The 126,644-nt window shown below is 39.0% G+C and overlaps 20 protein-coding genes across 24 annotated transcripts; 8 read left to right on the top strand and 12 right to left on the bottom strand.

Moving 5' to 3' along the window:
* Positions 1 to 3,096: 3,096 nt before the first annotated feature.
* On the bottom strand, positions 3,097 to 6,328 carry BDBG_02845 (POT family proton-dependent oligopeptide transporter). The gene is made up of 5 exons (XM_002626622.2): positions 5,702 to 6,328; positions 5,266 to 5,579; positions 5,134 to 5,190; positions 4,356 to 5,075; positions 3,097 to 4,285 (listed from the first exon to the last, which is right to left on the bottom strand). The coding sequence occupies exons 1-5, from the start codon at positions 5,731 to 5,733 to the stop codon at positions 3,615 to 3,617; spliced, it is 1,794 nt and encodes a 597-aa protein (XP_002626668.1). The 5' UTR covers positions 5,734 to 6,328; the 3' UTR covers positions 3,097 to 3,614.
* BDBG_02844 (uncharacterized protein) lies at positions 5,991 to 6,473 on the top strand (the record flags this gene model as incomplete). The annotated part of the gene is made up of 2 exons (XM_002626621.1): positions 5,991 to 6,177; positions 6,232 to 6,473. 2 exons carry the CDS (start codon positions 5,991 to 5,993, stop codon positions 6,471 to 6,473), a joined length of 429 nt encoding a protein of 142 aa, XP_002626667.1.
* A 25,138-nt stretch (positions 6,474 to 31,611) lies between these two features.
* BDBG_16662 (uncharacterized protein) lies at positions 31,612 to 31,827 on the top strand (the record flags this gene model as incomplete). The annotated part of the gene is made up of 1 exon (XM_031724567.1): positions 31,612 to 31,827. The coding sequence occupies one exon, from the start codon at positions 31,612 to 31,614 to the stop codon at positions 31,825 to 31,827; it is 216 nt and encodes a 71-aa protein (XP_031577339.1).
* A 25,231-nt stretch (positions 31,828 to 57,058) lies between these two features.
* BDBG_02842 (uncharacterized protein) lies at positions 57,059 to 57,406 on the bottom strand (the record flags this gene model as incomplete). The annotated part of the gene is made up of 1 exon (XM_031720980.1): positions 57,059 to 57,406. One exon carries the CDS (start codon positions 57,404 to 57,406, stop codon positions 57,059 to 57,061), a length of 348 nt encoding a protein of 115 aa, XP_031577338.1.
* BDBG_02841 (pathogenesis associated protein Cap20) lies at positions 57,202 to 59,477 on the top strand. Its single transcript, XM_002626618.2, has 3 exons — positions 57,202 to 58,028; positions 58,112 to 58,196; positions 58,266 to 59,477. Exons 2-3 carry the CDS (start codon positions 58,146 to 58,148, stop codon positions 58,794 to 58,796), a joined length of 582 nt encoding a protein of 193 aa, XP_002626664.1. The 5' UTR covers positions 57,202 to 58,028; positions 58,112 to 58,145; the 3' UTR covers positions 58,797 to 59,477.
* A 2,610-nt stretch (positions 59,478 to 62,087) lies between these two features.
* Positions 62,088 to 64,427, top strand: BDBG_02839 (stomatin family protein). The gene is made up of 3 exons (XM_002626616.2): positions 62,088 to 63,096; positions 63,174 to 63,772; positions 63,873 to 64,427. The coding sequence occupies exons 1-3, from the start codon at positions 62,880 to 62,882 to the stop codon at positions 64,104 to 64,106; spliced, it is 1,050 nt and encodes a 349-aa protein (XP_002626662.1). The 5' UTR covers positions 62,088 to 62,879; the 3' UTR covers positions 64,107 to 64,427.
* On the bottom strand, positions 64,147 to 66,762 carry BDBG_02838 (26S proteasome regulatory subunit N6). The gene is made up of 4 exons (XM_031720979.1): positions 66,709 to 66,762; positions 66,308 to 66,597; positions 65,263 to 66,176; positions 64,147 to 65,170 (listed from the first exon to the last, which is right to left on the bottom strand). Exons 2-4 carry the CDS (start codon positions 66,399 to 66,401, stop codon positions 64,658 to 64,660), a joined length of 1,521 nt encoding a protein of 506 aa, XP_031577337.1. The 5' UTR covers positions 66,402 to 66,597; positions 66,709 to 66,762; the 3' UTR covers positions 64,147 to 64,657.
* Positions 66,735 to 70,014, top strand: BDBG_02837. 3 transcript variants are annotated; one of them, XM_031720978.1, is made up of 4 exons: positions 66,735 to 67,877; positions 67,979 to 68,105; positions 68,172 to 68,719; positions 68,797 to 70,014. In XM_031720978.1, the coding sequence occupies exons 1-2, from the start codon at positions 67,034 to 67,036 to the stop codon at positions 68,074 to 68,076; spliced, it is 942 nt and encodes a 313-aa protein (XP_031577336.1). In that variant the 5' UTR covers positions 66,735 to 67,033; the 3' UTR covers positions 68,077 to 68,105; positions 68,172 to 68,719; positions 68,797 to 70,014. The 3 variants fall into 3 exon arrangements, with proteins under 3 accessions (XP_031577336.1, XP_031577335.1, XP_002626660.1); XM_002626614.2 differs by having other exon boundaries at positions 66,736 to 67,877; positions 68,172 to 70,014; XM_031720977.1 differs by having other exon boundaries at positions 67,979 to 70,014.
* On the bottom strand, positions 68,551 to 71,479 carry BDBG_02836 (defective in Cullin neddylation protein 1). Its single transcript, XM_002626613.2, has 5 exons — positions 71,093 to 71,479; positions 70,882 to 70,925; positions 69,887 to 69,963; positions 69,642 to 69,816; positions 68,551 to 69,492 (listed from the first exon to the last, which is right to left on the bottom strand). Exons 1-5 carry the CDS (start codon positions 71,177 to 71,179, stop codon positions 69,048 to 69,050), a joined length of 828 nt encoding a protein of 275 aa, XP_002626659.1. The 5' UTR covers positions 71,180 to 71,479; the 3' UTR covers positions 68,551 to 69,047.
* Positions 71,480 to 71,596: 117 nt separating this feature from the next.
* BDBG_02835 (ribosome biogenesis protein NIP7) lies at positions 71,597 to 73,086 on the bottom strand. The gene is made up of 3 exons (XM_002626612.2): positions 72,305 to 73,086; positions 72,113 to 72,214; positions 71,597 to 72,038 (listed from the first exon to the last, which is right to left on the bottom strand). The coding sequence occupies exons 1-3, from the start codon at positions 72,761 to 72,763 to the stop codon at positions 72,015 to 72,017; spliced, it is 585 nt and encodes a 194-aa protein (XP_002626658.1). The 5' UTR covers positions 72,764 to 73,086; the 3' UTR covers positions 71,597 to 72,014.
* Positions 72,391 to 78,645, top strand: BDBG_02834. Of its 2 annotated transcripts, XM_002626611.2 has the most exons (3): positions 72,844 to 75,115; positions 75,297 to 78,075; positions 78,148 to 78,645. In XM_002626611.2, the coding sequence occupies exon 1, from the start codon at positions 72,982 to 72,984 to the stop codon at positions 75,073 to 75,075; it is 2,094 nt and encodes a 697-aa protein (XP_002626657.1). In that variant the 5' UTR covers positions 72,844 to 72,981; the 3' UTR covers positions 75,076 to 75,115; positions 75,297 to 78,075; positions 78,148 to 78,645. The 2 variants fall into 2 exon arrangements, with proteins under 2 accessions (XP_031577334.1, XP_002626657.1); XM_031720976.1 differs by having other exon boundaries at positions 72,391 to 78,075.
* On the bottom strand, positions 75,609 to 77,913 carry BDBG_02833 (uncharacterized protein; the record flags this gene model as incomplete). Its single annotated transcript, XM_031720975.1, has 2 exons — positions 75,609 to 76,120; positions 76,197 to 77,913. The coding sequence occupies 2 exons, from the start codon at positions 77,911 to 77,913 to the stop codon at positions 75,609 to 75,611; spliced, it is 2,229 nt and encodes a 742-aa protein (XP_031577333.1).
* Positions 78,646 to 79,848: 1,203 nt separating the features above from the next.
* On the bottom strand, positions 79,849 to 86,193 carry BDBG_02832 (PT repeat family protein; the record flags this gene model as incomplete). The annotated part of the gene is made up of 3 exons (XM_031720974.1): positions 79,849 to 79,981; positions 80,299 to 85,834; positions 85,902 to 86,193. The coding sequence occupies 3 exons, from the start codon at positions 86,191 to 86,193 to the stop codon at positions 79,849 to 79,851; spliced, it is 5,961 nt and encodes a 1,986-aa protein (XP_031577332.1).
* Positions 86,194 to 90,210: 4,017 nt separating this feature from the next.
* On the bottom strand, positions 90,211 to 91,297 carry BDBG_02830 (uncharacterized protein; the record flags this gene model as incomplete). The annotated part of the gene is made up of 2 exons (XM_002626607.2): positions 91,270 to 91,297; positions 90,211 to 91,214 (listed from the first exon to the last, which is right to left on the bottom strand). The coding sequence occupies exon 2, from the start codon at positions 91,195 to 91,197 to the stop codon at positions 90,211 to 90,213; it is 987 nt and encodes a 328-aa protein (XP_002626653.1). The 5' UTR covers positions 91,198 to 91,214; positions 91,270 to 91,297.
* A 2,420-nt stretch (positions 91,298 to 93,717) lies between these two features.
* Positions 93,718 to 103,398, bottom strand: BDBG_02829. 2 transcript variants are annotated; one of them, XM_031720973.1, is made up of 3 exons: positions 98,738 to 103,398; positions 94,817 to 98,595; positions 93,718 to 94,748 (listed from the first exon to the last, which is right to left on the bottom strand). In XM_031720973.1, exons 2-3 carry the CDS (start codon positions 96,025 to 96,027, stop codon positions 94,649 to 94,651), a joined length of 1,311 nt encoding a protein of 436 aa, XP_031577331.1. In that variant the 5' UTR covers positions 96,028 to 98,595; positions 98,738 to 103,398; the 3' UTR covers positions 93,718 to 94,648. The 2 variants fall into 2 exon arrangements, with proteins under 2 accessions (XP_031577331.1, XP_031577330.1); XM_031720972.1 differs by having other exon boundaries at positions 94,817 to 103,398.
* BDBG_02828 (nonribosomal peptide synthase SidD) lies at positions 97,284 to 103,503 on the top strand (the record flags this gene model as incomplete). The annotated part of the gene is made up of 3 exons (XM_002626605.2): positions 97,284 to 97,718; positions 97,788 to 103,028; positions 103,082 to 103,503. The coding sequence occupies 3 exons, from the start codon at positions 97,284 to 97,286 to the stop codon at positions 103,250 to 103,252; spliced, it is 5,847 nt and encodes a 1,948-aa protein (XP_002626651.1). The 3' UTR covers positions 103,253 to 103,503.
* A 40-nt stretch (positions 103,504 to 103,543) lies between these two features.
* BDBG_02827 (uncharacterized protein) lies at positions 103,544 to 106,185 on the top strand. Its single transcript, XM_031720971.1, has one exon. It carries the CDS (start codon positions 105,004 to 105,006, stop codon positions 105,457 to 105,459), a length of 456 nt encoding a protein of 151 aa, XP_031577329.1. The 5' UTR covers positions 103,544 to 105,003; the 3' UTR covers positions 105,460 to 106,185.
* A 725-nt stretch (positions 106,186 to 106,910) lies between these two features.
* Positions 106,911 to 107,989, bottom strand: BDBG_02826 (uncharacterized protein; the record flags this gene model as incomplete). The annotated part of the gene is made up of 1 exon (XM_002626603.2): positions 106,911 to 107,989. The coding sequence occupies one exon, from the start codon at positions 107,987 to 107,989 to the stop codon at positions 107,075 to 107,077; it is 915 nt and encodes a 304-aa protein (XP_002626649.1). The 3' UTR covers positions 106,911 to 107,074.
* A 2,501-nt stretch (positions 107,990 to 110,490) lies between these two features.
* Positions 110,491 to 111,309, bottom strand: BDBG_16661 (uncharacterized protein; the record flags this gene model as incomplete). The annotated part of the gene is made up of 1 exon (XM_031724566.1): positions 110,491 to 111,309. One exon carries the CDS (start codon positions 111,307 to 111,309, stop codon positions 110,491 to 110,493), a length of 819 nt encoding a protein of 272 aa, XP_031577328.1.
* An 82-nt stretch (positions 111,310 to 111,391) lies between these two features.
* On the bottom strand, positions 111,392 to 111,885 carry BDBG_16660 (uncharacterized protein; the record flags this gene model as incomplete). The annotated part of the gene is made up of 1 exon (XM_031724565.1): positions 111,392 to 111,885. The coding sequence occupies one exon, from the start codon at positions 111,883 to 111,885 to the stop codon at positions 111,418 to 111,420; it is 468 nt and encodes a 155-aa protein (XP_031577327.1). The 3' UTR covers positions 111,392 to 111,417.
* Between the last annotated feature and the right edge of the window lie 14,759 nt (positions 111,886 to 126,644).

Genomic DNA, 126,644 nt, shown 5'->3' with positions numbered 1-126,644 from the left:
AGACTTTCCCTCTTTAGAGTCTTGATATTATAGAGAATATAAGTCTGTTTCTATATAATAATATAAATATTGTCAGTGAGATGTAGAGAAACTGGTTATTTATATCTCAAAATAAAAGACTTTGTCAATGATTATATTAATACAGAGTTAATTCTCAAATTCAATAGAAATCTAGTATTGCTGTTCTCAATCTCTTGCAGAATCTATTGAATATTGAGATATTAAAACTAGATTTAATATATCTCACTGTGCAGGAATCAAAGACTCAGTCAGATCTTAAGATATACTGAATTTATAGTTATTAATATGCTGTTGACTTGTTCTGTTGACTTATTATCTGCTAATTATGTATCAAGTACTGTTGCTGAGATATCTTTTTGTATTATTCTGTCAGAGATAAGCCAGATTGAGAGAGATAGTATGAGAGTGAGACTTGATATTAATGTCTAGATACACTGAAGACAGACTGCAGAGATTACACTTCAGAAGTGTCTGTTGATTATGTGCTTAATATTATCACTGAGATATCTTTTTATATTTTTCTGTCAGAGATGGGCCAGATTGGGAAGAATGATACAAGAGTGGAACTTAGTATTGATGTTTTGAAATATCAAAGATGAACAGGGTTTTCACAGAGATCACTTCTCAGATATCTTCACAATTACAGATTAAGAATCTTCCAAAATCAAGAAGATTGGTGCATATGGCTAGGTCTCTTCATCTTACAATTTGTATGGCAATTTGGCCCGGGGTTGTGGTGTGATAGGGGAGAATGAGGGATAATCTCACACAGGAGTTTCAAACAATGTCTGGTTCACATTTGGCTGAATAACTCCACCACCACACGGGGTATGCGGTCGGCGATGGGGTCAAAATGCCCATATGATCGAGGGCTATTCGATGGATCTATCGGCGGGTTCTTATTCGAAAGATCGAGCGAGTTCGTGGTGGAGCGGTTGTATGTACTCATGAGAAATATCTATAAGAAACTCAGCAGTGATCAGACATTATTTATAAAGATATTAAAATTAGAAAAATCTTTATTCTTGAGAAGTTCTTAAATTAATATATGAATATTGTTAGAAATACTCTCTCTTTATTATCTGAATAAAAACACTTCACAGATGAATAAAAATAGTCACAGTTTATAAGAATAAAAGCTATTATAGAAAAAGAGAAAAGAAGATGAGATTCTATAGACAGATCTGAGATATTTATACTACTTTAGAGAGATTTATTTACACTATGAGTAATTCTGTAGAATAGTCAGATTACTCTAGTAAATAAAGAGTAATTATGAATTGCAGATCTAAATCTTTCTATATAATTATAAAGAGTAATTACAGACTGTGAACATCTTAATTCTACAATTTTACAGAGTTAATGAAAGAATGAAAAATTTCTTATAACTTTACAGTATCAAAGAATGATAATTTATAAAAATAAGTAAAAGATTAACTTATAAATACTTCTCATTAATAAGAATGATCTCATAGAAAGTGATTTATCTGTGAGATAAATCTATATAATAATTATACAAGAATCTTATAAAAATAATTAAGAGTTAACTGAAACTCTTCTGTATAAAAGATATGAGATAAATCTGTATAATAGTCAGAGAAAGATCTGCAGATTATAAAGAATTTTACAGAATAAGAAACTGAGTGACAGACTCTTTTCTCTTTACAGTAATAAGAGATTTTTTCTCACTGAGATTTTTATATTATTATTATTATTATTCTTTCATTATACTCATATGCAAGCGGAGCTTATGATGAGTCCTTGCGTGATGTTAAATACAGGCCAAGTGTTGGTTATACAGGAGGAAATACAGGTGTTGAGACCATGTCAAGATAACAAGAACATAGAAAATACAAAGAAGTGACAATTAAATACATGCAATAATAACTTCCCATCTCAAGAATATAGAGTAATTTTATTGAAGTGATTTGTACATCTCTGTATTTATTAGAAACCTGAGATGCTTGAGTTCCAGATTTAATGTATTCCCTGCGGGTTTCAAACCCACATGCCTTGGTTTCTCATGCCAAGGCACTACCAGGTGACTGCATTAATCATTCAGTCACCGGGGCACTGAGATTTTTATAGATATGAAGAGTTTTTAGTGAGTATCACTATAGTACTGAGTCTGATTCTATAAAATCACTCAGTGAAAGACTTCACAGATAAAGCTCTAGAGAGAAAGAAATATATAAGAAATCTCACTTCTTACAGATTCTTTATCTCTATTTCTATCTCTTGTGTAATTAATAGAGTTAGCAGTTCTTGACTATATATAACTATATAGACTGAAGTTTATAACTACTATTCATAACTCAGTTTAAATACTATTATATATTTAACTTCTATATTTTATCTTTCTACTGTGAATACTTCTAGTAGTTAACAGTATATATTATATCAAGCTGCAAATATCTGAATAATTGCCTGTGAGCACTTATTCTTACAATTCAAGTAATTAATAATTGATTGAAAATCAGTTGATAATCAATTCAGTGTAAATTATATAAATACTTACTTTATTATTAAATTCAAGAATAATTTCAGTATTAAATTGATTTTAAATTGATTTTGAATTGATTGTAGAATTGATGGTAAATAATTGAGTGGTTTCAAATTACAAGAAAAGATGTATTGAGTGAGGTCAGGTAGTGGCACGGGCCACATTTGCGAGGTCAGCTTACATAACGAGGTCAAGTGGCGCACTTAGCGAGGTCAAGTTTTCTGCTTCCTGCAATGGATATCTGGAGAAGCGTCTGAGCTTGCTGAGATAATAGCTACGTTATATAACATAAGAGATCACGTGCAGGCGGAGCGATCGCTAGGGCAACGCCACCAAGGCGGCCGCCGCTACACCTTCCACCTCCATCATATTTATATTACATATGAGATCACGTGTAGGCGGAGCGATCGCTATGGCAACGCCACTGGGGCGGACGCTGCTACATTTTAGTTACTCTCTGTCCTCGCGGCCAGATGTCTGAAAGCCAAGAATTACTAAACCACATATAGTAATATAACTACTAACTATATTAGGACTAGTGATATCGGTGTGTCTATACGGAGTAATGATGCCGTACTAACTAACCGTAACCTACGCATGGTATTGCTCTGTAGCTTCAACCGTGTCGTCTGATATCTGCAGCAGATGCAACCTTCCCCTACATCTCACACCATTTGTCACTATGGGCTGCCATACCTGCTCTTCTTGAATACATCACATACTGCGATAAATCATCTACCTTAGATTGAAACGAAAAGGGATATTTTTACGAGAAGTGGAAATTTCATCTATATGAGCATCATCTAATGGCAGCAGACCAGAACGATGCGATATGCCGAATTTTTTGGGGGTACGGAAAAGTACCTTATAAATGAGTTTAAAAAGCAAAATAACAAGGCAAAAGGGCTATTAAATAAATCCCGCACGCACACCCACCCTTTCACCTTTTGGATAAAATGATAGAAAGAAGGGGTGACATGTATCCCATAACCATAGCACACCACCCCTCATACATACGTTTATATATATGCTAAGTCATGCTTAAAGCACCTCGACGGCTACTGCAATGTCAAGCCACAAAAATAGAGCTTCATTGGTGCTGCATTTCCGTGATAGTCATGGCCTCCGCCTTCTCATCCGTATTTTCATCCTCTTCCAGCTCAAGGTCCAGAGCGTTCATCACTGCCTCCTGGCCATTAAGCTTCCGGAACGTGAACCAGAAAATGATACCAGCAATGAACGATGCGCCACACAGGCCGACAAACATCCACAGGACGGCCGGGTCATAAGCGGCTGGGATTAAAGCTTCTCCAATAGCCGAGCCGAAGGCATTGGTCAGGAGATACATCGACTGCACGAAACTCTTCATGGAAGGTGGCGCCTTGGTATACGCGTACTCAAGACCAGAGACACTGGCGAAGATCTCGGAAATACCGATGAGAACATATGCTGGTGTTTGGATGCCGATGTGCACATGATTGCCCATGGCGACGCCGTCGACGATCGACAGCTCGCAGTGCGGGTGCTCGTAGCATGGCCCGGTGGAGTAGATGAGGTGCTGGACGATGGCTGCGTACCCCATTGCCAAAGAAGCGACAATAAATCCAACGGTGATGCGGCTGATGGGAAGGAATGGGATGTGCAAACGTTGCAGAATAGGGTATACAATGCGGTCCAGAATTGGGATGAAGACGATGATGGAGATTGGGTCAAAGTTTTGCATGAGATCGTTAGGAATTCCGTGTCCTTCCATTTGGCCGGCTGCATGTAGTTATCAGAAAAGCTGGTCCTCTGTTATTTCTTGGGCTTGATTGGGAGCATTGTTACGCACCTTGTGCTACAAAGTTCCCAGAGAATTGGCCATACACTACCCAGTAGATAGGGTAAAAGGCGAACACCTGACAGGCAACAAGCGCACGCTTGAGTTCGTCAATAAAGTGGTCGTTCCAGGGGAATGTCCGGCCTCCACCATGCTCTGCCTGGTAAGAGTTCTTGGGGGCGTCCATATTCCGGTTCTTAATCATGACCCAGATAGCCCTAAATGCATCAGTGATGATGGATCCCTTTGGAGGGCGGACGATATAAAATCTACGCCCGAGGACCAAGACAGCCGTCCCAACGATGAACACAGAAAGCGTGAGAACATATGCAGACCAGAAGCCAATATCTTTTTCCATAAAAGGGGTGGCGAGAAGAGATAGCGAACCAAGGTTAATACAGGCATAGAATACCATGTAAATGCGCTGGATGGTCAGAGCGGGATCAATAATAACGCGCTGCCCCTTCTTGTTGGTCTTAATGGCCATTTTCTTTCGAGTGTATTGGTCCGCGATTAAGGGTGCTACGTTAGATTTGATGCCTCCAGTGCCGATGCCAATAATGATGATAGCCACGATAAAGCCACCAACGCCGGCACCATTTGCAAGTGCGATGGGGATTGATGTTAGGGTTAGGATCAGAAGACCGACAATATACACGATACAAAACCAGAAGATGGCCATGTATTTTCCCAGGTATTGATCCGCAACGATAGCACCAAAGATAGGTGTCACTGAACATGGACATTTAGAATACATGGCCGTCCTTGGTTTCTGCACAAGGTCACTCACCGTAGCACCAAAATTGGAAAAATGTGACCAGACCGGTTGCGCCCTGGCGACCCAGGCCTAGAGCCAAAAATACATGTAAGTACGTTCTCTCGCAAGTTTAAATGGGATAGACCTATGGAGTATTTGACATACCAAGTGCACCTCGACCCAAACTGCCGTCGAAAGGTCGCTGCACATAATTTTGGAACAAGCCGTTCATTCCGTAGTAGGTGAAGCGCTCAGCGAGCTCGACGCCCGCAACGAGCCATGCTGAGAAGGGGAGGTTCTCAGCAACATGTTGCAGAGTAGCTTTTTCGTGCTCTGTTGGCTCCTCTCCATCTGGGGTTAAGATGTTCTCTTTATCGGAGCTGGCGTCGAGGGCGGCAGAGTTTTCATTCACGGAAAAAGCGTCTACGCTAACATCCTTCTTTTCATTGAGGGTTACAGCACCGAGTTCTTCTTGGAGCCTTGCATATTTCTTGTTAGCCCGGAATCCCAATAGTAATTGTGACAACGGCCAAAGCACAAAAAAGGGTTAGGCCGTCAACACATGCAGACATGGAGCGGAAAGTAGATAAACAAAACTCACTGAACTCCGTCGAGCTTTTTTTGCTCACTCATGGTGCCTATCTCCCTCCCCGACAGAGGTTTTACTCAAGGAAGGAAAATTGGCAGTATGGACAGTCCACTTCAAAAATACAGTGCGAAATGGAAAAAGTGGGGAAAATATCTGTGGGGAAGTACAGGAGAAAGTTGTGCAGCGGGGACTGTCAGTGCTTATAGCTCTACTCTCAGCTTCTGGGATTGACCAGTCTGGCATCCCCAGAAAATATTGATATACATCATTATTCATGTTGGCATAACCACACAATGTAACTATGTGTGCGCTCCACTCCCAAGACTTCTCCTACCTATGGACCGTACTTAGCCGAGACAGCAAGGGCTTTGGCTCTCAGGGCTGTCGTAATGCCAGTTTGGGGTGGGATTGGAAAACTTTAGAGAAGGAGGAGCCCACTTTGGCTAACCCAGCCAACCATGCGCACAGAAGGCGATCGGCGATCAGGAGTATGCTCTCCGAGCTCTAGAACCGAATAAAAAAAGCATAGTATGTCCGTTAAGGTTCCCCGCCGACGCACATCTGCACCAATCGCATTCGCATGAACGAATTGGAAACCCCGCAGAAATCCGTGGGCGGAATGAAATTATTGCCCTCTCCCATCTTTAGAAAATTCAATGTTGTCCGTGGGATTATGATCTGTGTTACGGTGTTACGACCTCCCACGGATATCAGCACTGCACTGCTTTTTCATTGGTTGGTCGATAATACAAGCAATTTTAGTGGCTTGGTCCCCAAGGCTTAATGGTGCTTAGCTACACGCCAATGTATCCAAGAAAATCTTTTCTTATTTGTACTATTTGTACAGCGGCTAAGACTGGCTGGCCATGTGACCATGTCTAGTCTTCCAAGGAGGATAAAGTTGTTGTATATTTTAATCTAGCTACACGAGCTCTTACTATAATAGGTTGGGTGGCATTGTGGCTGGAGTCGGTAGAAAACACAATTTCGATGGAGAAGGACTCGTTACGTAAGCTTTAACTTTACAAGCCCCGTAGGGTCCCAAGGAATTATGGTAGTTTCTAGTTCAAAGTAATCTGATTTCCTTTTTTTCTATCTTATGGGTCCTTAACATAGTTACATCTCTAAAGAAAAAGAAGAAGAAGAACTGGATTCCCCCCCCCATTTTTATCCTTTTTGAGAAAACAAAACAGTAAACAATGCTCTTTTTTTAGAAAAAAAGAAAAAAGGAAGGACTATTGCTTATAAGGAGATAAAAAAGGAAGCAGTCATCGCTAAGGATTACGTTCTGGAAAGAGCTGAGACCATGTGGCCATCCAATCCTTGGCTCTTGTTCTTCGGTACCCTCTCTTGCTACCACTATGATCTATCCCCTCATCTAGCCACCCTCAGTTTACCGTGGAATATCCCCGGAAGCCTTTTATCTCGATGTCACATCACGGATCGCTAGCGATCGCAGTTAAGCTCGCCTGGAAGTAAGGAGAATCAGGTTTCACCTCTTCCCAGTACAGCTGCGGAATAAGCGGCGGAACGATCCGGCCCTTGTGGATTCAGAGATATCATATGGCCAACCCAATAAGAAAGCCTGCTTGAAATCGAGTTGATATAAATAACGCTACAATCCCCGCTTTGGCCGTTTTTACTCTGCGATGATCCCGCATCCTACGGGTAGTCATCACCTTGCTTGAGCATGCCATTAGTGTCTCAGGGCACTTGGTAATCGCTTTTGGATTACGTTCTTTATATCTCATTTTACAGAGGAATTCTTGCGTTTCGCACAATGGTTTGCATGGATGGCAACCGCTCCCTTGTTGTTTCTCGGATGCTTGTCTACGCCCATGGAGATAGGGTATTTAAATCCTGCCGGAGTTGACATTTTTAAACACAGCCTTGACAGAGGAAATAACTCGTGTCGCCGTGCCCCCTCAAATCCAAGAAGAGATCATGATAAGCCCAATGCTGTCTTCATTTTCAGTAGTATTTCACTCCTACCAAACAATCTTATCCTGTAGGCTTGGGTTGAATGCACTTTATTAGCAATCCGCTAGAAAATCATTCTAACCACCGGCAATACCTATGAGATAGTAGTTATTGGGGGTGTCTGCTTGTCATATTATCCTGACAGTTATTCAGGCTTCATAAAATATGATTGATTGAGAAAATAGTATGTATATTGATATCACTAGCTTCTACCTATGACCTGCTTGACTTCATTATAGAGATGTAACAGACCCCGGGGTGGGGGTAGCAAGGCACATTGCACTCTCTGGTATTCCGCGCCGCAGTGAAGCAAGCTAGAAGATTGCAGAAGCTTGCAGACTATTCTTATTCTTATATATGTAACGATGTGATAGATTAAGATCTGAGGCTCTGAGGGATTGAAACATTTTATATAGCTGACTGGCATTTCAGAGATCAGCAAGATCTATACTCAGGAGTCTTTCTCTATATATGGGAGACTCTATACCCGGAGAAGGGAGTCTCTATACCCAGAGAGTCTCTATACCTAGAGAGTCTCTATACTTGGGGGTTTCTATATCTGAGATTCTATATCCGGTGCTGAGTATGTTTAGAGATCTGTGGGAATGGAGCTCATAGTCTGAAAGCCAAGACTTACTAACCCATATATAGTAATGCACTAATTATATTTGGATTAGCACCATTGGTGCGTGTCTATATAATGAGTATTAAGCTTTTACCATGGCGGAGTAGCTGATATGGGCCTCATATGTTGCACAAACCTAAATGCTTCTTGGCCATCCATTCCTGGAATGTTCTGATAAGGTTAGCCGAGCCGCGCCTCGCCTTGTCGCTAATGTCGGTTCGGCGGCGGAGTCATATATATCCTCTCTTTCTTTCTTTAGAATTGCTGCAGTTAAACCAGAACCAAAGCCGAATCCCAGAGCAGGAGCTTATCATTATAAGAGGCAACCTGACCCCTGAAGAAGCTGATAGCCTACTGATTCCGCCTTGATCATTCAGTTGACCTTTTGAATTTGAAACGCTGAAGAGGCAAAAAGCCCTTAGAGAGGAGAATTGGGCAGATGATTTCTAATCTAATGCACGGGTCTTACTCTTCGAGGGAAAAAGACAAAGGGGGTAGTCAGCATTTGCCGCCTAGTTAAAAGAGACTTCATGATTGGAAAGCTCACTTCTGAAGGAGTCATGTGAATGGGGAAAGGCATGGTGGGGTGTCCGGTCCGGACCGGACCGGGACAAGCTGCTAAAATGTAGGCGGCCAATGTTTTGGCGTGTGCCTAACAATAGCACAATAGCACAATAACACACAGAAGTAACACACAGAAGCCCCGCCATCACATGTCAAATTCGACGGGGAGGCAAGCGGCATGCTATCCCCGTGGTGAGCTCTATAGGCAGGGAGGACGGGATGACAATAGAGAGCAACAAGATCTCAATAAAAAGAACGTATTTGCATGGGTTTCACCTGATAGATGATATTATTTGTGGTGGGGAAGTCGCCATCCCGAACAAGGTGGCGGAAGATAATAAAAATCTAATCTTGTTCCAAATGAACTGTATCTGGTATTACCTTTTCATAAAGGACTCCTCAGTTGCTGGTCTCAAGAATAATCGACCGCTAATAGCCATTAAGCGTCAAAAGGTGAAAATCTCTGCTAAGGGCGAAAGAACATATTTAATCACCCTTGCATCTCAGGCATTGCTGAGATGGATGAGTGTACCTGGGACATGGATTCTGTAGGCTACTGGGGCAAAAGAGCTCAATCACCACCAGCGCCTGCTGGTAGAAGGGCCGATCAACCGCGGGACCCCCAACACCCCCCCTCAGACCAGCTATCACAGAGTACAGTACTTCCTCTCAGTGGCTCCCTTCAGTGGCTCCCCACAGTGGCTCCTCTTAGTGGACTCACTCAGTCCTAGGGCTCAAGGGACTTCTAGGGCACACTCCTGGGATGTCTCTTGACACTGTTAAAATGTCCAGGGTATTTGTTAGGAATTTTTAAGTCCATTCTGAGATCAAACTCATGCATGTTGATCACAGCGGGGCTCACACTTAACAGTCTCATAATCTGTAGACTACTGGGACAAAAGAGCTCAATCACCACCAGCGCCTGCTGGTAGAAGGGCCGATCAACCGCGGGACCCCCAACAGATTCTTCAAACAGGACTTCGAGCTTCATTAAAAGACTAAGCATGGCTGCGGTACGGCAGTTCTATAGTGTCAAATGTGTCAAATGAATATTTTATACTAGTGTTACAATGAACACATATTAATGATACTGATTGTATTAGCAATCAAGATCTTCTTATTGAAGATTGTATGAAATAATGACTCAGAGCTCTGAGACCGTCTCTTACACAGTGTATATAGAGGAATCTATATTCAGTCTCTATACTCAGAGATCTCTATACTCAGAGGCGTTATACACAGAGTTCTCTACTCAGAGAGTCTCTATACTCAGTGAGCTCAGTGAAACTCTATATCTATATATCTGAGAGTCTTTATCACCAGTGTGAGAGGTTACAGAGTAAGAGATTTATGAAGTGAAAGTTCATAGTCTGAAAGCCAAGTCTGACTAAATCATATGTAGTAATATACTAACTATATTAGAACTAGTGTAATTAATGCGTGACTATAAAATCAGTATTATGTGAAATTAAGCCTTTTCACTGAAAAAATATTGAAAAAAGTTATCTCAGCAAGCTCAGACACTTCTTCAAATATTCATTACTGTTTTAACACTGAATTGATGATTATGTCATGAGCTAACCTCAAATAAGCAATAAGCTAACTTAAATAGTAAAATCAGATTATGTGAGTGATAATATCTTACAAAGTGTCTTGTAGCAGGCTGCGCCCGATCAATTATATAGACTATTTCATTACACTTTATAGATCCCGCAGAAAGCTCTGATCTCCGGTCGCCGATTCTCGGCTGAAAAACCCATGGAATTTCTGTTCTTCCGCCCCGAAGCTTCACCGCATATAATCAACTATCTAACTGTAAGAATAAGTGCTCGCAGGCAATTATTCGGGTGTTTGCAGCTTGGTGTGATATGTACTGTTAACTACTAGAAGTATTTACAGTAGAAAGATAAAATGTAGAAATCAAATGTATAATAGTATTCAAGCTGAGTTATGAATAGTATTCATGAACTTCAGTCTATATAGTTGTGTGTAGCCAAGGGCTGCTAACTCTATTAATTATGCAAGAGATAGAAATAGAGATAAAGAATCTGTGAGAAGTGAGATTTCTTACATATCTCTCTCTCTCTAAGACTTTGTTCACAAAGCCTTTCACTGAGTGACTTCATAGAATCAGCTCAGCACTGCAGTGATACTCACTAAAAATTCTTTATATCTATAAAAAACCTCAGTGAGGAAAAATCCCTTGTTATTATAAAGAGAAAAGAGTCTGTCACTCAGTTTCTTGTTTCATGAGATTCTTTATAATCTACAGATTCTTCTCTGACTATTATATAGATTTATCTCACATCTTTCATATAGAAGAGTTCTGATTAACTCTTAACTATTTTCATGAGATTCTTGTGTAATCATCACACAGATTCATCTCACAGATGAATTACTCTCTGTGAGATCACTCTTATTAAAGAGAAATATTCATGAGTTAATCTTTCACTCATTCTTACAAATTATTGTTCTTTAACACTGTAGAATTGTGAGGAATTTTTCATTCTTTTATCAACTCTGTAGAATTGTAGAATCAAGATATCTGCAGTCTGCAATCACTCTTTATAGTCATATAGAAAGATTCAGATCTGTAATTCATAATCACTCTTTATTTATTAGAGTGATCTGACTGTTTTATAGAATTATTCACAGTGTAAGCAAATCTCTCTAAAGTAGTATAAATATCTCAGATCTGTTCACAGAACTTCATCTTCTTTTCTCTTTTTCTGTAACAGCTCTCATTCTTATAAACTGTGAGTATTCTTATTCATTCATGAAGTATTTTCACTCAGATGACAGAGAGAGAGTATTTCTAACAATATCTATATATTGATTCAAGAACTTCTTAAGAATAAAAATTTTTTCAATTTTAATATCTTTATAAATAATGTCTGATCACTGCTGAGCTTCTTATGAGTATCTCTGTAACTTCTCTGATCACTTTTTATCAGCTGATGAAGTAGGAATATCACTGCTTATAATAGTGTCTTCATCTCACTCAGCTCTGTCACTGCATCTGATCTTCAGATCAGTGACTAATCTCATGTCTCTCTCAGATCAGTTTCTAGTTTTAAGTAGTGCAGTTCTGCTCTTTGCTGTAAGTCTCTCTGTAAGTAATTTCTTACAGATTCTAGCTGACAGTTCTTATAAAGCTCTTGATATTGTCAGTGTCTTCTGCAGCTTTGCAGGTCTACAATCATCTTCTCTCTGTTTATACAATCTCTGACCAGGTATATATAAATATGTCTAGGTTCTCTATCAATGATTCTCATGCTGCAGCGCATTTTCATAATCTCATTATTAATAAGAGATGAGTCTCTGAGTATCTGTAAAATTCAGATAATTAAGGCAATGTGAATGTCATGAATTCATGACAGAAGTTGACCTGAACAGATGAGCTCTTTTTTCATATCTTAATTATTTCTGAGCTGAATACTCCAGCACAACTGAGAGAGCAGACACAGCTTTATAAGAAATATCTGATCACACATGCAGACAGTCAGCTCTCAAGGTTCTGCTGTAACTGTGTATACTCTGATATTCAACTTCTCTGAAGTCTGTGCATTTCTAGTGATCTTCACATCAAATGTAACAATTGTCTGTATCACAGATATGATACTCTCTGCTTCTTTAAAGAGAGAAATTGATAGTTGTGAAGAGATTGAGTGTTACAGATGTTAAGAGTGTAAGTATGAATTTTCTTTGTTTTTTCTTTATTAGTCTCTAAATTGTGTTCATAGCTCTGTTTTTATTTTCTTATTTTTTAACTTTAATAAGAGTATGATTTCTTCTTCTCTTTACATACATCACAGACTATTCATCTCAGTAGAAACTTATCATCTTATAGACTAGAGTTTGCAAATGACAGTATTAATGTCTTTGTTATAATCAGATTCTTAGTGAAGACTGTATCATTCTGACTTATCAGAATTCACAGTATGAAAGTCATGTCTCAGCTTCTGCAGATGTCTTATCTGCTCAGATGATTCTCAAGTGAACTTATTCATCTTATCAGAATACTCTTATCACTGAATCTTAAATCAGGGCTTATAATCTTGCTTCTCTGAGTCAATAATTTCTTTGATCTAATATTTTCTTTCACTCTCTAGTACTTTATAAACAGAGTGATGAGTCACAGAATTCTCTTCTAGAAATTCTTTATATTCACAGAGTAAAGAGATATAAAAAATATTATATATCTGTAATCTAGATAACAGTTTCAATCTGTAGAACTGTGAGCTAGTTTTCTTCATAATCTTGTAAGACTCTATCTGTAAGAGATTCAGCTTCTTACTAGATCTCTGTATAATGATATTTTCTAAACTCAGTCAGACTCTATTATCTTTCTTAAAACTCTTTATAATATGCTTGAAGTCATAGTATCTCTTCTAATACTCTTAGGTCTTTCTCAAGAATTTGTGAGCTTTCTCCTGAATCTCCTGAATTCTCTCAGCCTGTTCACAGGTATTATCACACTCTATAGTATACTCTCACAGGTTCATCAAGATCATTCATGAATGAGTCTCAGTGAGCATCTCAAAGAGAGTTTTGCCTGTGCTAGAATGCTTTGAGTTGTTGTATATAAACTCTATAAGTGATAATTAATACACTCAGTCATTCTGATTGTAATTGATAAAGCACTGCAGATACTGTTCTAATATACTTATCAGATATTCTGTCTGATTATCTGTATGTTGATGAAAAGCTGTGCTCAGATCTCATGAAATCTTCAGTATAGTTATCAGATCAGATTAGAACTTCTCTGTGAAGATTGATTCTCTGTCTAAGATAATGTTCACAGACAATTCATACAATCAGATTATATTATAAATGAAGATGTAAGTTAAATTCTTTGACTTCAAGTTCTTACAGATAAGTATAAAGTGTGTTATCTTAATAAAGTAATTCACTATCATCAGCACACTGTCAAAACAGGTATTATATATGTCCTTGCTTTCAGAGAGGCTCACAAGAGTGTTTATTTCTAGCTATTCTCAAGGTTCTTACAGAATGAGTAGAGAAGTAAGTTCTTCATATAATCTGAACTGTACTATCTGTGAACTCTGATAAACAGTATAAGAATTCACTATCTTCTTCACAAGTTCTTGTATCTTCAGTCAGAAGTATTTTCTTATAAGTAACTTATAAGTTCTAGTATCTGTAAAATAACCTGCTAGAGAAGAGTCATGATGCCTTTTAATGAGTTCTATGTATAGAAACTCATTTACAGGTATATAAATTCAGCTCTCTCTTTATAAGAGATTATTTAAGTCTCTTTAATTCTTTATTTCTGCAGAGTTGATCTCTGCTGTGAGCAGTTTTCAAATATACTGAGTATATTCATTCTTCAGTTACAGTTCAGACAATCTGAATAGAAGATCTTATAAAGACTTATACTCTGTTTTCTCTTGCATCAGGTCTTCTGCAGTGCTTCTCAAAGTCTGCAATCTCTTCAGATTATAGATACTCTCTTCAAGAATTCTTGCAGAGATTCTCAGAGTGTTGACTCTCAGTGTTATAGAGAGTAGTTATACAGACTTCTTCTCTTTCTCTTCTCTCTTCTCTCATAGAGAATTGAGAGACTCTTCAGTCAATCTCTTTATAACACTCAGTTCAAGCATTCTGTGAAGCTTTTCTATCTTCTCTAGTCTCTCTATGTCTGTCACTCTGGTCTTCTTAATATAGTCTAGTCTGTGAGAGAATCTGTTCACTGAGTTCTTAGTTTCCTTGATATATTCTATCTTAAATCAGAACTTACTCAGTCTCTGAGCTCAGTGAATCTGCTGCTGTGAGAGTTTCTTGATTGAAGTAAACTGTTATAAGCTGTTATAATCAGTTCTAACAGTAATCACTGTCACAAGGCTCTTAAAGTAGTGATGTCAGTGATAGAAGAATTTCACTATTATAAGAAGCTTCTGATTATAAATATTATAGTTAATCTCTGCAGATTGTATCTTCTGCAAGAAAAAGGCTACTAAAACTCAGTTCTCATTTGACTGTAGTTATGAGACTATTTCTGAAATTATAAAGAAGAAGACATCTGTCTTCAATCTGATTAAGAGTAAGAGATCAAAGTGAAACAGTATCACTGTGTCTGTGAATATCTATTTCAATCTTATAAAGATCTCACAAGCTTCTGAGATAAGAAAGTTCTCACAGCTCTCTCTTCTCAACAATCTTTTCATTCTCTATTCATGAGATGACTTCTTCTTATTTTCACTCTTCAGCATATCTGTAAGAGTTAAGAAGATTCTTGTAAATACAAAGATAAATCATCTATAGAAATTCACAAAGCTCAGAAAGATCTGAATCTTATGAATACTAGTTAGCTTCAGTTATGATAGAATAGTCTCAACTTATAAAGATTTCATCTGAATATTATCTGCAGTGATTACATATTCTAGGAAATTAATCTGATGAGCACTGAAGTTGCACTTCACAAGCTTAATATACAGTTCTGCCTCATCTAAGATCTTCAACACACTTCATACATGCTCAGTGTGCTCTTTCTTCTTTATAAAGTACATCATCACATCATTCAGATATATTACTATGAAGACATTCAGATATACACAAAGTATTTTATTAATGAAAGACTGAAATACTGCAGAGACATTAGTCAGATCAAAAGACATCACTAGATATTCAAATAATCTCAGTGTAGTTCTAAAGACAGTCTTTTATTCATTCTCAGACTGTATTCATAGTCATGTATATACATTGATCATATTCAGCTATGTGAATATAACAGCTTCTGTAAGACAGTTGATCACATTCTCAATCAGAGACAGAAAGTAGTGACTCTTTATTATCTTGAAGTTCAGGTTACAGTAGTCTACACACAATCTGAGATCTTTATTCTTCTTCTTCATGAATATCACAGAGACTCTCACAGAGATCTGTGAAGATTGAATAAAGTCATTCTTCAGATTCTTCTTCACATAGATCTGCAAGACCTCTGTCTCATGATAAGAGAGCTTATAGATTGATTCTTAGAAGAGTTTCTGTTCTTCTATCAAATCTATTATCAGATTCTTCTCACAGTGAGAAGAAAGCTCAGCTGTCTTTGCTGAACTGAATATCTCTACAAGATCTCAGTATTTCTCTGATATCTGAAGCTTCATTTCCATGACTGTAAAGTTCTCAGACATTTGAAAAGTTATTATATAGATGAGCTTGTCTTCTCTAATCAACTCTGCAGTATCAACTGATTCTATCTTTATAAGTGAGTCTGTCAACACTGATCAGAAGTATAAATCTGACTCATGAATAGCTATGTGCAGATTATGTCTTTGAAGTTATACAAGTTTTAAGTATATATCATCTGTGATGTCTGTAATAATCACAGTTTCTGTAAATTTTCTTCAGATTCTGAAGAGATCTTGTAATTCAAAGATAATTCTTATAAGTCTCTCAGTTCTCAGGTCTGAGTTCTTGTACTCTGCTTGTTATAAGAGCAGATTCTCAGTTTTTATCATTCAGCTCATTCACTCTGTGAGCTTTAGAAACACTATAGTGACCTGGGATTCTGAGTTCATCAATGCTTTCCATGCTTGTGAGACAGCAGCACTGTGACACAGTCTCTCTCTGTAAGCAAGCATTTTCATCAGAAGAGCAACAGATTCAGATGTCAGCTTCAAGACTCTTAAGAAGACTGTTACTGACTCTATCTACAACTTCTTAAATTTCTATTTTGATTTATCTGAACAGTTTGTACAGAGATATTCTGATTTAGAACAGATAAAGCAGAGTCTCTTTTTCTTAATCTCTCTGTTATACACTCTGTTCATGAGAGTTTATGAAGCTCTCTCTCTCTGCTCAGCAGTCAGATATGAATCTCTCTGTATCTTATTATCTTTTTCTGACAAATCTGTTCTCTGTTATTCTGACTCTTACAGAGCTGATTGATGATTCACTCTTCACAGATCTGTGACTCTCACAGTGATCTGTAAGTGATGAATGAGAGTCATCAGTTTCTTCAGAATTAAGAGCTTAAAGTCTTACTCAATGAGCTTGTTCTGTATATCTTTATTCAGTCTCTTTATGAATATTATCATTCAGGTCTTGTTTCAGAGCCCTGTTTTCACAGATCTCAATTCATATTACAATTTCATGAAGTACTGTGAGTAGTCTTCATCAGATTTCTTATCTCTTTTTCTAATATTGATGATTACAGTTCAGGTGTTCTCTGTTCAGCTTACAGAGTTTCTCAACTTATTCTCTAGATAGATCTTAAGAATAGATTAGCAGAATCTCTTGTGATCATTCTCTAGATAATTCAGCCAGTTCTTAGCTTCAGTGTAGTAGAGATCTGTCATTATATAGATGACAGCTTCTTCATCTTTCATGTCACACAGCTGGGCTTGTGAGTCAATTTCAAATGCAAACTTGTAAAAGCTTTTATAGATTATAGTTTGATAAGTAGTCTTAAGTGATTGCAGCTGAAGAAAGTTTCTTTTCAGTTCACAGATATCTCTGAAGATTATGTCTAGAGACTCAGTTCAAGAGTGTTTACAGACAGTAAGCATTTCTTATAGAAAAATAGCTTAATCTCACAGAAGATGCTCAAGAATGTTCTTCACTAAGATTGATTTATTCATGGGTTTAAAGAATTTCTCTGTCACAGATGCAGAGAATGATGTTCTGTGAGTAATTAATAAGTTCTCTGAAACTTCTTCTATGAGAGTTGTTCATGATTTGAGTGACTTGCTTCTGAGTGTCTGCAGTAGAATTCACAGAGATTGAAGCATATGAGTTTTTAGTTCTTTCAGTCATAATGAGTGATTGCTGACTGACTGAGCTTGAAATGTAAGAATAAGTGCTCACAGATAATTATTCAGGTGTTTGCAGCTTGATGTGATATGTACTGTTAACTACTAGAAGTATTTATGATAGAAAGATAAAATGTAGAGATTAAATGTATAATAGCATTCAAGCTGAGTTATGAATAGTATTCACGAACTCCAGTCTATATAGTTGTGTGTAGTCAAGGGCCACTAACCCTATTGGTTACGCGAGAGATAGAAATAGGGGTAAAGGATTCGCGAGGAGCGGGATTTCTTACACTAACACTTATTTTCATCTAGACTGGCCGTGTGACCGTGTCTGAGACCAGGACCAGATTTTTTGATAGTTCTATTATCAATTCAACTGATCTCATTACACAGTTTTAACATTAGATAGTAGTCTTATACTGTCTCAGTGAGACTTACTGTCTACTCTTGTCACATTTTTCAAATGAGATCATGATTTTCACTTCTCAATTTAAATTATTTTTATTGATTTAAATGACTTTAAATCTCATTTGAGTGTTATCAAAAAGTGTTACTTTTTAAAAAATTAAAAATAGTCTAAAAAAAACCTTAAAATGTCTAAAAATAGTAACTTTATGCTAAGAATAGAATTAAATGAAATCAAATGAAATCACTTTCTCATTTTTTTCAAGTCATGATTTCATTTTAAGATCTTATATATAGTCACTTTACATGTTTTTTTAATAACTAGTCTCAGTGAGATTCACATCAAGAAATGTATGAGATCAGATTAAATAAAATCAAATGTGAAATTCATGATTCTGATAATCAGTCTATTTTCATCTAATACTCACCTTTGTAAATCAATTACAATCAACTTTAAATGTTAATATCTTAATAAATATTCATTATTTTAATTCTTTAATTTGTAATCTATAAATATCAAGACTTATAGTATAATATAATTCAAAGTTATTATAATATAGTTAAAATTAATTAAAATATAGATTCAATTAGAAAATAAAATACAGTAAAATAAAATATATAATATTTTATTATAAATTAAGAAATATATATTATATATTATTGAAAATAATAATTCTTATATAAATATATTATAATTTAATAAATATTAAATTATTTTATATAAAAATTCTATATTTTAATTTTTAAGAATTTTTTTATTTTTTGATTATAATTTTTTTTATAAATTACAAGTAAAATATTGAAAATTCTTGAAATTTTAAATTTTGAAAAATAATTTATTAAATATAAATATAGTTTAATGATTTAATATAATAATTTATTTAAATTATAATTTTAAAGTATAAATAATTAGACTGATTATGTAATTATATCTGAGATCAGAATCAGATTTTTTAATAGTCTTATTATTAATTCAACTGATTTCATTACATAGTTTTAATATTAGATAGTAGTCTCATACTGTCTCAGTGTGTGGTGGGCTGCGCCTGATTAATTATATAGACTATTTCATTACACTTCACAGATTTCTATTACTCTGATTCTCAGTCACTGATTCTCAGCTGAAAATCTACAGAATTTCTATTCTTTCACTTTGAAGCTTTATTATATACATTACTATATATGCATATAAATATTCATTCTAATTACTGATTGTCACACTTTCTCTCTTTTCTTTTCTTTTTTAATGTTTTTCACTTTGTTATATAAGATCTATATATTATACTGATCTATTCAGTATAGGTCTCTTACACTTGAAAAATGTTCATTATCTTCTTATTAGAAATGATTACTCACTGAGATATCTGAATATATAATAATGTATAAGAAATAGAGAAACAGTCTCAATTAGTTAAGTAAACACTGAGTTCTTAGATAGAAGCTTACTCATCAATCACTCTGACTCTGTAACAAGATCTTGCAAAGAGAATAAAATCTTATAAAGAAAATATCAGTGAAAGATCTGAGAGTTCTAACATAGATATATAAGATATTCATATAATTACACTTCTTCTGATTTCACAGATATTACATATCTAACAATTGATATAATTATGTTTAATGATAACATGAGAGAACTCTTGAATACAAGTATAGACACAGTGTCACAGTGACTCTGAGCAATGTTGAAACTATAATAATAATAAATAGCTGATATACATGCAACTTAATAATGCTAATATAAAGAGATTTAACAATTATCTTAATAAGAAACTCATACAATTTCAACATCTACAGAATTAAATATAAAAGCACTGAAAGAATGTTTAAATACTTCTATATATTTCAATACTTCTGATCTCACTCTCTACTTATTATAAGGAATGAAAATGCTTATAAAACTAAGTATAGATGAAGATATCATCAGTTTACTAATTAATCAAGATTAATATATTAATGAATAATTGAAGAATCATATAAAATAGAAGTTCTATTCATGAATAAAAGTATATGAATCAGTGTTGTGAATATCTGATAATATTATTAAATATCTTAATATTCTGTTCTGAGACACTGCTATGCAACAGAAAGTATTAGATTGATTACAGAGTACTGAACAGAGAAACACTTCTCTCACAACATTCATTCCTGCCTTTGACACTAAGATTCTAAAAGCAGGTGATCAATCTTGAGAGAATTGAATGAAGATTACTATACTCAAGAAAATATTAACTTTCAAACTCTTACAGACTCTTGTAAGTGTAGACAAAGATCAGACTTATGAAGATTTCTGCATATAACTTCAGATATTGAATAACTGTCTTATCAAGCTCAAGAGTATACAGAACAGTGATAGAAGATGTTACACTTATACATCTATACTGAGAAATAACTCAGTCACTCATACATCTGCACTGAGAAATAATAACAATAATGCAGATGCTATGAACTGAGTAGACTTGAATATCTATACATAAGTAAGAGTTTTCACTGTCTGAATAGACTTCTAAGTCTCTGAGATCATCTCTGAAGAAGTCACTGATTAATGTCAATGAGAAGTGTGTATCAACTGTAACTGATCAGAACACATTACTTTCAACTGCTGATTAATCTATGTATCTTCTTACTCAAGAGAAAGATTGATGCCTTCTCACTCAAAGAATAAATCAGTATCTGTTCATATTAATCACATTGTATTGAAAGAAGATTTAAAAGATAACTATGAGAATGTCTTGATAAAACAGAGAAAAGATTAGCTTCTGTTCAAATTCATAAACAGAAGCTTGAAGAGATCAGATGATATGACGGGCTGCGCCCGATCAATCATATAGACTATTCCGTTACACTTCACAGATTTCAACCACTTCATTCTCAAATGTGTATGCTCTGATTCTCGGCCATTCTCAATCACCAATCCTCAGCCACCATGAACACATATAGATTCTTCCGCCCCGAAGCTCCACTATGTACACCATCACATACATGTATAAATATTCACTTTAATTGCTGATTCTTGCACTTTCTCTTTCTTTTCCTTCTCTAACATTTTTCTCTTTGTTATATAAGATCTATCAATATCATATCAATCTATTCAATATAGGCTTCTTACACTAGAAAAACATTCATCATCTTCTTATTAGAAACAATTATTCATGCATTGTCTTCTCATTAGAAATGATTATTCATCAAGAGATATCTGAACATGTAATAATGTGTAAGAAAGAGAAACAGTTAAGCAGACACTGAGTTCTCAGATAGAAGCTTGCTCATCAGTTGTTCTAATCTTATAATAAAATCTTACAAAGAGAATATCAGTAAAAGACCTGAGAGTTCTGATACTCAAATGTATGAGATATTCATATGATTACATTTCTTCAAGATTTCACAGATATTATACACTCAATGAATGATATGTCTAATGACAATATGAGAGAACTCTTGAACACAAGTATAGAAGTGATATCACAGTGACTCTGAGCAATGTTGAAATTACAACAGTAACAGATAGCTGATATGCATGCAACTCAATAACTTCAATATGAGAAAATTCAACATTTAACTCAACAAGGAACTCATGCAATTTCAGCATTTACAGAATCAAATATAAAAGCACTGAAAGAATGCTTAGATGCTTCTGCATATTTCAATGCTTTCAATCTCACTCTCTACTCATTATGAAGAATGGAAATACTCATGAAACTGAGTGTAAATGAAGATGTCATCAGTTCACTAATCAATCAAGATTGATATATCAATGAATAATTGAAAGATTGCATGAAACAGAAGTTTCATTCATGAATAAAAGCATGTGAATCAGCATTGTAAACATCTGATAATATCATCAAATATCTTGATATTCTATTCTGAGACACTGTCATGTAATAGAAAGCATTAGATTGATTACAGAGCATCTGACAGAGAAACACTTCTCTTACAATATTTATCTCTGACTTCAACATCAAGATTCTAGAAGCAGGTGATCAATCTTGAGAGAATTGAATAAAGATTAGCATGCTTAAGAAGACATTAACTTTCAAACTCTTACAGACTCTTGTAAGTGTAGATGAAGATCAGACTTATGAAGATTTCTGCACACAGCTCTGAACATTGAATAACTGTCTTATCAAGCTCAAGAGTATATAGAACAGTGGCAGAAGACATTACATCTCAGCCACTTATACACTCATGCTGAAGAATAACAATGATGCAGATGCTATGAATTGAGTAGACTTGAATGTCTATACATAAGCAAGAGTCTCTGCTGTCTGAACAGGCTTTCAAGTTTCTGAGATCACTTCTGAAGAAGTCACTGATCAATATCAACAAGAAGTGTACATCAACTGTAACTGATCAGAGTACATTGCTTTCAACTGCTGATTAACCTATGTATCTTCTCACTCAAGGAATGGATCAGTGCCTGTCCACGCCAACCACATTACAGTGAAGAAAGATTCAGAAGATAACTATGAGAATGCTCTGATAAAACAGGAAAAAGATTAGCTTCTATTCAAATTTACAAACAGAAGCTTGAAGAGATCAGATGATAATAATTTAAAGAGAAAATAACAATGAATGTGATTCTTATATCTACTGTGATTGATAATATGTATAATATGAAAGCCATGATAGACAGTGATCTATGTCATTATACAATGATTAAATCTTCAGTTGTAAGATATTACAATCTTCAGTGTATTCTCTTATCAAAACCCTGACTTCTCACAGGATTTGATGGCTCAAAAAACATTTATACCTGTTACATGATGAAGTTGACTATAGATGTGAGAGAATATCAATGTGAAGATGTCTACACATATAAAGTTAATAATCTTGATTACAATCTTATGTTAGAACTTACCTGACTATCTGAACAAGGCATCTTATTGAATGCTTGAAACAGAAGCTTGATATTTTCTAACAATGATAGAATTCATAAAGATGACATTCACAAGATCATAAATCTAACACAGATCTCTGTCAATGTGTATAAAATACTCTGAAAAAGAAGTTGCTGACAGCAGAATCATGTGATAATCTATTTCATCAGTCTGACTGATATCAAAAAGACTCTAGAAAGGTTATTCTGTGTTACAATAACAGATTCTTGTATAAAACTCTCTTAATAATATCATGAATATCTAGATGTCTTCTGATAAGATAATATTATAAACATACTCTTCTTACAAGATTCTGAAGTGAATCACAGCATTAAGTTAGAGAAGAAGAATGATAAGAACTCTGAACTGTTATAGAGCTCTCTTTATAACATGTTCTGAGATGAACTCCTTCTTCTTTGAAAGACACTCAATGATCTATTAAATAAAGAATTCATATGTGTTAGTAATTCTTTCACTGCAGCCTCTATTCTCTTTGCAAAGAAATCAGATGAAGAACTTCAATTCTGTATGAACTATCAAGAACTGAATAGAATAATAAAGAAAGACTATTATCTGCTATCTCTTATCAATGAAACTCTAGCTTGCATTGAATAAGCTCAATAGTGTATAAAACTAGATGTTATCACTGCATTTCATAAGATCTGCATCACTGAAGAAGATGAGTGGCTTACAGCATTTCAAACATAATATAGTCTCTTTGAATGAATAGTTACTCTCTTCAGACTGACTAACACTCTCAGTATATTTCAGAAGTATATTAACTGAGCACTCTGAGATTTTCTTGATGAATTCATATCTGCATATCTCAATGACATTCTCATCTTCACTGATAAGTTCAGGAAAGAACATCAAGAATATGTATAGAAGATATTACAATAACTATAAGAAGCAGAACTATCAATAGATATTGATAAGTGTGATTTTGAAGTCAAGAGTATTAAATATCTGGGTTTTATTATAGAAGCTGACAAGAGAATTCAAATGAATTCTGAGAAAGTCTCTGCCATTCTTGAATAAGAAGCTCTGTGTACTGTGAAAGATGTACAAAGCTTCATTGAATTTACTAACTTCTATCAGCAATTTATATAAAACTTCTCAGATATTGTGAGATCACTTACAGAACTTATCAAGAAGAACTCAGTATTTCAGTGATCAGCAGATGCTGAAGCTGCATTCACACAGATGAAGAAGATATTCATCAATATCTCTCTGCTAATGATATTTGATTCTGATTGTGAGACAGTTGTTGAAGCTGATTCCTCTGACTATGTGACAGAAGAAGTGATATTGTAATATGATGATGAAGATGTTCTACAATCATGTGTCTTCATGTCTAAGAAACTGAGTCCTGTCAAATGCAATTATAAGATCTATGACAAGGAACTTCTCACAATTGTACACTGTCTAGAAGAATGAGACTCTGAACTCTAAAGTGTGTCTGAATTTGAGATAATCACAGATCATAAGAATCTCAAATACTTCACAATGACCTGTAAACTCACTGAATGACAGATGTGATAATTGAAGTTTCTAAGCTGCTTTCATTTTACAATACACTACTGCCTCAGCAGCCAGAACTCGATGGCAGATGTTCTCTCACAATGAGAACAAGATATACCATCTGATGTGACAGATATATGCTGAATGAATTGAGAACACTGACTCTTGAATCTGAAGATATTAGTTGATCACAATGAGATCACTCATGACACTATATATGCTTCATTGATCATAACATTCTTCAAATCTACACTGAATGAATTGTGGCATATAACAGCTCAAACTGATGAACTTCTTCAAGTACTCACTGAAGCAGTATGTCAAGAAGTAACCTGATTTTCCCCAGAACTATATATAAGAATCAATATCTCAGAATATTCAATCAATAATAATAATGCTCTATGATTCTGTGAATGATACTGAGTCTCTCACTCTGAACTCTTACACACCTGAATAATGCAAGAGATGTATGATTCATGTATGACTGATCATTCAGGCTGTGAATAACTGTATAGAATGATCTTCTAAGAGTTCTACTGATCTGAGATATTAAACAGCATCAGACACTTTGTCTGAAACTGCAACTATTGTTCTTCTGTCATCTTATAAAAGAACTGTAGAAAAGATCTGCTGAAATCACTTAATATCTCTGATAGAATCTGATAAGATGTGATAATTAACTTCACTGTTGATCTCTCTGAGAGTAAGAGTTATAGAAACATTCTGATCATTATGAATTGATTGAGCAAAGATGTAATATTGAAATCTTGTGATAAAATGAATACTGAACAAGTTACTGAAGCTTTTCTATAGAGCCTGTTCTATCAGATGCATGAATTACTGAGATCTATAGTATCAGATCAGAATCATCAATTTATAAGCACTCTCTGAACAAGAATCTGTCAAGTTCTCAAGATTACATGCTGTCTGTCAACTGTCTATCACTCTGAGACTGATAATGCATCAGAACAGACAATTCAAACTGTGAAGAATTATCTTCATAAGTTCTACAATTACTTATAAGATGATTGACATGATCTTCTTCTACATGCAGAGATCACTATTAATGATCAAGATACTGTTTCAACAGGTGTAAGCTCATTCTTTCTCACATATGAATATCATATGAAAGTACTGAATCTTCTAGAGATCACACATTTCACACTGAACTTCTGCAGTTCAATTCAGATCACTGATAATATATTAATAAAACTCTGAGATATCTGTGATTGAGCAGAAGCCTTTATGACAAGTACTAAACAGAATTAAGAAGATTGAATCAATGTTCATCAAGATCTCACTGAACAATATAAGATAGAAGATCTAGTATGATTGAATCTTAAGAATATACAGATCACATATTCATCTTATACACTGAATTACCATCATATCAAGTATAAAGTGATAGAAGTTCTAGATAGTCACAACTACTGTCTTGACACATCATCAGAAATTCATAATATCTTTCATACAAGCTTGCTTCACTGCACTATCACTGACCTGTTCTCTTCTTAACTGACTTTCAACTGACAGCTGCCAGGCATCATAGAAGAAGATAATGAGCTGAAGTGAGAGATTGAGAATATTCTCAATGAGAGACTCTGTGATCACAGCTAATAATATCTTGTGAAATGAGTCAGCTATGATCAACTGACCTGAACTCTGAGTTCTGCATTATCTGAAACAGCAGTCTTTGACTGATGAGAACTGCTTCTGAAAGAGAGAGGCTAATATGGCGGGCTGCACCTGATCAATTATATAGACTATTCTGTTACACTTCACAGATTTCAATCACTTCATTCTTGAATGTATATACTCTGATTCTTAGCCATTCTCAATCGCCAATTCTCAGTCATCATGAACATGTATAGATTCTTCCACTCTGAAGCTTCACTGTATACATCATCACATATGTGTATAAATATTCACTTCAATCACTGATTCTCGCACTTTCTCTTTCTTTTCCTTCTCTAATGTTTTTCTCTTTGTTATATAAGACCTATCAATATCATACCGATCTATTCGACGTAGGCCTCTTACAGATGACAATGATTTAAAGAGAAAATAATAATGAATATAATTCTTGTATCTACTGTAATAGATAATATGTATAATATGAAAGCTATGATAGACAGCAGTCTATATTATTATATAATGATTAAATCTCCAGTTATAAGATGTTATAATCTTCAGTGTATCTTCTTATCAAAATCCTGACTTCTTGCAGAATTTAATGATTCAAAAGATGTTTATACTTATTATATGATAAAACTAAACATAGATGTCAGAGAACATCAATACAAAGATGCCTATGTATATAAAGTTAATAATCTTTATTATAATCTTATGTTAGAACTTATCTGACTATCTGAACAAGACATCTTGCTGAACACTTAAAATAGAAGCTTAATATTCTCTAATAATGATAGAATTCATGAAGATGATATTTATAAAATCATGAATCTGACACAGATCTCTGTCAATGTGTATGAAATACTCTGAAAAAGAAGTCACTGACAGAATCACTGATAAGATTATTAATAGTAGAATTATATAACAATCTACTTCATCAGTCTGACTGATATTAAAAAGGCTTTAGAAAAGTTATTCTGTGTTATAATAACAGATTCTTATATAAAACTCTCTTAATAATATCATGAATATCTAGATATCTTCTGATAAGATAATATTATAAACATATTCTTCTTATAAGACTCAGAAGTGAATCACAGCATTAAGTTAGAAAAGAAGAATGATAAAGACTCTGAATTATCATGAGATTCTCTTTATAACATGTTCTGAGATGAACTTCTTCTTCTTTGAAAGACACTCAATGATCTGTTGAATAAAGAATTTATATACATTAGTAACTCTTTCACCGCAGTCTCTATTCTCTTTACAAAGACATCAGATAAAGAACTCTGATTCTGTATAAACTATCAAGAACTGAATAGATTAATAAAGAAGAACTGTTATTCTTTATCTCTTATCAATGAAACTCTAGCTTGCATTGAACAAGCTCAATAATTTACAAAGTTAGATATCATCACTGTGTTTTATAAGATTCATATTACTGAAGATGATAAGTGACTTACAGTATTCTGAACATAATATGACCTCTTTGAATAAGTAGTCACACTCTTCAGACTGACTAACACTCTCAGTATATTTCAGAAGTATATTAACTGAGCACTCTGAGATTTTCTTAATAAATTCATATCTGTATATCTTGATAACATTCTCATCTTCACTGATAAGTCTAAGAAAGAATATCAAGAACATATATAAAAGATATTACAATGACTACAGAAAGCAGAACTACTGATAGATATAGATAAGTATAATTTTGAGATTAAAAGTACAAAATATCTAGACTTTATCATAGAAGCTGATAAGAGAATCTGAATGAATTCTGAGAAGATCTCTGCTATTCTTGAATGAGAGGCTCTGCACACTGTGAAAGATGTATAAAGCTTCATTGAATTTACTAACTTCTATCAGTGATTTATACAGAACTTCTCAGATATCATAAGACAACTTACAGAACTCACTAAGAAAGACTCAGTATTTCAATGATCAGTGAACACTGAAGCTGTATTTATACAAATAAAGAAGATATTCATTAATACTTCTCTGCTGATAATATTCAATTCTGATTATAAGACAGTTGTTAAAGCTGATTTCTCTGACTATATTATAGAAGAAACTATATTACAATATAATAATGAAGATGTCTTATAATTATACATCTTCATGTCTAAGAAACTGAGTTCTGCTGAATGCAATTATGAGATCTATGATAAGAAACTTCTTATAATTATATACTGTCTAGAAGAATGAGACTCTGAACTTCAAAGTGTCTCTGAATTTGAGATAATCACAGATTATAAGAATCTTAAGTACTTTACTACTATCTGTAAACTCACTGAATAACAGATATGATGATCTGAGTTCTTAAGCTACTTTTATTGTACAATACACTACTGTTCTGACAGTCAGAACTCAATAACAGATACTCTCTTATAATGAGAGTAAGATATACCTTCTGATATAACAGACACTCATTGAATGAACTGAGAATATCAGCTCTTAGATTTAAAGATATTGATTAATCAAGATAAAATAACTCATGACACTATATATACTTCTCTGATTAGAACACTCTCTCTCTGAACTGATACTGACACTGATATCTTCACTTCTTCTACACTGAATAAATTGTGATATATAACAGCTCAAACTGATAAACTTCTCTAAGCACTCACTGAAGCAGTATATTAAGAAGCATCTCAATTCTCTTCAGAATTATGTATAAGAACTGATATCTTGAAATGCTCAATTAATGATAATAATACTCTATGATTCTGTGAATAACACTGAGTCTCTTATTCTGAATCCTTGCACATCTGAATAATATAAGAGATATATAATTCTTATATGACTGATCATTCAGATTATAAACAACTGTATTAAATAATCTCTTGAGAGTTCTACTTACCTGAGATATTGAACAGCATCAGATATTTTATCTGAAACTGTAACTGTTGTTTCTCTATCATCTTGTGAAAGAACTGTAGAAAAGATCTGCTAAAACTTCTCAATATCTCTGATAGAATCTAGTAAGATATGATAATTGATCTTACTATTAATCTCTCTAAGAGTAAGAGTTATAGAAATATTCTGATCATTGTGAACTGATTGAGCAAGAGTGTAATATTGAAATCTTGTAATAAGATAAATGCTGAATAAGTCACTGAAGCTTTTCTACAGAGCTCATTCTATTGAATGTATGAATTGCTGAGATTTATAGTATCAGATTAAGACTGTTAATTCATGAGCACTCTCTGAACAAGAATCTATTAAGTTCTCAAGATTACACACTGTTTATTAACTATCTATCACTCTGAGATTGATAATGCATCAGAACAGATAATTCAGACTGTAAAGAATTATCTTTATAAGTTCTGTAATCACTTATAAGATAATTGACATGATCTTCTCCTGCATACTGAAGTTACTATCAATGACTGAGATGTTATTTTAATAGATATAAGCCTGTTCTTCCTTATACACAGATATTATATGAAGATATTGAATCTTCTAGAGATTATATATTTCACACTGAACCTCTGCAGTCTGATTCAAATCACTGATAATATAGTAACAAAGCTCTGAGACACTTGTAATTGAGCAGAAGCCTCTATAATGAGCACTAAATAAAATCAAGAAGATTAAACTAATATTCACTGAGATTCTGCTGAGTAATATGAGATAGAAGAACTGATGTGATTAAATCTTAAGAATATATGAATCACATACTCATCTCATACACTGAATTACTGCTATGTTAAATATAAGATGATAGAAGTTCTAGACAGTCATAATTACTGTCTTGATATATTATCAGAAATTCATAATATCTTTTATATGAGCTTACTCTGCTATACTGTCACTAACTTATTTTCTTCTCAACTAACTTCTGATTGATAGCTATCAGAGATTGTAGAAGAAGATAATAAACTTGAGTAAGAAATTGAGAATATTCTCAATGAGAGACTCTGTAGCTGCAGCTGATAATATCTTATGAAATAAGTTAACTATAATTATCTGATCTGAACTCTGAGCTCTGTATTATCTGAAACAGTAGCTCTTGACTGATGAGAACTATACACAATCTCACTTCTGAAAAGAAGAAGCTAATGTGATAAGCTGTACCTGATTAATTATATAGACTATTCTGTTACACTTCACAGATTTCTATCACTCTGATTCTCAGTTATCAATTCTCAGCTGAAAATCTATGAAATTTCTATTCTTTCACTTTGAAGCTTCACTGTGTACACTATTATATATGTGTATAAATATTCATTCTGATCACTGATTTCTGCACTTTCTCTCTTTTCTTTCCTTCTTTAACATTTTTCACTTTGTGTGGCGGGCTGCGCCCGATCAATCATATAGACTATTCCGTACACTCCATAGATTCCTACCGCCCCATTCCCGATCGCCGATCCTCAGCTGCCACGAGCGTGTATGATCCGATCGCCGATCCTCAGCCGCTACGAATGCATGTATATTCTTCCGCCCCGAAGCTCCACCGCGTACACCACCACATATACATATAAATATCCACTTTGATCACTGATTCTCGCACTTTCTCTTTCTTTCCTTCTCTAACATTTTTCTCTTTGTTATATAAGACCTATAATATTATATCAATCTATTCAGCGTAGACCTCTTACACTAGAAAAACATTCATTATCTTCTTATTAGAAACAATTATCCACGCATCATCTCCTTATTAGAGATGATTATTCATTAAGATATTCAAATGTGTAACAATGTGTAAGAAATAGAGAAACAGTCAAACAGTTAAGCAGACACTGAGTTCTCAGATAGAAGCTTGCTCATCAGTCACTCTGACCCTGTAACAAGATCTTATAAAGAGAGTAAGATCTTATAAGAGAATATCAGTGAAAGACCTGAGAGTTCTGACATCTCAGATGTATGAGATATTCATACAATTATAATTTCACAGATATCACATATTCAATGATTAATATAACCATGTCTAATAATAGTATGAGAGAACTCTTGAACATGAGCATAGATGCAGTGCCACAGTGGCTCTAAGCAATGTTGAAATTATAATAACAATAAATAGCTGATATGCATGCAACTCAACAACATCAATATGAAGAAATTCAACAATTATCTCAACAAGAAACTCTTGCACAGACAATTTCAACATTTACAGAATTAAATACAAAAATGCTGAAAGAATGCTTAGATGCTTCTGCATATTTTGATACTTCTGATCTCACTCTCTACTCATCATGAAGAATGAAAGTGCTCACAAAACTGAGTGTGAATGAAGATGTCATCAGTTCACTAATCAATCAAGGTTGATATATCAATGAATGATTGAAGAATTGCATGAAATAGAAGTTCCATTCATGAATGAAAGCATGTGAATCAGTGTTGCAAACACCTGATAATATTATCAAACATCTTAATATTCTGTTTCAAGACACTGCCATGCAACAGAAAGCATTAGATTGATTACAGAGTGTCTGACAGAGAAACACTTCTCTTATAACATTCATTTCTGACTTCAACATCAAGATTCTAGAAGCAGATGATCAATCTTGAGAGAATTGAATGAAGATTAGCATGCTTAAGAAGACATTGACTTTCAAACTCTTACAGGCTCTTGTAAGTGTAGATGAAGATCAGACTTATGAAGACTTCTGCACACAGCTTCAGACATTGAACAACTGTCTTATCAAGCTCAAGAGTATACAGAACAGTGGTAGAAGATGTTACATTTCAGCCACTGACACACCTGTGCTGAAGAATAACAACAATGATGCAGATGCTATGAACTGAGTAGACTTGAATGTCTATGCATAAGCAAGGGTCTTCACTATCTGAACAGGCTTCCAGGTCTCTGAAATCACTTCTGAAGAAGTCACTGATTAATATCAACATGAAGTGTGCATCAACTGTAACTGATCAGAACACATTGCTTTCAACTGTCAATCAACCTATGTGTCTTCATACTCAAGAGAAAGATCAGTGTCTTCTCATTCAAAGAATGAATCAGCATCTGTCCACACCAACCACATTACATTAGAGAAAGATTCAGAAGATAACTATGAGAATGCCTCAGTGAAACAGGGAAAAGATTAGCTTCTGTTCAAATTCACAAACAGGAGCTTGAAGAGATCAGACAACAATGATTTGAAGAGAAGATGACAATGAATGCAATTCTTGTATCTACTGTGATTGATAACATATATAATATGAAAGCCATGATAGACAGTGATCTATGTCACTATGCAATGATAAAATCTTCAGTTGTAAGATGTCATAACCTTCAGTGTATCTCTTTATCAAAACCCTGACTTCTCACAGAATTTGATGATCTGAAAGATGTTTGTACCTGTTACATGATGAAACTAAACATAGATATGAGAGAACATCAATGTGAAGATGTCTATACATATGAAGTTGATAATCTCAATTATAATCTTATGTTAGAACTTGCCTGACTATCTGAACAAGGCATCTTGCTGAATGCTTGAAACAGAAGCTTGATATTCCCTAATGATGATAGAATTCATGAAGATGATATTCACAAGACTATGAATCTTACACAGATCTCTGCCAACACTTATAAGATACTCTGAAAAAGAAGTCATTATCAAAATTATCAACAGAGTCACTGACAAGTTCACTGACAGCAGAATCATATGTTAATCTATTTCACCAGTCTGACTGATATTAAAAAGGCTCTAGAAAAGTTATCCTGTGTTATAATAACAGATTCTTGTATGAAACTTTCTCAACAATATCATGAATATCTAGATGTCTTCTGATAAGACAATATTATGAACATATCTCTCTTATGAGGTTCTGAAATGAATCACAGTATCAAGTTAGAGAAAAAGAATGATAAGAACTCTGAATCATTATAAGGCTCTCTTTATAACATATTCTGAGATGAACTTCTTCTCCTTCAAAAGACACTCAATGATCTATTGAATAAAGAATTCATACATGTTAGCAACTCTTTCACTGCAGTCTCTATTCTCTTTACAAAGAAACCAGATGAAGAACTCCAGTTCTGTGTGAATTATCAAGAATTGAATAGATTAACAAAGAAAGACTGTTATTCTTTATCTCTTATCAATGAAACTCTAGCTTGCATTGAACAAGCTTAATGATTTATAAAGTTAAATGTCATCACTGCATTTCATAAGATCCACATCACTGAAGGAGATGAGTGGCTTACAGCATTTCAAACACAATATAATCTCTTTAAATGAGTAGTCACATCCTTTGAACTGATCAATATTCTCAGTACATTTCAGAAGTATATCAACTGAGTACTCTGAGACTTTCTTGATGAATTTGTATCTGCTTATCTAGATAACATCCTCATCTTCACTGATGAATTCAGAAAGAAATATCAAGAGTATGTGCAAAGAGTATTACAATAACTATAAGAAGTGAGACTATCAATTAATATTGATAAGTGTGATTTCAAAGTCAAGAGTACTAAATACTTAGATTTCATCATAGAAGCTGGTAAGAGAATCTGAATGAATTCTGAGAAGGTCTCTGCTATTCTTGAATGAGAGATTCTGTGCACTGTGAAAGATGTATGAAGCTTCATTAAATTTGCTAACTTCTATTGATAATTTATATGAAACTTCTCAGATATTGCAAGATCACTTACAGAACTTACTAAGAAAGACTCAGTATTTCAATGATCAGCAGACACTGAAGCTGCATTTACACAGATGAAGAAGATATTCATTAATACCTCTCTGCTGATAACATTCAATTCTGATTACAAGATAGTTGTTGAAGCTGATTCCTCTGACTACATGACAGAAGAAGCAATATTGTAATATGATGATGAAGATGTTCTATAATCATATGTCTTCATGTCTAAGAAACTGAGTCCTGCTGAATGCAATTATGAGATCTATGATAAGAAACTTCTCATGATTATACACTGTTTAGAAGAATGAGACTCTGAACTTCAAAGTGTCTCTGAATTTGAGATAGTCACAGATTATAAAAACCTCAAATACTTTATAACTATCTGTAAACTCATTGAACAACAGATATAATAATCTGAGTTCTTAAGCTGCTTTCATTTTACAATACACTATCATTCTGGCAGTCAGAACTTGATGACAGATGCTCTCTCACAATGAGAGCAAGACATATCATCTGATATAACAGATACTCACTGAATGAACTGAGAGCACTGGCTCTTGAATTTGAAAATACTAGTTGATCAAGATGAAACAGCTCACAGCACTATACATGCTTCTCTGATTAGAACTGTCACTGATATCTTAACTTCTTCTGAATCTACATTAGATGAGCTATGATATACAGCAGCTTAAACTGATAAACTTCTTCAAGCACTCACTGAAGCAGTATGATAAGAAGCACTCTGATTTCTTTCAGAATTATGTGTAAGAACTGACATCTCAGAATATTCAATTGATGATAATAACACTCTACAATTTCACAAATAATACTGAATCTCTCACTCTGAATCCTTACACACTCAGATAATGCAAGAGATACATGATTCATATATAACTGATTATTCAGGCTGTGAACAACTGTATAGAATGATCTTCTGAGAGTTCTATTAATCTGAGATATTAAACAGTATCAGACACTTCATCTGAAACTGCAATCACTATTCTTTCATTATCTTATGAAAGAATTATAGAAAAGGTCTACTGAAATCACTTGATATTTCTGATAGAATCTGATAAGATGTAGTGATTGACTTCACTGTTAATCTATCTAAGAGTAAGAGTTGTAGAAACATTCTGATCATTGTTGACTGACTAAGTAAAGATATAATATTGAAATCTTGTAATAAGATGAATACTGAATAAGTCACTGAAGTCTTCTTACAGAGTTCATTCTATTAGATACATGAGTTACTGAGATTAATAGTATTGAATTAGAACTGTCAATTTGTGAGCACTCTCTGAACAAGAATCTGTCAAGTTCTCAAGATTATATACTATCTATCAACTGTCTATCACTCTAAGACTGATGATATATCAGAATGAATAATTCAGACTGTGAAGAATTATCTTTATAAGTTCTGTAATCACTTATAAGATGATTGATATAATCTTCTTCTACATGCAGAGATTGCTATCAATGATTGAAATGCTATCTCAACAGATATAAGTCTGTTCTTTCTTACACATGATTATCACATGAAAGTGTTAAATCTTCTAGAGATCACACAGTTCACACTGAACTCTCACAGTTCAATTCAGATCACTGATAATATAGTAATGAAGCTCTGAGATATCTGTGACTGAGCAGAAGCCTTCATAACAGCTGTAAAACAAGATCAAGAGAATTAAATCAATGTTCATCAAGATCTCACTGAGCAGTATAAGATAGAAGACTTAGTGTGATTAAATCTTAAGAATATACAGATCACATGTTCATCTCATACACTGAACTACTGTCATGTCAAGTATAAAGTGATAGAAGTTCTAGATAGTCACAACTATCATCTTAACACATCATCAGAAATTCATAATGTCTTTCACACAAGCTTGCTCTGCTGTGCTGTCATTGACCTGTTCTCTTCTCAACTAACTTTCAACTGACAGCTGCCAGAGATCATAGAAGAAGATAATAAGCTTGAGTGAGAGATTGAAGATATTCTTGATGAGAGATCATACAGCTGCAGTTGACAATATCTTGTGAAATGAGTCAGCTATAATTAACTGACCTGGACTCTGAGTTCTGTGTTATCTGAAACAGCAGCTCTTGACCAATGAGAACTGCTTCTGAAAGAGAGAAGCTAATGTGACAGGCTGCGCCCGATCAATCATATAGACTATTTCATACACTTCATAGATTTCTATCACCTCATTCCTGATCATCAATTCTCAGCTGCTATGAATGTGTATGTTCTGATCACTGATCCTCGGCCGCTACAAATGTGTGTATATTCTTCCACCCCGAAGCTCCACCACATACATCATCATATACACATATAAATATTCACTTTGATTGCTGATTCTCACACTTTCTCTTTCTTTTCTTCTCTAATGTTTTTCTCTTTGTTATATAAGACCTATAATATTATACCAATCTATTCAGCGTAGGCCTCTTACACTTTGTTATATAAGATTTATATATTATACTGATCTATTCAGCATAGACCTCTTATATAGTGAGACTTACTATCTACTCTTATTACATTTTTCAAATAAGATCATGATTTTCACTTCTCAATTTAAATTATTTTTATTGCTTTAAATGACTTTAAATCTTATTTAAGTGTTATCAAAAAGTGTTACTTTTTAAAAAATTAAAAATAGTCTAAAAAAAACCTTGAAATGTCTAAAAATAGTAACTTTATACTAAGAATGAAACTAAATGAAATTAAATGAAATTACTTTCTTATTTTTTTCAAGTCATGATTTCATTTTAAGATCTGATATATAGTCACTTTGCATGTTTTTTTAATAACTAGTCTCAGTGAGATTCACATCAAGAAATGTATAAGATCAGGTCAAATGAAATTAAATGTGAAATTCATAGTCCCGGCGGCCAGTCTATAAATAATACACAGTTATTACAAAAATAGTATTTTAAAATATAAAAATTTATATAAAAATTTACATAAATCAATAATAAATAAGAATTTCAAGATAAAATTTTATACTTTATTAAGAATATATATAATCTATAAGATATTTAATTTTTATATGAAAATAATTCATATTTATAAATATATTTATAAATATAGACTGTGTATTTTATTTTAAATTAGTATTTTAAAAAGCTTAATAAATTAATAATTATATATTATTTTCTCATAGAAATTAACATAATATAATATATATTTACAAATTATCATTCTGTTTTTTAGAATAGTTTTAAATAAATATTCATTGAGATATGAATATTTGAAGTTGATTGTAATTGATTTACATACAAAGGCAAGTATTAGGTGGAAACAAGTGTTAGATGATTAATTACATTATAAATATTCACTTTGATTACTGATTCTCACACTTTCTCTTTCTTTCCTTCTCTAATGTTTTTCACTTTGTTATATAAGATCTATAAATATTATACTGATCTATTTAATATAGATCTCTTACACTTGAAAAATGTTTATTATCTTCTTATTAGAAATGATTATTTATTGAGAAGATATCTGAATGTGTAATGATGTATAAGAAAAAGAGACATGATTAAATAGTTAAGTGAATACTGAGTTCTCAGATAGAAGCTTACTTATCAGTCACTCTGACTCTGTAATAAAATCTTATGAAGAGAATAAAATCTTACAAAGAAAATATCAGTGAAAGATCTGAGAGTTCTGATACAGACATATAAGATATTCATATAATTACACACATTCAATAAATGATACAGTTATATCTACTGATAATATAAGAGAACTCTTGAATATGAGTATAGATACAGTATCACAGTGACTCTGAGTAATATTGAAATTATAACAGCAATAGATAGCTGATATGCATGTGACTTAACAATGTCAATATAAAGAGATTCAATGATTGTCTCAATAAGAAACCTCTGCACAGACAATTTTAACACTGATAGAATTGAATATGAATACAATGTAAATACTGAAGAAATACTTAAATACTTCTGCATATTTTAATACTTCTGATCTTACTCTCTACTTATCATGAAGATTGAAAATGCTTACAAAACAAAGTGTAGATAAAAATGTTATCAGTTCACTAATTAATCAAGATTGATATATTAATAAATAATTGAAGAATCATATGAAATAGAAGTTTCATTCATGAATAAAAGTATGTGAACTAGTATTGTGAATATCTGATAATATTATTAAATATCTTAATATTCTGTTCTGAGACACTGTCATATAATAGAAAGTATTAGATTGATTACAGAGTGTCTGACAGAGAAACACTTCTCTTATAATATTTATTTCTAACTTTGATACTAAGATTCTAGAAGCAGGTAATTAATCTTGAGTAGACTGACCGTGTGACCGTGTCTGAGACCGGAACTAGAATTTTTGATAGTCTTATTACCAATTCAACTGATTCCATTACATGGTTTTAACATTAGATAGTAGTCTCATACTGTCTCAGTGAGACTTACTGTCTACTCTTATTACATTTTTCAAATGAGACCATGATTTTCACTTCTCAATTTAAATTATTTTTATTGCTTTAAATAACTTTAAATCTCATTTAAGTGTTATCAAAAAGCATTACTTTTTAAAAAATTAAAAATAGTCTAAAAGAAACCTTAAAATGTCTAAAAATAGTAACTTTATACTAAGAATGAGACTAAATGAGACCAAATAAGACCACTTTCTCATTTTTTTCAAGTCATGATTTCATTTTAAGATTTGATATATAGTCACTTTGCATGTTTTTTTAATGACTAGTCTCAGTGAGATTCATGCCAAGAAATGTATAAGATCAGATCAAATGAGATTAAATATGAAATTCATAATCTCAGCAGCCAGTCTAATCTTGAGAGAATTAAATAAAGATTAGTATGCTCAAGAAGATATTAACTTTCAAACTCTTACAGATTCTTGTAAGTGTAGATAAAGACCAGACTTATGAAGATTTCTGTATATAACTTCAGACATTGAATAACTGTCTTATCAAGCTCAAGAGTATACAGAATAGTGATAGAAGATATTACATCTCAGTCACTTATACATCTGTACTGAGAAATAACAACAATGATACAGATGTTATGAACTAAGTAGACTTAAATATCTATATATAAGCAAGAGTCTTCACTATCTGAACAGACTTCTGAGTTTCTAAGATCACTTCTGAAGAAGTCACTGATTGATATCAATGAGAAGTGTGTATCAACTGTAATCAATCAGAATACATTGCTTTCAACTGCTGATTAGTCTATATATCTTCTCACTTAAAGAATGAATCAGTGTCTATCTGTGCTAATCACATTGCATTGAAGAAAGATTCAGAATATAACTATAAGAATGCTCTGATAAAACAGACAAAAGATTAGCTTCTGTTCAAAGTTATAAATAGAAGCTTGAAGAGATTAAACAATAATAATTTGAAGAGAAAATGATAATAAATGTGATTCTTGTATCTACTGTGATCAATAACATGTATAATATGAAAGCCATGATAGACGGCAGTCTATGTTATTATATAATAATTAAATCTTCAGTTGTAAGATGTTACAATCTTCAGTGTATTCTCTTATTAAAACTCTGACTTCTTACAGAATTTAATGACTTAAAAGACATTTGTATCTGTTACATGATGAAGTTGAACATAGATGTTAAAGAACATCAATATGAAAATATCTATACATATAAAGTTGATAATCTTAATTATAATCTTATATTAGAACTTGTCTAACTATCTGAATAAGACATCTTATTAAATACTTAAAATAGAAGCTTAATATTCTCTAATAATGATAGAGTTCATGAAGATGACATTTATAAGACTATGAATCTGACATAGATCTCTGTCAATATCTATAAAATACTCTGAAAAGAAAGTCACTGAAAAGATTATTAATAGCAGAATTATATAATAATCTATTCTATTAGTCTGACTGATATTAAGAAAGCTCTAGAGAAGTTATTCTGTATTATAATAACAGATTCTCATACAAAACTCTCTCAATAATATTATGAATATCTAGATATCTTCTGATAAGATAATATTACAAATATATCTTTCTTACAAAACTCAGAAGTGAATCACAGTATCAAGTTAGAAAAGAAGAATGATAAGAATACTGAGTTATCATAAGACTCTCTTTATAATATATTTTAAGATGAACTTCTTCTTCTTTGAAAGACACTCAATAATCTATTGAATAAGAAATTCATATGTACTAGTAACTCTTTCACTGCAGCTTCTATTCTCTTTATAAAGAAATCAGATAAAGAACTCTGATTCTGTGTGAACTATTGAGAATTGAACAGATTAATCAAGAAGAACTGCTATTCTTTATCTCTTATCAATGAAACTCTAGCTTGTATCAGATAAGCTTAATAGTTTACAAAACTAGATATTATCACTGTGTTTTATAAAATCTGTATTACTGAAGAAGATGAAAAGCTTACAGCATTCTGAATATATTATAATCTCTTTGAATGAATAGTTATATTCTTTGAACTGATCAATGCTCTCAGTACATTTCAGAAGTATATTAACTAAGCACTCTAACATTTTCTTGATAAATTTGCATCTGCATATCTTGATAACATTCTCATCTTCACTGATAAGTTCAGAAAAGAATATCAAGAATATATATGAAGAGTATTACAATGATTATAAGAAGCAGAACTATTAATAGATATTAATAAGTGTGATTTTGAAGTCAAGAGTATTAAATATCTAGGTTTTATTATAGAAGCTGATAAGAGAATTTGAATGAATTCTGAGAAAGTCTTCATCATTCTTGAATGAAAAGCTTCATATACTGTGAAAGATATATGAAGCTTCATCAGATTTGCTAACTTCTATTGATAATTTATATGAAACTTCTCAGATATTATGAGATCACTTACAGAACTTATTAAGAAGAACTCAGTATTTCAGTGATCAGTGAATACTGAAGCTGTATTTATATAGATGAAGAAGATATTCATTAACATCTCTCTGCTAATAATATTTAACTCTGATTATGAAACAGTTATTGAAGCTGACTTCTCTGACTATGTTACAGAGAAAGCTATATTGTAATATAATAATAAAGATATCTTATAATCATGTGTCTTCATGTCTAAGAAACTGAGTTCTGCTGAATATAACTATGAGATCTATGATAAGAAACTTCTTACAATTATACACTGTCTAGAAGAATGAGACTCTGAACTTCAAAGTATCTTTAAATTTGAGATAATCACTGATTATAAGAATCTCAAGCATTGCACAATTATCTGCAAGCTTATTAAATAACAGATGTGATAATCTGAGCTATTAAGCTGTTTTCATTTCACTATACACTATCACTCTGATAGTCAGAACTCAATGACAGATACTCTCTTATAATGAGAGTAAGATATACTATTTAATATAACAGACACATGTTGAATGAACGGAGAATATCAGCCCTTGAATCTGAAGATATTAGTTAATTATAATGAGATCACTTATAACACTATATATATTTCACTGATCAGAATATCTTCTGAATCTACACTGAATAAATTGTAATATACAACAGCTCAAACTGATGAACTTCTTCAAGTGCTCACTGAAGCAGTATGTTAAAAAGCATCTCAATTTCTCTCAGAACTATGTATAAGAACTGACATCTCAGAATACTCAATTAATAATAATAATACTCTGTGATTCTGTGAATGATACTGAGTTTCTCACTCTTAACTCTTACATATCTGAATAATGCAAGAGATGCATGATTCTTGTATAATTAGTTATTCAGATCATGAATAACTATACTGAATAATCTCTCAAGAGTTCTACTAATCTGAGATATTAAATAGCATCAGACATTTTATCTGAAACTGCAGCTATTATTCTTTCATTATCTTATGAAAGAACTGTAGAAAAGATTAGCTGAAACTGCTTAATATCTCTAATAGAATCTGATAAGATGTGATAATTAACTTCATTATTAATCTTTCTAAGAGTAAGAGTTATAAAAATATTCTGATCATTGTGAATCAATTGAGCAAAGATGTAATATTGAAATCTTATAATAAGATAAATACTGAATAAGTCACTGAAGCTTTTCTACAGAGTCTATTCTATCAGATATATGAATTGCTGAGATCTATAGTATCAGATCAGAGCTGTCAATTTATAAGTACTCTCTGAACAAGAATCTGTCAAGTTCTCAAGATTATATACTGTTTATCAACTATCTATTACTCTGAGACTGATAATGTATCAGAATGAATAATTCAGACTGTAAAGAATTATTTTTATAAGTTGTATAATTACTTATAAGATAATTGACATAATCTTCTTCTACACACTGAAGTCACTATCAATGACTGAGATACTGTTCTAATAGATGTAAGTCTGTTCTTTCTCACACATAGATATTATATGAAGATAATGAATCTTCTAGAGATTATACATTTCACACTGAACTCTTACAGTCTGATTCAGATCACTGATAATATAGTAATAAAGCTCTGAAATATCTGTAATTGAGTAGAAGTCTTCATGATGAGTACTAAACAGAATTAAGAAGATTGAATCAATGTTCACTGAGATTTCACTGAGTAATATAAGATAGAAGATCTGATGTAATTAAATCTTAAGAATATATAAATTACACACTCATCTTATATGCTGAATTATCATTATATTAAATATAAAGTAATAGAAGTTTTAGACAGTCACAATTACTGTCTTAATACATTATCAGAAATTTATAATATCTTTTATACAAGCTTACTTTATCACACTGTCACTGATCTGTTCTCTTCTCAACTAACTTTCAATTGACAATTATCAGAAATTATAGAAGAAGACAATAAACATGAGTAAGAGATTGAAGATATTCTTGATAAGAGACTCTGCAGTCATAGCTGATAATATCTTGTAAAATAAGTTAACTATAATTATCTGATCTGAACTCTGAGCTTTATATTATCTGAAACAGTAGGTCTTAACTGATAAGAACTATTCACAATCTCATCTCTGAAAGAAGAGAGTTAATGTGATGAGCTGCATCTGATCAATTATATAGACTATTTCATTATACTTCATAGATCTCACTGAAAGCTCTGATATCTGATTGCTAATTCTCAGCTGAAAAACTCATGAAATTTCTGTTCTTTCACTCTGAAGCTTTACTATGTACACATATAAATATTCACTCTGATTGTTAATTTTCATACTTTCTCTTTCTTTTCTTCTCTAATGTTGTTCACTTTGTTATATAAGATCTATAAATATTATACTGATCTATTTAGCATAGATCTCTTTTATATCTGAGAAGAAACAGTTTCTGATTATTAGTAATATAAGAATGTGTAAGAGGCCTACGCCGAATAGATCAGTATTATATTGATAGGTCTTATATAACAAAGAGAAAAACATTAGAGAAGGAAAAGAAAGAGAAAGTGCAAGAATCAGTGATTGAAGTGAATATTTATACATGTATGTGATGATGTACATAATGAAGCTTCAGGGCAGAAGAATCTATATGTGTTCATGACAGCCAAGGATCAGTGATTGAGAATGGCTGAGAATCAGAGTGTACACATTCAAGAATGAAGCAGTTGAAATCTGTGAAGTGTAACAGAATAGTCTATATGATTGATCAAGTGCAGCCCGCCACATTAGCTCTCTCTTTTCAGAAGCAGTTCTTATCAGTCAAGAGCCTCTGTTTTGAATAATGCAGAACTTGAAGTCCAGATCAGGCAATCATACCTGATTCATTTCACAAGATATTATCAGCTGCGGCTGCAGAGTCTCTTATCAAGAATATTCTCAATCTCTCACTCAAGTTCATTATCTTCTTCTATGATGCCTGGCAGCTGTCAGTTGAAAGTCAGTTGAGAAGAGAACAGATTAATGACAGTGTGATGAAGCAAGCTTGTGTGAAAGACATCATGAATCTCTGATAATGTGTTAAGACAGTAGTTGTGACTATCTAGAGCTTCTATCACTTTATACTTGATATAGCAGTAATTCAGTGTATGAGATGAATATGTGATTCATATGTTCTTAAGATTCAATCATATCAGATCTTCTATCTTATATTGTTTGACAGAGTCTCAGTAAACATTGATTCAATCTTCTTGATTCTGTTTAGCACTCACCATGAACGCTTCTGCTCAATCATGAGTGTCTCAGAGTTTTGTTACTATATTGTTGATGATCTGGATTGAACTGTGAAGATTCAGTGTGAAATGTGTGATTTCTAGAAGATTCAGTACTTTCATGTGATATCTATGTGTGAGAAAGAACAGGCTTACATCTGTTGAAATGACATCTCAATCATTGATAGCAACCTCTGTGTGTAGAAGAAGATTATATCAATCATCTTATAAGTGATTGTAGAACTTATGAAGATAATTCTTCACAGTCTGAATTATCTGTTCTGACATATCATCAGTCTTGAAATGATAGACAGTTAACAGACAGCATGTAATCTTGAGAACTTGACAGATTCTTGTTCAGAGAGTGCTCATGAATTGACAGCCTTAATCTGATACTATAGATCTCAGCAATTCATGCATTCAATAGAATAGACTCTGTAGAAAAGCTTCAGTGACTTGTTCAGCATTCATTTTATCACAAGGTTTCAATATTACATCTTTGCTCAATTGATTCATGATGATCAGAATGTTTCTACAATTCTTACTCTCAGAGAGATCAACAGTGAAGTCAATTATCACATCTCATCAGATTCTATCAGAGATATTGAGCAGTTTTAGCAGATCTTTTCTACAGTTCTTTCACAAGATGATAGAAGAACAATGATTACAGTTTCAGATAAAGTGTCTGATGCTGTTTAATATCTCAGATCAGTAAAATTCTTAGAAGATCATTCTATACAGCTATTCATGACCTGAATAATCAGTTATATATGAATCATGCATCTCTTGCATTATCTGAGTGTGTAAGAGTTTGAAGTGAGAGACTCAGCATTATTCATGAAATCATAGAGTGTTATTATCATTGATTGAACATTCTGAGATGTTGATTTTTATACATAGTTCTGAGAGGAATCAGAGTGCTTCTTGATATACTGCTTTGATAAGTGCTTGAAGAAGTTCATCAGTTTGAGCTGTTACATGTCATAATTTATATAGTATAGATTCAGAAGAAGTCAAGATATTAATATCAGTGTCAGTGTCAGTGTCAGTTCAGAGAGAAAGTATTCTAATCAGAGAAGTGTGTATAGTGTCATGAGTTGTTTCACCTTGATCAACTAATATCTTTGAATCTAGAAGCTGATATTCTCAGTTCATTCAATGAGTGTCTGCTACATTGAAAGGCATATCTTGCTCTTATCATAAGAGGGCATCTGTTATCAAGTTCTGACTGCTGAAATGATAGTGTATTATAAAATGAAAGCAGCTTAAGAACTCAGATCATCTCATCTGTTATTCAGTGAGTTTACAGATAGTTGTGAAGTATTTGAGATTCTTATAATCTGTGATTATCTCAAATTCAGATACACTTCAGAGTTCAGAGTCTCATTCTTCTAAATAGTATATAATTGTGAGAAGTTTCTTATCATAGATCTCATAATTGTATTCAGCAGGACTCAGTTTCTTAGACATGAAGATATATGATTGTAGAACATCTTTATTATTATATTATAATATCACTTCTTCTGTCACATAGTCAGGGAAATCAGCCTCAACAACTGTCTTGTGATCAGAATTGAATGTTATCAGTAGAGAGATATTAATGAACATCTTCTTCATCTGTATAAATGCAGTTTCAGTGTTCATTAATTATTGAAATACTGAGTCTTTCTTAGTGAGATCTGTAAGTGATCTCATGATATCTGAGAAGTTTTGTATAAATCACTGATAGAAGTTAGTGAATTCAATGAAGCTTTGTACATCTTTTACAGTATATGAAGCTTCTCATTCAAGAATGGCAGAGATCTTCTCAGAATTCATTTGAATTTTCTTACCAGCTTCTATGATGAAATCTAAGTATTTAGTACTCTTAACTTCAAAATCACACTTATTAATATCAATTGATAGTTCTGCTTCTTATAGTCATTGTAATACTCTTCACACATGCTCTTGATGCTCTTTTCTGAATTCATCAGTGAAGATGAGAATGTCATCTAAATAAGCAGATGCAAACTTATCAAGGAAATCTCAGAGTGCTCAGTTGATATACTTCTGAAATGTACTGAGAGTGTTAGTCAGTTTAAAGAGTGTGACTATTCATTTAAAAAGATCATAATATATTTAAAATGCTGTAAGTCATTCATCTTCTTCAGTGATACAAATCTTATGAAATGCAGTGATGACATCTAGCTTTATAAATCATTGAGCTTATCTGATCTGTGCTAGAGTTTCATTGATGAGAGATAAGAAATATTGATCTTTCTTTGTCAATCTGTTCAGATCTCAGTAGTTCACACAGAATCAAAGTTCTTCACCTGACTTCTTTGCAAAGAGAATAGAAGCTGCAGTGAAAGAGTTGCTAATATGTATGAATTTCTTATCTAATAGATCATTGAGTGTCTTCTGAAGAAGAAGAAGTTCATCTTGAGACATATTATAAAGAGGACTTCACAGTAACTCAGAGTTCTTATCATTCTTCTTTTCTAACTTGATACTGTGATTCACTTCTGAGTCTTGTAAAGAAGGTATATTCATAATATTATCTTATCAGAAGATATCTAGATATTTATGATATTATTGAGAGAGTTTTGTGTGAGAATCTGTTATTGTAGTATGAGATAACTTTTCTAGAGCTTTCTTGATATCAGTCAGACTGATGAAATAGATTGATACATGATTCTGCTATCAGTGACTTTGTCAGTGACTCTGTCAGCAGTTTTAATGACTTCTTTTTCAGAGCATTTCATAAGTGTTGACAGAGATCTGTGTCAGGTTCATAGTCTTGTGAATATCATCTTCATGAATTCTATCATTATTAGAGAATATTAAACTTCTGTTTCAAGTGTTTAATAAGATGCCTTATTCAGATAGTCAGACAAGTTCTAATATCAGATCATAATCAAGATTATCAACTTTATATATATAGGCATCTTCACACTGATGTTCTCTGACATCTATGTTTAGTTTCATCATGTAACAGATGCAAACATCTTTTAAATCATTGAATTCTGTGAGAAGTCAGGGTTTTGATAAGAGAATATGCTGAAGATTATAATATCTTATGACTGAAGATTTTATCATTGTATAGTGATATAGACTGCTGTCTATCATGGCTTTCATATTATACATGTTATCAATCACAGTAGATACAAGAATTGCATTCATTGTCATTTTCTCTTCAAATTGTTGTCATTCAATCTCTTCAAGCTTCTGTTTACAAATTTGAACAGGAGCTAATCTTTTCCCTGTTTCATTGAGATATTCTCATAGTTATCTTCTGAATCTTTCTCTAATGTAATGTGGTTGATGCGAACAGATGTTGATTCATTCTTTGAATGAGAAGACACTGGTCTTTCTCTTGAGTGTGGAGGCACATAGGTTGATCAGCAGTTGAGAGTGATGTGTTCTAATCAATTACAGTTGATGCATACTTCATGTTGATGTCAATCAGTGACTTCTTCAGAAGTGATCCCAGGAACTCAGAAGCCTGTTTGAACAGCAGAAACTCTTGCTTATACATAGATATTTGAGTCTATTCAGTTCATAACATCTGCATCATTGCTGTTACTTCTCTTCAGCACAGGTGTATGAGTCACTGAGATGTAATGTCTTCTACCACTGTTCTGTATACTCTTGAGCTTGATAAGATGATCATTCAATGTCTGAAGCTGTGTGCAGAAATCTTCATAAGTCTGGTCTTTGTCTACACTTACAAGAGTCTGTAAGAGTTCAAAAGTTAATGTCTTCTTGAGCATACTAATCTTTATTCAATTCTTTCAAGATTGATCATCTACTTCTAGAATCTTGGTGTTGAAGTTAGAAATGAATGTTGTAAGAGAAGTGTTTCTCTGTTGAGTGCTCTGTAATCAATCTAACACTTTCTGTTGCATGACAGTGTCTCAGAACAGAATATCAAGATATTTGATAATATTGTTAGATGTTTGTAATGCTGGTTCACATGCTTTCATTCATGAATGAAACTTCTGTTTCATGTGATTCTTCAATCATTCATTGATATATCAATCTTGATTAATTAATGAACTGATAGCATCTTCATCTACACTCAGTTTCATGAGCATTTTCATTCTTCATGATGAGTAGAGAGTGAGATCAGAAGTATTGAAATATGTGAGAGCATCTAAGAATTCTTTCAGTGCTTTTATATTTGATTCTGTAGGTATTGAAATTGCATCAGTTTCTTATTGTGATAATTATTGAATCTCTTCATATTGATGTTGTTGAGTTGCATGCATATCAGCTATTTGTTATTATTGTAATTCTAACATTACTCAGAGTCACTGTGGCATTGCATCTATGCTCGCATTCAAGAGTTTTATATTATTGTTAGACATGGTTATATTGATCATCAGATGTGTAATTGTATGAATATCTCATATATCTGAGATCAGGACTCTCGAGTCTTTCACTGATATTCTCTTTGTAAGATCTTATTATGAGGCCAGAGTGACTGGTGAGCAAGCTTCTATCTGAGAACTCAGTGTTCACTTAACTGTTTGACTGTTTCTCTATTTCTTACACATTGTTACACATTTGAATATCTCAGTGAGTAATTGTTTCTAATAAGAAGATGATGAATGTTTTTCTAGTGTAAGAGGCCTACACTGAATAGATTGATATTATATTGATAGATCTTATATAACAAAGAGAAAAATGTTAGAGAAGAAAAAGAAAGAGAAAGTGTGAGAATCAGTGATCAAAGTGAATATTTATATGTGTATGTGATGATGTATGCAGTGAAGCTTCGGGGCGGAAGAATCTATACGCGTTCGTGGCAGCTGAGGATCAGTGATTGAGAATGGCTGAGAATCGGGGTGTACATGTTCAAGAATGAAGCAGTTGAAATCTGTGGAGTGTAACGGAATAGTCTATATGATTGATCGGGCGCAGCCCGCCACAGAATGATTTACTCAGTACTCTGAGTATGAAAGAGAATTTTAACTTAACTTATAGATTCATTATTTCTATATCATCTTAAAATTTTAAAATAATAATATTCTCATGATATATCTGATTTTTATATTCATATCTCAAGTTCTTAGAATAGAAGTATTATTTTAAAGTTAACTAGTGTGTTTTTGAACACAGAAATTTTGATTCAATTTCTTATATAAAAAAAAGCTCTCAGAAATTCTGAGATTAAAAAATATGATCATTTTCAAGAGTATATATCTATCTTAAATATAGATTTTTTTAAAATATTAAAGAAATATTTCTATTCTTCTTCTCTTTAGCTATAAGCTAAGGTGATTTTCAAATCTTAAAGATATATAAGTATATAGTAATAGAAAGTCAAAGTTAAAGAATCTGAAAAATTCTTATAAATCTCAGAAATCTTCATTGAAGATGAAACTGTTTCTTCTCAGATTCTCTGACAAGGATTGCTCTGAGCATATGACTTGTATTAAAAGTAGGTTAGTGTTATGCTGAATTAGTTAATAATGCTGTAACTCACTCAAACTGACTCAGAGTAGAAAGCAGAAAATTTCACCTTACTAAGTGTATTACTTGACCTCATTATGTAAGCTGATCTTGTAAATATAGCCCGTGTCACTATCTGACCTCACTCAATACATCTTTTCTTGTAATTTGAAATCACTTAATTATTTACCATTAATTCTACAATCAATTCAAAATCAATTTAAAATCAATTTAATACTGAAATTATTCTTGAATTTAATAGTAAAGTAAGTATTTATATAATTTACACTGAATTGATTATTAATTAATTTTCAATCAATTGTTAATTACTTAAATATACAGATTGAATTTATTTTTATTACTATAATTAATTAATAATTAATTCAGAAATAGTTCAAAATCAATTTAAAATCAATTTAAAATCAATTATTAAATATTTTTATCTTGATATATGTAAGAGGTCTACGCTGAATAGATCAGTATAATATATAGGTCTTATATAACAAAGTGAAAAACATTAAAGAAGGAAAAGAAAGAGAAAGTGTGAGAATCAGTGATTAAAGTGAATATTTATACATGTACACAGTGTGTACGCGGTGGAGCTTCAAGGCAGAAAAATAGAAATTTCATGAGTTTTTCAGCTGAGGATCAGTGATCAAGAATGACTGAGAATCAGAGCTTTCAGTAAAATCTATGAAGTGTAAAGAAATAGTCTATATAATGATCAGATGCAGTCTGTTATATTAGCTTCTCTCTTCTCTGATCATATATAGTTCTCATCAGTCAAGAGCTGCAGTCTCAGATAGTGCAGAACTCAGAGTTCAGATTGAGTGATTATAGCTGACTCATTTCATAAGATATTATCAGCTGCAGCTGCAGAGTCTCTTATCAAGAATATCTTCAATCTCTTATTTAAGTTTATTATCTTCTTCTATGATTTCTGGCGGCTGTCAGTCAGAAATCAGTTGAGAAGGAAATGAATTGATGACAGCACAGTGAAGCAAGCTTATATAAAAGACATTATAAATCTCTGATGATGTGTCAAGACAGTAGTTATAACTATCTAGAACTTCTATCACTTTATACTTGACATGGTGATAATTCAGTGTATAAGATGAATGTATGATTCATATATTCTCAAGATTCAATCATACTAAGTCTTCTATCTTATATTACTTAGTGAGATCTCAGTGAATATTAATTTAATTCTCTTAATCTTATTTCACAGTTGTTATGAAGACCTCTGCTCAGTCACAGATATCTTGAAGCTTCATTACTATATTATCAGCAATCTGAATTGAACTGCAGAGATTTGATATGAAATGCATGATTTCTAGAAGATTCAATACTTTCATATAGTAACTATATGTAAGAAAGAACAAGCTTATATCTGTTAAAACAGTATCTCAGTCATTGATAGTGATCTCTGCATGTAGAAGAAGATTATATCAATTATCTTATAAGTAATTACAGAACTTATAAAGATAATTCTTTACAGTCTGAATTATTCATTCTGATATATTATCAGTCTCAGAGTGATAGATAGTTGATAAACAGTGTATAATCTTAAGAACTTGACAGATTCTTATTCAGAGAGTGCTTATAAATTGACAGCTCTGATCTGATACTATGAATCTCAGTAATTCATACATTCAATAGAACAGACTCTGTAGAAAAGCTTTAATAACTTGCTCAGTATTCATCTTATCACAAGATTTCAATATTATATCTTTGCTCAATCAGTTCACAATGACCAGGATATTCTTATAACTCTTGCTCTTAGAGAGATTAATAGTGAAGTTAATTACTACATCTCATCAGATTCTATTAGAAATATTAAGTAATTTCAGTAGATCTTTTCTACAGTTCTTTTATAAAATGATAGAAGAATAACAGTTACAGTTTTAAATAAAATATCTGATACTGTTTAATATCTCAGATCAGTAGAACTCTTAAGAGATTATTCAGTATAATTATTCATAATTTGAGTAATTAGTTATATATGAATCATGTATCTCTTGTATTATCTGAGTGTGTAAGAGTTCAGAGTGAGAGACTCAATATTGTTCATAGAATCATACAGCATTATTATCATTAATTAAGTATTCTAAGATGTCAGTTCTTATACATAGTTCTGAGAGAAATCAGAGTACTTCTTAACATACTGCTTCAGTGAGCATTTGAAGAAGTTCATCAGTTTAAGCTGTTACATGTCATAATTCATTCAGTGTAGATTCAGAAGAAGTCAAGATATCAGTATCAGTATCAGTATCAGTGTCAGTGATAGTTTGAAGAGAAGATGTTCTAATCAGAGAAGTATGTATAGTGTCATGAGTTGTTTCATCTTGATCAACTAATATCTTCAGATCTAGAAGCTGATATTCTTAGTTCATTCAATAGATATCTGTTATATCAGAAAGCATATCTTACTCTTATTATAAGAGAGTATCTGTTAATAAGTTCTGACTGCTGAGATAGTAGTGTATTATAAAATGAAAGCAGCTTAAGAACTCAGATTATTATATCTGTTATTTAGTGAGTTTACAGATAGTTATAAAGTACTTGAGATTTTTATAATCTGTGATTATCTAAAATTCAGAGATACTTCAGAGTTCAGAGTCTTATTCTTCTAGACAGTATACAATTGTAAGAAGTTTGTTATTATAGATCTCATAGTTGCATTCAGCAGAACTCAGTTTCTTAGATATAAAAGTATATGATTATAAGATATCTTTATTATTATATTGTAATATAGCTCTCTCTGTAACATAGTCAGAGAAGTCAGCTTTAACAACTATTTCATAATCAGAGTTAAATATTATTAGTAGAGAGATGTTGATGAATATCTTCTTCATCTGTATGAATACAGCTTCAGTATTCACTGATCACTGAAATACTGAGTTCTTTCTAATAAGTTCTGTAAGTGATCTCATAATATCTGAGAAGTTTCATATAAATTGCTAATAGAAGTTAGTAAATTCAATGAAGCTTTATACATCTTTCACAGTATATAAAGCTTTTTATTCAAGAATGATGAAGACTTTCTTGAGATTCATTTAAATTCTCTTATCAGCTTCTATGATAAAATCTAGATATTTGATACTCTTGACTTCAAAGTTATACTTATTAATATCTATTGATAGTTCTGCTTCTTATAATAATTGTAATACTCTTCACATGTGTTCTTGATATTCTTTTCTGAACTCATCAGTGAAGATGAGAATGTTATCAAGATATATAGATACAAATTTATCAAGGAAATTCTGAAGTACTCAGTTGATATACTTCTGAAATGTACTGAGAGCATTGATCAGTTCAAAGAGTGTAGCTATTCATTTAAAGAGACTATAACATATTCAGAATACTGAAAGTCATTTATCTTCTTTAGTGATACAGATTTTATAAAATGCAGTAATGATATTTAATTTTATAAATTATTGAGCTTATCTGATATGAGCTAGAGTTTCATTAATAAGAGATAAAGAATAGTGATTCTTCTTGATTAATCTGTTCAATTCTCAATAGTTTACACAGAATCAGAGTTCATTATCTGATTTCTTTGTAAAGAGAATAGAAGTTGCAGTGAAAGAGTTACTAATACATATAAATCTCTTATTTAACAGATTATTGAGTGTCTTTCAAAGAAGAAGAAGTTCATCTCAAGACATGTTATAAAGAAGGCCTCATGATAACTCAGAGTTCTTATCATTCTTCTTTTCTAACTTAATACTGTGATTTACTTCTGAGTCTTATAAAAGAGATATATTAATAGTGTTATCTTGTCAGAAGACATCTAGATATTCATGATATTATTAAGAGAGTTTTATATAAGAATCTGTTATTATAGTACAGAATAACTTCTCTAGAGCTTTCTTAATATCAGTCAGACTGATGAAATAGATTGTTATATAATTCTACTATCAGTGATCTTTTCAGTAACTTTCTTTTCAGAGTATTTCATAGACATTGACAGAGATCTGTGTCAGATTCATAGTCTTGTGAATATCATCTTCATGAACTCTATTATTGTTAGAGAATATTAAGCTTCTGTTTCAAGTGTTTAATAAGATATCTTATTCACATAGTCAGATAAGTTCTAATATAAGATTATAATCAAGATTATCAACTTCATATACATAGACATCTTCACATTGATGTTCTCTGACATCTATGTTCAACTTCATTATATAATAAGTATAAATGTCTTTTGAGTTATTAAATTCTGTGAGAAGTCAGAGTTTTGATAAGAGAATACACTGAAGATTGTAATATCTTATAACTGAAGATTTAATCATTGTATAATGATATAGATCACTGTCTATCATAGCTTTTATATTATACATATTATTGATTACAGTAGATACAAGAATCATATTTATTATCATTTTCTCTTCAAATTATTATCATTCAATCTCTTCAAGCTTCTGTTTATAAATTTAAACAGAAGCTAATCTTTTCTCTGTTTCATTGAGATATTCTTATAGTTATCTTCTAAATCTTTCTTCACTGCAATGTAATTGATGTGAACAGACACTGATTCATTCTTTGAGTGAGAAGATATATAGACTGATTGACAGTTGAAAGCAATATATTCTGATCAGTTACAGTTAATACACACTTCTTATTAACATTAATCAGTGACTTCTTCAGAAGTAATCCCAGAAACTCAGAAGTCTGTTCAGATGACAGAGACTTTTACTTATGTGTAGATATTCAAGTCTACTCAATTTATAACATCTATATCATTATTATTCTTCAGCACAGGTGTATGAGTGACTGAGTTATTTCTCAGCACAGATGTATAAGTATAATATCTTCTATCACTGTTCTGTATACTCTTGAGCTTGATAAGACAGTCATTTAATGTTCAGAGTTATATACAGAAATCTTCATAAGTTTGATCTTCATCTATACTTACAAGAGTCTGTAAGAGTTTAAAAGTTAATATCTTCTTAAGCATGCTAATCTTCATTCAATTCTCTTAAGATTGATTATCTGCTTCTAGAATCTTAATATCAAAGTCAGAAATAAATGTTATAAGAGAAGTATTTCTCTGTCAGATACTCTGTAATCAATCTAATACTTTCTATTGTATAGCAGTGTCTCAGATCAGAATATTAAGATGTTTAATAATATTATCAGACATTTGCAATGCTGATTCACATGCTTTTATTCATGAATAAAACTTCTATTTCACATGATTCTTCAATTATTCATTAATATATTAACTTTAATTGATTAGTAAATTAATGATATCTTTATCTACACTCAGTTTTACAAGTATTTTCATTCTTCATAATGAGTAGAGAGTGAGATCAGAAGCATTAAAATACATAGAAGTATCTAAGTATTCTTTCAGTGCTTTTATATTTAATTCTGCAGATGTTGAAATTGTATGAGTTTCTTATTAAGATAATCATTGAATCTCTTTATATTAATATAATTAAGTTACATGCATATCAGCTATTTATTATTATTATAGTTTTAATATTACTCAGAGCTACTGTGATACTGTATCTATACTTATATTCAAGAGTTCTTTCATACTATTATTAGACATGATTATATTGATTATCAGATATATGATATCTGTGAAATCAGAAGAAGTGTAATTATATGAATATCTTATACATTTATAGTATCAGAACTCTCAGATCTTTTACTGACATTTTCTTTATAAAATCTTATTCTCTTTATAAGATCTTATTATAGAGTCAGAGTGACTGATAAGCAAGCTTCTATCTGAGAACTCAGTGTTTACTTAACTATTTAACTGTTTCTCTATTTCTTACATGTTATTACATGTTTAGATATCTCAGTGAGTAATTGTTTCTAATAAGAAGACAATGAATGTTTTTCAAGTGTAAGAGGCCTACACTGAATAGATCAGTATAATATATATTATTATTATTATTATTATTCTTCAATTATAGATGTATACAGTCAGAGACTATGACATCTACCTGAGAACTTTTAGTTCTCAGGGTTTTTCCTATATCTGTAAAGTTAACTATTATACATTCATCAATTTCAGATATGCAAAATCAGAAAATTCCAGCTCAGAATACAAAAACTGTTTATAAATTACAGTGTTTTAACATCTTCTGATACTTTGAAATCATTTGACAATATCATGACAAAGGAAAAGAGAACACAGTCTTAAAGATAGACACATTAAATAGATAGATAGAAAAGAATTGAAAGAAAAAGATAAAGTAAAGAGAGCTACAGAACAAGATCTCTGCAGTTTATATCTTAAGCTATATACATATTTTAACACTCTATATAACTGACTGTCATCTCTGTTCTCTCAGGCCTGCTTCAGGGATTATCATTCCCTCTAAAGAGCTGCTGCTCAGCTAGCTTCTATAACTAGCTTACTCATAAGTGAGATTCTCACTAAGAATAACATCAGAGCTATTCAATTCTAGTTAAGTCTCTAACCTTCTGACTGTCAATCTCAGCATTCCAGCCTATCAATTGACTGTCACAGTCTTGCTTGCACTAACCACCTATTAAGGGCGCCTAGGCCTCGTCTCACCTAGGTCCTTGCTAGGCCCAGGGTGTCCTAAGTATAATATATAGATCTTATATAACAAAGTGAAAAACATTAAAGAAGAAAAAGAAAGAGAAAGTGTGAGAATCAGCAATTGAAGTGAATATTTATATGCATACACAGTGTGTACGTGGTGGAGCTTCGGGGTGGAAGAATAGGAATTCCATGGGTTTTTCAGCTGAGGATCGGTGATCAAGAATGACCGAGAATCGGAGCTTTCAGCGGAATCTATGAAGTGTAAAGGAATAGTCTATATAATGATCGGGCGCAGCCCGCTACAATATATTTAATTCTGTAAAACATCTCTTTATATTCTATATGAATTTATCTGTTTATTTAATTGATTATGAATCAGTTATACATGCTTTGATTGATTGATAAGTTGAATGAATGAATGAATGAGTGAATTGAAAGATTGAAAGTCAATTATCAACTGATTATTACTGTATTGTGCGAGGTCAGGGTCATGATTATGTAATGAGGTCAAGTGGCGCACTTAGCGAGGTCAAGTTTTCTGTATACACCTTGTATACACGAGCCAGAGGGTCTGAGCCCGCTGAGATAAGAAAAAAGCCATTTGACACATTTGTCACTATAGACTACCGTATGCGGGGAATTGGCGCCATGCGACGCGACAAAACTAGTTGTTACAAGGTGCATGCATTGATGATACTGATTTATTAGTAATCAAGATCTTCTCGTTGGAGGTTTATTGAAAGGGGGGTCTTGACCTGGACTAGGGTACTCAGGTCTCTATATACCTGGGTGAACTCTATCTGAGAGACTCGGTACCTAAAGCCAAGACTGACTAAATTATATATAGTAATACACTAGCTACATTCAGATTAGTATAATTAGTTCGTGTCTTTAAAAAAATCCATTTGACTGAAATATTAAATAGGCTGCCGTAAAAACTGGCCCATTGACTAACTACATAGTTATATGCAACTGGAGCGGGACCTGTGTCAATGATATCACGAAGTAATGTAAACTTACATATTCTGTTTGCAAAAATTCCTTGGGGAGAGGACAGATATTGCGAAGAGATTTACTATCGAACGTGGGGCGCTGTGCTGGTGTGGTGGTTAACTTATCTTTCATTAGTGAGTGCTGGCCGTGGATAAACTTACGGGGAGAGATCAAGACTGGGAAAACTGGCAAGTAGACAGAAGCCAAAAGCAACAGGCGAGTCAATATTTTATTAATAATCATAATAATCATGTGTAGGCTACTGGGGCAAAAGAGCTCAGTCACCACCAGCGCACTGCTGGTAGAAGGGCCGATCAACCGCGGGACCCCCAACACCCCTCGGACCAGCTACCACAGAGTACAGTACTCCTCTCAGTGGCTCCTTTCAGTGGCTCCCCATAGTGGCTCCTCTCAGTGGACTCAGTCCTAGGGCTCAAGGGACTTCTAGGGCACACTCCTAGGATGTCTCTTGGCACTGTTAAATGTCCAGGGTATTTGTTTGGAATTCTTAAGTCCATTCTGGGATCAAACCCATGCATGTTGACCACAGCGGGGCTCACACTTAATGGTCTCATAACCTGTAGGCTACTGGGGCAAAAGAGCTCAGTCACCACCAGCGCACTGCTGGTAGAAGGGCCGATCAACCGCGGGACCCCCAACATCATGCATGTCTGCACAGGTACAGGCGCAGGTACGGTACATATACTATACATGTACTGTACACGTACTGTACATACGTAGACTATGCTTACCTCTGTACCCCGCCGGCCTGGCCACTTTCACATGCTTCCGGCCCTGGTAGTAAGTGGCCAGCAGCTCGGGCTCAGGAGCTCACACACGGGCGACCCTGGGCGCTGATTCGCTGCAAGGCGGGATCTAGAAGCGCAAAGCTCCAGGGCTATTAGTAGAGTTCGAATAACGACAAGGAAAAGGGTGAGAGTTTTGCGGTTGTTGCTTGCTGCGGAAAAGCTGGGAAGCAAGAGGTAGGTAGGTGCACGCACGTTTTCCCTTCTGCCTGAGGGGTTCTTGGCTTTGGATTGGTCTTGATCTCTCTCCTCATTTTTTCCTGTTCTCTGCTTCATAGTCATAATAACAACAACCCGGTTCCCCTCTTCTTCCCACCTTTTGCTGTTTTCTTCTTCTCTTCCTCCATCTACCTATAACTTTCTTAGGAACACAACTACTGCATACTGCTTCGCAATTTATCCCCTATCCATAGTCCCATATATATATTACTTGATACACCTTCAGTCCTGACGTATTGCATCACCTGCTACCTGTATAGTAAGTATATATTTATATTTGCCTATTCATACCGTCCTTTTTACTCCTTAGTAATAATAGAAAACCCACTAATCGCCATACAGAATCCTATTTTCAATAAACAAACCACCACTCAACATGGGTGAACCCATCGTCAATGGCGAAAAGCCATCCTCCCAGTTCCTCCATGTTTGTGCCTCCCCTCTCATCACTCCTCCTGCTCCCTGTTAGCTCTCTAACCTATATATTCATTGGCAGCACCTCTCCACCCTCCCTGTAGTTTCCGACTCCCTTACCTACTTCAAGAACCACCCCTACGGCCAAAAGTCCCTCCAGCTCGCCGACCAAGGTTACGCCAATTACGCAAAGCCCGTCCTCCCCTTCTTCTCCAAGCCCTACACCTATGTCCGCCCCTACGTCGCCAAAGCCGACTCCCTCGGCGACGAAGGGCTCAAGCGCGTCGAAGACCGGTTCCCCATCGTCACGAAGGACACGGAGACCATCAAAGGAACTCTCAAGGGATACATCCACCTGCCACTGCGTGTTGTTGAGGAGGGCAAGAATCATGTGCTCCAGGTGTATTCGTCCGAGTACAAGAACTGCGGTGGCGGCGATGGATACGTTACTGTCGGCAAGGCAGTGATCACCACGGGCCTGACTATCACGTCAGAATCGTTGGCGTGGTTGAGGTCATACATTACGAAGGCTGAGGAGAAGGGGAGGCAGGGCGTTGAGGTTGTTTCGGAGAAGAAGCAGAAGGCTTCGAAGCAGAAACCTTCGAAGCAGTGAGATGAGGGATGAATGACTCTTTCAAGTCTGTCCAAGCCTTGATTCTCAATCTAGACAATTGACCCCCCCCCCCTAAAAAAAAGAAAGAAAAAAGAAAAGAAAAGAAAAGATGAAAAAAAAAAAGACCTTCTTTCTCCTTTTAGATTTAAAAAGTGTTTGTCTTCTTGTTGGTACTAATTACTGAATGGGTTCAGTTTCTTTCATCCATAGCTGCTACTTGTGTGATATTGAGGGTTTTTTTTGGGGGGCGAGATTGTTCCTTCACTCTTGTCTGGTATTTGATTGCTTTTTTTATTTTCAGTGGACAGGGTGTTCTATCATTTATCATTATTGATTTTTTCCATTGCCAATTGCCAATTCCTGTGCTTTTTTTTTTTTTTTTTTTACCGACTTTTCCTCTCTCATACATCATTGACATCTTCTATGTGTCTCAGGTTGTATCATCAAAACTGTACTATTCTCTCTGCTAGTGCCTCTCTGCATAACTTGCTTACTTTAGGTTAATTTTTTTCACTAATTATTTATAACAAATCTAGTATCTTTTGAGTTCTAAACTGGAAAGTTTCTCTCTACTTCTTTCATTTCATTCTTTCATCTGAAAATACATATTCTAGCTTGTGATAATTGATTTTGTTTCCACTTTGTTGAGACAATGTTCAAAATATGATATCATCATTCCTGTTTTCTTTTTGCTTTTCTTTTTTTTTTTTTTTTTTTTTTTTTCTTTTTTTTTTTTTCCAGAGGTAGTTTGAGCTCTATTTGACATGTGACAGACAAATTTACATGTGAAAGCAGAGGAAAAGCTTATTTCACTAGTTCTAAAAAGTAGAAGAAAATGGAAATTGTTTGCCACCTATGTATAAAGTGACTCAAACAGAGAAAAAATGAAAAAAATGAAAATGAAAAAATGAAAAAAAAAAATAATAAAATGAAAAAATAATATAAACTGAAAAAAGATCCGCCCCTTCTAGCCAGTTTGAAGCAATGGCTGGCTAGCGGTTCCCGCGTTAATTATCTAAGCGAGCGCTTAGATTCAGATTCGCGCGCCTAAATCCTCATGCCCTTTTTCTCGAACTTGTGGCATACTACGGTCCTTTTGAGTGTCCAAGATCCATGCTTCAAGCTCTCTAGAAGGGGCTTTTTTAAACTCTCGGGATTATTTTTTTTGTTCTAAGTTCCTAGCTTAGTTTGCTAATGGGGTGATAGAAGTTGTGGCTGCAAACCCAAGGTTGGTACATGTACATACTACATATGTAAGGATGTTGTTCACTTTCAGTCTAGTGATAAAGCATCGAATTTCACAGTTAATTATAAGACCGCCTTCATTCACATATTCCTTCGGTGGCCGCCGCCTAGCAAGGAGAAAAGAAATAAAGAGAAGAAAGTAAATCCAATGTTAAAAATCACGCGACAACGGCGCAAAATCCATCCAGAAAAAGAATTTCTTGAGAAGAATGGGACGAAATCATCGATGATTTTCGATTTTTGGATTTAACTTCTTTTTCTTTCTTCTAGTTCCTTGCTAGAAGACCTTTGTCCCTGTACCTTCTTTTCCACATTGCCGGTCAGACACGCTGAAGAGTAGGTAGGTAAGAGAACCAAGATGCAACACATTCAGTCTGCCCGGCCATCGTCGTCGCTCGTCGATCGCCCCTTCCCGTTGTCCACGAGCAGGGATGTAAGCTGGTGTTGTTGGTAGGAAATAGGCGGACATCTGGCAGGGTAGGCCCACCACTGCGGTGAGTATCTGCCCGGAAAAGAGAAGGGGAGGCTACTCTGCGGTCCGGATATGTTTGTGCTGAGCGCCATTATTTTCAGTAAGTGGTTTCTTGGAGGGGAGCCCGTAACGGGAGCTGAACGGCAACTCGTAGTGGTAATATACGGCTTCTATTTGGTAGGAAACGAAGTTATGGGACTATCATGTTGAAGTAAGTCACTCATTGATTGGTTTTAGAGCCCTATCTTGTCATTGTTAGACTAGCCTCGCATCGCATTTATCTTTTAGGTCCTGGATTGCTGCTAGAAGAGGCTCATCCCATGATTGCTTCAAGCAAGGCAAATGGACAGCCTGGCCACAAACACCACACTGGGGGAAGTGAGGTATTAGGGGGGGCGAATTGGAACTTGCGGCTCTTCTCCAGATAGCTATAGGTCAACTGTGAATGGCATTGCGACTGTCAGTTATAGGAAAAGCGCAGGCAGTCAAACTACTGATAAAGATATGATTCAGCATTTTGGAACCCACCCATCAACAAGTCCCCCCAGGACCTTTGCTGAGAATGGATGTGGTTATGTCTGGTGATGAGGGTGCCGCATCAGGTGAAATGGGGGGACGAAACTGGCTAATCACATGAAGCTCGTCTATGCGCTCCGCCTTCTAGAACATCTTCCGAAAATTTCATGGGCATAATCAAGCCCCTCATTCGCTGATGTATGGCGAGGTAAGATCCGTGGATAGGTTTACCATGCCTGGGTAGCCTCATATGTGGATTCAAACGCTAGGAAGTAGAGTTGTTTAATACTTTCGGCGCAATTGCGCAGCGTACCGCCGATCATGCTCCGTTACTCAGAAGGAAATGATTCTCTTCAGTTTGGCTAGGGGTGAGTTGCGCGAGTCGTTGCGAGGCGCGCAAGCCGTCTGGCAAACATTGAATGGCTCCCCGGCTTAGCCCATCATTAATGTAGGATCTAGGCGGGTTAACTAGAATTACATCCATGTTAAAATCCTCCTCTCCTCTCGGTCCACCTCTCCTTAAATTCACTTCTCATAATTGGCTTTGATCCGAAATGCCCTTGCGATAGGAAGGTTAAATATACTAGCCAACCAGTGGCCTCCGGAGACTTTGCTAAAGAGGGCTATGTCTGATCCAACTTCCAAGCCTTTGGCTAGCTTCCCCGCTCATCCTATCGTAGAGGACCGGAGCGGAGGACAGGTTTGGGGTTGGGGTTGGGTGTCCAATTGTACGTTTGCTGGGGGATGTGGCTTAGACGGACAGAAATGTGGCAGGAATTTATTATTATTGTTCTCGAACTCTGTGCACAGGTATTTTGCTGTCTGGTGTGATTGGCAGCAAAATGTAGTCTTTTGGCAAGAGTAAGTTAACTAGTTACCTAACTACTGAGGGAATATTTGGTCACTTGATGCTGCTTGGGACGAGAAGCGCGCAGGGCCGGTCCCGCTAAAACGCCCCCAGGCTAGAAGGTTGCGGGGATTGCTCCACTGTGGACCACGCCCGCCGCAGTGGGATAAAAATAGTCCTTGTTAACGATCAAAATTAAACGTTCCTCCTTGCCGCTCTCAATCGGGTTTCTCTGTCGAGCACAGCACCGACATCGAAAGGAAACGGGGCTAGATATTACTACGCTTAATCGTTTCGAAAGGAGAGTTTGCCAGGAGTTGATCGCCTACATGCCTAGGTAGTTAGTTCCCTTTTGTCTGCCTGGCTAGGTAGGTCAGGAAACATATAAGTTAATGATCTGATTTCATGCGCTGGGAACCGGAAGGATGTAGCTATAGACGATTTTGGAGATCCCTCGTATGCTGGGCTGACGTCGAGGCGATCGGTACCCGATAAATTATAGCGCCAGAGTTGTTGTATGAAGCTTGCTCCTTGTGGTTGAATAGGGCACAGAGGTTGGAGTTAAAATGCGGAGATCGGAGGTGAGGAAAGTAAAAAGTTACTACCCCAGATGTATAAATTATGAAAGCCAGTTGCGGCTCCCGAAGCAACAACAGAACATGGTAACTTAGACGGAGGAGATCTTCTTCTCTTTAGCAAGAACCTAGACAAGCAGCAATCCCTTCTCTAAATTCTTTCGTCACCCAAGGTATCAGTTTCGCTGCGCATCCCTGGCGCTCGGTAGTTAGTAGTTTAGCAGCAGAGTAGTCTCGCAACCCCCCGTTCCAAGCTATAAAGCAGCCGGGTTCCACTTTCCAGTTACATAGTCTGCGCATCCATCCGTCCATTGCCTACAACACACTTTCCAACTCCAACCTCCAACCTCAGACCATCCATCAAAACCGAACTCATATACATCAACATAGTCTGTTGATCGCATCGATACGCGCGCATCACGTTCAAAATGTCCGCGCAAAACTGGGAGGATTCCGCTCTTCTGGCATCCAACCAAAAAGCACCAGCGCCAGTGCCACTCCCTAGCAACGTGGGTTTTCGGCCTTCAAACAATGGCGTTGTGACTGTGCAGCCAGCGCGCCTCGAGGATTTGCAGCCCAGCTATGCTCAAGTACTCAAGCATCCCGATGGCGACGCCACCGTCCACGGCTGGTATGCGTCGATGAGTAAGTTAGATATAACATCGCTTGCTATCAAATATCCCTTCTTGAAAACAGCAAACTGACATCAAACCGTTGTCCAGTCCACACTTTGGGTGAAAGCATCGGCTTCCTGGGCGCCATCCCTTGCTGCTTCTGCTGCCCCAACCCTTTCAAGCCCATTGCCCAGGGTGAAGTCGGCTTGGTGACGCGGTTCGGTCGCTTCGAACGCGCTGTCGATCCCGGTCTGGTCAAAGTTAATCCACTCAGCGAACACTTGACTACAGTCGATGTGAAGATCCAGATCGTTGAAGTTCCCCGACAAGTTTGTATGACAAAGGATAACGTCACTTTGAATCTTACATCCGTTATCTACTACCACATTACCTCCCCCCACAAGGCTGCCTTTGGAATTACAAATATCCGCCAGGCGCTTGTTGAACGGACACAGACTACCCTCCGCCATGTTGTCGGAGCACGTGTGCTACAGGATGTCATCGAACGCCGCGAGGAGCTCGCCCAATCGATCGGAGATATAATCGAGGAAGTTGCTGCGGGCTGGGGTGTCCAGGTCGAGTCCATGCTGATTAAGGATATCATCTTCAGCAATGAGCTGCAAGAATCCTTGTCAATGGCTGCGCAATCCAAGCGTATTGGTGAGAGTAAGGTTATCGCTGCTCGCGCTGAGGTGGAATCAGCTAAGGTTCGTGAATACCCGTTCTTCTGCCGTTCCCCTGCATATACGCCTATACGTTTTCTTTCTCATTATAGCTTAATTCCACTAACGTCGTTACACCCCGTAGCTCATGAGAACCGCCGCCGACATCCTCTCCTCTGCACCCGCCATGCAAATCAGATATCTGGAGACAATGCAAGCAATGGCCAAGACAGCGTCAAGTAAAGTAATTTTCTTGCCATGCCCAACCAGCCCTGGCGATTCTGGTGTATTTCGAGGGATAGATGAGGGAGGCCCATCTACCCAGCAGGTTGATCCGGTTCAACACGCAATCAACACACATGTTTTTGAGAACATTTAATTAATTGTGTAATCTGTAAATGAGTACTATTCATGAATAATGGCTGTAATCACATATCTCAAATTGGAGTATTTCTTTTCTTACTTTTTCATTTCTGTAAAAAATGAATTATAGTTGTTAACAGAATTCTTTTATAGCTGTTATGCTTTCAATTTCTATTTTTATCACATTCTTCTCAAGACTCATATTCAAGATCTATACTTGCATCAAGTGGGGATACTTTAGATATATCCAACTTCATGGCTTTACTCAGTACACGTACAATTCTTATGGAGAATAAAAATTGAAAATTGAATCTTTATAGAAGGAACAATAATCCCATCTACCCATTCAAATGAAATTTCACGCCGAGCCAAAACTATCATAAAAGATTAATATAGGCTTCACATATCCATCCCCCCTTCTAATCTGAGCCTTCACAGGGTCCGGAACTAACTCGTCGCAGTGTAATCAGTGCTTCGTAGAGGTTCCTGAATTTGGGAAACCCAACCCAACTCAAAAACTCGAGTTTTCACAAAAACCTTCCCTATCTCCGTTCTGCGTCTCTGGACCTACCGCCCCGGCTTCGCAAGCATATACCTCACCGCTTCCGCAGCAACAGGCGTATCCCAAGCACTGTTCGTTCCCCCGCGTCTAAACTCCGCCCCACTCCCATCCTCCCCGCCACCGCGCGTCGCTTCGCCCATAATAACTTCCAAATCCCGTTTCTGACTACTCGTCCAGCGCCTGATGAAGTTCGCCGGGTCTTGGCTCAGCGATTGGAAGAATGCGTGTCTAGCCTTGGAGTGCGTGAGTGCCTGGACAACGAGGGCGAGTTGGTCGTCGAGACTGGCAACTTGACGGAGCATGTTGGGGTAGTCTGGTGTCGTTGTGATTGCGAGCATTCTGGCGCGGAGAGGATCATCGACGGCGACTCGGATGTCATAGACCGTGGGTGTTGGGTTGGTGTGGAATTCGCGGTCGACGCGGATTGTGTAGGGGAGTTTGATGGGGTCGAGGGGAGAGGTGTGGGCGCTGGCGCTGTCGGGGATGGCGGGGAAGAACATTTTATCTCGGTTGAAGAGCTGTGGAGTTTTTTTTTTTTTCTTGATTAGTTGACTGATTTAGGTGAGGGATATGAAGGTCAACGGAGTGGTACGACTTTGGTTTGACATACGGCTTTCAGTCGATCATCGCATCGTACTGCGCGTTTTTCTTCACTTTCTTGAAGCTCCATCGCTTTTATATACTCCCATATGCCGAGGACAATGCCGCCGCGGGCTTCCTCATCCGTATCCAGGATGGACGCTAGTTCTTTGCTTAGCTTGAAACGCTCTGGGTTCTCGTCTCTTACGAGACTGATTGTGGCATTGAGATTGACTTCCGCAGCCCGAGAAAACTCAAGAGAGTCAAAATCCGCGCTGGGGGGTAATGACACCGCACTGGAAGGTATGGCAGGTTTTGTCCAATTGATAGTCGCTAGATCTGCGACGCCAGAGGGCGCGGTTTTATCAAGTTCAACGGTGATTGACTTGAAAAAATGGGACAGGCGCTTCCGTTGTGGTAGAGAGTGTTTCTTGGTACGTTTTTTCTGCTTTTGCGGCAAGTCCTCCTCCATCGCATCTGGGTCTCTCTGGCCATTCGTCTTAGTTTGTTCGTCGTCGCTGTCGCTTCCTTCTGAATCAAAGGTATCGGGTTGGTTATCAAGCAACTTTCCTTCGATCTTGACCTTGTAACGCCCGCTCCCGTTACCGTCCTGTCCTGGTTCCCGCTGCCACGGCTGGTTTTCTACGGTATTCGAGATCCATACCCGCAACGTTCGGAATCTTTTCACGGATCTATTGACGGAATCTTGAATATCCAATCTCTTCCTCATCATCGCCGCATCCAGACGTTTCTCGACATCTCGCATATTTTTGTACTGGGTAACACCATCTCCTATGATTGACTCCTCCAACCCATCTGGAAGATTTTTGTCTGTTGGTTTCCGACTCCGTCGCAAGGCAGTATCTATAGGATTGGGGACATTGCGCTGAGCGAGCTGAGGGTTCGGAACTGCATGTTGTGCGAGAGGGACCGGCATCATGGGGCCTGGAGATTGTACACAAGGTTAATACATATAGTTACACCCTTGCAAAAAGCAAGTGTCGCGATTCAAGGTGAAAAAAATAGACTGTAGTAAGCAAACAATGCACAAAACGGGACAAGGAAAAAAAACCCACCAGGGATTGGGACACCTCGACGCGGAGTGGCAGGAGGACGATGGTGAGTGGTCGGGGGGTATCCACGGTAGTTGGGCTGCATCGCGGCGTTCATGACTTTAGTTTAGTCGGTTGCTCGGTTTTAACTAGGGCACCCAGAAGGAGCGAGGATGGCCCAGCAAATAGACGTGGACTAGTTAACGGAATTGTGGATGTTCTGCTTATCGCCCGATTTTCTGCTGAGCCTTGAACAGCGCGCGGTCGAAGCCCGGAGAAAAAGAAGCCTAACTACTCTTCTGGGTGGTTGTTTGCTTTGTTTGACGTATTAATCATCACGTGATGTAAAGGTTACCACGTTGGGTTTCAGCAAGCTCTGGACAATCTTCAGCAACAATTAATTTTATATCACTTTCGTACGTTACCTTTGAATGAAAATAATGCCCGCCATCAAGCGTTGCGGGTTACTAGCTGCCTGCCTGCACATTAAGTTGCGCTGAATAATATTTCCTTCCGCTACTTGAATGTTTACTATGATATGTCGTCATTGGCGAATTCTCCCATATTGCCTCCAGTTATTAATGCACTGCCCCATCCCTGCCTGACGACCTTAAATGCCCTACTTTACGATGCCTTTCAAGTGACATATAAACACATTGCCATTAACCTTAGGCTCCGGAATTTTTGTTACTAGGGAATACAATACTAGCCAAAGACGAAATCAGGTCTATTTTCCTAGCGTGCACCGTGATGGATCCAGATCATAATAAAGGTCCACCACCTGCTTACGAGGACAGCGGCCCACCACGGCCTGTGGAAGCTCCTCCAGCCTATGAGACGCTCGTTTCCCATGTTCCTGGTTCCCTGGGCCAAGCGCCCAGCACCGCAGATTCAGAACAACCCACGATCCTCACAATCGATGGTAAATACGTTGTTTCATCAAAATGTCCCGACTGCCCACTCTACAGTCTCTCCCACGAGTTGGACGGTTACGAACTAGGAGCTGGCATCCTAGTAACACGGCTTGGGAAGAAAAAGCCCGATCCTAATAGCATTGCCCAGAGATATCAAATTCCCGGGAGTGATGTCTCTAGACAGGATGTATTTGCTCTCCGGGAAACAGCACAACTTCTGTCCTCCACTGGAGGTTTACTTATAGACGGACGGCAGTATCTTTCCGAAAAGCTTGGGAAGATGAACAAGTGTATGACAAGATACGGATATGGCTGGACCGCTCGCGGGGATGGCTTGCCTTCCTTGGAAGCTCGGCCAGTTCTCTCTGCGAGAAGGAGGTCAAGTGACTCGGAAGCTACTCAAGAGGCTGATGGGCAATTTTACGAATGGAGGCTGAAAGGCAAGAAAACAAGGGTAAAATCCAAGGCAGAGGACAAGGACGGTATACTCCTTGCGATCGAGACGAGGAGGCGTTGGGATACCAAGAATAAAGTGGAGATAAATAAACCAACTCTGGAGTTGAAAACAGACATTGATGCTCTGGAGAAGGCATTCCTCGACTTCTTCATTGCGGCGTGGTGTATGCATAATTGGCGGGAGGCAAAGGACATTACGAAGGAGTCCTTGACATGGGACGAGTGTAAGGACCTGTTTGCCCTACCTGCCCATATATTCTAGTTTCTGTTCGTTCATTCCGTTATGACCCGTACAGGTTGAACTGACATATTTACTGCTGAACAGTCAAGGAGCAGGCTAGAGTGACAAGAAGAAAACATGCTGAACGACGCAGAAGAAATATTAGCAGTTTCGGTGTGATTGCAGCAGGGGCTATATTTTAAACCATTATAAGGTTGGGAGAACCACGATGGTGCGTTCCTATTCGACCCAGAAATACCTCCAGAGTGTCTACGACTACGGGTTAACGGCCTTCAAGATTCATCGCGCTCCCTACCCTACCCATGATCGCAAGTTGGCTGGTTGGTAACACGACTCTCCTTCCATTCGTCTATCAGTCCCCGCCTCAAGCTAATCTTGCATTGAACACACACATTACCGCAACACTTCTGTTACATGTCCTTTAATAAGCAACATATTGATTTTCTACCCCCCTACTTTGTTCTGCTTCTCAAATCCCCTTGCTTTCTACATGTAGGTAGGTAGATGTGCAAAACAATTGCCCGCACACCTCCATTTCTTTGGCTGCGCAGTGATATCTTGCTCTTCCGCTCTATATGATACTTGATACAAGTTTTGGCATATTCAAAACCCGATGGTGCAGGTCGTCGATTTATGACAATGAAAATCTTGCTTTCCAGCTGGCTCTGAGAAAGTCACTAATCATATTCCTCCTTCCGCTATTGACCTTGACTATCTTTTGTTAATTGGTCTATGATTTACTTGATACGTGCGTTACGATCCTATGAAATATAAAAGCGCCCTTTTTACCACCCGCAATACGGAATATATACCTTGTATATATGTGTAGGTACTCAACAGTGTAACACCCGAGCCATTTCTTTCATTCTTGTCTAATTTCTGCCTGTTGATCTTTGTTTCAGAATATTTCGGCCATTTCCATCCACTTCTCCTCCCGCTTTCCTAGACGTCCCTCGGCAATGAATAATAAACGAACATGGTAGCCACCAACTTGAGCCTCGCAGTTGTCCAGATAGATATGCTACGGATCGTAAATAAAAGTCGTTCTAAATCCATTAGAAATACGCAGTCTCCTTTCCTCACCCACATACACAAGACATCATGGAATGAACAGGCCATCTAGTTGGGAAAAAAAAATCACTTCCTTGGCCGCTCACTCAACCTCCATAGCCTCCGCCGCAGGCCCCTTGCCACCTCTCTTCGCCTGTACGAACCCAACAAACTCATCAATGGCACCCGGCCACGCGCCATCCTCACTCCACCAGCTAAAAGTTTCATCCTCCTTCGTCTTCCTCATAAACACTTCAACCTGTTCCCACAGATCTTTGTTGACAGGCCTCTTCCAACTCCTCTCAATAAACTCAATCCACCAATCGAGCCAGGGTGTGCTGCGTGTGTTCCAGTTGATCCCACCATTGGAGCTGGTGAAGAAGAGTCGCCATTGCTCCGTAGCGATATCGATACTGAGGTTGCGCTGGCCCGCCAGGCGGCAGATTAGGAAGGTGTAACGGTACACACGGCGGAAAAGGTCGGGTTCGTTGGGGATGCGGGCGCGAAGCGATGCAGCGTGGGAAGTTTGTTTCGAGATTGTGTCGCAGCTTCGTTTGAGTTAGTAACTGCAGAAGTGGCTGTGAAATTCTTGAAAGATGTTCATAAACGAGGGAAACAAAAGGAGTAGGCGATAATAACGGAAAGAAACAGAGGAGGGATTCGGGAGAGATGATATTTGAAAAAGTGGGCAACATACTTAACATTTTTCCAACCGTCAATAAAGGGTTCTCTTGTAAATTCTCCTATGGATGGAGATCGTAGATGTTCTGCGATGGCAAGACAAACAACTTCATCTAATTGCACGTTAATGGCCTCTAAGTACTTAACCGCGCCTTCAACCCCAATGGTATCTGGGTTCTCTGCAGGGTCGTCTATCTGCATCGTCAGAAGGACACGATTATTTTGGTATGTGGACACCTCTGGTAAAAGGTTGCAACATACCGCGATAACTATCAAATAGTTTGTTGAGATCCGCAACCGAGGCATTAGAAGCGCTTTCTGCTGAGTTCTGATAATACCTGCGTGGAAGGAAAGTCAGCTTGCTACGGCAACCCAGTTTTAGGGATAGGGGGTATAGACGCTGGGTCAGGCAAAAAAGACTTGTATAGCATGCAATGATGGCCGCAAATCATACGTGGCCCGCACCCGCTGCGCTCGGCGAGATGGCATGTTGGCTGCTTTAGAGCCCGGAATGTTTTTATCAGTGAGCTTTGAAATCCACGGGCTTAGATGCTGGGACCCTACGTCCTTTTGCTCGATTCAGGGCTTCAGTGCTGAGAGCCTTCCTTGCGGAGAGAGGGATGACGGATAGGAATAGTGTTGGAGAGCTGGAGATCAATCCGCCATCAAATATAGCTCTACTAGAAGAAATATCCGTGGTGGTGAGGGAGGAGGAAAGAAAGAAAGAAAGAAAGGGATGTGAGTAGGTGATTGCTGGCTGGAAGTTGATATGCTGGAGGCAAGATAATTTATGTGCAAAAGCGGATAAACGTATGATTCACGGTTGTCGAGGAAAATCAATGTAGGGAAGTGTCTTCTGTTATGATTGGCCTAATGTGAAGCAGAAGGCACATTCATTTGCGGAACCAAGGTGGTATATAGAGATGCAGGTAATCCCCATGTCAGACGAGTTGGTGGCGCGGGACAAATGTTTCCCAGGAAATACCTGGGGAATGCTTTGGTAGAAGCATATTCAGTGCCTTCCTACGCCCGGGTAATTTGCTCCAGATCCCTTGTCTTAGCATGGGCAAAGAACAACCCATATTCATAAAGCGCAGTCACAGACCCAGCCATCGTGAGATATTCCACACGGTCTTATAGAGCATTGCTCTTAAAATGAATGAGAAAGGAAAAAAGGAAAAAGAAAAGAAAAGAAAAAGCACCGTTCAAATGAGGCAGATGCAAAATTAGAAAGAAGCAAAACAGATATAACCTACGCATCTACAGCACGTTCAACGTTCCATCCGTTTGTTTTGAGAAGCTAGAAATTAGATATGAAAAATCACAGAGTTAGTATACATCTTACCAATATGAAGTGCGCGTATTAATAAAATATGGATATAGTTGACTGATACATGAAATCAACCGGATACACCGTTATTAATATCAAGGTCAGTTTCAGGGATAAAAAAAAATCATTTGCCATACCTTGCCAGCAACGCTATCTCGTGCACCTGTGATGCCGATAAACTGTGCTATCATTTGTTTCTGACCCGATGAAAATAATGACGGCATCTTGAGGGACTTCAAACCCGTATCCTCCCTTATCGTGTATGGGAGTAACGTCAACCTAGACGGTCGGTGGGTTGCAAAACGCGCGAACAAAAACCAAAGGCGGGGGCGGGGTGCAGACTTGAGCTGTATGTAAGGTAAGGTTTGTTTATAATTTGAAGACAAGAGCGTGGTGAGTTATTACTCAATATATAGAGTTTAAGAACTGTCCAGCGGTTAAGTAATATTTAGAATAGTGATGGGAATAAAAATAGCTGCTAAAGCTCGGTATCAGCCTTGTTGTATGCCGCTTTTGCTCTTTTTCTGCTGTCTCCTAACCTAACGAACCGATCTGATCCGAAGCGCGCGGCTAATGCTGGGAAGTCACGTGCACCATGTAAATTTCCATCACCATTTGGTGAAGGCAACCAGCAGCAAAACGCCAAATAGTTTCTAAAACAATTTCTGTATTGAGATAGCTACAGTATCCGTCTAGATATTTATACTATTGATCAATCCTCTAAGTTGTCATTTAGTGTGGCGGTAGGTTGGACTCTATAGATCCCCAGGCAATTTCCAATTCAAAAAAATAAGATGACGATGGCAATGAATGCCGGGTATGAGCAGGCCACTACACATACGGAACCAAATACAGTAATAGATCGGGGACAAGTGAGACGCAGGACAAAGGCAGCAAGCAGCCTGAAAGCAACTGAAGCAAAACGTAATCGAGAGACCCTTATTCCCGCATGAAACATCTCTGAAAACCCGTGGTAGCCATTACACAATAACGCCAGACTTTTCAACAAAAGCAATGGACGAAAACAAATAAAACAAAATAAATAAGTATGGCAAATAATTACGTGGTGAAAAGTGTATCCTCCTATTCATCATGTTAGAAAACGCTCTCCGCGCAAACGGTACTATGATTTCTCCCGGAGATATCTTTCTTCTTACCTCTCTTAGGTACTCTCCTATGTCTGCTTGCCTAAATGTCGTAATTCCTGTGGGGTCTAGCCTTCGTGCTTCTGCCGTCGATCTAGCAGTCACTCCGAATCCCTATTATACAAGAAAAAGTAATGAGCAATCATCCAAGCAATGAACGACTAGTACGATATATATGCAGTATAAACCATGATAGGAACATACCAAAGGCGTATCATCCATCGAATGCACCACCACACCAGAATGTTCAGGACAGTCCTCACTCCACCGGCCAACATGCGCTTTCACAATGTTGCCCCCGTAAAGGAATGGCATCTCCCCATTCGGCTTAATCCACATCTTATACCTTGCATGTGGCGCAATCACATCTAATGCAGTGATGTGTAGTCTGAATTTGCCAGTCTTGGTGAATTTCCCGACGCAGGTACCTAACGAAAGGAGGCTCTCGCGGGGCACTGAAGTGGCCAGGTTGGCTATAGCGAGGCGCACATAGTACACTCGGGAGCCATGGAGGCGGAAGACATGGCGATCGTCTGCTGAGGGCTCGCCGCCTTCTGTGGTAGAGGAGGGGGGAGGCGCAATTAGGTTATTCAGGGAGCGGCCGGTGTAGTTTGCGAGCTTGGAGAAGAGGGTTTTGGTCTCCGTTTCTGTGAGGGCGCGCATAGCGGTAGGAGTATTCTCTTGGCAATACGCACTCTAGAGATAATGAATGGGGGGGAAACAAAAGAATAAAAGAACGATTACGTCAAGTCCGTTGTGGAGGATGCCCTGGAGCTGGAGCTATGGAGATCTTTTTCCGCAAATAAAATTTCTCTGCTAGCGTGAAGTCTTGGCATTTCTGCATCGCAAATTTATTTTTTTCTAAGAGCAACAACATCGTCATGACCGAAAACTATTTGCGACGAACACAACTACCCATGGCACCTGTACATTCAGTCAAAAGAAGGCGGCTCAGTTCGTCTAAGGATGGCGACTCTCATACACAAGCTACGAATGTCTCCTCTATGAAGGATTTTTACAGTCGAGCTGCGGAATGGGACCTGGAGCAAGACTACGAGCGCCGCCCACGCAAAGCCAGCAAACGAGAGAAAGAGAAAAGTCGTCTCCCGATTAAGACTGCGGAAGGAGCGATAGAGCATGTCGCGGAGCCTACTGTGGACGATGACTCGGAAAACCCATTCGATTCGGACGAAGATGATGCGGGTGAACAACCGGAGCCTGAAGTTGTTGAAAAGCCAAAGCCACATATACCTGCCAAAGTCCAGATTTTAGAGGCGAAAGAGGAATTGGCAAGGATCGCGGAACTTATAAATGAGGATCCAGAAGAACATACAGGTTTATTTAAAAGGTTGGCGGACATGGTATTGGAGACCTCGCTCCCTGCAGTGAAAAAGCTGGCATTGGCTACACAAGTGGCTGTTTATAGAGATGTGATTCCTGGCTATCGAATAAGGCCGTTAGGCGAGGAGGACACGACGACCAAGGTATCAAAGGATGTACGGAAACTTCGCAATTTTGAGCAATCGCTTCTTGCCGGGTATCAGAATGCTGTCAAGCTTTTAGCTTCGTTTGCGAAGCCGCAGAGGACTACGAAGGAGGGTGATGACGCGGAGGGATTGAAAGCTGTTGCAATCAATTGCGCCTGCAGCTTGCTTATTGCTGTGCCCCATTTCAATTTCCGGGGTGAACTACTGAAAATTCTCATCTCGCAACTAGGTCGTCGGAAGGTGGATGATAACTTTGTGAAATGTCGGGAGACGATCGAGAAGCTTTTTTCCAGCGATGAGGATGGGATCGTGTCAATGGAAGCCGTCAGCCTACTATCTAAAATGATGAAAGCCCGAGACTATCGTGTTCACGCCAGCGTATTGGATACCTTTTTGCACTTACGTCTACTCTCCGAATTCTCTCTTAAAGGTTCAAAGGATTCGATCGATAAGGAAGGCGACGACGAAACAATCAATGGGAAAAAACCGAAGATGAAGCGTGAATTTAGGACCAAAAAGGAACGAAAGCTCATGAAGGAACGAAATGCAGTCGCGAAAGACATGAAGGAAGCAGATGCCCTCGTCAGCCACGAGCAACGGGATAAGATGCAAGCAGAAACGTTAAAGCTAGTCTTCGGCACCTATTTCCGCGTCCTGAAACTCCGCAGCCCCAGCTTAATGGGTGCAGTGCTCGAAGGACTTGCTAAATACGCCCACTTAATCAACCAGGACTTCTTCGGTGACCTCCTCGAAGCTTTGAAAGAACTGATTGCGCAAGCAGACCCTTCAAACTCTTCAGAAACAGCGGATGCCTCTAACTCCAATGACGAAACTGACTTCCCCGAGGAATCCACCGCAAGAAACACAACCCGCGAGGCTCTACTCTGCTGCATAACGGCCTTCGCTCTCCTCGAGGGCCAAGATGCCAGTAAAGCTGCCTCAACCCTCCACCTCGACCTCAGCTACTTCATGACCCACCTCTATCAATCACTATACCCTCTCTCCTTACACCCAGACATCGAATACAACCCCAATAAACCCTTACACCTCCCCGACCCTTCCACTCCTGCCCCCGAAAACTCCCAAGCCAACAACAGAGTAAACTTCCAAACTCCCACAGTTCTTCTCCTCCGATGCCTCCAATCAACCCTAATCGCTAAAGGAACCAACGCGGCTCCTCCAGTCCGCCTAGCAGGCTTCACGAAACGGCTCATGACCGCTTCATTACAGCTGCCGGAGAAGTCATCGCTGGCTCTGCTGTCGTTATTGACTCGTGTGGCAAAGCAGCATGGGCGGAAAATTGCGCCGTTGTGGAATACTGAGGAGCGTAAGGGGGATGGTGTGTTTGATCCGTTAGCACAGACTGTTGAGGTGAGCAATGTGTTTGCGGGGAACGTGTGGGAGGGCGAGCTATTGAGGCTGCACTATTGTCCGAAGGTTAGGGAGACAGCAAAGGAGATTGAGAAAGTGGTTGCATCGGTGAAATAGTGGAAGTATATGGAGGGGGTGGGAGAGATTTTAGCAATAGGTATCATCAAGTCGTAGCCCTTTTATTTTCAGTCTCGTTTTTAACATAAATATCACATCGTCTTCGCAAAGAGAATTGTTTGCTTTTGAACGTCTTCTCACATTTCTTTGTTGCAGTGCGTTGCTGATTGGTCGCAATTCTAAATGGATGTACTAACTTATTGTCGAACGCCTAAATAAAGACAAGGAAGGAGACAAAAATCTTCACAAATAAACCAGGAGGTGTTGTCCTCGAAACATCGACTTCTAGATGAGTATCAACTTAATCTTACAAAACAAATCAAACAACTAAACCAACTCCATACTCCACATAAAGCCATCTGATTGAAAGATATGGGGCTAGGGAATAACCGGAAAACAACCAAAGGATTAGGAAGACGAGTGCTCATCCCGCGATTTACTTCTGACATGGTGAGACAAAGACACAGGGGAGAAAAATGGAACATTCATAGACCAGATCTAACCATTTCTCATCAAATAAAGCATTGAGGACATTAACTTGGTGGGCTGCGCATATTGTTGTTTCCCTGGGCATTTACCTGGTGGTACCAATTCGAAACGCCCGCCCATGGTTTATATGGGTTGTTGAACTCAGGATTAGCAGCTGGCCATTGCCCACCTGGAGGGTTGTTGCCAGGATTTTGGGTTGCTTGGAAATGGTGAAAGGTTGGCTGGGGCTGTCCCTGGCCCCATCGGGGTAGAGGTGATCCATAATTGGGGCTAAAATCACGATGTGGCATGCAGTTATGGCTTGAAGGCCCTGCTCCACCACGCATGAAGGAATGGTTGTGCCTCATGCTAGATTGACGAGGAGGAAATCGATTTTGTTGCCCAGAGGCTTGACCACGAGTAGCAGATGGACCCGGAGTGCTGGCGGCAGGATGAATGTGGGTCTGGTCTTCATAGCCGCCATGCATATGGGAATGTGTGTATGAATCAGCAGGCGTTAGTTCTTGCAGACCCATGGGTACTAGCGGTCGCTGTCCGTCAAAGTTTGGCGTCGCATCTGTGGAGTTGAAAGTCAGTAAATTTCTTTTGCACGACTCGCTATAATGCATGAAAAAAGACTTTGAGGTACTTACATTTCCCACCACCGCTGCCCCTAGCGCTGCCACGCCGACTCATTCCACCACGATAGCGTTTCCATAAGCCCCTTTTCTGATTTGGTGGTGGACCACTCCAACCACTGGTTCGTTGATGACCTTGGTCCCATGAGGCAGTTGAAGGGTTCGTCTGGGAGCGTCCCCTTCCAGTTGGGTTTCCAAAATTCTCCTTACCAACATCGCACCCCATACTTTTCCCTCTGGTGTGTGTTGTTGACGGCCCAGAAAAGCACTTATCAGAAAGGATTGTATGAGTTGAAGTCGGTGTACAAACAGAAGCATCGTTAGCCTCTTGTTCCACAGCATCAGACCACTTGAGGTCGTGACCTTCACTAGCTTTTGAATTTCTGGAGCCAATATTTGCTGTACTGTCACTGATCTTCGCCACTGTAACAGCAACAGATTCCATTGCCTCACTAAGCTCCCCCACAGCCTGGGTGATATGACTGTTGATGGTTTCTTCGTAAGCTGCCAGGTTTCTAACTCTCGCATCCTTCTCCAGCTGCAGCTCCTCTGAGAATTTTTTCAATTGAGTGTTGGTATCTTCAAGTTGCTTGTTGATTCTCATTTGCTCGATTTTAATGTCTGCCACGCTGTCGGTGAGGTCCTTGAGCTGCGAAAGTATTTCATTTTGAGGAGCTTCTCCTGACAAGATCTGTGGAACCATTTTGGGAAAGTCAATTGTAGGCTCTAGCTCCAACACGTTGGAGTTTTGGTCGGGAGAGGTCTTTGGCCCCATGCAGTGATCTTGGTGTGAGCTAATGGAAGGTGGGACAAACAAAGGCACCCTCTGACCTCTTGATATATCACGCTTGGCTGATCTCCTGCGGGGGTTTCTTCCACCTCTGGCTCTGATGATGCTTCTGCCACGGGAGAAGAAAGAACTTTGAGAGCTGGCTCCCTGGGACAGTGAACGTTGTCTAAACTCCATTGGCGTGGGTGGGCGAGGGGGTAGCTGGAGTGACGAAAGCTGAAGGTTTTGGCCGGGCAACGAGACCTCAGTGTTGTATTCACTTAGACTTCGCTTAGGAGTCACTATGCTGCTACACTCCTCAACATCTCCAATTTCGATTGACCCCTGAATACTGGAAACTTTCCTCTCAGGTACAATTACTTTGCCACTGCCTCTCGTGCCGCATGTTCCTTTGCTGGTAAGGCTTAAGTCAGGGGATCCTAGGATAATTCCCTCTAATTTAGGAATGGTCTGGCAATAATCTTCTTGACGGGTTTCCGCTGACCCTACACTAGACGCACAAGAAGAATTTTGCCGAGCGGCGGCGCGATTCCGGCCGAAACTAATTTCATCATCTCGGAGCCTGGGCGTGGAGCTCACCTTTCTCACCGCTCGAAAGGGTTGCCATGTCACCTCAGACAAGGAGGAACCTCTAGGCAGAAGCGGCGCTGAGTCGGGTCCTCTGTCTGTGGCTTCCTTCTCCTTGGGGTAATATAATTTGGGCTCTTCAGCCGCTTCCAAGGTACCCCCTCCTGGTATAACGCCTAGTGGGCTTCTTCCTGGTGGTGATGGTGATGGTGGCGTGGGCTCAGCATTTCCAAGATTGCTCGCCGGCGAATACGCGCATGGTTGGGGAAATTTGGCCGCCGTTCCATGCTTCGAGCCAGCAACATCGCCTCTCTGGGTCTTACTCTGTCCCTGTTTCGACTTCGAAATAGAGCCTCTCTTAAATCGTGGGGCCATCGTTGGGCGGCTGGTCGTTCCTAGCGGCTCTTGTATAGTGATTCAAATTTGGTGCGGTTGTTGATCCGCCATTCAAAGTCTGACACCGAAAAGGACGTATGGGCCCACGAATTATTCTGCCTAAGAAACAGTATGGTGTGGTGGGATATGGGTATTGTGTAGGTAAGTGGAACCTGACAAAAATGACGATATTACTTCTAAAGATGAGCGGATAAGCTAACGGATGTACAAAAGGCGTTTAAGAGTGCAGTTGGAGAAGATAAGCCACGCAGAGATGTATAGGGAACTGCAAATGGTAAATCAAGTGTCAATATGCATGGTAGTTAAATGAAAGAGGGTTCTGACAGCTTAGGAGGGTAGCCAAATGTCTCAAAGCTGAGGGTCAGGGTCCAATAAAGAGAGGGGATGTGGCTGAATGTGATGTCTGCTTCCATTTATGATGTTGATTGCTTTGCGGAGGGGATGTATAGATTTGGGTGGAAGTTCAATGCAGAGATAGAAGCTCAGGGGGAAGCATATCAAGAGGAGAAAAGCACTCACAAGTTATGAAAGGTCTTCAATATTAACAGCTTGTGATGGTCCTTATGTTCAGGATGTTATTCTTAATCTGAGTCTGTGATCTGAGATAGTAGTAAGCCAATTTATTTTAACCAGAGCTATAATATGTCAAAGGATGAAGTTATTTGTGAAAGCAAGCTCAGGGATGATAGGGGTAAGAGAAAATGATCTGTGCTGGACAGTATGACTCTTAGTGCTATTTAAGCGAGGTGTTCCTGTTAACTCAACAGACATGAACCTACCTTGGGGGATTCTTTACCCTATTTCTATACCTCTTTCGGGGTATGCCTTGTTCCTTGTTCAGTGGCCCTTTGCTTTGTTTCTAGCTTGCAGGTCAGGGTAAAAGTATGAGTCAGAATCAACCAGCAATGATCTTGATTGTTCCCTTGCCTTTGTGCATGCCTTTACTCTATCCTTTCACTCAGAAACTCCCAGCGATAGGGTACTAATGCCAACCATTAGTTTGTACATGTCGAAGCCAAGTGCATTCGCGTATCAAAGGAGAACTGGGGTTGGCGTCTAGTGTGTCTGCTAAGGTCAGAAGAATATGGCCTGATGGTATACACGACAGATAATGAGGCGTAGAGTAAATAAACGGAAAGATCGAAGCTGTTAAGACGTAGTTGTAGCAGGGGCCATGTCCCAGCCTTTTAGTGGTGAAATGGAGTTGTTATAGGCATAATCATATAGAAAACACAATGGAGTGTCCAAGAAACAAACCAAAAAATGGGTGAAACATATTGTGAGATTTCTGTTTCCAAAATACTTAGATTGCTGAAACATACGGGACGTATAGGAGGCCGAGGGATGAGGCCTCAACGTAGCGGCGTATCACTATAATAAGGATCATGCTATCCCTCAAGGACTCTTTCGGAAGTCGGCTCGCCGCGCCCCAAAATTAAATACGCATGCAAACCTAAACAAATCTCATTTGAGAATATATCTGACGAGGAACGATGAACGGGTTGTTGGACAATCTCGTTGGAAGGGCGAGGGTAAGAGCGATTATTTGTCCTCGTAGTGGGATTCAAGGCATTCAGTACGCAGGCATGTTTGCTGACATTCCACACAAGGATGAACGACACAATTTGCAGGGATCGAAATAAGACAAACATCACACTTATCATGTTCATCATATAGACAACAGTGTAGAAGGACTAGGGTATGCATAATAGCAAATTCAAGCTCTTAATCGCCAAAATATGTCGAAGCAAGAGCTGCGCAAATAAGAGCGCCAAAATGCGGACAACAAATTTATAATAATATGCAGCGAAGTCGTCAACGAAACGTTCAAAAAGCGTTTCACCACTCTAGTTATATGGAACCAAATTGGCGTGCACCCCAAATCAAAAAAAATTGTGACGAGCCAAATTCAAATTAGATGAGTGAAGATGATGAAACGCTCAAAAGATACTCGGCGATATAGGAGGATAATGCACGCCAGTAGAACGCTAAGAGGATCGCGATGAGAGTAGGAACAATCGTGACAGTGACAGTGACCAAGAGTGCCCTGAAGCTGGTCAGCATGACCAAATGTTGGATTCGAAGAAAAAATGAAAATGGATATCAAATTGAATCAGGTCAGGTTACAAGTAGATAAAACGGAATAATAGGTACACACATAGGAAATAAAGAGAAATTCACATAGGAAATGGAGGGGAGGGGGGAGGGAAGATAAAAGTATTAGAGGGATAGGCGGAGCGGAGAGGATGATGACTGGTGAAGGGGCTAGTGGCCGGGGGTATGTATCACACCAAAAGAAACCAATGGGAAAAGAGAAAAAATAGGAAACCGAAGAAAAGAATTCCTAGAAAATATTTCTCTTACTGGCGGGGGGTATCGCGACGGCCGCGGCGGAAAACTGAAAAGAAGCCGCCGAAGAAACTAGTGAAAATCGCGTGCCAGAGTGCTTTGAAGAAGTTTTCTCTCTTGTGGATTGTGATCGATGTGGCGGACAGCTCTCCCGCTGTTGGGGGGCGCGACCCGTCAGTTCCTCCTGATCCTGCTGGCTTCATTGCAGCAAGCGCTGGTGATAGTTCCGTAGTCGTAGTCGTCGGATCTGCTGTGGCAGACTCACTTGGCTTGGAGGCTGGTTCGGGTTCAGTCGGCTCCAAAGGAATTGGCTCAGCTTCGCTAGCGGCAGTTGGCACAGGAGCTTCAACGTCAGGTTTCTTCGTGGAACGTTCTGCTACAGATTGTTTGGCTGGCTCGACAGGCTCTGCTGCCTTAGCTAATGGTTCTTCCTGCGCTTTGGCGGGAGTAAAACCTCTCTCAGCTGCATCCACGTCTGCTTCTGGAACCGGTGCGGGCTTGTTGCCGTTGACCACTGCCTTGTCTGTGTCGCCCTTGGCGCTAGGCATATCCTTGTCCGAAGGAGTTGCTTCCGGAACACTCGATGATGGTGCTTCCACAGCAGAGGCTACTACTTCTGCCGGAGCTTCTCCGATTAGCGACGAAATATCTTTGTCAGCTACAGGTTCTTTGGAATTTGAAACTAGTTGGGTGACGCCAGCCCCAACAACCGCAGTTGCTAGGGCTGCTGCTGCCACCTTCGCCGCTGCCGGTTCCTCTACAGGCTCCTGTGGTACATCTTCCAGTGGTGTTTTGGATGTGATACCGTTTACCTCAACGCGTGGTTCTTCACTTGGGGCATCGGCGACCTCCAGCTCAGGTTTAGCCTGTGTCTCGGGGGGCGCCTCCTTGACGGGCGCCTGGTTGTCATCAGCCATGACTGGCTCACTCGTAGAACCTTCTATGGGCGTTTCGATGAGCGGATAATCAGAAGTATTTAGCGAAGCTGGCTGCACAATTTCGACCGCGATTTCCTTTGGAACTTCGGGTTCCTGAGATTCCGGCTCCCTTACTTCATCGGGCGAAGGCGCAGCGGGCGCGTCCTTTGATTTGGAAGATTCTTCTAGCTCGTCAGCCACTATCTCAGCAGCAGACTGTCCAAGGGCAGCAGTTCCCGTAGGAGGCTCAAGACCATCCTCTTTCCCAGCAGGTTTAACAGAGGATATTTCGACGTGTTCAGATTTTTCTGGAACTTCAAGATCTTTAGAAGCAGGAGCATCTGTCTCGGTTGCTACAGCAACAGCAGTGGTAGGTTCAGCGACAACTTCCGGCCCATGTTCAGTGACTGGTTCGCTGGCGAGGATGGTTTCGGAAACTAGTTCAGCGGATGGCGTGATTTCGGGATCAGTGCTTGATTTTTCGGCTGTTGGCTCCGGAATGTCATGAGCAATTTCAGAAAGAGCATCTGCCTGTTGAGGTAGCTCAGAGGGCGTAGCGGAAGTTACGGCAGGTTGTTCACTTTCTACCGCCTCCTGCTCCACATTCTCGGGTTCCACAGCAGTTTCAGTGACTTCATTTGGCTCGTTCGTTTCTGGCTCGGTCACAGCGGCAGCAGCTTCAGCAGGGGCAACTTCGGGTTCGTCGGGAGTTGGGCCGTCTGGTTGCTCCGCTGCGATCGGTTCGGGGTCAGAGATAGGTTCGTCTGCGATGACAGGTTTAGCAACATCCTCAACGCGTTCTTCAGTCACTGGTAGCTCTGGAGTAACTGTATCTGGCTGCGCATTTTTTGAATCGGCGAGATTGTCATTTGTAGCCACCTCTTCTCCCGCATTGTCAGGGACGGCATCATCGGTAGCTTTCGAGGCTTCAGGTCCCTCCGTGGGTGTGGGAATCTCAGGAGTTTCCTCAGGCTCTTGGGCTGGAGCAAGAGCCTCTGCGGCCTTTGAATCATCAATAGTAGTAGGCTCCGACGCGGGATTGGTGACATCAGCCTCACGGGCTTCTAATGTCTCTGGTTCCTGTGCACTAGCAGGTGTGTCGACATTTTCCTCGGCAACAGGAGTAACTTCTTCAGGCACGTTAGACTCAAGCGGAGTGCTGGTAGTAATGTCCGCTTCCGCCTCTTCTGGTACAGCAGGAGCAACAGAGGTCTCAGATGCATTGGGAGCATCCACCGGTGTGGTTTCAGGAGCAGGAGCAATAGGATTATCTTCTGATTCGATCACTTCCTGTTCCTCTTCAGACGCTGTAGATTCAAGTTCTACCGCAGCCGCTTCTACAGTTTTCTGAGAGTCGGGAGCAGTTGAATCTACCTCTGTTTCAGCTGTGGGTTCGACAATAGCCTCATCGGCAACTAGCAAGGCCTCGGGTGCTGTCGGTTCTGCTGAAACTTCAGGAGCATCCAATAATGTGGCCTCCGCAATCGGCTCCGGTTCGGTAACAACATTGTTAATGGCTTCTGAGGCTTCTGGTTTTACTGATTCTGCTGGGGCTTCAGCAATTCCAGAGACGGACGCCCCAGAAGCAAGTTCAGGCTCGGATTTAGCAGGTTGAGTTGCAGTATCGTCAGCATTAACCGAAGTTTCAGTGTGTGGTGGCTCCTCCGGGGCCTGGGCGGTGTCTAGAGTTGCAGTCGCAGCGACAGGTTCAGGTTCCTGTTGTGCTGTGGCATCTTCGGCGGGTTCCAAGACTTCGGGCTCCTTCGGATCCTCCGGGGCATCGGAGGTTTCGACGGTTTCAGTTTCTGTTACCGGCTCGGCATCAGCAGGTTCAGCAGGTTCAGCAATATCTGCTGCCTCAGAGGCAACATCGTAGACAGGCTGCACTGTTTCAGACTCCATTGTTTTCACTGAGGCCTCAGGAGCTTCGGGGGTCGTTAGTTCAGGCTCAGCAGGTTCGACAGGTTCGGCAGGCTTGGCAGGTTCGGCAAGTTCAGCGGGGTCAGAGACAGTATCATCGCTAGCTTTTGTTTTGTCGGGCTGTGCTGTTTCTACTGGAGCATTGAGGCCACCAGAACTGGTCGTCTGTAAAGCGGGCTCGGGTTCCAGAACTAGGTCATCCATGGGTTTCGAGGTCTCGGGTTCTGTTGGCTGCACTCCTGCTTCAGCTACATCAATAGTAGGGGGCTCGCCTTGGGCAGGATCAGCAGGCTTGGGCTCAGGATCTTCCGAAAGCTCAGTGGCTGTTTGTTCTTCAACAGTAGAAGATTCACCGGCAACGATAGGAGCAACATCGGGTGTGGAATCCTCTGTTGGATCCGCATTGTCGATAGACTTAGAAGCTTCCTGCTCCACTAGTTTCTCTGGAGTGTGGTCGTCGACCACTTCAGTTTCAGGCACCGGCGCAGAGGATTCTACTTCTGCTACATCCACAGCTGGTTCAGAGGTTTCTGGTTCATCAGTCACGGCAGCTGGAGTCTCTACAGGAGCAACTGGTTCAACTGGCTTTTCGCCAGAGTCAACCTCTGTCTCAGGCACTGTATCCTCAGCGGGTTCGGGAGCCTCAGGCTCCTTAATTGCCACTGGCGTGTCAGGCTCTGCAGTTGATGAAGCATCTGATTGGGATGCTGGTTCGGGTTCCGCAACGATATCGTCCTGAGGTTCTGTCACTACTGGCTCCTCGGCTGGTTTAGGAGCCACCGATTCATCAGCGACTACAGCAGCATCCAACTCTTCAGGCTTAGATGAATCATCCTGTTTCTCGACTGATTCTGGTTCCAGAATGACAGCCTCTTTGGGTTTGGATGCTTGTGGCTCCTCTGTCTCAGTGGTCACTGGAACTTCAGGGGTACTAGTAACCTCCTGCCCAGGTGTAGCCTCAGAGACCACCGGGGTATCAGGATAGGCAGTGGCAGGCTCTGCAGCTGAAGCTTCCTCAATGATGGGAGTATCACCAGTGCCATCGTCGACGGATTTTGCAGCTACATCTTCAATCACAGGTTTGGATGACTCTGATTTTGATTCCTTAGGAACGTCAGTCGCAAGGGACAGCGGTTCTTCGGCCTTTTGTTGTTCCAGGTCCGCGCTATCTTCGGTTGGTTGGGTCGGGATGACGTCATCCGCAGCTGCCTCGGCAATTGGCTCTGCAACTTCCACAGTTGTTTCGCCTGTCTCAACCATTTCCCCCTTGTCAGCTTGAGCTTCCTGTGACTCAGCACCATCGGCAATGTTCTCAGCCTGAGAGTCCTCCTCTTTCGAGGCCAATTGCTCGGATTCCGGAGATGTTGTTTCCACGGGGGCTGGCACAACTGGCTCCTCGGTCTTGTTTTCAGAAATGGTATCAGGTGTGGTATCCGGCTCAGCAATGCCCGCCTTTGATGTCGTCTCTGGAAGTTGTTGGATTGAGGGTTTGTCCTCCACTTGTTCGTCGTCTGCCATTTCTTTCTTGTCGTCTCCATTCATCAAAGGTATTTCCTCCGCTACTACGACCTCGGCGTGGGATGGTTCGGGGTCGGCAGGGGTGTCAACGGTGGTGGAGGGTTCGACAGACTGGGCAGGTTCGGTAGGAACAGGTTCCATTGGTTCTTCCGGCTCTTTCGCAGGGGGTAGAGCCGAATCAGGAACCTCATCACTCGTTGACATGTCTGGTTCGACAGACGGTTCGACGGTTTTCTGTTCTGCCTCTTGAGGCTCAATATCCGATGTAGCCTCTGTTTGTTGGCTATTCTCCTTAGCAGGTTCGTCTTTGGCAATCGCAAGAGGCTTTTCTACCTCTGGAGCATTCTCCTCAACTGCAGATTCGGTCACCACTTCCTGCAATGTAGGTTCAGGCGTTTCGGTGGGTTCAGGTGCTGGTGAAGGGTCATCGCTACCGGTACCTTTATCGGCTACTAGCTCCGTTTCCATGGGTTCCGCAGTGGTGTCAGCATCCGAGGCTGTGGGGCCATCCTTCTCTGCGGGTTCAGTAGCTTGACCTCCGTTATTCTCCATTTGCGGGTGCTCAGGCTCATTCTCAAGTATTGACTTCTCATTGACCTCGGGTTCAGATGTGGGATCAGTTACAGGCTCGTGTGGCTTTTCGACAGGGGCTTCGCAAACCTCTAGGACAGGTTTCGGTGAAGTTTCAGCTCTTGACCCATCGATTTTTGCAGTAGTTGGGGAATCATCGACGATCTCTGTATCTTGAGCTGGTGTTGTCGGTTGGCCATGATCCGCCACCACCTTTTCTGGTGCTACGTTCTCGGTCGTGGGAGTTTCGGAGGCATCAGTTTTCGGTACATCGGGTTTTATGGTGGTATCGGCAAGGGAGGGTTCATTGTCGGGTTTATTGCCAACTGTTTCCAGTTTCCCTGAAGATTCAGCCGGCGCTTCGTCGTCTTTAATGTCCTTCACATCTTCTCCCACGACAGCAATACTAGGGGATGGTTCAACGGATGCGTCATTGGGTTTCTTAGCATCAGAAATGTTTTCCCCCTCAGCTAATTCCACCTCCTCAGCTTTCCCTGCATCTGGAGCAACACCTTCATTAGATACCTCCTCTGCATCCTCCTTCTCAGGAGAATCGGTGGGCTTCTTGGTAGCTGTGACGGGTTCCACTACCAGAACGTTGTTTTCGTTCCCCTCATTGTCCACAGCTACAAGCGTTATAAATCAGCATGTGTCATAGTAAGTTTCGTTAAACCACTCGAGCTGATTGCTTACCACTTTCGACATCCTTGTCATAGAACCAGGCGCCCTCCAATCCTTCCCGAAATTTATAATGGTGCTTGCCTAGTGCCACCTCGAATGACTTTGAGAATTCGTATTGGGTGTCTGGAACATGGCCATTGGTCTGCTCAGTAGTATCCTGACTTGCTGATGGAGGGAGAGGCTTCACATCGAGCTCAACCGGTTCCCAAGCGGGCTCAGTGAAGGAGGCAGCAAGGAAAATGGCGGGAGACTTGCTCGACCGGCGAATGGCAACATTGATAGTACTCCGGGTATCATCTGCCATAATGGGTGGTTCGTTAAGTCGTTAGTGGTCGTGACGGTTCCAAAGAGAAAGAGCAGCAGAACAAAAAAAACAAGCAGCAGGTTTCGGATATCACAAGGCTTTCGTTCGTTTCGGTCGGGTATAGATAGGCTGGCAAAGGATGAACAGGTTTTTTGCACGACGACGTATAACGGATATTCTGTACAGCGGCAATCGATCTTAATGTTACAGGGAATACAAAGAGCAATGCCACCAAGAAACCTGTACAGAAGATAAGGTAACCAAGATGGAAAAAAAAAAACCACTCAATAGACAAACAGGTAAGTTTGGTAGGAAAAACACAAGGAAAAACCACAGAGAAGAGAGGAATGGGAGAGGGGATGAATTGTATGTATTCTTTTTTTTTTTTCAGTTGGAACACCAACAGCGGTTGGTGGGATGTTTCGTTCTTGAGACTGTGGGCGGGGGAGGGATGAGGGGAAGGTGAACAGAGACGGAGAAGAAGAAGTAAGCAGTAAGAGGGATGAGGAAGCGAAAAAATTAAGAGCTTTGATCAGCAACAATGACTCTTTTTCCCTTTTTTTCCCTTTTTTTTTTCCTTTTTTTTTTCTTTTTGTTATCTTTGTGCAGAGATGAGGCAGCAAAACAAAAGAGCGCGCGGAAAAGCAAACACGGGAAAAAAGAAACCGACCCAAACAAACGCTGTGGAGACTCGAGTCACTGGTCAGGCAGGGTGTGTGTGGGTGTGTTGGTCGAGGACAACTTTTAGTGCACACTTAGTGGCTGCTGGAAGGGCTAATAGCTGCAGTAATAGCGGGGCCACAGCACAGATCAAGCAAGCTCAACTTGGAAGGAAGCTTTGCTCAGGCATGTTTTGTGAATTTGAGCAATTGAAAGGATTGATATTTACACCCGGCCAAGAGACACTACTTTTTTATAGATTTAGTGTGTACATGGTATTACAGTACTCCGTACATACAAAGTAACTAGTCTTTGAATGTAGTTCTCAGTCTCTCTCTTTCACAGCTATAAGTCTGTACAGAGTAGTTACAGCACCTGCAGTTCTTACTATATAACTAAATAATCATCGAACTATGTCAAAAAGATCATAGGACAGCTGACTCCTGCCAGCTGCACCTGGCACTCATCTACTTAGTGTGGCTTGCTTGCTTTTTTCAGCCTCCGGGCCTCTCAACTACGGAGGATCCTCAAAAGTTTTGATTAGCGCTAAGAATTTAAGCTGTAATACTGTTACCATTTCATTCTCCAGCCCCCTGGGATTTAGGCTAGTTTTAGTTAAGCTGTAGCTGGTTATTCAGGTGCCACAGATATTAACCTCCCTTAGAACTCTGGTTAAGAGAGGGGATGGGAATTCTTTATCCTGTAACAAAGTTACACCTTAAATTCTTAGTGCTAATCAAAATTTTTGAGAGGATCCTCCGTAGAAAAGATGATAAGATGGCTGGCTTCTGTGAGCCGTGCTCAGCACCCATCTATATGTCGTGTCTTACTTGCCTGCTCTGACTTCTGAGCTTCTTCAGAGATCTCAGACTTACTCTTAGTTACAGTTAGGGGAATATGAGGATGAGATTATCATGCAGATTAGAGATGTAGAGAATCGTACTCCTGTACAGAGTTACATAACTTACTTACTTTACATCATAGAGTTCTTCTTGACTTGAAGATCTACTTGAGGACACTAGAAATTTTGTATGTAAGGGTGAATATACACTAAACCTATAAACAGGTAGTGTATCTTGGCCAGATGTAAATATCAGACCTTCAATTGAAGCCTTGGAAGCAAGAGTGGTGTCACGCTTACAATAGTTTTATCAAGGAAATTATACCATGATGCTGATTGGGTAGTTATATCTAAAGCTGTGAAATTTATTTCTTGTGAATGAAGCTGAGACACGGAACAGACAACAGGGCTATGGAGGTAGGCAAGAGCATCAAAATACATATCGATAGATCAATTGCCATGGTGATCATACTACGTAGGAACCGGAACCTACTGTTTTGGTACAGCAGGGATTCACTCCTTATCGACGTGACATTCTAGTTTTTCCACTTTAGTCGCGGCCATGACGATTGTTGATAAGCTTCCCAAAAGCGGAAGATGATTTTAGCGAAGCCGATAGCACGGTGCGATGGCCACAGCAGACGATAAATACTATTTCCATTCCATCTTAAGCGCCATGTTATGTTGTTACTTTTCATACAATTGTTTCTATCTGTTTGACCCACGGAAGATTGAGAGATGAGCGAGACCATGAGGGAAAAAAAAAAAAAAAAAAGAGGAAGCAAGAACAAAAGGGCAAAGGCTAGCAAACCCTAAGGGCCGTTCGCTGTGCCAAATGGTTCGTTAAGAGCGGTACCGTAAACTCTAAATTTTGCGCATTGATGACCACCCCTGTCTAGCCAATCGTTGAGCTGCAAATTCCCTTGTTCAAGGTATCCATCCGGCACTGTGTTGTTAAAGAGAGAGGGTCCTTGCGCGTTATTGGGCATATGTGGCGGAAGCGAAATAAGTTGGGTTTCCTATCAGTTTCCATATCCATGATGGGAGCCCATTCTTCTTTTGTATCATCGCAAGGGGGGGTTAAAATGTGTTGCTGTCGATATCGTTACCATTAGTTACTTGGCAGATTTGCTTGCTTCCTCAACAAGAGCGGTGAACAAACCGAAGCGCTAGGCGAGGACCCTAGACCCCGTAGCTTCGGAATAGCTTGCTTGGTTTCCCATACTTCCTTCCTGCCAGTTACCCTAGATTTTCAGTTCTCACTCTACATGTGGGACTAACTGCCTCTGCTTTGATTTCGGGCAAAGACGATAAATTCGAAAGTTAAGTGGATGATGTCTGTAAAAGGTGAAATGACGATTGCACCAAGAGAACCTTGTGAGAAGATGCCTCGGTCGGTTTTGGACCGTCAGTTTGGCGGGGTGGCCACACGGTGACGGGAGCTCCCAAACGCATGATTGTGCAGGAACATGCGGAGGGATGTTGAGACTCCTCGTTCTCAGGCAGTTATCCATCCGGGGTGTAATATTGTGCTATTTAAATTGCATTATCATCACCATCAATCATCAACAACTTCGTACCCGAAATGCAGGTTTGCATTAGCCGTTGCGTTATCCATTTGCTCTCTTTCGCAACCCCTCTGGTCTCGTTCTCGCATTCGCTTCGTTTGGCAGTGGTCTAGTGTTGACGCGACGATCGAAGTGATTATCTCTCCTCCAATCTATGCCTTCATGATACCATCACAGTAAGCCTCAATGCGTGCAGGTCATGATGGTGAGACTGCGGGGAGGTGGGTGTAAAGGGGGGGGGGGGAAATCGCGTCATTGATTGACAGCTGGCAGTCAGCCTGCAGGTGATAAACAATAGTTAATGTGCAGGCTCGGGCGCAGGCGCAAGCGTTGGGTAGAATTCTTGCCGGCTGGGGGCAACGAATCGCAAGCCGAAATGAAGACATTCGTCGTCATGCTGCTAAGCAAATAAGGCAGGATTTTAATATGCATGTATTTTGACGTCCTTCACGCCAAGAGCATGGCAAGTATTTCTCCATCGGGTACCCTTCTCCAACGGGGGAAGTCTTCTGCAGGCTCAACGCCCAGCATGGATATGCTGAGACGAATGATGAAAATTTCCCGCTTTATTTTCTCTTTTACCTTATCTCTATAAAAAAATCTTATTCTTGTTTTGAAACATCCGTTTTTGTGGTGTGGATCTCAGAAAAAAGAAATCGCATCCTATAGGGTTGCATAAAGCCTCAAGGGAAGAAAAAGCTCCGTGGGCTATCTCGTATCTGCTAATTCCCGGATGAGCTGGTACTGCCGAAGCTACCTGTCCTAAGTACGTACCATACAGCTCTTTACATAAGTTAAGAAAAGAAGATAGTTAAGCATAAACAGGTGCCTCCGTGATTAAAATCGTCTCTTCCCTGCTTGGGTCGCTTGAGGGAAACCATATGGACTCCACGAGAGTGAGTGGATGGACGAGAATGAAGCAAGCGAGGTCGTTGCCGATTCACCAAGCTATTCTAGTTCCCAATCTGTCTTCTCCCGCACGAATTTCACGAAGTCACTTAGCATACTATCCGTATACCAGTGACCCAGCCCTTCATACTCGTTCCACGAAACATTCATTCCCAGTGACTCAAAGCAAGTAACTGCTTCCCTCCCTAGACGGATAGGAACAGTCATATCTTCAACTCCATGGCCGAGAAAGAGTGGCGTGCGCTGGAATGGAAAATCATGAGAGGATGAGGGTAGCCCCGGAGGAAGCGGAATCTCAAGCTCCTTCCGGAAAAAATCGACTGCACTGCCAACCGTATCATTGCCAATGCTAGATTTGTTCTCAACTTCACCGTCTGTGCCAGAAGGCTGATTGACCTTCTCTCCATCCACAGCACCGCCAGCTAGAATAATTCTAACCCGCCTCTCAAATGGCAATCTCCCACAGAACCCAACAAGCGCACCTAATGCCTCCCTTCTCTCTCTCCCTTCTCCAACACCGTCCCACAACAGACATGCCACAAGACTGGTTGCGCATCCCTGACTCAACCCTCCCAAAAGAACGTTCTTCGCACCACCCTCCACCAATTCAACCTCGCGCTGTAGCAAGTCATGCAGGAACAGTGTCGACTCCCGCAGCCCATCGCTCTGCACCGAGTCTCGCTCAAGGGGAAACGGTCGGTCGCCGTTGTCATCTGCAGCTGACGAAGATGATGGCAACCACCATAGGTCAAACCATTGGTTGATGAGATCGTATTTATGCTGTGTAGGATACCGCCGGGGTGCAGTCGGGAAGACGAATTTTGCGTGCGGGAAGGCGTCTCTCAGGGTGAGCATTCCGAAAGGTGAATCAGGAGAGCGAAGCAGAGGAAGCGGGAAGGGTGTCGAGAGTATCTCGCGGCCAAAACTAGCACCGGTGCCGCCTCGGCCATGGAGTAGGATTATTGTATGCCTGTGAGATTTGAGAGGTTGGATGGTAACGGGAGTGGGATAGTCGGGATAGTTCATCTCGCTAGATACTCGGACTTAATGTCTTCAATATCCACTCTTTACTTAGTTTATCTTCGCCTGCTCAGATACATAGTTTGTCATGGGCGTGCGTGGTTACGTAGTGAATAAGGACGAGTTGGAAGTGGGGGGTAGTTGCATTGCACGTGGGGATCCTTGGACTTCTCGGGCTTTCAACCAGGCGCCATGTCGCTTATGCCCTGAATAAAACATAATGCTTCGTCATGATACTCTGTAACTAACTAGTTACAGTTTTGATGGTTATGTAGCACGTTATTTAGTCTGTAGATGAAATAAAGTTCCCAGTACCTGTTGCTAATGGCAACATGAAGCTAGTTAAATAGAAAGTATATTTTGTCCCCTCTACAACTCTAGATGCGAGGTGGTACTTACTGTACATTAATTTGACTAAAAAGAAAATCCCATTCTGAGAAACACACGTTTGGTCTATCATTTCTCAATAAAAACTCCTACCCAAAAATGTTTTGTGCATTTAGCAATATTCTTGAGGCTGACGAGCTTCAAATCTTTTCCTTGAGACTTTCTCTCAAGCCATCCTCGAATGTTTTATCAACATTTAACTACAGAGGGAGAGCGGCGGGGGCTAGTCGATGCATTTTCAGCGATAGAGTCGTCAGGCACTATCAATACGTTTAGCTTCCGGAATTTTTCCAAAAAACCAACATTATTTATTATACTTCCTGGCAGCAAGCGATTCATTAGCAGAATCGCGCACGGGTCGAAATATTAGCGGCCAATATCTTCCACATTTCGAAACTGCAGTGTTGCGCTTACAATCCTCTATGCTATATGATATCCTGAGCGTTTCTAGGACCATCTAGCGATCTATATGCGACTGACGTCATTGAAGGGGTCAAACTGACAGCGCTTTCTAGTCATAGCGTCATGGGCTACAGCACTACCATGGCAATGTCCCTCTGGACTGCGTATGCATTGTCGTGGGAGATCCCCATATCTGTACCCGGAGGCATAATAGACGGCTCCATAAAGTCGTGAAAGCGAATAGATAGCTCTGTAGAAAGTTGAACAACATCTGCCTCCTTAGCAGAACGGTCACGAAGACTTGCAAATATGTGTGAAATTTCGCGCAACCACGAAAGCCGGAGGGTTGATTCCGTGTTAAATATGTATGTGAGTCACCATTTCCCATAAATGCAAGGTAAAGAGTTGTTTTGGAGGTTCTGATGTGCTGATGCTGTCTCAATACCCTAGATATCGATAAATATCTTGTTCGTGTTGAATGGCATCAATACCAATGTCCATATTTGCCATCCGTTGGACTGCTATGACCCAATGATGTTTGACAGCCATATCATTGAGAAGGACAACCAACTCTGATCTTCCATAGCCAAGGGTCTGATCACTATGAATTCCATATCCGTCAAGGGTTGGCTAACGACGAAAACATTTTCATTTAGTTATTTCAAATTCGGTGGCATGTTGAGCAGTGTCTGGGGTAAAATCGAAGACCCTTGGTATTATCACATGCGCGCTGCCCGATGCGAGAACAGAAAGGCCAATGGTCCAATGCATATTGTGGAGCAGAGGGGAGGACTCCGTACCACACGGTTAATAACTCCTTCAAGTGCTTTGGACCACAGCTGCCTTTGTTGAATTGCAAAAAATGGCCATGAGATGAATATATTGTCGGTGAGAGTCTGGAGTGTCTTGACCACGGGTGAAGTTGTACAGCAACAGCACCGATCATTTATTGACTGCATTGTGATATGCTGATAAAGTTTTCCTGGTCCATGAAGTCTAAGCAAGACCTGGAAACAACGATCATCCTATATTAATCCTATCTTAGCATACCGTCAGCAACTGCCCTAACCGGGTTGTCAAGCTCAGGGAGACCTCCGCTTGTGTCAATGGGCTATTTCAAGTACATGTTTCAGGCATCCAATTGTTTCCAACCAGCCTACCAAAAGGATTGTTGTAACAGATGTTAGATCTATCTACTTCATTTACCCCACGTCGACGTTGAAGCATCGTCGATGAGGCAGGACAATCAAAACCACAGTAGAAACATCGGCACAAAATTAAGGGAGACCGCCCGTGGACTTCCGAAGAATCTTGGATTTTGATCTACCCAAGGCGAGAAAGACATGACCCCCCTACACGCTTCGCTCATGATAAGGAGAAACAATTGTTTTAGTGCTTCGGGGAGCTAATATAAATATTCATTGAAAGGACAAAACTTCCCACAAGGTCTTGCTGTTGTGTAAAGCCGGGCAACTGTGTCACTTGTTGGCGGAGAAGGTGTTCATTCAAGAGTAGGATATGATGCTCAGAATGCACTAGAGCACCACCGGATATACTGGATGGAACGTACAATGACCTTTTATACGACGTAAATTCTTACGTACCTCCGTTCAATGTCAATTTCTAAATATCTCTGTGCTCTTCTCACTTCCGCTTTGTCCGGATATTTTAAAATATTTGATATGTGGAACATTTGACATGTGCTGCTTTTTGAAAATAGAAGTCAGCTATTCCATCTGAATATCTGAGGTTTTAGATTAAATGTTTTAGATCTACTAAGGTTGCATAAAGTTGTGTAATCAAATCACATGGCCTACTTGTTCCAAGGTGTGAAAAATCTCAGACAGCAGCACTATAGTTTCACTTCTACGGGTGATTTAAAGACTTCCTAAATCTACTGTGGATCATTAACCATTCAACTACAATGATCGAGTATCGTGCTCTATAAGATGGTACAGGTCAGCGATTTATCATTTCCAGTTAACCACCAGAGAGATACATATGCACAAGCCATCACATTTGTGCACCTCAAAAGGTAGCGAAGCCTGGTTCGTCTCGATGTCGACTCTCATTCTGCTCTGGAGCTTGACCATTGTGAAACCCAGCTTCTAGTTGGTAGCGATTCATCTGTCCTTTCTAGATAAATATCTCTTCTTGAATTATCAAAATGGTTAATATATTATCAGACGCTAAGTCTGTAAAGTAATGTACGATACATTTCCGGACAAAAAGAGGGAAGCGAAGACAACAGCAAATGGGCTGCGCTTCTTGTTCAGCAATTAGTTAAAAGAAGAAAAACAGGCGTCAGGGCTGGGATACTAGGCCTGGTGTGACGTAATTAGCATTGACTATCTCACCAACGGCCTGCATAAGATCAAAATGTATTCAGGTTGCATGTTCAACATATTAACTGGAAAAAATCGATAGACACAATAGAAACGAGCAATGACTGATGTCTACCAATATAGCTTATCCTAATGTGCACATTTAAAGTATATGTCACAGGAGCACAGCCGGTTGGTTGGGGGAAGCCGAGAAAATATACCGAATGCTAACTAGGAGTGAATATTGACCCAGAGTGCTTGACATTGAAGATATCACAGCAGCTGCTGAGAAATCTGCGTGGAGACTCTTCACATGGATAGTCCCCGAGAGCTGGTTTAGTTGTTTAATGGTAGTATATTGTAGTGTATGGGCCGGTTTTCTCGGAGTAAGCGAACGATACCCACGCTTGAAAGTCCGTACTGGTTTCGATCTCGGACCCAGGCCTATGAACGGATTAGCAACGATCCAGCAAGAAGGGGGCCTTGGATACCGCTAAACGGAATTGACGTACATATACATTGGGATTAAAGAGGATACCTGAGAGCTGTAGGACTTTGCGAGCTCCGTGTATCCGTGTTTCTCAAAAAAGTTGGTGAGACCATCGGCGATAGCCTTATCACTAATACCTAGAGTTGGGAGGTAAATCTTTGGCTGCGGGCATCTCTTTCCAGGAAAAATTTCGAAATTACTGCACAGGGGGACTCGGTCAGGCGGGTCTCCTTCTCTATTGACTCGGTCCGGCATCGTGCGCGTTCCCGCAGGAATATTCATAGCCTCCCACAACTCCTTGAGTAATGACAATCCATACAATGTTTCTGGATCGTTAAGTTGTCCGCCGAGCGTCCAGATCCGTGTAATACTCTCAAAATCAACTTGAAGGTCGAAAATATATATCTTGAACCGGCTCTTTTTAGGATCGATGAGGTCGCAAGCAAGAAGCTCGATATCCATGGTTGGAGGCAATGTCTTGAGAAAGTTCTGCATCATTTCCAAGGAATGATCGCATGCCCCACCAGCTGCATGTCGAATTGCGTCTAGTACTATGTCTTTTTGGGGTTTGCCTGTAATCATAGATTTCAGGCGCGGATAGAGATACAACTTCACTAGCACGTTGCCGTCTTTAAAATCCAAAGATATATTATGCTGAGTCTTGCATGGGAAATTGGCAAGGTCTATTTCTTTAGCGGCCAGTTTCTCTTCTTCATCAGTCACCAGGAACGAATTGCGTAATGCGTGGTATAGATCTGCATTCATCCCAATGCGTAACAGTTTGAATTTAGAAACAGCTTCATCCAAGGCGACTCTGTTAGTTTGGTCGCGGCCGGTATTTGTAGCATGGTTCGTAGCTTCAAAGTTCATTCGAATGACGGATTGATCCTTGGTGAAATTTTGGCTGAGTTCAAACGGTCCGATGCGTGATCCCATAGATGACTCGTAGCCTCCTGAGGTTCGTGAGAGCTTAAACGGGCCAAGGAAGGGGATGACGTTCAGGGCATAAAAGCATAGGCATTGAAATTGGTGTTGGACATCATATTTCGCGTCCGAAAGCAGTTTCCCCAAGACTGGGCCCGTTCGATTCCACCATTCTTCTTGATCAACATTGGGGAAAGTGAAGCACTTGTTCAACAAGTGGTATGACTGCGAATCTGCTGTATCCGATTGCTGGGGAAGAGTTTCTTGAGGGAGAGTCACGCCAGTCAAGGGGTTTTCGGTTGCCATCATGTGTTGCGGGAGCTGGTCAAAATATGAAGTTCAACGGCAAGTCCTCGTTGGAATTTTATTGATGGGTAAACCGGGATGGTTCCCCAGTTAAATACTGGATCTTAGTATATTCAGGAAGGAATGAAGCCGCAAGACGGAAATTTCACGACAGAATCTTTGTGATTTGGGATCTTATGCACTCAATCAAATTAGAGATTAGAAACTGCGCTCCAATGCCAGTACTACCCACTTCAGAACATCATTTCTGAATTTGTTAAAGCGGTCCCCAGGTGGCCTACCATCTTGAATGATTGTTTGCATCCATTGGACACTCTGCATCGATTACACCTAACAGGAAATCTTGACATTGGGTATCCATGTTGCTGGAATGGCTGGCTGACGGCTGCAAGTTTCGTTTCTGTTCCATTCGATGTAACTATCGCAGTAGCAACTTCGCCAAGCCTTCTTCGGTAGATCCGTAGCGATGCCCTCTCCAGCCGTAAAAACACATGTCTTTCCAACAATGCATGTAGAATGACCAGCAACCGTTCTCCCGGGTCTCCTCAATATCCTTAGACAATTTCTAGGTGGGTTGCGCAGACTAGATGTTCAATTGTCTTGCTTGCCGGAAGCTCGGGCGTATACGAATCTCAGATGTGGTCAATTGCTATTTTGTGGCACTAGAGAATAGACGAAATAGCTGGTCGGCATGGTGGGCTCACGTTTGGGATGAGGAAGCATCTTCGGCTAGGGTTGGGATGTGGACTCAAGTCTGCCTAGAGCTGGGTTGATATGATTACAGGTAGGACAATCAGTGGTCATCCCATCGATTATGGCAAATATGATCTTCAGATGAGAAGCAAAAGCCATCGATTGGAATGACACACTGTGAAATTCCTATCTCTAGGTAGAATCAATTCGGAGAGCCTGGAGGCGGGTAGGGAAAGAAACAGGGAAACAGGGACACAAAACCGTAGAATGGAATAGGATAGCAAATCAATTCCCCCCGATCAATATGGAGCCGGATAGTCGAATGCCATTCATTGTCTCTAAACATAGGAGGCTCCAACATCTCGCTGACGCATGAGGCTTCTGGTGGAGTTTCTCTTCGATTCAATATATAATTGAAGTTTGCACAATACAGAGACCCCACATAGACCATATATACCTTGAAATAATGTGAAGACCGATTAAAAGAACCTTTATGATTCATGACATACACCGACAATTCTTAGATCATACGTATAAATTTTATTTGTCAGAACCCCAGGCGCGCAATGTCCGAACACAGACAGCAGGAACGTCGTTGCATATTTCCCAAGTTAGATGCCTCCGGCCTAGAAGGTCGCCAGTTTGAGTTGGTATATTTGGATCATGGTTGCCTCGAATACGTCACAAAACAGGCGGCCATAGAAAATACCGCACCCCTGTTCGATCTAGTTCAATTTGGGTGGTCTATACTTCTTCACAAATACACCGACTCCGACACCGTCACTTTTGGCGTCGGAGAAGATCTGAAGGGGAATGTGATAGACCAGGTGGTAGCAGTGGTAGACGCAAGCTCTCCGATCTCCAACTCCGTCCGTCTTCAGAAACTTCGGGAATGGCCAACGGTAGAGTGTAGTCGCCACGAACATTTCAATACCTGCCTTCTGTGGGAGGACGTTGATACTCTAGGATGGATTTCGAACGATGGCGATCGCCTCCCAATGGTAAGAAATTCCATAATGTTGACTGTCAACATGGTTGCTCACAGTCCATTAACAATCGTGCCATTTTAGATTGAGGATATTTCAGTAATCGTGAACTCGTCAGCACTCGCACCACAAGTTTCGATGCGCTATTCAACTTCGATCTTGAGCCATCCCGCGGCTCGTAACGTGATTGCCACACTGGGTGCAATCCTCGGATGTCTTTCATGTAGCCCGTCGCGGGCACTTTCAGAGTCGCCGCTATTGGGTGATTATCACAAGCAGCAAATATCTGCATGGAATACCCGAGCACCCACGTACCCTCTCGATTGTTGCATCCATGCACTATTCCATTTGCAATGTATGCTTCATCCCGATTCTCAAGCAGTATGTGCTTGGGATGGGGACATGACCTACCAAGACCTAGACGCCCTGTCTTGGAGGGTCCAGGCACGATTATCAGCCCTGGATGTTGGATCGGGATCCATAGTTCCTCTCCTTTTCGAAAAGTCTAAATGGGCAGTTGTTGCAATGTTAGGGGTCCTTAAGGCCGGTGCTGCCTTCGTTGCGTTGGACTCTACGTATCCCAAGAAGCGCTTGCGGGATATCTGTGAAGATGTTGAAGCAGATGTCATCATCTGTGCCGATTGGCTAGTACAGCATAACTTAAGCTGCACAACAATAGCAGTTGGTGACTGTACTCGCTCTTGGGGGTTGGATCCGTCACCAAACCAGCCACGAGTACAATCCCACGACCCTGCATATGTAGTCTACACGTCAGGATCGACAGGAACGCCGAAAGGAATTGTAATTGAGCATGCCTCATTCTGCTCTAACGCAATCGCCAGCAGTAAAGCTCAAAATCTCAACAGTTCATCCAGGGTCCTCCAGTTCGCATCTTATGCCTTCGATATCAGTATTCATGAATGTTTGACTACGTTGATACTCGGAGGGTGCGTCTGTATCCCTTCCGAGTTTCAACGGCTGAATGATCTGAAAAATGCAGTTCGAGATTTACATGTCAATTGGGCAGAACTCACGCCAACGGTTGCCAAACTGTTAATGCCCGAAGATGTGCCGAGAGTGAAGACTCTTATTTTAGGCGGGGAATCCATGACATCATTGGACATAGCTCTGTGGCACGAAAAAGTGCGCTTGATATGCGCTTATGGGCCTGCGGAATGCACCGTTGTTGCTAATGTGCAACCCCATGTGACTGAGCCGGGGAACATAGGGTTCTCGTTTGGCGGGTCATGTTGGATTGTAGATAAGGATAATCACAATTGCCTTGCAGCTATTGGGACAATCGGAGAGCTTGTAATCGGCGGCCCCATCGTTTCTCGAGGATATCTCAAGAGGCCCGAGCAGACCGCAGCTGCATTCATCAGCAGCCCCGAATGGGCATCAGAGTTTGGCATGGGCTCAGACCACCGGTTTTATAAAACAGGAGATCTGGCAAGATACAGTTCTGACGGCTCTATTGTCTACATTGGACGAAAGGACACGCAAGTTAAAGTATATGGACAAAGGGTTGAGCTCGGAGAAATTGAACACATCTCACAACAATGCCTCAAAGAAGCAATGGTTGTCGCCGAAATAATAACTCACGAAACACGAAGGTCTTCCTTGGTTCTATTCGTGGCCAAACAGCCGGTATTTACAGCGGAATTAGTCGCCAGTGTCACCATATGTGCCCCAGATAGAGAATTTCGCGAAGATGTAGCGCGCTTGAAAGTTCATTTGCAAAAAGCGCTCCCAACATATATGGTACCTGCAGCATACATCCCATTGGCTGCTATGCCTGTGACGCGAACAGGAAAGGTAAATCGGCGAGCGTTGCAAAACGCTGTCGGAAATTTACCAGAGACCCAGCTGAGAGATTACCGAATGGCTACTAGTGGGGACAGAGGTCTCAGCCCGGCAGAAACTCCTATTGAGGAGCTTGTCCAACAGTTACTTGCGACAGTTCTCGGTCTGCCATTGACCACCGTTGGAATGGATGATAACTTTTTAAGACTGGGTGGAGACTCTGTCTCTGCAGTCAGGTTTGTGGAAACAGCACGTCAACAGGGGCTCAAAATCACGGTGGAATCTCTGTTCGCCGATCAATCGATTTCCAATTTGGCACGTAATATAGCAGCAGATCAAGCGAACCACGATCAACAACAACCGCCGCCGTTTTCCCTGTTGAACTCCATGGGAAAGGGGACGATGATCTCGAGCGCAGCGAGCAAATGCTGCATCCGCCCTGAAAGCATTCAAGACATATATCCTTGCACGCCCTTGCAAGAGTCTTTCATTGCATACACGGCAAGATCGCCTGGCTCACTTCAATGTAGTTTCCACTTTCAAATGACAAGACACGTCGATGTGGCTCGGTTTAAGAGAGCCTGGGCAGAGGTTTGCGATGGACATCCCATTCTGCGGACGAGAATTATTCTGGCAGATTCACTTCAAGCATTCCAGGTTGTGAGTTCCGAAGGGGGCCCACAATGTCAATTGATTGAAAATGAATTGGAATTTCCTGAACAATTCATGTCGCTCGGGGCACCCCTAGTTTCAACTTCACTTGCTGGTGAAGGGAACGAGGAAGTACCATTGACTTTCACCCTCACAATTCATCATGCTCTGTTTGATGGATGGTCATACCAGCGTATCTTGGATGCCACTGAAAATGCATATAACGGAATACACTTACCATCGCAGCCTTTCACGCTATTTATAGAGTATGTCAACCGTTTGAATCCCGGGCTTGCGCGTCATTTCTGGAGTGCAGAGTTCCAAGGGCTGCGAACAATAGGATTTCCATGTCCACTCGTCCCGGTAGGGTACAGCCCAATGTCCATCAGAACCGTCACCCGGCACATTGTGATTTCCGAATGGCCAAGGGGTAGTTATACTTCATCCACAGTGATTAGATTGGCGTTCGCCACCCTTCTTTCATGGTATATGGAAACCAATGACGTGGTCTTCGGGGTCACTGTGGCTGGTCGCGGCGCTCCGGTCCCTGGGATCTATCAAATGACAGGACCCACCATAGCTACGTTTCCGCTTCGCACTATACTTCACCCTGCCCTAAGCATCGAAGAAACACTCAGGGAAATGCAAGAGCACGCAACCAAACTGATTCAGTTCGAACAGACAGGATTGCGACGAATCAGAAGTTATGGACAAGAAGCATCTGCAGCGTGTGATTTCCAAACCTTGCTCGTTATACAGCCACGGAAGACTACAGTCTCTTCCAACCTGTTTACGGAATCTCCGGACAATTCCGCCGAACAGCTGAAATTTAGCACCCATCCGCTAACAATGGTGTGTGAACTCTCCGGGGAACGGTCATTGTCTATCACTGCCGTTTTTGATAGCTGTGTTTTGAAGCACGATGAGACGCAGATAATGCTGGAGCGCTTTGACCATGTCCTCCACAGTATTACAGATAATCCAGCCCAAAGAATCGGGAGCTTAATTCCCAATACAGGGCAACGGATGAACGAGTCCGGTCTCTTGCGCGACGCTGAGTCCCAAGCACAAAACTACCTAGGCAAACAGTACCAAGTGGTCGTTGAAATGGTTTGCCCCAAAGATCTGTGTGAAGAGAGGCTCACTGTCTTTGTTTGCGAGAACTCGGGACATCAAAACACAGAGGCAGCGCTCTTCGCTGTTCCAGAGGAGAAGTTCAAGCTCAAACTTTGTGAGCTGATGGATTATATGAACAGAGCTCTCTCTTGGAGTATGTTGCCGATTCTCTGTCTCCCAATCAATTATGTACCGCGGACGGCTGCCGCCCAGCCCGACAAAGACCTCCTGCGATTCGCGGTTTCTCAAAAAAACTTAAGCTCCCTCCAACCGATTATATCATGCCCCAATGAATCTCAGGGCCCGGTGTCAGAACACGAGGAAAAAATTAGAAACATTATTGCACGAGTCATCGGTGTGGAAACAGACGAGGTCGGTATCGACGATGACTTCTTCAGACTAGGCGGTGACTCGATCTCTGCAATACAGTTGGTCACTCTGTGCAGAGAAGATGGCTTGTCGCTGACCGCTCTGGATGTTTTCGACGCAAAAACCGTCAAACTCATAGCATCGAAAGCAAAGCCTTCTATGGAGCTAACACCACCATCCACACCTAGTGAAAGGAAACAACAGATGGCCCGGTTCGCTTTGCTTTCCTTGTCACCTGCTGAAGAAGATAAATTCGAATTCAGGCTCAAAGCTAACCTGGGAATTGCTTACGACGAAATAGAAGATGCGTACCCATGCACCCGGGTGCATGAAGGGCTTCTTGTCACCCAGTCGCTGAATGCCTTTGAATACCAGTCTTATACCATATGGGAAGTAACTTCAAAAGTCCCCCAGTGCGCTGTGTGGCCAGTGCGTCTAGGAAATGCATGGGAGGATGTTGTACGGCGCCACCCGGCCCTGAGAACGATTTTGTTTAGTCGCGGAACCAACGGCCAGGAGAAGATCCACGTTGTACGGAAGACATCAAATATCAAAGTCCAAATCCTCTCATGTACGGATAACGAAGTTACGGATCTGTTGCGCAAGTCTTCCTTGAGTAACAGAGACATCGGTGCGCTTCCATATCAATTCACCATCTGCAAAACCGAATCCGGTCGTATTTTCTGCAAGCTCGAGGGAAATGACGCTTTTCTAGACGCAACTTCACTCCTAATAATATTACGAGAGCTGTCAAAGGCGTACAGAGGACAGCTCTCTTCCTCCCCAGCCCCGCTATACAGATCCGCCGTTGCATACTTTTACGATATCGCTGATTTCAAAAGCCAGATGGACTACTGGATAACCCAAATGGTCGATATCCAACCTTGCATGTTTCCCCAAATCCAAAGTAACGGATGTCAAAAGGGGCTTCGCACCATGAGTAGAGAAGTTGCTGATAAAGCTTTGCTGAATCGCTTCTGCCTTGATAAGGGGGTCACCAAGAGCAACATTTTTCAGATTGCCTGGGGTATGGTATTGCGGAAATACACGCAGTTGGACGACGTGTGTTTTGGAATGGTTATATCTGGGCGTGACGTTCCGATCCCGGAAATCCATAATATCATTGGCTCATTTTTCAACGTGCTTGTTTGTCGATTACGATTCACGATTGAAGACAGGTGTAGCGATGTCTTAGCGAGAAACCAGGCAGAGAACAGAAACCGGCTGCGAAATGGATGTTGCTCACTAATAGATGTTTTGCAACAGTCCAGGCATTTCGGAAAACCGCTATTCAATACCTGCATGTCGGTAGAACAGCCTTTGTCAACTGAAAACGGGGAGGGCGAAATTCGTTTCAAAGAGGTAGAGACGTATGAGGCGACGGAGGTAGGTCATTAACATCGTTCCATGAGAAGTCGAGTTACTGACAGTGGGAATAGTATGACATTATTATCAACATCTGCGTCGGGAAGGAAACGGTCGAAGCTACGTTCACGTACTGGGCTTCAGTACTGGAAGATTCCAAACTCGTTCTCGTTGCCGATGAATTTGGAGAATCCATATCCCAGATTCTCAGCCGTGGCAAATCAACTGATACTTTATTGCTGTAATTTGCGAAAAAATCCCTAGATTAATAGTGCGTGAAGTTCGTAATGTACTGTACATTGTGACATGGAACTCTGCGTTCACGACGGTTTAGCTGTCATTCCGGGCAGATCCTGCATAATAATAATAGAAATGGCAGACAATGGGTCCCAATTGTGTAACAGTTAGTATACAATTAGAATAGGCTCACTTACTGGGGATTATCCCCCCTCTTTCAATGCAACCTCGGTCAACGGATAACATCTACTCGATATTCTCGAGGACGGGCGCCCACCGGTAGCCTTCTTTTATAAGGGAAACAGCATGTCGTCTGCGGCTATTAAACGTCCTGTGTTCAGAATGCCGCATTTACGATATTTTGTGGATGACCAATGGTTGATCAAGGTGTCCAGCCCTCGGAATCCCTAGAGTGACTGCTCTTCTTAACAGCAGATTTTCACCGCGTACAAATATCTCCCATAAGCCATGATAATGTGACGGTTATCAGCTTAGGTTTTCGGCGCGCGGGACTCCACCCGTCGTTGTGGCTATGGTCGTGGTGGTTGGGAAAAAGCCGAACAGATCATATATCTATCGGATGGTCGAAGCGGCGTTGGACGTTGGAAGCCTCGTGTTGTCACTTGATGGTTGATGGCATCTGCTAGTGCGGCTGGGATTGCCCTCATTTGCTGGCCACGAACTGGTTCCCCACTCAGCCTTAAATCAACCACATCCCAAACACGAAGTCATGGCTCGTTGGTAGCTTATCCCTATGGAACTTTTTGACAGGGTGTTTATCTTGTCTCCATTCGATGTCAGCGGCATTCATCAAGCCGCCCTGCTGTGATAACTACCTGAGACACGCATCCTGGCCTCGGAACTACTCGTGTACATGTACACACACAGCTGCCAACTGAATCAACTTCTCCAACCCCGTGTCCCGTGTCGTTGAAATTCGAAAGTTGATGCTGAATAGGGCTGGTGAAATTTTGAAATTCTTTTTTCTTGCGTAATTTCCGAAATTTAACGTCAAGAAAATCTCGGAAGCCAAAGCACATATAAAATGCGAAGGTGCTTTGGCTAGCCCCAGCTGGCCCGGACCCAGCAAAGTACCCAGAAGGGGAAAGAAACGCGGTTGGCTGAAGTTCGACTGGCGACTTTACTCGATCGAGGGCTTGGCTATGAATGGATCTTTCTTGGTGTCTCGAATTCTTACCAGGCCAGATCCAAATATGTTCTCACATTCGCTGGAAATGTTTGCTCTGCTAGCACACTTCGACAAGCTAGTTTCAGTTGCAGGAACGAGCTGTGCCTAGCAACTCAGATGGCGCTGATAGCGTGGATCGACGAAGTTTTCGCTTCCAGTTCGGCGCTGTGGTTCACCAAGTTTCATTTTTAGGTTTACCTCCTCCTCGTCACTTGTCAAATACGGGCATCAACAGGTTGGCTGGCATTGGCAGGAATGCAGCCGTGAGATTTAATCTATGGACAAAAGGTAGAGGTAGATCTTCGTATAAAATAAGCAAGCTGACATGTACAAAGGAACTCCCCCGGAGTTGCGTCTCTTCCCACTTTATCAAATCTTACTGCATATAAAGGAGGCTTTCTACCCCTGTTTCATGGTTGGATTTTCTCACTGGAAATTCTCAAGCCTATCTAGCTGTCTTGATTTAATTGACATCCGTTCCGAACCATATTTCCTGACTGCTATCCTTCACATAGCCACATTCCAATCCCAACGACAAGACTCGGACCACCCCAAAATTCGATTTTACAAATGTCTTCCTCTACTTTCTCTCTCAAAGGGTTGCTACTCCTAGCCATGACCTTGGGCGCACTCGCCAACCCCCTACCGGGTCCCAAAGTCGGATGCGTACAGTGCGGCCCCAAAACTTGCATCAAGGGAGAGGTGTGCTGCAACGAGAGCTGCGGCATTTGTGCCCGGCCGGGCCAGGGGTGTACTAAAATGTTCTGCCCACCAACGCCCGTCAAATGTGGGACAACCACCTGCCCTCAAGGCGAGGTCTGCTGCAACGAAAGCTGCGGTTTCTGCACTCCGCCTGGTGGAAAGTGCACGGAGCAACATTGCGAACCAGCTCAATGCGGTCGGAGGGTATGCCCTGCAGGCCAGGTGTGCTGTAATTCCAGTTGTGGAATATGCACTCCTCCGGGTGGGCCTTGCACTCAGCAACTTTGCGTTCACAGTTATGACGACGCTGGAAAGCAGAACTAAGATGATTCAATCATGCTTTGGAATACTTAGTTTTATGGTTATGAACTTTGATATTCTGGCTGCAGGAAGCTTTTGGCTGCGGGAAACAGTTACAGCTATTTTGTCTTTAAAGAGGCCCGGTCTTGGATGGGTGGCTTTACTTCGAATTACTCTCCTACTCGTGTTGTGGTCAGTTCGATATGAGCTATGTATGGCACATGTACCCCCACGCTGCATGACATTGTTACGAAGTCAAGATTTTGCAATGAAAAAAGAACTATTCTTTCCATTATTGCTACAGCCTACTCTACTTCAAGTTATTTATCTTCCCTTTTCTTCATATGTTTTCCAGCTAATCCCCGTATTATTGAACAACTAGTTTGAGAAACGCATGAAAGCGTAGAGAATTTACATTATTTATAAACAGAGAACTGATTCGCAGAGAATGCTGCGGTGCCAATCTCGATCTTCCCCCTCTATCCATGCGTTAGAACTCGGCTTTATGACTATATACCGTTACTTGAACCATTTTCAATAGTAAAATCCAATCTCACAAACTATAGCGCAAAACTGTACAACGTGATATGATTCTGTTTCTTCGACTGTTTTGTTGCATGTCATTTTCATCGACGGTTACGCGCCAATGGTGACATTTTCGTCTCTTTTTTACAAAAAATACAAGTAATGTTGCGATGATAATTTCATTGTGATGAGATACACTGAAATCTGAAATCTTATTATGAGAGCTCAATACAGAGTAAGAGATTCAAATTGTAAAATCTCTGAAGTTTCACTGAAACTGTGTGATATAAGAGCTGACTCAGCTCTCTGAGTCTTGTTATATCTATTCCGTAGTTTTACTGAGTTTTAAGGAGAATTAGTAAATTATTTTATTTTATTTTATGTTTGTTTGTCGTAAGGGATGGATAAGCTTGGATAATGCTCAGTTTTCTGTTCTTTTTGTTAGGGAATTGGCACCAAAAGGCCCTCTGATCACAGCAGCGATGGACTTTTTTTATGATGAGCATTCAGGGGAAAGACTCAAGGCCGCGAGGAGCCGAGTTTGGTGAATTACATTTTATGTTACATACTGTAGGAAACTGAAAAATTATTATTGAAATAGATTTATAGATACAATCGCCCATTCCCCGTTCATTCATTCTGATTATATTAAAGAGGTCAAATTCGCCTCTCTCACAGTTAGGTTGTCCAAGCTAGTAGCGGTTTCAGGGATGAAAATTTTCCTTTGTGCAGGAATACAAAAGACAATTTGTAAAAGTTGTAGGAAAAAATATAGATGTCGTGATATATAGTAAATGGTATGTAAAGACACAATACATGGCAATATTTAAAAAGAAAGATATTAAGATATGATGCTGGTAGATTCAAATTGCGTTTGTGCCCGTGCAAGAAAATGTTCGTAGGTGTTCTTGATCAGTCAATTATTACCTCATGAATGTCAATAGAGGGCGTCAAATAAAAAATTGAGAAGAAGAGGAGGGAAAAAAGGAGAGAAAGAAAAGAACCAAATCCCGCAGATAAACCCAAATCAACCCCGAACTTGTCCTGAAACCCCGTCACTAGAAAATAGCAAAGACGATAAAGCAGGAAAGTTACTTAAATCATGATCACACTCTCAAAAAATCTCCAAATCCTCAAACTCCACGACCAGTCCATCGGGCCCTGTTCCATCGACCATGGGGTGATTTCCAGTACCATTTCCACCAGCCCCAGTCCCAGCCCCTTGTCCTGGTCCCTGAGTCGCATCTCGGACAAAACGACTCCTATTCCTCGTCGCCCAGGCACTACTATTCATTGAAAAATTTGCTGGACGACTAGCATACACACCGACATGGACACTCTTGTCCTCGACACCCCAAAAGAACCAGGTGACCTCGCGGAGCTTTCGCCAGGTATTACTCAGCGCACCAGGCGTGCATGGGTAAGGGGTGACTGCTGAAGGCAGCTGATACCATACCCAGAGTGAGTGGCCAACGCGCTCGAGCTTTATCCGCAGCGAGTTGATTGTTGTGGGCTGGTTGGGCATGGCCAAGGGGGACAGACACCAATCTGCACCATCCGCCGTAGCACTGACGGAGGAAGCGTTGACGGTTCCAGATGAAAATTCCAGACCAGCCTTTACCCATTTGCAGGGGGTGTGGCGGGGTACCTGCGGGTATGGAGGTGGTGCTGGTTGCTCTCGAGGTGATTGGGCCGACGGGATGATGTGAGTATTATTATCATTAACATTATTACGACCGATATTCGACCGTGGCGGTGTTTGCTGGGAAGGTGCTGGGCCTGCGAATATAACTAAGCCGCCCTGGTCCCATTCCATCTCCCAGTCTGCAGTGACTGTCACTTCTGCAATAACGAATGGTTGCAGGAGTGAAGTGAACAAAATAGGCGCTGTCGAGGTGTCGCCGTCCGGCGGTTTGCGCCATAAATCAGTGTTGGGTGCTGCGGCCAATGTAAAATAGTCCATGCGCTCCGGAAAGGAGAAACTTGGCGGCAGGTTCAGCGCCGTAAAACATGATCTGTCGGGGGGCATTGTTTATTAAGTCCAATCCTAAATTGTGTTCGCAGGTTGATTTTATATATATCAAGAATGTCGCTCCCGGGACGTAAGATTCCTTTCTTGCTTCCTCAGCAACCTGGATCCGTTTGTTTTCGCGACTTGTCTGACAAAGAAACCACGAGTTCTAAGCGAACCGCCGTTGCTGGAGGTCGCTGGAGCTACACCAGCGAAAGGACCGGTTGGGGGTCGAGAACGGCAGCCTTAGCGCCACTAGCTACCCGGTGGAAATTGCAATAGGAACAATAAAATGTAGGCAACTAATAAAGGCCCCGGGAAGCCTCCTTTTGCGCGTTTATGGGTAAAAAGGCGAGGCGAGCTTCTGATCCTCGCGTCCAAAGCGCGTAGTCCTAGGGGTAGTATCCAATTGGCGTGAAGCACCCTTGCAACTACACAGTAGAATTGTTGAAAGGGTCCGAAGCAGCCGCAATTATAACAGGGAGGAGGAAATATGCGGGTCGAATTGAGGGGATAACTATCCAGCACGAAGGATGAGAAGTCAGTTTCGAGCTGTGTGACGCACCTTTATTCTGGCGCGGGAGGACGAATTGAGAATGTAGCGAGCGGAATGGTCAACGATGGAAAGAAGATAATAATTTGATGTCTTCAACAATTGTTCTGAGGAATTTAAGACACCACCCAAAACCCGTCTGCCGACACCGGTGCAAATATGTAGGAGTATATATAGAGTAGTAATTAAGGATTTGAAGCAATTCGTAGAACAGTCATTTCGTAATTAAGGAATTAAATAATTAAGTGGCGGATTAAATGCTCCGTAGGCTCATAGAATCCAATTTTCTCGATGAGAAGATCTCCAGGGAGGCGCCTGTGGTGGAGATGGTGAGCTCCAGTACAGCTGGCCTGGTCAGACGGTGTGGCGTTTGCTTTTCCGGCCAAAGAATGAACGACAAGAATGAAACACAACGAGTGAATGAAACAGAACAGAGAGAAGGCAAAATAGAATTATATCCTCGTCATTCCTGTAACTAGACAGCGAAGATTGAAAAAGAAGGAGAGAGGGAAAGGGGATTGAGAGAGTGGGAGAAAAAGCTGAATGGAGGGGAGATAGCGACATTTTCCGAGCAGAGTATGCACGCACACGCGGCAACTTCCCAAGTATATACGGTATTTTGCTTTACTGGGGAACGAATGTGCTTTTCCTATCTAGCTACGGCCTTTGCCAACAAGGGAAAGAAAAAAAAAAAGATCTCCATCTTCCTCTGACAGCTCTTCCCGGATGGCCCAGACACAACAATGGCCTGCATGCGCATCTTGCATAGTTAGGCCCTGGCTTCTGCCTCCGGTGACGGCCGCATAAGACGCAGGCTCTGTGTGCGATTTGGAGGGACTGCTGGCCAACCAGCAAATGCCATGCTGCGGACGATTTTATTTGCTTCCCTGAATGTTACCTTGCCGAAAGAGGCCCCGGGCGTGTTAACCAGCCAAGCCAGCAAGGGGTCACACCCAGGCCATAGAAAATCTGTGGTTTCAGCGGCTAACAGGCATGCGATGCGAAGTTGTTCAACGCCGCCCATTTATGCCGCTTTTGATAGCCCTGGCTAGTATTTTTTGCCACCACGACCGGCAGAGCTGGAATGATAACGATGGTATGGTATTGCTGTAATTGCAGGCCTGTGAGGATCTTCGGATAAATTATTGAATATATGACTTCCGCGGACACTCTTTTTTACGGCTACTTTCAAACGCCCAAGAAAACGCAGCGCAAGGAGGGTATCCCAGGAGTTGGAAGGGCTCAAAAACCAAATTCTACAATATCCTTAATTTACCTCAAGGATTGTGATGCGCCGCGCAGCGTTGCGAGTTTTTTTTATTCATGCATCGAAATGCAGCCGTTCTCGGAGCCGTGCCTCCAAGCGAGGGAAACAGCACAGAACCTGCCAGCAGATTATGAAAAAAACAAATACCCGTATGGTTGTCCAATCAGGGGAAATCCAGAAAGATGGAGGCTAAAAGGAAGAAAGAATATCTAGGTCACCTCGGAGCTCAGCCTTACAGGGGCCGAGCAAACAATTGGCGGGCTGAATAAGTGGAGATCTCATGAACAGATCAGAAGATCAAAGAATCATGCGCAACGTAAAACTTAAAAACTTGCTTGTATGTATGGAGGCTATGTATGACACTGACTTCACGGTAATCATGCGTCTAACAGCAAACGTCCCCTATCCCCTTTATATAGCGTTTCCTCTTCTTAACGGCGGGAAAGTCCATGTAATCTTACTTTAGATGCGGCCTCGACCAACCATGAAGCACCTCCTCCTGCACATTGTTAATATGATTGATTTAGGGCGGAGCAGGGTAGGGTCCATTGCAGTTGAGCATCATTCCTAACGTCGCGTGCGATCCGCATCCGACCAAGTATCGCAAGTTATCTCGAACGAATTGCAGGAGCATACCTCATTACCCGGTTAGGCTCACGGCTGCGGTGTTCAAACAGGATCTACCCGTGACACGCGAGGTCAGTCATAAGGCTTCAGCGCACCAACCGTGTCAAGAACATTTTTGACCGTCCACAATCCCTCGCGCGTCATCTTCACGGTCTCGTTGAGCTCACTCGCCAGGGCAAAGTGATCCTCGCCTGACAAGACGAGCCGTAGATTTGTCTGGGCCATCGAAGCAGCACACCATTGTATTAGTGTTTTAGTTTGAGGGTTACCGCCAAAAGCGCCACAGCCCCAAAGCCCAGTAACTATTTCGGTATAGTTACTCTTGCACTCACCCTTTCCAGGGCTGCTACTGAAAGCATTGTATGCCTTGAGCAATTCGCGATCTACGTGCCCAGGAAGATGATCCGCAATTTTTCGCTTGTCCACAATAAACTGGTCTAACTGCAGAGCATCCATGAAGAGCATGGTGCGTCGTCGCCATTTTGACCATTGCGAATCCCCGGCTGAAAACCCATAATCAGCTGTCAGGACGGAATCAAGCCTGGCTTCGCGTCCGTATCCTTTGATAGTGACCATGGCCTCAGCGCCCTGTACGATCAACACTTGATTATTCTGCAGCGTGGGTGTGAGCAGGACAACAGGGCAAGATTCTGGTGATGATCCCACTTGGGTTTCCTCTTGGGTGCCCGTTTGTCCAAAGCCAACGTTTTTGTTGGCTGAGATGACACACGCCCCGTCAGGAAGTCCGAGCAGCGACGGCTCGGTTGATGCGGTTGGCAGGTGGACGACTGTTAACCGGCAGAGTGGGTACTTTAGTAGGGACGGATCGAGCTGTACAACCTGGTTTTCTTGGAGAATGCGCAAGGTAAATATGATACGCCATTCATTCATGAGTGGGGAAAGTACACGCTGTGTCTCATCTCCTACGCCGCTTAGTCGCTGAAAGTAGGTGAAGAGGGAACTTAAATAGGCCCGGGTTGCCAGTAAGTGTCTGGAGCCTTACGAGTACCAAATTCGAAAGTCCTGGGAACTGTCTGTAGCCCATGGCTGTTTAGGTAGTGAGCAGAGGAATTGGTGGATGACTAAGCACCCAACTTGTCGTCTTGACAACTCCAGCTCGCGATGTTCTTCGGAGAGGCAAAGGAGAGAACTCTCAGGGAATAGCTGAGGCATCTCTAAAGCCAACCGCACTAGCTCTGGCCACACTTCGGTGAAAAAGTGGGTTTCTTTTGAAGCCCATTCATCTTGCAGAAAACCGCGCAGAGTGTCGTAGTCTCGGAGACTCGACGAATGAAGAGTGACTGCAATAGTTTCCAATAGCCCGACGAGGTCGCCCCATCCTTCAATTCGGGCTGTAATTGCGGCTCTGAAGATCTGCCAAAATGGGACTTCGTATGCTTCTGATTCTAGGAGACTAAATCGATCGATACAGAGTAGGCTCGGGGAACAAGGTAGTGTGAAGCGCATTTTTTTGACTTCAATGCTGTCTGTAAGGTGCGCTAACAAGAGGACGCAGCGCAATTAGCCACAAAAGGTTGTATGTTACACGATAGATAGCCTCGAATGCCGAACCAAGACGGCGGGTAATCTCCTTCGAGATTTCAGCTGGGAATTCACAAAGTAGTTGGCTTGGCAAGAGGCGAATATCCAGGACGCATGAACTCCGCAATGCATGAAGCATAAGGCGAGGGGAATACATAACTCACGGCAAACCCCACGTTGTATGCGTGGTTGTGGAGCAATTGGCTGAAGCCGAGGCTGTGGCTGAGGCTGATCATGTGATTGTCTAGCGTCTTGGAGGATAACGTTGTTGTGTTGTAATCTGTGGGATGGTTAATCTGTTGTATTCGTGTAGGAAGAGCTAGCTATATATATTACATATGAGATCACGTGTAGGCGGAGTGGTCGCTACGGCAACGCCACTAGGGCGGATGCTACACCCCCCCTCGCATCGCCATGCGAGATCACAAACACCATAATAAAGAATCAATCATCTCTTGCAGATCTAGCTATGCCATCCTCAAATCCATTCAAATCATGCTACCTGCATTGAGTTTGTGTATTCTGTCCCTCTTCACCTGTAAAACCTAGTAAATCAAGGAATTGATGAAATGCAATTGTGTTCAAGGGTTTAGTCAATTCATCTGCTGCTATTTCTTCAGTTGAGATGTAATCAATTGAGATTATGCCATTGTTCAACTGACTGCAGGTGTAATAAAATCAGATATCAATATGCTTACTTCTCATGATGATTGCAGTCACTGTGACAAGATCAATCACTCTCTTATTATCTGTCTTGATTGGCAGGGGATCTTCTGTTTCAATGAAGCTCAGATTCATCATCATACTTCTTAATCATGTTGCTTTATATACAGCATCACTCAATACCACATATTCAGCCTCATTAGAGCTTAAGAATACACAGAGTTGCTTGCTCAATTATCATGAAATCAGTGTGTTTCTCAATTTGAAGATATAATCAGATATAGATTTACAATCATCATTTAACAGACTGGCTTAATTGAAATCTGTATATCTGACTGATATGTATGCCATGTTCAGAAATTCATTCTCAGATTCCTCATTATCATTCTTTGTATAGAATATGCTAATCTCATGCATTTCTTTCAAATATTGAATGACATGTAATAGAGCCTTTCATATCTTAGAGATGAGAGCAGTGTTCTTCTGTATCAGTAGAGATGCTGCACAGATGATATCTGACTGCAGCTTGACAGCTAAGTATTGCAGACACTCAATATTATACTGAAATTATCACTTTGTAAAACCACTTTTCTTTTCAGAGATGAGAGAGTCATCTAGACATAGATTCTCATTCATGAGTGTACAGACAGTGATTGTGTCATCTAGGTGAAAATCTTCTATCAATTCATTAATGTAATATTGAAGTATTAATTTGATTTCACTCTTCATATATTTCACTTTCATTTCTAGATATTTTGTGAGTTTCTTTAAGTCTTTGATCTCTAGTTTTTGCTGTAAAATGTTGACAAGTTAATCAGCATTCTTCAGAGTATTCACAAAGATATAAAGATTATCAACATATATAATCATATACAGGTGTTTTCAGGCTGAATGCTTTCAAAGAGCAGGATCATAAGAACTTGAGCTGAAGTCATTTTCTCACAGTATAGCTGTCAAGTAGTCATATCATATTTTAACAGCTGAATTTAATTTATATAGAGATTCTTCAACTGCACAGATAAGTATACACTGAGTTTCTTATTCAAAGTCTGTGAGTTATCTTATATAGACTGTTTTTTCTAATCTATCATACAGATATATTATTACTATATTCACTTATTATAGAGTTCAATCACACTTTGCAGCAATTATAAACATCATTCAATTTATTATATCTGTAATCACAGAGATGTAAGTCTTCTGACAAGTGTCTTTCTTCAATCAGTTATCATATATGACTTATTAAGATTTTCATAATATATCATTCTCATCAGCATTGAGATCATCAGAGCAGTTCTTTTCAATGAATACTCAGTGATCAGATATTACTGATTCATTATATAAGACATCAGAATATGAAATAAGTGTTCAGATCTTGCATCTCTTAAGGTCAGATATTTTACATTGTATTGATTTCTTTCAATAATCTCTCATCATCTCTAATCTACTCATAGCATTCTTGTGTGATTTCAGAAGAGAATCAGTAATGAGAATGAGAGTGTAAGCTGTAAATGCCTTTATCAGCTGCATTCAATCTGTACTTATCAATTCAGAAATGTCAGAATCCTTCATTAAATAGATGATAGAAACAGTGTCAGTTACTGCAGTTGTAGTAATTGTAGTAATCTTCAGCATTTCTTGCACTTTTACAGAGAAAATCACATCACTTATATCAATAATTTTATCTGTTGTAGAACTTCACAAGTGATAGATTGAATGTCTGCAGAATTCAATAAGCTTATATAAATCAGCTTATGTGAACAACTTATTCAACAGCTTCTGCAATTCATGAAGATGAGTAAAAACATCAGTTTCAAGCTTGTGAAAATGTGTGATCTACAGCAGAGTGTTTATCAATGCTGAAAAAGAAATTGTATAAGAGCTATGAACAGCTTCTTTGCTATCATCATCTACAACTGCAGATCAATACTTTTCATTATATAGAACTGTAGATGTGAGTGTATTATTTATGATTGAAATAACTGTTTTCAGAATATTCACTCAGAATTTCTTCAGAATCTTCTTACTGATAAGAACTGCCCTGACGCAGGCCATAATCATACATATTTCACACTCAGACATGCTATCTTGATATGATGATTGAGAAGTAGTTGATTCTCATACTGTGTTATAATTGATAAACAATGCTGTAATCTTCATAGATCTGAACACATCATCAACATCAGTTCTGATATATGCTGGTACAGTAAAACCTAGATTCTTCATGAATTGAACTCAGTGTGTATAGTAATTGTAAGCTTAGTCCTTGATATATAAGAAATAGATTCATCTATATCTGATCATGTCATCTGTAATTAACATGTAATATTTATTACTCTGTCACAATTCAACAGAGTAGTCTGTAGACTCACTCAATGTTCACTCATCACCTGCAAGATCAATATGAATTCACTTCATTGAGTGTACTACTTGTAGTATGAGAGTGATTGAGTATTTACATGTCATACCCGCTTTAACACAGATGTCATAAAAGAAATTAGTCTTGATGTCTTTGACACAAATGCTAGATAGTGAATTCTTTATCAATGCTATAATAGCTCTTATATGTATATGTCTCAGATCAACATGCTACTCTGCAAGTGTTTTCACAGTTATAGATGATTCTTAATGTTGAGATTGATCAACAGTGGGATCATTATCATCAATAGTGGCCATGACTTTAGTATAGTCATTATCATATACATATGATTTCACTGTGAAGTAGACTACTTTAGACTCATGATGTACATCAACTTCTGACATTCTTTCAACTATTTTATAAATTGAGTTTTGAGATGTATGAATTACAGTGAATATCACTTCACTTGATACTTTAATGATGAAATAGAACAGGGTGTTCAAGCTTAAAAGCTTATATTGAAAACTCTGATTCTTCAACCTGGTAAATGACAATAGATTGACTGTGAGATTGAGAATATAATGAATATTGTGAACAGTGATATTCTCTTCTTCAGATTCTAGAAGAAGATCACTGATCTCTTTGATATGGCTGTAATCTCTGTTCACTGTGTGAATCTTCATATTGTCATTATACATCTTTCACTGAATGAGAAACTGCTTTTCATCTGTTATATGGAAACTTGCACATGTGTCAAGAAATCAAGGTTTGCTTATTATATCAATAGTTGCTGAAAAAGCAATTACTGCATTGACAGCTGCAGGTTGTGAGATTATAAGATCAGAGAATTTCTTCTTCTTATCATCTTTGTTCTTCTTTTTATTCTTACACTTACTGTGTCTGCTGGTACTAGTATTGTTGCTATTGTTCTTCTCAGATGTAATAATATATTCCTTGTTTAACTCACATCACTGTTCAGTAGCAAGTTCTGAATGTAGATATCAACAGGTGTTTTTCCAGTGTTATCTTGAACTGTATATCTCACATTTGAAACTGCATGTGAATAATGTAGAGAGAGTCATGATAGTTGTATTGACTTACTGAGGCTTAGAATTTTCATTCTTGAACTTGCTTGTACAGTTTATCAACTGTTTCATGAGATTATCAATATTAATATTGTATATAGAGTCCTGGCCAGACATGTAGAAATTGTCTAAATGTGTCTTGATAAAAGACTTTTGATGCTTCTTCAGATCAATAAGGAAGAGATTATAGTAGAAGTCTTCTGAGTTATTTATCAATTTCTTATGACATGTAACTAGATAACAGAATCTTCTCTGAAATGTCAGATAATTGTTATCTCTGACATGTAAGATAATGAATTCTTTCATAATATTCATACATTTCTCTGCAAGTGAGACAGCATATTCAACTTCAATTCTTTCTCATAGCACAGCTGCATTATCTGGCTCAAGGGTTTCAATGATTGTATGTACAGGTTCTAATAAGAACTGTAATATATGTTAATACAGTGCTTTGATATGAATGCTTCATTTTTCAGCACTTAATATGTCTTGACTGATGTCTTCTGAACAGACACATTGATTCTTTATAAGAATGTCAGATCTGTCAATGACTTCAGTATTCACAAGAATTTCTGTACATCAGATCTTGTAGTTATTGTCATCAAATGTAGTTACAGCTTTGATATTCATGGCTTTTTGAACATTCTTTTGATATCTGTGAATCTCAGATTTGAAATCATCTACTGCAGGAGTGACTACTCAATGCACACTCATTCTGTCACAGAATGTTATCAGGTCATCAAATGTTATTGATATCATATTATCTGAACCTATTCTAGACATGGTACTTGTGTGTTGCACTTCTGTACATGTTGCTTATGAGCTTGAAGTGTCATTATTCAATTCATAATCTGCTTCACTGTTTGCAGATGACTTCATGATCTCTTCTGTGACTTCTGTGTATTGTATAGTATCTATTTTCTCTGATTCTTCATTGATAGATGTCTGAGTGTGAGAATGTAAATGTAAAGTTCTCCTTCTATTACTCTATGATGTAGGCATATCACTCATCAGTCAAAGAAGAATTGAATGAAGGAATCAAAAAGAAAAAAAACATGTTATATTATACTGAAGAATTCTGCTATTTCAATTACTGATCAAGCAGATACACTCATAACATGCAATGTAAACATGATAAAAGAATTCTTCTATCTGAGATGAACACATTCAATGCTTACACAGGTGTTTTTAAACAAAAGTAAAAAAAATGTAATTCTTTATAAAAATGTGCTATTCAGGCTATAACCTGTGGGATGATTAATCTGTTGTATTCATGTAGGAAGAGCTAGCTATATATATTACATATGAGATCACGTGTAGGCGGAGCGGTCGCTACGGCAACGCCACTAGGGCGGATGCTACATAATCTAACTACGCGAGTTACACTAAATGAATAGGTTGGGGTGGCACGTGACTAGAGTAGGTGTAGTAATCACCAACACCCCTTCTTGCTACACCATGGCCTATAATAAGCCGCCACCCGGGGCCTCCCTCATCCTCAAATCTTTCAAAAATGCAATAATAATTAATTACATGAATCAGACCCTGATTTCCTCATTAGAAAAGGTGTCTGTACAGCAATAACTGTAAAAATCAAGAAATACATGCAAAATCCATTGATCCGCTGTATCATCATTATCATTCAATCATTTCTTCTTCTCAATTTTCTGAATGCCAACCCTCTTGACAAATTCTTCAAATGCAGGCTTTGTCAGTGGCTTGATGAGCCTGTCAGCTATGTTCACTGTAGAATCAACATGTTTCATCATGATTTCCTCTTTTTCAATCAAATTGCAGAGAATATGATATCTAATCTCAATATGATATGATCTTTGTGTTAAGAATTCTCTCTTTACTAGATCAATTGCTCCCTTATTATCAACTCATAGATATGAGCATATTTTCACTTTTCCATCATTCATCAATTCAGTGTTATATAACATATCATTCAATCAGATTATCTCACAAGCTGTCTCACTAGCTGCAATATATTCAGCTTCTGTGATTAATTTGATAATAGATGTCTGTTTCTGTGACTGCTCAAAATCAGTTCAAGATTTATCAACCGCTCCACCACGAACTCGCTCGATTTTTCGAATAAGAACCCGCCGATAGATCCATCGAAAAGCCCTCGATCATACAAGCATTTTGACCCCATCGCCGACCGCATACCCCGTGTGGTGGTGGAGTTATCCAGCCAAACGTGAACCAGATGTTGTTCGAAACTTCTGTGTGGGATTATCCCCCATTCTCCCCTACCACACCACAACCCCGGGCCAAATTGCCATACAAATTGTAAGATGAAGAGACCTAGCCATATGCGCCAATCTTCTCGATTTTGGAAGATCCCTGATCTGTAATTGTGGAGATATCTGAGGAGCGACCTCCGCGAAAACCCTGTCCATCTTTGATGTTCCAAAACACCAACGCCAAGTCCCACCCTCGTACCGCCCTTCCCAATCTGGCCCATCCCCGGCAGAAAAATACAAAAAGATACCTCGGTGATAATATCAAGCACATAACCAACAGACACTTCTGAAGTGCAACCTCCGCGGTCTGTCTTCAGTGTATCTAGACATCAACACCAAGTCTCACCCTTGTACTACCCCTCTCAATCTGGCCCATCCCCGGCAGAACAATACAAAAAGATACCTTGGCAACAGTATTTGATACATAATCAGCAGACAATGAGTCAACAGAACAAGTCAACAGCACATCAACAACTATAAATTCAGTATACCTCAAGATCTGACTGAGCCTTTGATCCCTGCACAGTGAGATATATTAAATCTAGTTTTAATATCTCAATATTCAATAGATTCTGCAAGAGATTGAGAACAGCAACACTAGATTTCTATTGAATTTGAGAATTAACTCTGTATTGATATAATCATTGACAAAGTCTTCTATTTTGAGATATAAATAACCAGTTCCTCTACATTCTGCTGATAATATTTATATTATCATATAGAAACAGACTTATATTCTCTATAATATCAAGACTCTGAAGAGAGAAAGTCTTGATAGAAGATATACAGTAGTGTATATCTTAGCAGTTTCTATCTCATTCTTCTGCAGCAGTTATTGCAAAAAAAAAAAGATCTTAGAAATAGTTTTTTACTTCTCTTAAAAAAGTAAGGTGTTTTTCTCTGGGTTTTACACAATATTCTTACAAAGAATTAAAAACAGAGTTATTTTCTGTCATAATTTCATATTCTTTTAAGTAAGAATTACTTTTTCAGTGGCTGAAGAGCTTTCATTAATACTTAATTCTTTTTTACACTCTTTATTAACTGGTTTGAGTTGCACACTTGTTGTGTGAGGAGAATTGAATGATTTAGAATAAAATTGAATAGTTTTAATCAATTTCTCTGCAAAAAATTGATTTATTTTTTGTCAGTTTTTCTCTCAAAAACTGTCATATCATCTGATTTATTATCAACTGATATCATACTTTTCCTCACTGTATTTCAAGAAAGAGATTGTAAAGATTTTATTGATTTATCTTAAAAATCAATTTTAGTTTATTAGATTCTCTTCAAAAATCTAATCTAGTTACTGAACTAGTGTGAAAAAAATCAGGTGTTTTATACATAAAAGTCTTTTATTCTTCTTTTGAAACAGTCTGACCAACTTTTCAATTGAAAACAGACTTAGAAATCTCTTAATTGAAACAGTCTGATCAACTTTTCAATTTAAAAGAGTTTAATAAATATCTCAATTGAATCAGTCTGATCAACTTTTCATTGAGTAAGAACAATGAGTTCAAAAGTACACTCAGTTGATGTGGAAAAAGATGCTTTCTCAAATACTATTCCTGAGATTGAAATTCTGAAGAGAAGAAAGAAAGAAGAAATAGAGAAACAACAAGTTCTTGAAATACAGGAACTTGAAAAAGCAAGTAAAATTCTTGAAAAGCAGTGTCTGAGTGAGATGAATGAAGAAGTTCTGTTAATTCTTCATACTCAGGCTAGACAACTACAGAAAGTGATCAAGTTCAAACTTGGAATTTCAAACACAGTTCTAAAAACTTTGAAAATTCCTAATACAATCACTGACTCTTCAGTTTGCTCTTCTTTCTTTTCTACTTCTTCTTCTTCTTCTTCTTTAAATCAGAAGAAAATATATGCTCAAGCAGCTGAATCTGCTGTCTCTAAACCTGCTGTCTCTAAATCTGCTGTCTCAAAACCTGCTCAAAATTCTGAGAAAACTGAGAAGAATACTGCTCATACTTCTATTGATAGAAGAGTGAGGAAAAAAATGCAAAAAGAGAAAAATCTTCAAATCTTCAGAAATAGAAGACTTATTCTCAAAGTCTCAAATCAGGACATCTTGCAGAGAAATAAGCTAAACTCAAATCTCATTTTCAGAATTAGAAATGAAATCAATCAGCAGTTCTTTTCTCAGTTAATGACTGATATTAAAGTTCAAAAATCAGTTATAGCTTCAATTGAGTCATTCTTCTTTGAAAACTCCATCATTCTGACCACAATGCCTGAATTCAGTGCAGAATTCCTTATTCAGAATGAGAATCTCTGACAATCAGCAGTAGAATCTCTGTTAAACACAACAATTCTATCTGAGAGAGATGAAAAGTGAGATAAATTCATTCTTCATGATATTCCAGTTGAAATCTTTGACTGTGAGGAAGGAATGCTACTTCTCAAAAATGAATTGAAAGAATACAATTCTATTCAACTGAGAAAAGAGCCTGTATGACTTAATTCAATTGAGTTCAGACAGAGTAGAAGAAATGCCTCTGTTCTAGTGTATACAAAGACACTTGAACAGTCAAGAATCTCTGAAGTAAGAGTAGCAGGTTTGAAAATGAGAGTTCATGAATACAAAGACTCAAGAATGAATCTCAAAGCTCAAACACAGTGTTCAAACTATCAAAGATATGGACACTTTGCAATCTCTTGTTTTAGAGACTCAAAATGCGCATTCTGTGCTAGAGATCACAAAACTAGTGAGCATAAATGTGAAACATGCTTAAAAAGAGATGAAATATGTCAATATACTCTGCTTAAGTACTTCAATTGCAAAGAAAAACATGCATCTAGCTCAAAAGAATGTGTATTTACTTTAAGAACTCAGAAGAACTGAAGAAAAGATGAAGCTCAAAGTGAATCTAAAACTGAAGAGAAAAGTCAAGCTAGTAAATCTGCAACTGCAAGCTTAAAAAGAAGAAATTCTCAACTATCTAGATCTTCAAACTTCAATTCTTCAGCTAAGTGTAAACAGAATTTGAATCCTCAAACTCCTGTTAAGATTAGAGAATTGAGAAATGACTCTGATGATAAACTAGATATAATACAAGCAGTTGAGATTCCTACTTTTCAAAATAGTTATAATCTACTATCTGATGATAGGGATTAGATTCTACTCTATCTCTACTCTCTTTTAGTATGAATATACAACAAAAACAACAAAAAAAGTTTAAAAACTCTTCAAAAATCACATTTATTTAAAATAATATGAATAGAAACTCAAATTGTATTTATTCTTGTCTTCAGATTGCATTTGAATAAAAAGTTGACTTTGTACTTCTTCAAGAACCAAACTTTGATACTGAGCAAAAGTACATCATTTCTCATTCAAGCTATTACTGCTTTCTTTCTGAAAAATCTGAGATAAAATCAAGAGTAGTGATCTATGGGAGAAAAAGATCAAGATATTAATTTAATTTGAGATTTGATATCATATCTGACTCTGATATTCTAGTGAGTGATATTATAGATAAAGAGAATGAGTTTGATACTATTCAACTTATAAATATCTATAATGAAAAGTCATTGAAAGAAAACAACAATACCTGGACAATTGATAGAGGATTTTTAAATATAACTCTCTTAAAAAACTCTATAATTGCAGAAGACTTCAATGCACATCATCCCTGATGAAACTCAGAGTGCACAAGAGCAGTAAGAGCAGATAAACTGGTTGAATGAACTTTTGAACATTCAATAGATTTAGTTAACAAGTCTGATCAATAAACATTCTTTAGAAAAGGCATGAAACAGAAATCTATTATAGATCTAACTTTCATGTCACAAAATCTAATTGAAAAAAGACTTATAAACTGGTTTATTGATTTAAATGAAACCTCAGAATCAGGTCATGAGATCATTCAATTTGATATTGAACTGAGTGAAAAACAAAGAAGTGAAAATCCTCTTCTCTATAATCAGTATAACTTTGAAAAAGCTGATTGAAAAGCAGTTGAAGAAAGAGTAAAACAGCTGAAATCTGAAAGGCAGAGTGAGCTCTATTGAAATCAAAGTCAAGATATCTCAAATGAAATACTTGAGAATAGAGTAAAGCTGATTACATCTATTCTTCTAATAAGTATTGAAGAAAATATTTCAAAGAAACAGTCTTCTGAGTATTTCAAACCTTGATGAAATGAGAATATCACTTCTAAAAGAAAGCAATTAGCCACTGCTAAGAGAGATTGAAAGAATAACTTAATATCTGATGAAGAGTTCAAAGCTATTCAAAATGAATATTTTTCAGATATTAAAAAAGCCAAAACAGATTGCTGAAACAAATTTCTTGAAGAAGCACAAGAAAAAGAAGTTTTTAAAGCCTTCAACTATACTAAAACAAGAAGTGTAGCAAAGCTTTCAACCTTAGAATATGAATTTCAGAATGAATTGTATACAGCAAACTCTTTTGAGGAAAAATGTCAAGCTTTTATGAGAATTCTCTTTCAAAACTCATCACATTTAGAAGAGAAGAATATGTCATTTCATGAATATATTGATGAAAATAACTGGGAATGGCCTGAGCTTACATGTGATGAACTAGAGTCAGCAATATTCTCAAGTTCAATTAAAACTGCTGCAGGGCCTGATTCAATTAATCATTTAATTATTCAAAACACATATTCCTACTTGAAGAATGAATATTTTGAGCTCTTTTTAAATCTCTTAAAAAATGGTTATCATTCTGAATGCTGGAGAGAAGCTACTGGAGTAATCCTTGCAAAACCTAATAGAAAAGCTTCAATTCCTAAGTCATATAGTGTGACGGGCTGCGCCCGATCAATCATATAGACTATTCCGTACACTTCATAGATTCCTACCGCCTCATTCCCAATCGCCGATCCTCAGCCGCCACGAATGTGTATGTTCCGATCGCCGATCCTCGGCTGCTACAAACACACATATATTCTTCTGCCCTGAAGCATCACTGCATACATCACCACATATGCATATAAATATTCACTTCAATCACTGATTCTTGTACTTTCTCTTTCTTTTCTTCTCTAATGTTTTTCTCTTTATTATATAAGACCTATCAATATAATACTGATCTATTCAGTGTAGGCCTCTTACACTAGAAAAATGTTCATTATCTTCTTATTAGAAATGATTATTCACACATTATCTTCTCATTAGAAATGATTATTTATTAAGAGATATCTGAACACATAACAATGTGTAAGAAAGAGAAACAATCAGTTAAAGCAGACACTGAGTTCTCAGATAGAAGCTTGCTTATCAGTCACTCTGGCCCTGTAACAAGATCTTATGAAGAGAGTAAGATCTTATAAGAGAATGTCAGTGAAAGATCTGAGAGTTCTGACACTTAAATGTATGAGATATTCATACAATTACATATCTGATGATTGATAACCATGTCTAATGATAATATGAAAGAACTCTTGAATGTGAGTATAGAAGTGATATCACAGTGACTTTAAACAATGTTGAAATTGCAATAGTAATAAATAGCTGATATGCATGTAACTTAACAACATCAATATGAAGAGATTCAACAATTATCATAATAAGAAACTCAGACAATTTCAATATCTATAGAATTGAATATAAAAGCACTGAAAGAATGCTTAGATACTCTTATATATTTCAATACTTCTGATCTCACTCTCTACTCATCATAGAGAATGAAAATGCTTGTGAAACTGAGTGTAGATGAAGATGTCATTGATTCACTAATCAATTAAGATTGATATATCAATAAATGATTGAAGAATCATGTGAAACAGAAGTTTCATTCATGAATAAAAGTATGTAAATCAGTGTTATAAACATCTGATAATATCATCAAATATCTTGATATTCTATTCTGAGACACTGTCATATAACAGAAAGTATTAGATTGATTACAGAGTATCTGACAGAGAAACACTTCTCTTATAACATTCATTTCTGACTTCAACATCAAAATTCTAGAAGCAGGAGATCAATCTTGAGAGAATTGAATGAAGATTAGTATACTCAAGAAGACATTAACTTTTGAACTCTTACAGGTTCTTATAAGTGTAGATAAAGACTAGACTTATGAAGACTTCTACACACAGCTCCAGACATTGAATGACTGTCTTATCAAGCTCAAGAGTATACAGAACAGTGACAGAAGATATTACATCTCAGCAACTCATACACTCATACTGAAGAATAACAATGATGCAGATGCTATGAATTAAGTAGACTCAAATATCTATACATAAGCAAGAGTCTTCACTGTCTGAACAGGCTTCTGAGTTTCTGAGATCACTTCTGAAGAAGTTGCTGATCAATGTCAATGAGAAGTGTACATCAACTGTAACTGATCAGAGCACATTGCTTTCAACTGCTGATCAACCTATGTATCTCCTTAATCAAGAGAAAGATTGATGTCTTCTTATTCAAAAGATGAATCAGTGTCTGTCCATGTCAACCACATTGTAGTGGAGAAAGATTCAGAAGATAACTATGAGAATGTCTCAGTGAAACAGAGAAAAGATTAGCTTCTATTCAAATTCATGAACAGAAGCTTAAAGAGGTCAGACAACAATAATTTAAAGAGAAAATGACAATGAATGTGATTCTTGTATCTACTGTGATTGATAATATATATAATATGAAAGCCATAATAGACAGCAGTCTATGTCACTATACAATGATAAAATCTTCAGTTGTAAGACATCATAATCTTCAGTGTATTTCTTTATCAAAACTCTGACTTCTCACAGAATTTGATGATCTGAAGGATGTTTGTACTCATTACATGATGAAACTAAACATAGATGTGAGAGAACATCAATGTGAAGATGTCTATTCATATGAAGTTGATAATCTCAATTATGATCTTATGTTAGAACTTGTCTGACTATCTGAATAAGGCATCTTACTGAATGCTTGAAACAGGAGCTTGATATTCTCTAATGATGATAGAATTCACAAAGATAATATTCATAAGACTATGAATCTTACACAGATCTCTGTCAACACTTATGAAATACTTTAAAAAAGAAGTCATTATTAAAATCACTGACAGAGTCACTGATAAGTTCACTGACAGTAGAATTATATATCAATCTATTTCATCAGTCTGACTGATATTAAAAAGACTCTAGAAAAGTTATTCTGTATTACAACAATAGATTCTCATACAAAACTCTCTTAATAATATCATGAATATCTAGATGTCTTCTGATAAGATAATATTATAAATATACTTCTCTTACAAGGTTCTGAAGTGAATCACAGTATCAAGTTAGAGAAAAAGAATGATAAGGACTCTGAACTGTCATGAGGCTCTCTTTATAATATATTCTGAGATGAACTTCTTCTTCTTCAAAAGACACTCAATGATCTGTTAAATAAAGAATTCATATATATTAACAACTCTTTCACTGCAGTCTCTATTCTCTTTACAAAGAAATCAGGTGAAGAACTCTGATTCTGTGTGAATTATTGAGAATTGAACAGATTAATAAAGAAAGACTGTTATTCTTTATCTCTTATCAATGAAACTCTAGCTTGCATTGAATAAGCTCAATGATTTACAAAGTTAGATGTTATCACTGTGTTTCATAAGATCTGTATCACTGAAGGAGATGAGTGACTTACAGGATTCTGAACATAATATGATCTCTTTGAATGAGTAGTCACATTCTTTGAACTGATCAATGCTCTCAGTATATTTCAGAAGTATATCAACTAAGCACTCTGAGACTTTCTTGATAAATTTGCATCTGTTTATCTAGATGACATTCTCATCTTCACTGATGAATTCAGAAAGGAATATCAAGAGCATGTGCAAAGAGTATTATAATAACTATAAGAAGCAGAACTATCAATTGATATTGACAAGTGTGATTTCAAAGTCAAGAGTACTAAATACTTAGATTTCATCATAGAAGCTGACAAGGGGATCTGAATGAACTCTGAAAAGATCTCTGCTATCCTTGAATGAGAGGCCCCATGCACTGTGAAAGATGTACAAAGTTTCATCAGATTTGCTAACTTCTATCAGCAATTTATATGAAACTTCTCAGATATTGCAAGATCACTTACAGAACTCACTAAGAAAGACACAGTATTTCAATGATCAGCAGACACTGAAGCTGCATTTACATAGATGAAGAAGATGTTCATTAATACCTCTCTACTAATAACATTCAATTCTGATTGTAAGACAGTTATTGAAGCTGATTTCTCTGACTATATAACAGAAGAAGTGATATTATAATATGATGATGAAGATGTTCTACAATCATATGTCTTCATGTCTAAGAAACTGAGTTCTGCTGAATACAATTATGAGATTTATAACAAGGAACT

The sequence above is a fragment of the Blastomyces gilchristii genome, assembly GCF_000003855.2.
Source record: "Blastomyces gilchristii SLH14081 genomic scaffold supercont1.4, whole genome shotgun sequence".
NCBI lineage: Eukaryota > Fungi > Ascomycota > Eurotiomycetes > Onygenales > Ajellomycetaceae > Blastomyces > Blastomyces gilchristii.
Note: the sequence above shows the minus strand (reverse complement) of the source record. Positions and strands in the feature narration are given on the sequence as shown.

What these genes read in the sequence shown, in the direction of transcription:
- BDBG_02845 (XM_002626622.2), bottom strand. Translation starts at nt 5,733, where the DNA reads ATGAGTGAGCAAAAAAAGCTCGACGGAGTTCA. An exon ending in AAAAAGCTCGACGGAGTTCA is followed by an intron (nt 5,580 to 5,701) that starts GTGAGTTTTGTT and finishes GAAATATGCAAG; the next exon opens with GCTCCAAGAAGAACTCGGTG. An exon ending in TTTCCAATTTTGGTGCTACG is followed by an intron (nt 5,076 to 5,133) that starts GTGAGTGACCTT and finishes GTCCATGTTCAG; the next exon opens with TGACACCTATCTTTGGTGCT.
- BDBG_02841 (XM_002626618.2), top strand. Translation starts at nt 58,146, where the DNA reads ATGGGTGAACCCATCGTCAATGGCGAAAAGCCATCCTCCCAGTTCCTC. An exon ending in CATCCTCCCAGTTCCTCCAT is followed by an intron (nt 58,197 to 58,265) that starts GTTTGTGCCTCC and finishes ATTCATTGGCAG; the next exon opens with CACCTCTCCACCCTCCCTGT.
- BDBG_02839 (XM_002626616.2), top strand. Translation starts at nt 62,880, where the DNA reads ATGTCCGCGCAAAACTGGGAGGATTCCGCTCTTCTGGCATCCAACCAA. An exon ending in CGGCTGGTATGCGTCGATGA is followed by an intron (nt 63,097 to 63,173) that starts GTAAGTTAGATA and finishes ACCGTTGTCCAG; the next exon opens with TCCACACTTTGGGTGAAAGC. An exon ending in CTGAGGTGGAATCAGCTAAG is followed by an intron (nt 63,773 to 63,872) that starts GTTCGTGAATAC and finishes TACACCCCGTAG; the next exon opens with CTCATGAGAACCGCCGCCGA.
- BDBG_02838 (XM_031720979.1), bottom strand. Translation starts at nt 66,401, where the DNA reads ATGAACGCCGCGATGCAGCCCAACTACCGTGGATACCCCCCGACCACT. An exon ending in TCGAGGTGTCCCAATCCCTG is followed by an intron (nt 66,177 to 66,307) that starts GTGGGTTTTTTT and finishes TACAATCTCCAG; the next exon opens with GCCCCATGATGCCGGTCCCT. An exon ending in GCGATGATCGACTGAAAGCC is followed by an intron (nt 65,171 to 65,262) that starts GTATGTCAAACC and finishes AAAACTCCACAG; the next exon opens with CTCTTCAACCGAGATAAAAT.
- BDBG_02837 (XM_031720978.1), top strand. Translation starts at nt 67,034, where the DNA reads ATGGATCCAGATCATAATAAAGGTCCACCACCTGCTTACGAGGACAGC. An exon ending in GTCCTTGACATGGGACGAGT is followed by an intron (nt 67,878 to 67,978) that starts GTAAGGACCTGT and finishes ACTGCTGAACAG; the next exon opens with TCAAGGAGCAGGCTAGAGTG.
- BDBG_02836 (XM_002626613.2), bottom strand. Translation starts at nt 71,179, where the DNA reads ATGCCGTCATTATTTTCATCGGGTCAGAAACAAATGATAGCACAGTTT. An exon ending in GAGATAGCGTTGCTGGCAAG is followed by an intron (nt 70,926 to 71,092) that starts GTATGGCAAATG and finishes TCTAATTTCTAG; the next exon opens with CTTCTCAAAACAAACGGATG. An exon ending in GTTGAACGTGCTGTAGATGC is followed by an intron (nt 69,964 to 70,881) that starts GTAGGTTATATC and finishes CCTTCCACGCAG; the next exon opens with GTATTATCAGAACTCAGCAG.
- BDBG_02835 (XM_002626612.2), bottom strand. Translation starts at nt 72,763, where the DNA reads ATGCGCGCCCTCACAGAAACGGAGACCAAAACCCTCTTCTCCAAGCTC. An exon ending in CGATGGATGATACGCCTTTG is followed by an intron (nt 72,215 to 72,304) that starts GTATGTTCCTAT and finishes CTTGTATAATAG; the next exon opens with GGATTCGGAGTGACTGCTAG. An exon ending in TAGGAGAGTACCTAAGAGAG is followed by an intron (nt 72,039 to 72,112) that starts GTAAGAAGAAAG and finishes CATGATGAATAG; the next exon opens with GAGGATACACTTTTCACCAC.
- BDBG_02834 (XM_031720976.1), top strand. Translation starts at nt 72,982, where the DNA reads ATGACCGAAAACTATTTGCGACGAACACAACTACCCATGGCACCTGTA.
- BDBG_02829 (XM_031720972.1), bottom strand. Translation starts at nt 96,027, where the DNA reads ATGATGGCAACCGAAAACCCCTTGACTGGCGTGACTCTCCCTCAAGAA. An exon ending in TCTTTAATCCCAATGTATAT is followed by an intron (nt 94,749 to 94,816) that starts GTACGTCAATTC and finishes ATCCGTTCATAG; the next exon opens with GCCTGGGTCCGAGATCGAAA.
- BDBG_02827 (XM_031720971.1), top strand. Translation starts at nt 105,004, where the DNA reads ATGTCTTCCTCTACTTTCTCTCTCAAAGGGTTGCTACTCCTAGCCATG.